Here is a 138,568-nt window from a genome sequence, read left to right as displayed (position 1 = left end):
CCGCGAAGCCCCTCGCCCGCAAGGCCGCCCCTCCCGCCAGGCGACGGACTCCCCGCGCCGCCCTTCCCGGGGCTGCTGACTCACCGTGGCCTCCCGGAGCCCGCAGCGCTCAGGCTGCGCAGGAACGGCGGCGGGGCTCGGAGGGGGCGGGGCCAGTGACGTCAGCGGCTCAGCTCCCCCCGCAGCCCCCTCCCCTCCCGATGGCAGCCGGGGAGGTTGCAGGGAGGGGGGGAGGGTCGCGCAAGGAGAGCGCTGCACCAGGGGAGGGGGCAGCCGAGGGGGGCTCCCCTCGCCAGGGCCTCAGCGGGAGCGCCCGGCCGCCTCCTCGCAAAAAGCCCCTTTGGACCCGACCCGCCACCTTTCTCGCCGGAGACCCCCAAGCCGGGCCCTGCGGGCTGGGCGAGCGGATCCTAACGGGCGGCACCTGTTCCGGTTGTGGCTGAACCGGGGCCAATCTTCGGACACGGCGCAGGCCGAACCCCCCACAGCGCCCCCTGCAAGCTGCGCGCCCGAAGGAACGGCTGCCTGGCAACCCCCTCCCCTCCCCCCCCCCGCGCGATCCAGGGGCTCTTTTAGCTGTGTGTATTACGGGGAGGGGGCACTGACCGCCCTTTGTGCACCTGAGACGTTCCCCAAAGCCAACTCTCCCTCCAAAGACCCCATCAGGGGCTTGCCCTTGTCAGCATCCCCTCTGGCGCCCTCCAACCACTCTGGGCCCAGAAGCTACAGTGGGGTTGCACGTCCATGTGCTGTAATCCTCTTTCTGCCCCATCCCTGTAAATCCACCCCCCCCCCTCATTCCATCAAGCAAAGGCCGACCAAAGGAAAAGAACCCCACGGAGCCCTCTTCTATCACCAGGACTGGATAAAACACAGACTCACACTCACAACATTTAGGGTACCTTCATACACTCCAGCCCTGAAGAGACGGCCGATCCCCACCTACTAGATCCCCAGCCAAGACCCACCCCACAACTGGGCCCTGATCACACACCCAATTCAGTGGGCCCCCACACCCCCAGGGCCCAAATCAGCCTCCCTGGCCTTTAGGCAACCCAACCCCAGCAGAGCCTTGCGTGGTAGTCCCACTTTGCTTTCACACCCTCCCCGGGTCATCTGCTGCTCCTTACTACCAGGAGTAAAGTATATTTCTTCTTCACAGCAGGTTGCTTCCAGTTTCCTGTGCAGGACCCACAACCCTTCTCACTCCAGGAACCCTCCACACCAACTGCCCCACCACCAGGGCCAGCTATGTTGCTGCAGGGCTTTCATTGCTGCTCTTCGCTAAGCAGCTCAGCTGGTGGGGGAGAGGTCTTAAAGGGGCAGGGGCCACCAGCCCGGGGGCTGGCTAATCCCAGGCCGCCTGTCCTCTCCCAGCCCTCCTGGGAAAGCGGCATGAGGCGCCTGGCCAGATCAAGGGGGCTCGGAGCAGTCCATGCCCAGGTGATGATGGCGCCCACTAACCCGAGGCCTTTCCAGCTTGCCCTGGGTAGGCCTGGAATCTGTCCTGTCCCCCAGTCTTAGATACCAGCATAAATGGCCATTGAATTTGGCCCAGGTCGGTTCATTACCACTTGTTATGCAGAAGACACTACCAACTTTGCCAGTGACGAAGAAGAATCCCTGATTAGGGGGGCAGAGAGGTCATGTGGACGGGTCATCCGGTTGGAAAAACTGATTAGCCTGACCACTGACGTTCAGCAGTTGCCATATGCCAAAATGGAGTGGAACTGCACAAAATCAAAAGAGAATAAAGCAAAAGCAGAGCACTGCACCTTGGAAGATGCCAGCTGATGAGATCACAGCCCATTAGGCCGGAAGCTCATCTCCATGGGAAGAATTCAAGTCTCTCAGCTCCTCCTCTCAGCAAAGGACGGTTGGCACAACAGCCGAAGCGAAACACCAAATTGGTATTTGGTTCACTCCTCCGGTCCTTTGGGGAAAAGCCAAACATTCCCACGGAGGCCCAAATGCAAAGATTCCAGTCACTGAAGCTACCGAGGGGCTGAATCACGAACGCTGCTACAGCAGAGATCCCAATGTGCGGTCCCCACTGGATCCTCAGCACCGCGTTGCTAGATCCCGTGAGAACAAAGCCAGCCAGCGGCAAAGCTGCAAGCAGTCAGCCACGGCCAAGGCCAGCTCAAAATGGCAGAGATGCTCGGGTATATTTACGGGATAGATTCTGGCAGAGACCACACAAGCTATCCTACAAGAGCCCTTGGATGCAAAACGCAGCGCAGGATAACAGCAGATTCAGTCCAGATTCTGGGCCAGACGTGAGTGAAGCCAAAATCCCAGCAAGGGACAAAGCACTTGGCCCCCTGGCCCTCCCCTCCCCCCAATTACCAGCCACAGGGGAGCCTTGCCAAACTTGCCAGGGCAGCAGCTGCAATCCCAATTCCAGGAGTGCCGCAGCAGATTCTCCCACCGCTCCTCTCTCTCCAAACCCCGACGGACCCACCGAGGGATGGAGAGAGCGGCTATTGCAGCTAGACGCTCCCCTGTAAGTAGGTCATTATAGTGACCGCCCAAAACAAAGCAGCTTAAAGGGAGAGGGAGCTGAGCAAACAAGCGACTGACAAGGGAGGGCAGGAGCAAAGCTTAGAAGCCTTTGCGGCTTACAGCAGTTCTAAAATAAACCTCCAGGCCTTCTGAGATAAGCCTAGCCTGTTTTTGTAAACCCCCCCCCCCAAGAAGTAGCCCTTATCTCTTCTGCATTCTCTTCTCCTCTGACATAACCCTTTACCAACCCATCCCTCCCTGATTTATATATGCTGCTGACTCAGAATAATCATCTGATCTGGAAAGGGAACAGCCAGAGCCCCAATCAATCTCAGACTGACAGCTTCTTCCCCCACCCCCCTTTAAAAAAGCCCCCATTTGTCTTGGACACTGACTGGCAACCTGCTTAACCAGACCGGTTGGAGCGGAAGCAGCATTGATGCCAGCGGCATCGATGCCACTGGGACCCCTCTGGGGTCCCATCCCCACCTTTGCTGAGGCTCACTGCATCTGTAAACCCAGATCGTGTTTTTTATTTGTGGCTCTTATTTGCTCTGACTTCTTTTGGTTGTAATTCTGTTAGGTGCTCAAAGTTTCAACTGTGATTTGGGTGGCCGTGTTAATTGATTGATTAAATAAACAAACAAACAAATAAACAAATGAAAATGGGTGGATTCTGTTGCATACAGGCAGATCTCATTTCTTATCTGGAGAATCAAAAAGTACACTTTGAGATTTAAACAAATGTAGAATGACAGAATAACAGAGTTGGAAGGGACCTTGGAAGTTTTCTAGTCCAACCCCTTGAAATCCTATAGCATTTCAGATAAATGGCTGTCCAGCCTGTTCTTAAACATCTCCAGTGTTGGAGCACCAGAGTTGCTCAGGGGGCCTGCAAACTCTGCCCGGGAGGTGACCGAATACCAGGGCCCTTCTCTTCTTTCTCTCCTAACAGGCTTTGCTCCCTGGCTAACTTGAAGCCCCTCCTCACAATTCAATTCAATGGACCCCTGGACTGAAACTGCCACAACATCCCATGAACAAATTAAGCCGGTTCCCCTTCCCCCCCTTTATTCCCTAGGATTACTCAACCGGACACCTCAGCCTGGGGATGTCCTAAATCAACCAAGACACTGCCCACTTCATCCTGCCTGAAGAAGAGCTTTGTGCCACCTGAAGCTCGTCCTCTGATGGAAAGCACCACAGCAACTACACAGATCACACAGGAGGGCCTTAAGCCAATCCCAAAGGCCAGGAAGCGCCAGGCAGAAGGGTTTGAGGCCTCACAGCTGGGTGCTCTGGCAAAGCTCTGGGCAGCCCACAGGGCAGACTCCGTGGTGGAAGTCCAGAAGGCGGAGGTCCTTGGCTTTTAAGGGAAAGTAAAACGGCCCGATTTATACTGGGCTTGAATCAGTTCAGGGTCCTGCAAAGAAGGCTCCCAGGGCAAGGAAAGGCACTCGGGTGGGGAGGAAGTTCCTAGGAAAGGAAATGCCAAAAGCCCACTGGAAGCCATGGCAGTCAGGAGAAGGAAGAAGGGGAGCCAGAGCGGCTGGGGAAAGTCTGGCCACAATGGAAGCGGCCTGCAGGAGCCCGGAACTGCAAAGCGCTTGTCGGCAGGTTAACCAGGGATGCTCCGAATAGCAAAATTCAAAATAAAGGAAAAGAGCCCAGCTGCTCAGTGACTCTTCAGTCCCTCTCCAAGCTCAGCTGCCATCTGCACATTCTGCCTGGACTCTCCTTCTGCAGGAGCCAAGACCAGAGGGGCCGCCTTCGGGGAATCAGCTGATGCCCCCCCCCCCCCCGAGTTTCTCTGGAAAGAAGTGAATTATTGGCAGGCCAGGCAAATGGAGGAAGAAAACTGGATGCTTAATTATTATTTATTTTGTATCCCTTTATTTTTTTACAAATAACTCAAGGTGGCAAGCATATCCAAGACACCTCCCTCCTATTTTACCTTTGAAAAGGCGAAAAGGGTCATCCACCCCTTAAGAGGCTGACCCTTCAGCCACTATGAATTGGTCAAGGATAAAGCACACCAGAGCTCCTTACCAGTCAGTGGGAACACTGTAGTCGGAGTCTGTCTCCATTTAAGCAAAGCATTTGGCAAAGAACCCCCGTGGCACGCTGGCTAGCAAGCCAGTTAACTGTGGGCCGGATGGCATAGCCACAATGTGGGTTCATCTCTGGTGAGGAACTTCTACTCGAAGCATACATAGCAATAGCACTTAGGCTTATATACCGCCCCATACACGTCAGCCTATGGCCCCCCCCCACAATCTGGGGCCTCATTTTACCAACCTCGGAAGGATGAATCAACCTGGAACCCATCAGGATCAAACGCCTGGTTGTGGACAGAGTCAGCCTGCAATCCTGCGCTCTAACTACTGCGCCACCAGGGCTCCTACATCATCCTCATCATCCTCATCTTCATTGGTTCTTCATCAAGCTGGAGAGATGTACTGAGTGGGGCTCGGCAGGCTTGGTCCCGGCTCCTCTCCTCTCCAACAATTCCATTACCGATTTGGGTTGTTGTAGCCAAAACCTTCTTTGCCTAAAGCAGGGCTTTCGAAACCTGGCAACTTTAAGACTTGTGGACTTTAATTCCCAAAAGAAGTTGCAGTCCAGAAGTCTTAAAGTTGCTAGGCTTGGAGCTCGCTGGCTTAAAGCAACCAAACTGTTTTGAAGATACAACATAAATCTATGAAGCGTATCAATAGAGGGTAATATTCAAGGTTGAACTGTGGGGTCCTCCTGCTCTCTGTGCACCGATAATGTTGCCTAGTTTGGAAATGAAAAGATCTGCTAGAAAATACCCCAGCCCAGAGAGCACCAAGGACCCCACAGTTGTTAAGCATGCAAACAACAAACGGCGTGAACCAAATACCAACAAAGTGGTGGCACTTTGTTGGGCAGCCCTGAGCAAAACCAAAACCAGAATGTACCTTTAGCCGACTACATTGCCAGGCAAGACAAAGAGGCAGGGCCTGCAATTACCGGATGGCCTTGGGATGTTTCTGATAAGCCCACCTGGTGACCTTCGATCCCCTCCTCCGAGGTCAGCATGCAAGCCGGTGGTTTGCTCAGCCATCAGTTCCCAGCTGGCTCTTCCTCCTGTCGTCCCTCAGGACCAATTCAGCTCCCACTGGACGTTTCCTCACTAGGGCGCTTCAAGCCGTTTGCATTTAAAGGTGGGAGGGGGGAATCTCACAAGTTTAATATGAATGCTACTCATCTCTGTGTGAGTGAGTGTGTGTGTGTGGGGGGTGTAACTTTTACCACCACAGGAGGAAGAAGTCAAGGGAACGTAGGTCAAATAGGATGGGACAGCTAATTTCCTAGAAGGCAGAAATGCAACAAGAACAGCCCAGATAGGCTGGAGAAGGTAAGAAAATGGCATTTTAAATTCTTTACTTAGGAAACAAAGATGAAAAGGGTGAGCATAGAAGGGGGTCCCAGGGTTAGCCACAATATTTGTGAAGAAGGTTGTGGCATCCTTTCAGAGCCCCCCAAGTGAGCCAGAAGGTGCCGTATTAGGCAGACCCTGTTCCTCGTCTCCTGTACTGGACAGGTCCCCCTCGTGGTTTGGGTTGAGCCCTGGGGATCCTGGTGGGGAGGCATTTGAGGAAACTGCAAGAGGTTTAGAGGGAAAAAAAAGAGAAGCCCTCCAAAACATCCCAAGTAAACCAAAAGACTCAGCAGCCCCAAAAGAAAAACAAAAACAAAAAACCAGGAGTCATCTACAACAAACAGGCAGAAGACCAGCAGAGTTCATTCATGAACAGTCAGAAGACATGATGAAAACTCTTTCATTTCACAACATATGGACAGACTTAGCCATAATTTCAACTGGGAAATTGTGAGACCATCCTAAACCAAGCCAAGTCCAAAAAGAGAATTCCTGGAAGCCTGGCAAAGTAGCCATCAATAGACATAATATCTACATCAGTGGTGAAATCCAATTTTTTTTACTACCGGTTCTGTGGGCGTGGCTTGGTGGGCATGGCAGGGGAGGGATACTGCAAAATCTCCATTCCCACTCCACTCCAGGGGAAGGATACTGCAAAATCCCCATTCCCTCCCCACTCTGGGACCAACCAAGGAAGTGGTTGTAAGGCCCCTCCTCAAGAAGCCTTCCCTGGATCCAGCAGAATTAAAGAACTTTCGTCCAGTCTCCAACCTAGCCTTTGTGGGAAAGGTTGTAGAGAAAGTGGTGGCACTTCAGCTCCTGCGGTCATTGGAGGAAACGGATTATCTAGACCCTTTTCAGTCTGGCTTCAGGCCTGGCTACAGCATGGAAACTGCTTTGGTCACACTGATGGATGATCTCTGGCGAGCCCAAGATGGGGGTCATTCCTCCATCTTGGTGCTACTTGACCTCTCAGCGGCTTTCGATACCAAAAAATCCTTACCATGAAATCCTTCTGGGATGGCTAAGGGAGCTGGGAGTGGGAGGCACCGTGTTACGGTGGTTCTCCTCCTATCTCTCTGGTCGGTCACAGTCGGTGGGAGGACAGAGGCCAACCCCTAGGCCCCTCATTTGCGGGGTGCCTCAGGGCTCGGTCCTCTCTCCCCTATTTAATATCTACATGAAACCGCTGGGTGAGATCATCCGATGACACAGGGTGAGATATCAGCAATACGCTGATGATACCCAGCTGTATATCTCTACCCCGCGTCACTTCAGTGATGCAGTGGATGTGATGTGCCAGTGCCTGGAGGCTGTGAGGGTCTGGATGGGACTCAACAGGCTCAGACTTAACCTAGACAAGACCGAGTGGCTGTGGGTATTGCCTCCTAAAGACTATGTTGATTGTCCATCCTTAGTTCTAGGGGGGGGAGAAATTGTCCCCCTTAGAATGGGCTCGTAATTTGGGTGTCGTCCTAGACTCACAGCTTAGATTAGAGCAACATCTGACAGCTGTGGCTAGGGGGACCTTTGCACAGGTTCGCCTGGTGTACCAATTGCGACTCTACTTGGATCAGGAGGCGCTCCTCACAGTCACTCATGCCCTTGTCACCTCACGGTTAGATTATTGCAACACGCTCTAAATGGGGCTACCCTTGAAAAGTGTTCGGAGACTGCAGCTGGTCCAGAACGCAGCCGCACGAGCTGTCGTGGATGCATCTAGATACACCCACATTACACCAATTCTCCGCGAGCTGCACTGGCTCCCTATCGGTCTCCGGTCCCAATTCAAGGTGTTGGTTATTACCTTTAAAGCTCTACATGGCTCAGGGCCAGGTTATCTTCGAGACCGCCTTCTACTGCATAGCTCCCAGCGACCGGTAAGATCCCACAGAGTTGGTCTCCTCCAGGTCCCATCATCTTAACAATGCCGGCTGGCGGGCCCATGTGGGAGGACCTTCTCTGTGGCTGCCCCAGCTCTCTGGAACCAGTTACCTCCTGAGGTCCGGACCATCCCCACCCTACTGGCCTTCCGAAAAGCTGTGAAGACCTAGCTTTTCTGGCAGGCCTGGGACTGTTGATCTCGCTTTGTGATCTGGCGAGATCCGGCCATGAATGGTGTGAATGTGTTCTAAGGTTTTTAATGTTTTTTAATCTTTTAAATGTTTTTAGAATGGTTTTTTTTAAAATGTATTGTGAGCCGCCCTGAGTCTCCGGAGAGGGGCGGCATATAAATTTAATAAATAAATAAATAAATCAGAGATGTTATTTGCCAGTTCTCCAAACTATTCGAAATTTCTGCTACCGGTTCTCCAGAACCTGTCAGAACCTGCTGGATTTCACCCCTGATCTACATGCTGCATACAAAAGGGACAATCAACAAACCAAAAAGGAAACAAAATGACCAAACACCTCCCCACCACTATTGATATCCAGATGAGCATAGTTTAACACTAAAATTAACATCAGACCAACAATCAAGAAGTAAACATCCCAATCTGCCAAACAAGCAAACAGTAAACAGCCCAACCAAAGAGCCTCCGAGATCAGCCCCATCAGCATTCAGAGCAAGTCACTACAATATAAAATGAGAGCAAATCCCTCTCTTTAGTAGCACTGATGAAGTTGCCTAGTTTGTGTAATGAAACGTCTGCAAGAAAACAACCAAGCTCAGAGAACATCAAGGACCCCACAGTGCTCCTCCTCCTCCTCCTCCAAGCCCCCTCCCTGCAAGCACTGATTGTTAGATACTGACAGCCTGGAAGGTTTTCTATCAGGTCCGGTGTTTGAGCAGGAAAATACTCAAACGTGATTGGTTGAAGCCCCTGACAGCTGCCTATATAAGAGGCAAGCTGCCAGATTGTAGATAGTTGTCAAATAAAGAACTGTTGTCTGAAGCCTGTTCCAGTGTCTTCACTCGCCCAACTTAACACTGATGATGTTACCTACTTTGGGTAATGAGACATCTGCAAGAAAACAACCAAGCTCAGACAGCACCAAGGACCCCTTGTTTAGAGAAGTCACAAGAAGGGTCAAGGGTCAAGGAACTGGGAAGGTTCAGTCTTCAAATTCCAGGAAGCCTGGCACAATCGCTCCTCCCTGGCCAGAGACCTTTGGAGGCTTACCCATTAAAAAAAGACCATGCTAGATTGGAGGAGTTCAGAGGAGGGGGGGGGAATGGAGAGGGCTCCAGAAAGGAAGCAGTTGGAAGAGTGGTAAAAACACCCAGGTATATTTGGCCTATAAACAAAGCAATTAAGGGGGGAAGGCCAGAGAGGGAACAGCTGTCTCCAAGCACCCAGAGAGCTGCCTGGCAGCAAAGGGGATGGGCTCGGCTCCTTGGGCTGGGAGGGCAGGAGAGAAGAGGGTCAGGCCAGAGGACTAGAGCAGAGACGGTCATTCTGCAAAAAGCCTGCCCTGGTGGGTGGGCTGAACACTCAATAAGAGTTCTTCACATAGGAAGATGTGCCAGGTACAAGCAACCTGATCCACAGGTGTACAGTCCAAATGAAGTACTTCATTGTATTCTGCCTATAATACAGGAATCTTCCCCAGGGTGATTGCCTTCCCTTGGGAACAGACAGATAAGGCTCTGTGAAGCTTGGGGGAGGGGGTCAGTCCTGGATCTCTTGTGGCTGTGCAAGGACTGGTGGAGGCTAACTGCCTGCTTAATCTCTCCTCCTCATCTGGCTGGAAGTTTCCCAACGGGATGGTCCTCTGTTAGGGTTGCTAAGGCCTTTCCAACTCCGGGATGCCGCAAGAGCCAGGCCTGATCCTGCTCAGGGCCAGCATCTCCCGAGAGAGGAGAGAGGTGGATTCTGCGTGTGCTTAAATGAATACAATCAGGGAACATGACCCCATGTAGAAGGTGCAGCCCAGAGATCCAAGTGGCCCATATTGACCTTCTTGGCTCAGTGGGTTTCCCAGAGCCAGACTCCATTTTCCAGAACTGAGCCAGGGAAGAGACTCCCTGCCGGCAGAGGTCAGCCAGGGCATCAGCCAGTTGAAAGAATCCGGCATCCTGTAAACAAACCAGCCGCCTTAGGAGGAAGGCCAGCAAAATGGATGACCCTGGTCAATTCCCAGTATTCATCTCTCACCAGACGCGACCTGGAAGAGTGCAATCTAACAACCGTTAGCCGGCGATCACCATCTCAGAGGCTTGAATGGGTCACAGTCCGCCGTCCAAGCCGAAGGAGGGGCTCCCCTTCCCAGCCATCTGTCTCCCGCCCCCCCCAGCACCCCAGAAAGGACGCTCCAGGAGCCACCCTCCCCCACGCCCCATCCAAAGTGGGCCGGTTGCACGCCTATTGCCGAAAGCGCTTCCCCCGACCCCTTAGTCCCAAAGCGGCGTCGGAGGAGACTCAAGGGGGAGAGGCAGAGGCTGGTCCGCGCAAGCGCAGCTGCCCGAGAGAGGAGCCCGAGCCCGGGGCTTTTCCCGGCCGGGGCGGAGGGCCAGCGGGCAGGGGCTGCGGAGGGGCCGTTTGCCGAGCAGGGCGCTGCGCGCTCTTCCCCGGAGCGGGTCGAAGGAGCCGAGCTCGGCCTTGGCGCACGGGGCTCCGCCGCTGCCAGGGCGAGGTTGGCGGTGTAGCGCGGAGGCAAGCCGGGCGGCGGCCTCATCTCCTGCGCCCCCCGGCCTCGCCCGCCAAGCTGGCCTCCCGACGGAGGACGGCTCTGCTCCGCTCCGCTCTGCGGCAAAGGCTCAGTCCCGCTGCGCTCAGCTGCCCGGGCTCGCCCTCACCTGCCTTGGCCGCTGGCGGGCTCCGCGTCGACTGCTGGGAGCGGACTCGGCGACCCCCACCGCACCGGCCGCGCCTCTCGCCCGCTAGCCGGTGCCGGGAACGCGGGCGGGCTCCCCAACTGCCGCGGCCCGGGAACCACCGCAGGCGCGCGCCTCCGTCCAGATCGCCGGCAGGGAAGCAGCGCCGCGAGTGACGGGCAGGGTCGATTCCCGGCCTGACTGAGCCCGCCTCCCCCTGACTGAATCCACGCGCAGCCGCAACAGACCCTGGATTGCCCCCCCCCCCCCGCTTCTGTCTGTTCCCAAGGGACGGCAATCCCCCTGGGCAGATCCCTGTATTATAGGCAGAATGCAGTAGCTAGCTTGTACTGTAGCCCCCTGGACCAGGTCGCTGGTGCCCGCCACACCCTCCTGTGTGAAGAGCTCTTGTTGAGCAAGGCGGCCGTGCCCAGGAAATGAATGATGGCCTGTGCTCAAATCATCTGGCCTGCCCTCTGGGCCCAAGGAGAGGAGCAGCCCATCCCCTCTGCTGCCAGGCAGCTCTCTGGGTGTTGGAAGAGAGCTCTTCTCTTTTCCTCTCTCTGCTAAACACAGGTTTATCAATTGTCCCACTAGAGGCAAGAATACTTTACACCATTGCTACACAACACTAAAAGATGCTTATCGGTCTTTACCACCAGCAGCTGTAGGACAGTCCTACTTCAGAGGATCATTAGAACGGCAGAAAAAACCATGGCTACCAACCTGCCTTCCATGGAGGACCTGTATACTGCACGAGTCAAAAAGAGGGATGGGAAAATATTTTCAGACCCCTCGCATCCTGGACATAAATTGTTTCAACTCCTACTCTCAAAACAATACTATAGAGCACTGCACACCAAAACTAGACACAAGAAGAGTTTTTTCCCAAACGCCATCACTCTGCTAAACAAATAATTCCCTCAACACTGTCAAACTATTCACTAAGTCTGCACTACTGTCAGGTTTTCAGGCCGTCTTCGAATAAATTGCGTCTCAAACAAAGTCTTTTTTGAAACAAACTTCCATTTTATTTAGCACGGCAACTTTTACACTGACTCCATGCAGCCAGCACTGAGGTGCTGACCCCAAACCCCTCCTCTTCCTTCCCCCACTCCTCTGCATTCATTGGCCATCTTCCCAATCATTCACCCCTAATCTACTGCTCCAACTCAAAAGAATTTCCCCCCTTCCATCCATCTCCTAGGGGACATTATCTCCAGCTAAAATAAGTATGTGAAAGGCAACCGTCCTGTTGCAGACACTTGCATTCTCCTTCTCATGTCAGCACTAGGATAAATGCATCTTGACGTGCTGACAACTACTATTAATATTCTCATCTTCTCATCATTCCCATCACCCAAGTCCTCTCACTTATGACTGTATGACTGTAACCTTGTTGCTGGTATCCTTACGATTTATATTGATATTGTTTCCTGATTGCTTATTTGTAACCTATGACTATTATTAAGTTTTGTACCTTATGATTCTTGATGAACTTATCTTTTATTTTATGTACACTGAGAGCATATGCACCAAGACAAATTCCTTGTGTGTCCAATCACACTTGGCCAATAAAAATTCTATTCTGTTCTATGTGCATTATGATTGCATGTTCAAAAATGTTTTAAATCTGAATAAAGGTACCCCAATTGAAATTGTCTGGGATGCAAGTAAAGCTTATATGAGAAGGGTACTTATCTACATGAACTCTAAACATAGACTGTTCCGACAAAAGAAAAGATCTGAGTTGGAAATGGAAATAAAGAATAAGGAACAATTACTTATTAAAAACCCAACAGATGAAAGAATACGAAGTGCTATAAAACTTTTGAAAGACCAATTTCAAATGCTTATGGCGGAACAAGTTGCAACAAGTTTACAATACGCGAAGCACAATACATTTTGCAATGCCAATAAACCGGGCAGATGGCTGGCTTACACACTGAGGAAAAAACAAAGTATACGGACTATTGATAGTATTGACATTGGAGGGAAAGAAATTTTTCAACAAAAATTAATTAAAGAAGCTTTTGTGGATTATTATACTAAATTATATGCCAAAGAAGAGGTGCAGAATGGACTTATAGAAAAATACTTAAAGGATAAGAGAGTTACAAAAATTACTGATCAACAAAAGGAAAGAATGAATTATCCTATAACAGAGGAGGAGATAATAGCAGCAATTAAGCAGCTAAAAACAGCCAAAGCTCCTGGCACGGATGGTTTGACTGCAGTGTATTACAAAACTTTACAAGCTGAAATGGTGGAACAACTTAGAGATTTATTTTGCAATATTCAACAAGGGGGTAAAATACCCCCATCTTGGACAACTGCTTATATATCTCTGATACCAAAGGAACAAGTTGGTCCTAAAAAACCAGAGAACTACAGACCAATATCTCTTTTGAACACAGACTATAAAATTTATGCGAAGGTATTAGCCAACAGGTTGATGCCAGTAATCCAAAAAGTAATTCATGAGGACCAAGCGGGATTTATTGAGGGCAGATATATGAAGGACAATGTAAGGCAAGTAATAGACTTGTTGGAATATCTTGATAAGAATAAACAGATTTCTGCAGTGCTGGTTTTTTTGGATGCGGAGAAAGCCTTTGATAGAGTGGATTGGAACTTTCTACTAAAGACTTTAAAAAAGATGGGCTTTGGGGACCAATTTATACAGGCGATTTCAGCAATTTATCAAGAGCAAAAAGCACAGATTATTATTAATGGAAGTTTGACGACAGAGTTTAAAATTGAAAAAGGAACAAGACAGGGATGTCCGTTGTCCCCACTTTTATTTATATTAACATTGGAAGTCTTGCTAAATACAATACGGGACTCAAAAATTTTGAAAGGTATAGTGATAAGGCAAGAGGATTATAGAATAAAGGCATTTGCAGATGATCTGGTTGTTACCCTATCACAACCAATGGAATCAATAATCCTGATGAACGACATTATACAAGACTATGGTAGAGTTTCAGGTTTTAAACTGAACTCAAAAAAGACTAAAATGATAGTTAAGAATACGACACAAGATCGTAAACACGAGCTTGAAAGGAGGGCAGGTTTTGAAATTGTACCTAAGGTAAAATATCTTGGAATTCAGGTTGCAGAATCAAATATGAAATTGTTTCAAAATAATTATGAGGTGTTGTGGCGAGAGGTTCAGAAAGACATGGAGACTTGGAAAAAGCTGCAACTGTCTTTACTTGGAAGAATAGCAGCAGTTAAGATGAATATTTTGCCAAGATTTCTGTTTTTGTTCCAAATGATTCCGGTGCTTAAAAGTGATAAACAACTGAAAGTCTGGCAGTCTGGTGTGAATAAGTTTGTCTGGAACGAGAAAAAGCCGAGAGTGAAATTGAAAATTATGCAAGATGTTCCAGAAAGAGGAGGCCTTAAACTCCCAAACCTACAGTTATATTATGATGCAGCAGCTTTAACTTTAACAAGTGACTGGTTTGGAAATAAAAAGGCTGGAATATTGAATGCAGAAAGTTTTGATCTTGAATTTGGATGGCATGCTTACTTATTTTATGATGATAAAGTTGATAAAGTATTTAAAAGTCATATACTCAGAGATTCTTTGATGAGAGTTTGGAAGAAGCACCGACTCAAATGGGATTATAAAATACCGCTATGGCTGGATCTTGGTCATACCTTGTGGAATACAAATATAATGTCACTCGGGGGGTTTTTATACAAAGAGGTTCTTTTTACAGATGCGGGCAGATGGCAGCTGAAGACATTGCAGACACTGTTGGACGAAGGGATTAATTTAACCTGGTTACAATATAATCAATTACAAATGAGATGGAAAGAGGACCAAAAAACTGGTATTATGTTGCATGAGGAAGAATTGGTTAGACATATAAGAGAGAAAGGTCCAATGCATATTAAAAGGCTTTATAATGTTTTGTTAGAAAGAGATTCAGAAACGGAATTAGTTAAAGATTGTATGATTAAGTGGGCACAGAATTTTGAAGAACCAGTGATGCTGGAAACTTGGGAAAAAATTTGGGTTCAGAATGTTAAATTTACACAGTCGCAAAACCTGAGAGAAAATTATTATAAAATGTTTTATAGATGGCATTTAGATCCTAAAAAGTTGTCATGTATGTACCCTAATGTTCAGCCAAAATGTTGGAGATGCGAATGTTTGGATGCTACGTATTACCATGTATGGTGGACCTGTAGGAAAGTTAAGGCTTTTTGGATAAAAATTTGGTGGGTCATGCAGAATGTTTTGAAGAAAAAAATTCAATTTTCTCCACAATTGTTTTTATTGGGTATAGTTAAGGGTTTTACATGGGGTGAAATAAAACTAATATTGTATATGATAACAGCAGCAAGATTGTTGATAGGTAAATACTGGAAGAATGAAGCTTTGCCTACTATCGAGGAATGGACTTTGAAGATGGCCAGTTTTGCAGAGATGGCGAAGATTTCAGCGTATTTAAAAGATTGTTCACAAGAGACTTACGAATGGGAATGGAAAAGGTGGATAGAATATGTTCAGAACAAATACCAAACTAGAAAGTATCAAATAGCTTTTATTTGAAAATAATGTATTAGAAATATTTTAATGTAAAGAGACAAAGAGGAAAAATTATATAGGGGGAGGGATGGGTTCAGGTTTATATATTAGTGTTATTAGTTATGAGTATGTAATAGGGAAGTCTGGGGGGGGAGGGTTAGGGAGGGTTAGGGAGGATGGGAAGTTTGGGGAGGGTGGTGGGGGGGTGAAAAGAGGGGTGAAAATGTAATTGTAAAACTTTTGCAATAAAAAAAAAAAATGTTTTATTGACCAGAGTATGCAATCAAACAACTTTGGCGACTACTCCTCCAGGGTATCCACTACTCCAACATGAATCTGGAATGCAACAGGTACAATGAAAGGAGCACCGTTGGGGTGATGGGCCCCGCTTTCCTTCCCCTTCGTGAAGAGCCTGGCATTCTCTTGTGGGCTCCATTTTGTTTGACTCCTTTCCAGAATTCATCCATATTTCTGCCTGTTATTAAGCCATGCCCAATTCTGAATGAATTTACAGATTGTTTTATTAGATTAGATTAACAGAGTTGGAAGGACCTTAAGGTCATCTAGTCCAACCCCCCTCCCTGCTCAAGCAGGAGACCCTGCACCATTTCTGACAAATGGTACTCCAATCTCTTCTTGAAAATATCAAGGGATGAAGCTCCCACAACTTCCAAAGGCAACTTCTGTTCCATTGGTTGATTGTTCTCACTTCAGAAATTTCCTCCAAACCAGACAGTTATAGAGATGCAGTTGACAGACTCAATAATTCCTCTGTAGAACTGGATCAGCAGCTCCTTGGGCAGTTTGAGCTTTCTGAGTTGGCGCAGAAAGGATATTCTTTGTTGTGCTTTTTTGATGACGTTTTTGATGTTAGCTGTCCATTTTAGATCTTGCAATATGGTAGAACCTAGAAATTTGAAGTCTCTATTGTTGATATTGTGTTGTCTAGTATTGTGAGAGATGGTAGTATGGGAGGGTTTCTCCTGAAGTCTACCACCATTTGTACGGTTTTGAGTGTGTTCGGTTCCAGATTGTTCCAGTCGCACCACAAGGCTAGTTGTTCAACCTCCCATCTGTATGCGGATTCATCATTGTCTCGAATGAGATCGATCACTGTTGTGTCATCTGCGAACTTCAGCAGTTTAACAGATGGATCGTTAGAGATGCAGTCATTGGTATACAGAGAGAAGAGAAGTGGGGAGAGCACACAGCCTTGGGGGGCCCTGTGCTAATTGTACAGGTATCTGATGTGATTCTGCTTAGCTTCACCTGCTGCTTCCTGTTTGTTAGGAAGGTTATGATCCACTTACAAGTGTGTTCGGGTACCTGTAGCTGCTTTAGCTTAGTTAGAAGTGTGTCTGGAATGATGGTATTGAATGCTGAACTAAGGTCTACAAAGAGGACCCTTGCGTAGGTCTTTGGAGATTCAAGATGTTGTAGGATGTAGTGCAGAGCCATATTAACAGCATCATCTGTTGATCTATTTGCTCGGTATGCAAATTGCAAGGGGTCTAACAGCGGATCTGTTATGGTTTTCAAGTGGGACAGCACTAGCCTTTCAAAGGTTTTCATGACTACAGATGTTAAAGCAACTGGTCTGTAGTCATTCAGTTCCTTGAAGGTGGGCTTCTTCGGCACTGGGATGATAGTAGAGCGTTTGAAGCAAGAAGGAACATAGCACATCTCTAGTGATTTATTGAAGATACGGGTGAAGATGGGGGCCAATTGGTCAGCACAGACTTTTAAGCAAGAAGGAGTTGTCTGGGCCTGGAGCTTTTCCTGGCTTTTGTCTGTGAAATAGGTCTTGCACTTCCTTTTCTGTGATCACTAGGGGTTGTGAACTCAATGGGATGGGGTCAGTTGTAGGAGGCTTGGCTGTTGTTGGTGTGTCTGAGATGGGGGTTACGGAGATAGGTGGCTGTAGTTTCCTTTCAAACCTGCAGTAAAACACGTTCAGGTCATCTGCCAGTTGCTGATTTCCTTCAACCTGGGAAGGAGGTTTGCCGTAGCCGGTGATATTTTTAAGAGTTTTTCACATGTTTGCTGGTTCATTTGTTGAGAACTGATTCTTTAGCTTTTCAGAGTAGCTCTTTTTTGCTGCTCTGATCTCCCTTGTTAATACATTTCTGGCCTGATTGTACAGCATTTTAACACCTTTTCTGTAGGCTTCCTCTTTGGAACGACGTAGCTGCTTAAGTTTAGCTGTGAACTAAGATATGTTGTTACTGTATATTCGCAAGTTCCTGGTCGGTACACATAGGTCTTCACAGAAGCTGACATATGATATTACAGCAGGGGTGAAATCTAAAAATTTTCGCTACCGGTTCTGTGGGCGTGGTTTAATTGGTGGATGTGGCTTGGTGGCCAGATGGGCATGGCCAAGTCGACATCACTTCTTTGCCCTTTTTTAACCTACAAAACACAACACAACACAACTGGCTCACCCACAATGTAAAAGCATCTGTGCTAGACCCCATATGGCCCCTGCAACAAGCAGGAACCTCAGACAACTACAAAAAGCCCCAAAAACCAACTTTCACACTTTACACACACAAAATTCCACATACAGCTTTGTTAGATTTTGTGTGTTTGTGTAGTTAGAGTGAAACACTACAGAAACACACAAAATCTCAGAAAGCTGCACAAATATTATTTTATTTTATTTTTATTTTTATTTTTATATAAAAGCAGCTAAATTTAAAACTTCCTAAACTTTAAATGGCTAGGTCTAAAAAAACAACAACTAAAAAAAAACCCAATTAACTATTTTTTTTAAAGCTCCCAAAGGGGAAAAAAACTTACAGGCAGGCAGGCAGGCAGGCAGACAGAGCTGCTCACTGACGAGCTTGATTTCAGGCAGGGAGATTCAGTTGCTTGCTGATGCAATGGATTGCAGGGATTACAGCAAGTGAAGCAAGGCAGGCGTTGCAAGCAGTGGCTCAGTCCGAAGAGCGAAGGTAAGCAAGCTGGAGGCTGCTCCTTAAAGAAATGTTGCTTAATTCTTAGCAGATGGTCTCCTGAGTAAGAAATCCATAGTGAGTCGCAGAGAATAATTAAAAATAAAGAAACCATTAGAGAGCATTTCACTGAGGCAGCCTTCGGTGGCGCCATCTTGGATCCATCTCAGTGGTGGGTTCCAACCGGTATTACCACCGGTTCTCTTCGCGCACACACTTTTTGCATGATCACCTTTTTTCCAGTCCTCTGGTAGTTCCCCGGTGTTCCAGGATTTTTGAAAGATGTGGTGCAATGGTTCTGAGATGACATCTGCCAGCTCCTTTAGATTTCTTCAGTTTGATTTTTTTATGATCAAAGATCAGATAATCATCAAAATTGCAGCACAGAAAAACAAAGAAAACATGCCACGGTCCACCTGGGAAAGTGCACAATAACACATATTGTCACAAGTAAATGCCTTATTCTCCATTATGTAAATAGTACATGAGCAGGGTATCAGGGGTTAACTTATTCTTCACTTCTTAATGTATTCATACTTCACCACTCCCATATCTAGCTCCACCCATTGTATATATAAGGAGCTGCACACATCCCTTCCTCGCTTCTATCTGTGAATATTCAGTGAATATAGAATGCCTTATGTAAATAAAGAGAGATATATTTGAACTCTTAATTCTCAAATTATTTATTGAGTCTGATCCTGAAAATATCGTAACAAGCTGGTAGCAGAGGATGGTTGAATTGACTCAATAAAAACTTAAATATGTCTAAGAGAGATAGGCCCAACACCAGGGCATACAGCAAAGAAATGGAAACGGATCAAGAAATAATCGATGAGTCCACAAATGCAATTTCGAGAGAATCTGAAGAATACACCACAGAAGACGAAGAAATAATAAATGAAAATGATGACCAAGAGGAAAACAAAATAGAAAACAACGAACTCAGGTCAGAGATACTAAAACTTTTAAAAAGCCAAAAGAGCGATGAAAGCCTCATCGCGAACCTCCAAGATATGCTAAAAAACAACGGAGCAGCGAGAGAGAAGCACATCGCTACTGAAAAGCCCAAAGATTCAAAAATAGTGAGTGATACGCTTACAGACAAAAACGCAGTGAAGAAGAAAAACAACGATCCCGCGCAAAATTTCGAATGGCAGCCATCTTGGTTTCAACAGACCTCCAAGGTGAGCGAAGCAGAGCCAATCAGAAAACTTGATTCAAAATTTCTGGCGCGAAAGGCATTACTAGATAAAGAAAATGAAAAAGAAAAAACATATACCTCAGAAGAATCAGAATCAGAAAGCGAAGATGATTCAACAGACATGCAAATAAAGTCAGCAATGAAAACGCTTTTTGCTGCATTTGGACCGAAACTGAAGATTACTAAAAAATCAACCAGAAAGCAAGCAAGCAAGCCAACGCCTCAAAATCTACCCGCTCCCATCCAGACGACGAGAGCACCGACACCTGAACCCAGAGAGGCCTGGAGATACCACCCCACACCGCAGACTGATCCAAGGACCAGCGCTCTCAACAGAAGAAAACGAGCACCCGCTACCATCAGGACTCCCAAGATCGAGCCGGAGACCGATTCACCGGAAGAAGAACAAAGCGAACGAGCCGCAGCGACGAGAACCTCTCACGACGACTCCAGGAATGAAATGAGCAACGCGCATGCGCAAGACTACGCGGACGGCCCAGGAAGACATGAGACGCGGAGAGGATCGTGCAGACTCGTTGCGAGCATTCCCACGCCGTTTTGTAATTTCCAGCATTTACGAGACCACGGACTACCCCCGGTTGTAAGTAATGGACCCAACAATGTTGGAAATTTACCCAGTGACTTCCCAAAGCTGAGAATAGATGGCATTAATTTGCAAGAATGGTATCAGCAGCTCCAGGTTGTCTTTATGAAGGAAAACTTACTGTTTTTTATCACTAATCCCCCAAAAAGACCTTGGACTCTAAAGTTAGATTGCTTACACCATAGAGCATTTTTCTTATTAATTTCCAGTGTATCTCCTGCAATGTATCACAGCATTAAGCAAAATCTGACTGTCTCAGAAATTATTCAATGCATGTTCAATTTGTTTCACAGTGATAGTGTAGCTACTACCACAAGAATGTCTAAAGATTTCTTCTCTTCTAGGATAAAACCAGGGGTTACCATAAGTGAACATTTAATATCCTTAAACAAAATTAGAGCAGAACTGCATTTAAGGGGGGAGGTGATTTCAGATCAAACGATGAAAAGTGTTATCATCAACTCACTTGACCCATCATGGGATAATTATATGTCACATTTAGACACAATCAATCTAGGATACTTATCCATAGAAAGTCTATCCAATAAGTTAATAGCTGAAGACAATTCAAGGAGGAGTCGCTCTAACAACCACATAGAACACAAACTATATAGAAAGGTAGCATTTCAAGAAAGATATCATGAAACATTTAGATGCCACAATTGTGGGTCCAAAGAACATAATAGGAGGGATTGCCCTAAAATTTCAAAAGAAAGACATAGGTCAGAATATAGAAATAAGTACAACAACAGACAGTCTTCCATTGATAGACATAGGTATAGAAGTCCACCCAATTATAAAGAACATAGAGGGGGCAGAGATAATTCAAAGGATAGAAAATCTGGTTCACTGAATGGACTAAACAAACAAGACAACACTAACATACAACAACCAGAGAACAATAATTGGCTTATTGATTCTGGAGCAACTAATCACACTACAAATAATAGAAATATATTGTCTTCATTTGTAGAGGATAAATTTGTAATAAAAGTAGCTAACCAAGAAAAAGTCCAAGTAATAGGTAGAGGGAATGTAACCTTACCTGGCCTAGGAAAAATAGAGGGGGTATTACTAATACCTGAAATACCTCATAACATACTTAGTGCCATAAAACTAAGCAGAGATTCTGATATTAACATTGTGTTTTCAAAGGGAAAAGCAACATTAGAGAAAAATAAAATAGATATAGGTACAGTAATAATCAAAGGAGGCCTACCTTATTTAATAACAAAGGAGAAATGGTTACACAACATTGATTCAAATATGGAAGATAGTATTGAAATAGATAATGGAAACATTAGTAACAGTGACAATGATGAATGTAAAGTAACTCATAATCACAAAGATACACATAATAAAAAAAAACCAAAAATAGGTAAGCCAATTCACGATGAGTGTGCTCATGTTTTACATAGGAAGTTAGGACATGCCAGTTTTCCTGTAGTACAAAAGATGACTGAACACGCAGAAGGTGTTAAAATAAAAAATTGTGAAAATTATTTGGAATGCTCAGTATGTAAGTCTACAAAGCTTAAAACTAGTCCCAGACCTAGAAAATCAACAAGGTCAACCAACAAAATTTTTGATTTGGTACACATGGACCTAGTTGGTCCACTAACACCATCAATTACTTATAAAAAACGTTACTTTCTAACCATTGTGGATGATTATAGTCGTTATGGATTTGTTTACACATTAAAACATAAAGATGAAACATTTCAGAAATTTAAAGAGTTTTACAAACGTATAGAAACACAGCACAATATTAAAATAAAGCAAATCATGACAGATAGGGGATGTGAATTCATGTCTAAGGAATTCTCCCAATGGCTGAAGGACAAAGGAATGTTACATTACACATCTAGCCCATTTTCCGCATTCCAGAACGGAGTGGTAGAGAGAAAGAACTCAACATTACAAACCATGATTAGATGCACATTAGAAGATGCTGGCTTAGGCAAACAATTCTGGTCAGAAGCCCTACAATATTCCAATTACACACAAAATAGAACTTGGTCCAGCATTGTAAATAAGACACCCTATGAAGTAATGTATAATAGGAAACCAAAATTAGCACACATGCACATATTTGGAGTCACTGCAGACGTACACATACCTAAACAATTGAGGCGAAAAGGAGAAAACGTATCCAGAAGACTTAGATTTATGGGATACGAGACAGGTACAAAAGGATACAGATTCATCGATAATAATAACAAATTTATAGTTTCCAGAACGGCTGTGTTCCATGAACAGACCAACTGGTCTAAAATACATCTTAATGAAATATTCCCAAACACCAACACAGATACCAAACTCCAAGGGAAAAGGACTATAGAAGAGCACAGTGACAACATGCATAGAAACAAAACCAAAACATGGACAAACAGTCAACACAAAATAAAGACAGGTTCATTAACAAAAAAGGAAGCAAGGTATTTACATGACAATGATAGTAAGCCTGAAAAAACAATCAGAAGTACCAGAAATCAAATGCCAAACAAATACAAGGATTATGTAATGCATATGGATGGAGAATCAACAACACCTAATACATATGAGGAAGTGTTAAAACTTCCTCCTAAAGAAAAAGAAAAATGGGAATCAGCAATGACTAAAGAGATGGATAGTTTACGAGGGTTAAATGTATTTACACCTGCAATTGCACCAAAAGACAAAACTATTATTGGCACTAGGTGGATATATAAAATTAAAAATTTAGAGGGAGGCAATACTCTATACAAAGCTAGATTAGTTGCACAAGGTTATGCACAGAAATATCCCGAGGATTACACTGACACATACTCCCCCACAGTAAGAACTGAGAGTGTCAAAACAGCTCTAGTTATAGCATCAGCACTCAATCTCGATGTGTTCCAATATGACATACAGACTGCGTATTTACATGCAAAATTAGATAAAGAAATATATGTAAGAGCACCTCACAGCCAATACACAAACAAAAATGAGACTTGGTTATTAAACAAAAGTTTATATGGGTTGAAACAATCTGGTAAACGATGGTATGATTGTTTAGTAAAAGTGCTTAAAACTATGGATTTCAGTGCCACTACTGCTGATAACTGTTTCTTTGTAAAAAAGGATGACGATTCCATAGAATTTGTATTGATCTATGTGGATGACATTTTGTACATAGGTAAACATAAAGAGAGGAGAGAAACATTTGTAACAAAACTAAATGAACATTTCTCACTGAAATCTTTGGGCAAAGTAAATAAGTATCTTGGTGTTCAAATCAGTAAAACTAGAAGGGGATTCAAACTTTCCCAGAGAGATAAGATCATAGAGCTCTTGAATAAATGTAATTTAAGCGATGCTAAACCCTGTGACACTCCCATGCAAACTGATTTTCTAAAGAATGCAGACGAATCATCCCCTGAATTCAAAGATAATACATTTTATAGATCAATCATAGGTTCCCTTCTTTACATTTCCAATTGGACTAGACCTGATATCGCTTTGCCTCTCAATTTATTGTCCAGACATGTCAGCAAACCAACAATATACCATTGGGAAGCTGTCAAAAGGATATTAAGATATTTAAAGAATAGCTTAGACTTTTGTTTGTTATTGGAACCTAATAATGTCAAGGAGCCCATTCTCACATGTTACGCCGATGCGGATTGGGCTGGCGATACTTCATGTAGAAAAAGTACATCTGGTTATATATTCCTCCTTAACGGTTGTCCAGTTTACTGGTACACTGGCAAACAAGATCTAGTAGCCACTTCAACAACAGAGGCAGAATATGTTTGTCTATCTAAAGCAGCAAATAACCTTGTATGGTTTAATGATTTACTTTCTGACATTTGGAAAAAACCCACTTTGCCTTTTATCATGCATGAAGATAACAAAGCTGCTATCGAAATATCTAGGTCTGATGCCATTGGACAAAGGTCCAGACATATAGATATAAAATTTAAACATGTGAGACAGTTATCTCAGGATGGATTTATCAAAGCAGTACATTGCGAAACATCAGAGCAAATAGCTGACATATTAACAAAGCCTTTGCCTAAGCAACATAAATACTTGACTTCTAAGTTATATGTTTTATATTGTTCTGAATCTGAATGTAATTGGTGTAGTATATCGAATCGGCATTTAGAGGGGGATTTGTCACAAGTAAATGCCTTATTCTCCATTATGTAAATAGTACATGAACAGGGTATCAGGGGTTAACTTATTTTTCACTTCTTAATGTATTCATACTTCACCACTCCCATATCTAGCTCCACCCATTGTATATATAAGGAGCTGCACACATCCTTTCCTCGCTTCTATCTGTGAATATTCAGTGAATATAGAATGCCTTATGTAAATAAAGAGAGATATATTTGAACTCTTAATTCTCAAATTATTTATTGAGTCTGATCCTGAAAATATCGTAACACATATAAAGTAAAAAGTAAGGATATTAGATCAACAAAGCCAATAGTTGCAGCATTTTCACTGCAACTGCCTTGTAATTGCAGTTGTGTAGTGTGGACTGCACTCCTCATCATGACAGGCATATGATAAAAGAAATTTTATACTAAAAATCCGTCTCTTCTCCCTGGGAATTACTGAACTCAGGTGCTGAGTCAAATTCTCAAATCTCTCTGTAAAAATTGCCGTAGAGGAATCCACACTGGGCAATTAATTTCAGCCCTACCAGCATCTCAGGAGCTTTTATGTACACCAGGAATAGAGGAAGATGGAGCCCCCACCTGAAAGGGCCGAGGGGGAGATGTGCTAAGGCGGGCCCGAAACCATCTTCCCTCACACCGGAGGACCTGAGTGTGTTCGGCTGGTCTGCAGCTTTCCCTCTTCCTAGAAAAGGCGATTCTGAAGCTCTTCCTCCTCCAGCCTTCCATCAGTAATCCTTCGGGCCCCACCGACGGCAGCAGAAAGAAGGAAAGCTTTGGTTAATCCCGGGGGATGCATTCTGCTTTTCCCAGTGAGGACCAGTCACCTGCCGGCCCATTTCAGCATTCGCGCCTGGGGAGGCTCTGAGCGGCAGAGGACAGAGCTCTGAGGGGTGCTCGGAAGCGCTCAGCCGCCCCTCACCTCAGGAGCGGGCTGGGAGAGCTCCGGGGGGGGTGGGGGATCCCACCACCCACGCCACGCCTGCCCCTGCTGATCCCATTTTGGGGGGCGCAGGTGCCTCGGTCGCCAGCCCAGCCTCCGCCTGAGGGACCCCCTCCCGCCTCCAGGCAACGGGTACAGCAGCGGCCCGACAGTCCAGTCGGGGATATTGCTAAGACTCGGCTTCTCCACATCGGGGCGGGGTTTCGTGGCCGAGGGGCGGGGCAGCGGGGGTCTATTTGCCTCTTCTGGGACTCCCAGCCGCAGCGGTGCTGGGAATTGTAGTTCGCTCCGTAGCCTGGTGAAGAAGCTGCCGGACAGTAGCCCCCCCCCTTGGGAAAGCTCAGTTGTCGCAAAGGGCTGTGGGGGTTGGAGTCCGAAGGCTGCCTGCTGGGCGGAGACGGGCAGGGGGCGGGGCGGGGCGAGAGGAAGGCAGCTGCGGCGCCCTTTCGCTTTCGTTTCCCGCGGCGCTCCACCTGCGGGCATCGCTGTCTCCGCCCTCCGGGGCTTCCTCACTCCTCCCGGGCGGGCTTGCGGGTTTTTCCGATGGCGGCGGTCGTGGCGGTGCTCGGGGTCCCCTCGGACGTGGCCGATGAGCTGCTGGTGTTTTACTTCGAGAACCGTCGGCGCTCGGGCGGCGGGCCGGTGCAGAGCTGGCGGCGGAGGGGCGGCCGCGCCACTCTAACTTTTGAGCGCCCCGAAGGTGAGGGCCCCGGCTGGAGGGAGGCTGGGGACAGGCCGGCGGGGAGAAAGGCCTTCCGGCCCTGGGGCGGAGGCCGGCAGCCCAAGGTTGCTTTCACGAAACGGCTGCCTTCCCACGACATGGTTACCCTTACTGGGCCGTCCAGTTTTGGGGAGTCACACAATATGTGCGCTTGTGCTGTACACTAAGGCACAGAGGCTACACGTTGACACCAATTTTGCTTAGCAGGAGTTACAAAAGCAGCAGATACGTTGGCCTACAGATTCCATGTGTTCTATGACTGAGGAGGCTGGGGATGATGGAAAGCATAGTCCGTTGTGCAAGGGACCCAGATGGCTATGAGGCTGAGGTCTTTAGTGCTCCAGCTTTGCCCTCACAGGCTCCCCCAAACAGCTGGCTGGGCACTTCTGGGACTTGGCTTCCGAGGGGTTTGAGGCCCTGATGGGGAGGATGGGGGTCTGGCTGGGCCTGTCTCTGGTAGTAGCTTGGCTGGCCTTTGGGGTGAGGACTTTCCTTCTGGAGATCACCTGCTGGTCTCCTCCCTCGCAGATGCCCAGAGGGTCCTCTCCAAAACTGACCATGCCCTGCAAGGGGTGCACCTGACGGTCCAGCCCGCTGCTCCTCGGGATTATGGGAAGGTGGTCCTCCAGGGCCTGAACCCCCAAAGCAGCCTGGAGCTTGTGGAGCTGTACGTGGAGCACATGCTGGATTGCGAGAGGGATGCTTACTCCATCCACCGCAGCCCTGCCGGGGACCAGGCGCTGGTGCAGCTGCAGGCGGCGCTCAGCCACCCAGGTACTTGCGGAGGGTCTCCTCTTCCCTTCAAACCGCAGCCAGCTGAGCCTCCTTAGGCTCCCTCCCAGAGGGGCACCTGAGGAGCTTTCCTGCCCTCCAAGCGTGGTTGCCAGTGGGTGCCTCGAGCCTCTTCTCTGCACCCGCCCCCTTACTCTGCCCCCTCCCAACACCAGGAGGGGCAGATACCCAAAGGGCAGAGAAAGCACCGCCTTGAAAATGTTACAGTCCTGCAGTGAGGTACATCACCTAGGCTGCTGCCTTTGGCTAGCTGGGACCGTGTCCCCACCTGGAAGGATCCTGCATTATGGGCAGGGTTAGCCATCATCTGCCAGGGATTCCTGGCTTCGCTGGGTCTGGAAATCAGTCTCTGGCCTCCAGTTGTGTCATCAGTTTCCAAAAGAGGAAGGTTAGTTGGCTGCCCTCTTCTTGGAAACTCCAGAGAAGCTGAACGGGAGGTCTTTTCCCAGCATTCTGCCTGGGATGGGAGAGGGTATAACGGAAGGCAGTTCTTACGGCAAAGTCTTCATTGGCTGCCTTGACTTAGTTCCTCGGCTTCCCTGGCAGAGTTCTTGGTGCTGGCGGGTCGTGTGCAAAGCCGGATGCTGGACGGGGCCAGCCTGGTGCTGGACTGGGTGGAGCAGACAGACAGCATCCTGGTTCGGAGTCACCACGGCAGCCAGCTGCAGCCTGAGGTGCTGACCCTCTACTTTGAGAGCAGGCGGAGTGGCGGGGGCCGTGTGCAGGCAGTGCGGCTTCTCCTGGGAGGCATGTTGGCCGTGGTCTCCTTTCAGGACCGCACAGGTGAGGGCTGTTCGAGACGCGTCTCCTGGCTCCACTTCCAAGAGGTGCTGAAAAGGCTCCTCTGATCCTGCTGCCTTCGTTTCCCACAGTGGTAGATCGGGTGCTGAAGCAGCCCCATCAGCTCCCGGATGGCAGTCTGAAGGTCTCCCCTCACTACGACTTCCTGGAACCCCCAGAGGCAGCGGCAGAGCTGCAGGTGGGAGGAGCTGGCAAGGCCCTGTCCACCATCCTTCCTGTTGCAGAAGCAGCTACGAGGCGACTGCTGCAGTCCAAGGCTGTCCTGCAGGAGCTGGGGGCCTCTGCTCCCGAATGCGTGCTTCGCTGCGAAGAGGCTGGGCTATGCATCTTGGGTGGGGATCTGACTCTTCAGCAGCAGCTGCAGGAGCGTATCCAGGCAGCCTTGCATACGGTGACACAGGAGCGGCTGCCCTATTCAACCTGGGTTCTTGAGTTCCTGCAGCGGGCAGATGTGCAGGAGCACTTGGTGGAACAGCTTGCCGAGCGCAGTGTGGGCGCCTGCTACATTCCCACTGCAGAGGAGGTGCTAGTCGTCGCCCTGAAGCCTTCTGTGGCTCAGCTAGCTGCTTCTCTCCTGGGCTCCTTTCTCAGCTCCATCTCCCTGCCCTTGTCTGAGCGGCAGTTGCTGGCCTTGGCGTCCCCACACTGGGCCCAAGTGCAGGCAGGACTGCGCTGCTGCTGCGTGTGCCTGGCTGAGGATGGGGAGCACCTGGAGGGCCTCACCCTGCCTGGCCTGGAGGAGGAGAATGTGGCTGAGCTGACGCGTGGCCTGCAGGACTGCCTGCCGGATGAAGTGTTGGTGACCACGGAGCCTGGCCGTCTTCACTACCTTCAGCTCCATCGCCATGAACTGCTGGCTGGCTTGGCTGATGTCACATTGCTGCCCCTGGAGGGAGCCGAGGTTACCGGCTTGCGGGTAAAAGGGGTGCAGCAGCAGGGTCCTCCCATGTCTTGCCCGCAACCCACAGGGTGCCAGGCACTTGTCAGCTCTGCCCTGTTTTAGTGTCCCCTCTCATGGCAGCTGCCAGGTGTCCTTGGGAACTGGGCTAAAGGCCCACTTCGGTGGGGGGGATGTCAGATCCTGCTTTTGCCAATCTTTTGTCTCAAGCAAAACACGTTAGCCTGAGAAAACTGGCATCATATCTTTTTGTGCAGCTGAACGGTGATTCTTGGGCATGCCAAGCCGCAGCTGACCTCCTCCAGAGTCTGCTCTGTGCCATCCGTGTTCGGACTGTGGTGCTGCATCTGCCTGGTGTGAGCCGCTTCTTGCTGGAGGAGCGTGGCCAGGCCATCCTTCAGGGCCTGGAGAGGAGCTTCTGCTGTGCCTTTGGGCTGGAGCACCTCCAATGGCGCTCCCCGGAGACACAGGTACGTACCCTGGAGGAGGGGATGGGGCTCGGATGTGCAGTGGGGTCAGAGGCTGGTGTGCCAAACTGGAGGGGAGAGAAGAGTTTGAAAAGGGGGGGTTGCCTCTGAAGGGCCTCTCCCCCCCCCCAGCACGAGTTAGAGACCTCACAGGAGCCAATTGCCCTCATGTGCCGACGGGATTCCCTGTGTGGCCTCAAACAGCAGCCGAAGAGCCCAGTCGGAGTGGCCGAACAGCAAAGCGAAGCTAACCTGGGTAATGTCTGTCCAGCTACCTGTCCCTGGAGGTGAAGGACATCAAGGGGCACCCACCATCCTCTTCCTGGTCTGAGGTTGGAGCTTGGGGTGGGGTTGGGGTAGCTTCAGGGTTCCCCCTTTCTGTGCAGGCCCATCTTACATTGCTGCTTCTCTGCTCACCTGGTCCTCCTCCCATTGCAGAAGAGATCAAGGGCCTGCTGGCTGCCCTCCAACCTCCCCGGGTGGCCCTTCCTGCAGCAGAGGAGGAGGAGCAGGCAGAGACGGCCGCGGAGCCATTGGCGGAGGTTCCCTCCACCTTTGAGCAGCAGACCAGCTTGGCTGACCTCGACACAATAGAAGAGGGGCCCTTGCCTGTCCCAGGCCCCATTCCAAGCCTGGCATTGGAGGAAGAAGAGGAGGAGGCACAGCTGCTTCTGGCCATCCAGCAGTCCATGGACAGTGCTCGGCAGGAAGTGGAGGAGCTGGCGCGTGCCACTGAGCTCTCTCTGCGCTCCTTCGAGCAGGAGCAGCCGTCCAGCCCAGATGCTGACATCCTGTCTGTCATGAGGGCCTCTCTGGAGGCAGCAGCTGCAACCCGTCTGCAGGTCTATACCACCTTGGAGGAGGATGCAGAGGCCGTGGTGCAGGAGCTGGAGCGTGCCCTGGGCATGCAGCTGCGGGAGGAAATGGTGCAGAACAAGGCCCTCTTGTCTCTGCCCACTCTCTGCCTTGACTACCTGACCTACCTGGAGAGGAAGCATGCAGTGAGCATCACGCTCACTGGCCCCATAGCCACTGTGTCGGGATTCTTGGACTACCCTGTGGCCGCCGCCCGAGACCTCGCCCTGCTGCTGGCCCGGCTGCTGCACGTGGAAGTGGCCGTGGGCTGTGGGGATGCCCGCTGGGTCCGCTGGGAGCCCTCTGAGCAGGGCTTCCCCACCCCCTATTCAGCCCAGGCCAGTGCCCTGCTGGAGCAAGCATGGTGCCGCGGCCACAAGCGCATGGAGGTGTTCTTCGATGGTCGGCCTTTTACTGTGGACTTTGAGCGGATGGAGGAGTACGACGTTGGCAATGGCCGCACTCTGCCCATTGGCCGCACCGAGCTCCAGCTGCCACTCGCTTCTCCAGGTAGATTGCCTGCGCAGTGTGCCCCACCCAGCGGGTTTCTGGTGTTCCTGTTGTGGCAGCAGAGGCCTCCCTGGCCATGCAGAGTGCCCCCGCCTGGCCTTGTGGGGGGGATGACAGCAGCTGTTTCTTCACAGACTGTGCTTCTCTGCAGCCCTGCTAGACCCCCCAGCTGAGGGCGAAGTGAAGCTGCTTCCACTGGCTGAGGACTCCAAGGAGTTTCAGAGGACCATCCAAGGCTTCTATGACACGCTGGCCGGGCTTCACGGCAAGATCTGGATCGTCAAGGTGGCTGGTTGTCTCCATCCCTTTCAGTGGAGGGGCATCCCTTGCAGGCAGCAGGGCCCATCCTGAAGCCCTGGTGGCAGAGCGAGCCCTCTCTGGCCTTGAGACTGGATGGTGGGGTCTCAGCAAGGTCCAGAGGGGGGGATTTGTGGGGCTCTGAGGAGCAGAAAACCGTTAACCAGGTCAATTGGAGTTCTACCTGCTATGTTGGAATTCTTGCTTTCATGTTGGCTTGTTCCCTTGTTCCAAACCAGAAGAGGGGCTCAGTTCTGCAGTCAAGATTCCCTCCTTCGCATCTCCCCCCTGCCATGTGTTCAGTCGGCACCCTGGCTTTGCCCCACAAATCTTCTCTGGAAGAACCGAGCTGGGAAGGGCTGCCAAGCAGAAGCCGAGACCACTGGCCCTTTGGAGATGTGCCGCCTCTTTCTCTGCTGGCAGCCGGCCAGCCCTGCTGGGCTCCGCTGGGGGAGGGATGTGAGCCAGCCCCCTCCCAGCACTCATCTGGTAGAGCCCCCTTGGCCTTGTGGAGAGGCCCCTGCCTAATCTCACAACTTGGGTACAGGGGCTCTCCCCCTTTCTATGCAACGGGCAGTGGTCTGGGATTGGCCAGAGGACTCTAGGGCAGGCTCCCTGAAAGCTGGGCCAGCCTGATTCTGCCACTGGCACCACTTGGTCTGAGAGCCAAATTGGATGAGGGAGGGATTTCCTCCACTGCCCTCCCCCCCCCCCGGCTCCTCATAGCTGCCCCTCTTTGGGACTGGTTCAGAGCAGAGATGGCACCTGGGGTCCCTTGGGTACGGGTGCTGAATGAGAAAGGGGGGGGTGCTTGGAAGTAGCCCAGCTTTGGGATCAAGTGTGGCCAGTGGGGCAGGGAGGGAATTGAGCTGGATGTGGGGCTAACTCGTCTGCCTCCCTGCTTGGTAGCTGGAGAAGGTGATGCACCCGCTGCTCTACCAGCAGTACCAGCTAAAGAAGTCTGCCATGGAGAAGGCCTGCGGGCACCAGGCAGTGGAGCGGATCCTGTACCATGGCACAACGGAGCAGTCCAGCCACGAGATCTGCCAGCACGGCTTCAACCGCAGCTTCTGTGGCAAGAACGGTCAGTCAGTGACTATGCACAAAAGGACTCTCCTTGGTGGCTCTTAAGGGGGCGTTCCCATGGGGGGCGAGGGGGGACCCTCTATGCTAGCTGTCTGACCTGTCCTGGGGATGTGCCCCCATATCCAAGAAGTGCTCACACACACTCACCCCGCAGAGAAGCCGTGCCAGATGCAAGAGGGGCTTCAGCAGCCGCATTCGTGCCCTTGGGGGGGGGGGCAGGAGGGGGACCAGCAGCAGCTGGAGAAGCTGAATTGGTGGGTGGGGGGAGGGGCTGGTGGAGAGGGGTTCTGGGCACTGCGCTGCCAGGAGGAGGCTTATAGGTGGCTCTGCCAGCCTTGTGACCCGAGGGTGCCAATGCCAGCCTTAGGCAGGAGGCTCACTGAGGTGCCCAGCACCAGTCAGTGTCCAGCCCGTCATTGAGACAGTGGGCAAGATGACACTGAGGTTGCTTTTTTGCATTTGGCCTCTCAGAGGGGCTCTTGGAGGCCGCATCAGCTGCTGGCCGGGCACAGGCCTGGCTTCCTCTTCGCTCCCTGAAGGGACCAGGGGGAGGGGGGGCAGAGCCCTACAGCTTCATATGTGTGAGATACTCCGCATTATTCAGTACTAGACCTTGCATGCTCTGTTTTCTTGACTTCAGTATCCACATTAGCTGTAACTTGGCAGGATAGCTGATCCTTTGTCTTTTGTTTGAATGTTCATACCTTAATAGGCATTAGAGATTAGTCTTGCAATGTCTGTAAAATGTCTGTATATTTGTTGTGGGTTATTCACCATATTCCTGTCTGTCTGGATGCTTTTGCATAGTTTACATACGTTTATCTTGCTGTGTGCCAGCCGTTGACTGAATAACTCCTGTCCCCCATTTCCAGCCACGCACTACGGCCACGGTGTCTACTTCGCGGTCAAGGCGTGTCTTTCGGCGCGAGATCAGTACTCGCCTCGCAGCCCTGATGGCAACAAATACATCTTTGTGACCCGGACGCTGGTTGGGGACTACACAGCGGGCAATGCCAGCATGCGAGCGCCACCCCTGAGGGAAGGAGATGCCACCCTAAGGCGGTACGACAGCACAGTGGACAACCCAAGGAAGCCCTCCATCTTCGTCATCTTCAACGACACGCAGGCCTACCCTGAATACCTCATCACCTGTCGGTGGGTGGACCCTAAGGGGAGGCCTCCCCCCGTCTCCCCCTTGCCGCCCTGGTGAAGGACAGATGGTTTTCCGCAGGAGGGCTGCTCGGCAGGGGGCAGAGCTAGGGAAGTCAATGGGGCACTGCGGTAGGAGCAGTTCACAGGGGGCAAAGCATGGCAGTGCCTACAACACACCTGCCTCCCCCCTCTCCCTCTAAGGTGGGCCTCAGGCCCTGGGGCAGCACCTGGAGGGCTCCCTCAGGCAGCCCCAGGGGTGATTGTGTTCCGCAAGACACACACCGGGACCTCCTGCTCTTCAAGTGCTCCCCACTTTTTTAAAATAACTGGTTGTTTCCTTTAAAGCTACAGATGTGAATAAAAATAAATAAAGAACTTGTGTATCCGACTAAACAAGATTAGCTATAAAATACTAAACCCAAAAAGAGCAGGAGAAAAAAGAGCAGGATTTTATAATCCATTAATATGCAAATGACTATATTCAGTTTTTAAACAAGAAATTGAGCCTTGACCACCCAGAATCAAAAGGTTTTTTTTGTCAAAAAAGGAACTGATTTAAGGACAGAGTTGTCAAATTCCACCTAGCCGACCCTTAAAACCCCCTTCCGTGATTGCAGCCTGTAAACTCTGGGAATTCCAGCTGCTGAGATAAAATTGAACAACATTCAATTCTCCCCCAAACCTTTAAAATCCAGTTTTCAATTCTAAATGTTTGAATAGCGTTAACAGCATTTTTTTCTTCCTACCGTTTTTCTGCAAGCACAGATTCCCCCTTTTTTTCAGATCAACTGAGTTGATCCATGGGGTTGTGACAGGAATTGATGAACCAGCTTGTTGCCCAGTCCTGGCATTGATAGCGGAGAGAGCCCAAGGTCACCCAGCCAGTTTTCATGCTAAGGACTAGAACTCACCGTCTCCTGGTTTCTACTGGACAAAACGGGCTCTTAGATAGATAGTATTATTCAATTTTATTCTAGCACTTTTTCTTAAAACATTAATATTACTGGGCTCTTGGTATGCTTTCAGAAAATCCTGCCATGTATTCAAAGTTTTTGAGCTTTCAGTAGCTGCTGAGGCTTCCAGGGAAAGCAGAAGTGTTGCTACTCGGCTGATTTTAGTAAATAGTCTCATTTATTTATTAAATTTGAATACTGCCCATCGTCCTTCTCTGGGCAGCTTACAAAGTCATAAATAAGAGAATAAAACAATTACAGGGTTAAAATATTAAAACACCAGAAAGTGAAAACATTAAAATTCATATTAAAATGGGTAAAAAGAGCCAATGGATGGAAAGGGTGAGATCCTGCACTAGTCTACTATCCATAATATTAATCATCATAGCCAATAATGTCTTTTCTGTACTCTTGGAAACATTGTTTGCTCCTCAGTTAACAAGGAAGAGTAGCTGCCATTTTCCACCCATGTTCCAAGTTTTTTCCTTCCACCTTTAAAGAAGGGCTATTTCTCAGGGAAACCCTGAGGCCAGGATTGGTTTCTACCCCCATAGAGCCCGTGGGGGTCTGCCGCAGCTGCTGGAAAGACACACAGTTCCTCTGGCAACTGAGCCGGTCCTTGCCAGGGTCCCCACCGGGCCCTCTGCAACTGGGCAGGCTGGCAGGCCCCTGGTGGTGGTGCCATTGAGGGATGGGCCCGAGAGTGCAGTCTCGGACGTAGAACTAAGAAACCGAATGACCCCGAGGACAATTAGCCAGTGGAATGGCTTGCCTTCAGAAGCTCTGCGTGCTCCATCACGGGAGGTCTTGAAGAAGCCATTCGTCCAGAATGGTGTAGGGCAGGGATGTCAAACTCGATTTCATTGAGGGCCGCATCAGGGCTGTGCTTGACCTTGGGTGGCTGCGGTGGGCCTGGCCAGCTCAACATCACCTGTGTTGGAGGCGCCTGTGGTGGCCTGAGTACTCTGCCAGCGAAAAGGGGCTCCCGAGCTCCACCTTTGGCTGCAACAGCCTCCTGCGCCCCTCTGCCAGTGAAAACAGAGCAGCCCTCCTGAGCTCTGTTTTCACTGGCAGAGTCACTGTGGGCCAGTCCTTCGCTGTTTCCAGGGGCCAGATCTAAGCACCCTGTGGGCTGGATCCGGCCCCTGGGCCTTGAGTTTGACACCCCTGGTGAAGGGTCTCCTACTTGGGTGGAGGGTTGGAATGGAGGGCCTCCAAAGTCCCTTCCAGCTCTATTTTTCTATTCTGTTATTCTTTCTATGAACACATGTGTCCCTCCCATCAAGCGCAAAGAAAATCTGGAATGGTATAGGATCTCCTGTCATGAACCGGGGGGGGTGGACTAGAAGACCTCCCAGGCCCCTTCCAACCCTGTTCTATGTTCAATTCCAAGAGGAAGCAGACAAGCAGGAGCCTCTTTAAGTGATAACCTGGACAGGTAAGAAGACAAGGTGAGAGGAACAAGGTATCCTTTGAGAAGAATGTATGGGAGTCCTACAAGATGGATTCATGACTTGGGAGAACTACATCAGAGAAGAAGCTGAGCATGAGCCAGCCAGAGCAGCAATTCTGGGTTGCCTTAGAAAAGGGGTGTCCAACCTTGGTAACTTTAACTCCCAGAAATCTCTGATGGCTGGCTGGGGGACTCGGGGAGTTGGCCCACAAGTCTTAACATTTGGCAAGGTTGGACATCCCTGCATTAGAAAAAACCTTGAGAGGACACCTAATATCGATGTTCATATACATTAAAAAGTCACATTTTCCATGGTCACAAAAAATAGGTAGAGGAAAAAATAGGCATACATTGCAGTTACCCAAACCCATCTCCTTATGGAAGTTGTGGGTTCTCCGTCTTGGAGGTTTAAGAAGAGGCCAGTCTTGAGGATGGATTGATAATTGGTTCTCCTGTCAGACGTGCTCCAATTTAAATCTCTGAATAGAAACCATCCTTGGCTCTCCATTTGTTGAGAAAGGCATAGTTTTATTAGAAGTCAAGTGCCTTGCAGTACTGCATAGCCAGGACTGAGACTTGCACCCCAATAGCCCCAAGTTCAGCGTTTCCTTCCCTTAGGTGCCCCCCATCACTGCCTCTCCCCCACCAATCAGGTTCAAGCAAGATGTTTTGAGAATGGTCGCTTCAAGCTTAGGTTGGTATGCAGCTGCCGCCTTCTCCCAGCAGGGTGACTTTGAAGCAGTGTGTGTGTGTGTGTGTGTGTGTGTGTGTGTGATACAACTGCTCTCGTTTTCCCCAGGCAGCAGTCACTTTCGCTTTCCCCCCCAAGCACTCCCCCTCCCCATAGCTCATGGCAGATGAGAAGGAAGTGGCAGCTCACAGGCCACTTAAACTCCACCACTTCTCACATTCTGTGGAGAAAGTTCAAGGATCCATTAATGTTGAAGTGATTAATCTGATGAATTAGATTAGCTGAAGTGGAAGTAGCAGGGATATTGGAGAAAAAATTATATCATATCTACTTCTGCAGAGGTGGGTTTCAGCAGGTTCTGACCAGTTCTGGAAAACCGGTAGCGGAATTTTTGAGTAGTTCAGAGAATTGGTAAATACCACCTCTGACTGCCCCGCCCCCATCTATTCTCTGCCTCCCGAGTCCCAGCTGATCGGGAGAAAATGGGGATTTTGCAGTAACCTTCCCCTGGAGTGGGGAGAGAATGGAGCTTTTACTGTATCCTTCCCCTGCCATGCCCAGCAAGCCATGCCACGCCCATAGAACCGGTAGTAAAAAACTTTGAATCCCACCAGTGGACTTCTGGATTGCAATAAAAACGGAGTAAGCAAACCCAGCCTTGGAGTCCCAAAGCAGCGAAAAGGAGGATCCCATCTTCGGGGAGGGGAAACCACAAGACGGATAGCCTTGAGGCCCCACTCCTTGCTCAGGGCAGGAACCCACATTCAGGCCTCCGCGCTCTCCAGGGCGAAGCTGCCGATGCCCGGGCCAGGCTTCGCCAAGCGCCGCTGCTCCTGAGCGACCGACGAAGGGAGGCAACGGGGTCTTTCTCCCGCCCGCCGCTCGCAGCCCGCCTGCTTGCTTTGCTCCCCCTCGGCCAGGAGGGGCCGCTCCGGACGCGGTTCCGCTCTTTGCCTGGGACAGAGCCAAGCGCTGGGCGGGGGCGAGGCTGGCAGCTCCGCTGCTTTGTGTGCCAGGCGAGGAAATGCCCTGTTCCCCGGGGGCCAGTCTTCCCGGATTGCTCATTGCTGGCGGAACAATTGGCGGCGGGGGGGGGGGAAGAGTTCCAAGCAACAGAAAAACAACTGTGGGAAACGGGAAACGAGGCGGGGCGCTGCTGTGACCTCGTGCAGAGCCCCCCCCCCTGGCACCTGGCCGGGCTTTGGGGCTGGCTCCCTTGTGAAGGGATACTTTTTGCCCTCCCCGAGACTGATGCCCGGGCTTTCCCAAATGGGGCGGGGGGCGGGGGGGGCAAGGGACTCTGGCCAGGAAGTCTGTGCTGCTCCAAAGAGACGGCCGGCGCTCCTGCGGCCTCTTCCCCTCGCCCCACAACAGCGAACTGAAAGCTTAGGAAACACCCCCCCCATTGTCCCTACAAAAGGCGGGGGAATAATGTGCCCCCCCCGTCCAAAGAGCCAGATCAGAGGGGCCCTGGCTCCCCATGGGCGGATCCGGCCTGCGGCGGCTGCTTTCCATGGAAGGAGCCGCTTTCCCGGAGGGCGGTGCGTGTGCGTCCTGGAGCCCAGAGCCTCCACCCTCCCCTCCGCGAGCCCCGCTCTGGCTTTGGGGTCCCAGGCGTCCTTCTCTGCTGGAAGGCGAGCCGCCAGCAGGGGGCAGGAGCACCGCGTGCACCTCTCCGCCTGGAGCAAAGGCAGAGAGCATGCGCAGAGCTCAGGCCGGGAGGGAGCGCGGCGAGGGGCTCCGGTTGCGGAGCTTGGAGGAGTTCCGAGGACGGCGCTCTTGCGGTGCTTCCCGGCCCTTTGGTCGGCAGTGGCTCTTGGGCGAGGTCGGCTGCTCCCTCCTGCCACGTGCATGCCCAGCGTCCCTTCACTGGGAGGGGCCGGCAGCGGAGCAGTCGGCAGATTCCGAGCCTTGCCCCTCCCGCGGGGGTGGGGGGATTATTCTCCGGCCCCCCAGCTGCATCCAGCCCATCCCCAAGCTTAGCCTGCCCTTTTCGAGCTTCTGCCAAGCGGGGGGGGGAGAGGGGGGGCTGTTGCGTCCTCCGACTGACAGAGAGGCCCCCTCGCGTCTTTTCTTTCTGCCAGCCCCCTGGGATGGAAGGAATCCGGAGGGAGGGAGGGAGAGGGAGCCCGGCCTGGTCTGGGCCCAGGAGGTCCAGTGGGGCTGCCTCGGAGGGGTCCCAGTGAAGGCCAGAGTGCCCGTGCAGCAGCTGCTCAGTAGAGAAGGCCAACAGTCCTGGACGTCAAGAGCTATTCAGCTTATATTTTAGTTTAATTATTTAAAGCAAATCAGAAACCTGCTTTTCACCAGAAAAATTTGAAAAGCAGGATAAAGGGTCAGCATTGAAGCTTCAGTTTGTTAAAGCTTCAGCTTTAATGTGGATTAGTTTAAATCCCCAGGAGTAACAGTTTACTGCAGGAGGCTAAAAGATCAAGGCTAAATCTTGCCGGTTCTTTCAGAAATTCAGAAATTTTGGTGAAGTAGCCAGGACGTGTGAATATCCTGATCTTCAGGAATGGGAGACAAGGTCCAAGAAAAAAGATGTTGAGACTCTAGAAAAAGTGCAGAGAAGAGCAACCAGGAGGATGAGGGGACTGGAGGCTAAAACATACAAAGAACGCTTGCAGGAACTGGGCCTGGCTAGTCTAGTGAAGAGAAGGACCAGGGGAGACATGATAGCAGTCTTCCAATATTTGAGGGGCTACCACAGAGAGGAGGGGGTCAAGCTATTTTCCAAAGCACCCGAAGGCCAGTCAAGGAATAATGGATGGAAACTACGCACTGTTACTCATGCGCTGGTCACCTCCCGTCTTGACTACTGCAAAGCTCTCTACCTAGGGCTGCCCTTGGAAACCACTCGAAGGCTGGTGCAGAATGCGGCCGCGCGGGTTGTGATGGGAGCGTCCTGACACTCCCATGTTACATCTCTCCTGCGCGACTTGCATTGGTTACCGGTTGCCCTTCGGGTGAGGTTCAAGGTGCTGGTTATTACCTACAAAACCCTTCATGGCCTAGGCCCGGGATACTTGTCGGACCCCCTGCAGCCAGTGACAATTCCCAATCGCCCATAGGTGCGTCCCCACAGGCAGGGCCTCCTCAGGGTGCCGTCGGTCAGACAGTGTCGGCTGGCGACCCCCAGGGGGAGAGCTTTCTCTGTGGGCGCACCCACCCTCTGGAACCAGCTTCCTTTGGAGCTCCGGATGGCCCCTGACCTTCGCTCGTTCCGCTGCGATTTGAAGACCTGGTTGTTCCGCAGCCTGGATTGATGGGTTTTTTTTTTTTAATGAATTTTAAATTGTTTTAAATTGGAATTTTAATTTTATATTGGCAGGAATTGTTCATTTTACCGTTGTGAGCCGCCCTGAGAACTCGGAGATAGGGCAGCATATAAATTGTATAAAATAAAAATAAATAAACTAATCAAGGAGAGATTCAACCTAGAAATAGAAATTTTCTGACAGTGAGAACAGTCAACCAATCGGAACAGAAGTTGCCTTTGAAGTTGTGGGAGCTTCATCACTGGAAGCTTTCAAGGACAGACTGGACTGTCATCTGTAGAAATGGTGCAGGGTCTACTTGGGCAGGGGGTTGGACTAGATGACCTACAAGGTCCCTTCCAACTCTGTTAATCTGTTAAATTATAAACTTGAGAAGAATGAAAAATCTTTTAATAGAATTTTATTGGCCAAGTGTGATTGGACACACAGGAATTTGTCTTGGTACATATGCTCTCAGTGTACATAAAAGAAAAGATACTTTGGTCAAGAATCATAAGGTACAACATTTAATGATAGTCATAGGGTACAAATAATCAAATCATATTAGGAAACCGTAAGGATGCAAACAACAAAGTTACAGTCATAACAGTCATTAGTGGAAGGAGATGGGTGGGGAATGATGAGAAGATTAATAGTAGTGCAGACTTAGTAAATAGTTTGACAGTGTTGAGGGAATTATTTAGTTTAGCAGAGTGATGGCGTTTGGGAAAAAACTATTCTTATGTCTAGTTGTTCTGGTGTGCAGTCCTCTATAGTGTCGTTTTGAGGGTAGGAGTTGAAAGAGTTTATGTGCAGGATGTGAGGGGTCTAAATATTTTCATAACCCTCTTTTTGACTCATGCAGTATACAGGTCCTCAATGGAAGGCAGGTTGGTAGCCATTGTTTTTTCTGCTGTTCTAATTATCCTCTGAAGTCTCTGTCTGTCGTGTTGGGTTGCAGAACCTAACCAGTTATAGAGGTGCAGATGACAGACTCAATAATTCCTCTGTAGAACTGGATCAGCAGCTCCTTGGGCAGTTTGAGCTTTCTGAGTTGGCGCAGAAAGGACATTCTTTGTTGTGCTTTTTTGATGACGTTTTTCATGTTGGGTGTCCATTTTAGGTCGTGAGATATGGTAGAACCTAGAAATTTGAAGGTCTCTACTGTTGATACTGTGTTGTCTAGTATTGTGAGAGGTGGAAGTATGGAAGGGTTTCTCCTAAAGTCTACCACCATTTGTACGGTTTTGAGTGTGTTCAGTTCCAGATTGTTCCGGTCGTATCACGAGGCTAGTTGTTCAACCTCCCATCTGTATGCGGATTCATCATTGTCTCGAATGAGATCGATCACTGTTGTGTCATCTGCGAACTTCAGCAGATTAACAGATGGATCGTTAGAGATGCAGTCATTGGTATACAGAGAGAAGAGAAGTGGGGAGAGCACACAGCCTTGGGGGGCCCTGTGCTAATTGTACAGGAATCTGATGTGATTCTGCTTAGCTTCACCTGCTGCTTCCTGTTTGTTAGGAAGGTTATGATCCACTTACAAGTGTGTTCGGGTACCTGTAGCTGGTTTAGCTTAGTTAGAAGTGTGTCTGGAATGATGGTATTGAATGCTGAACTAAGGTCTACAAAGAGGACCCTTGCGTAGGCCTTTGGAGATTCAAGATCTTGTAGGATGTAGTGCAGAGCCATATTAACAGCATTATCTGTTGATCTATTTAAGCAATAAATCTGTAAACAGACTGAAAACAACGGAGTCCACAAAAAAATCTTATTGATCTTATATTTCAATTGGATAATTTCCTAAGTAGACTATGGGAATGCTATACACATAACTCGGGTTTTGTACCATATTTGACAAAGGAGTGTAACTCATAATATTTTAATTAGTAATCCTTTTAGGTATGGCTTAGAGGGCATCACAATTAATTGGATACATAAATGTTTCTTCAATTCAGGCTTTGCAAAGATCACTTTTGGATTCTATAATTCTTTAATACTTTCCTTCATAATATAGATGATGACGTACAAGGATTGGTTACCAAGTGATACAAAATTGGACATGATAAATAATAATTCTAAAAAGTGCAAATAAAATTTAGAAGCTAAATAAGTGGACTGACCATAACAGTGAAATTTAGCAACGATAAGTGCACAGTGCTTTATTTAGAAAACTGAAATTAAATTCAGAGATATAGAAGATTGGATGATGTCTGGTTGACGATAGTACCCAAGAAAAACATGTAGAACAAACCGAGTGCTAACTGAACATCAATTGGTAGCATGACATGACTGGAAAAAACCCAGTTTCAGCTTTGTAAGTTCATCGAACAATTCGTCCTGCTCATGGGAAATAGCATTTTTGTCACATGGTCTTGAACTTTGTCAGCTGTCCAGAGTCAAGTCCAAGTGTGGCTATAGAAGCTGAGATTATAAAATAAACAAACTCCCATTTTTCATTGGAAATCGTCAAACACAGCAGTGATGCTCCCAGAATTCCCCAGCCAGCCATCCCTGTGGCTGGCTAGGGAATTCTGGGAGGGAAGTCCATGTGCCTGGAAATGCCTGAGGTTGAGAAACTGGCTCTGTTTGGATCCTGGATCTCAGGTGAGGGATTGGACTAGATTATCCCGTCCAACATTTAGCGAGAGAACTTCAGAAGAGCCTGACGGAGACATCAACTCCTCTTTGACTCTGGAAGAGTAAATGACGGTGAAGAACCGGTGACGGGCAGACTTCCTCCCACCACCCCTTTTGAACAGGCTAAACGGGCGCCCATCACTGCTCAGTCTGTATAAGAGCTCAAAGCCCGGTTCCCTCCAGGAGACCAGAAAGGGATCTGAGGGAATGTAGACCAGAGGAGGGTACCCTCTCTTCTCCAGACTATTGGAGCCCTCTCACCGTTCTCCTGCCCCACAGCTCTATTCTCTGCCCCACAGCTCTGGCCAAACTGCTGGAGGGGTTAAAGCCCTGGGCCGCCTGGCTGACTCAGAGGGAGCGGCCTGCTTGGGGGGGAGGGAGGAAAAGGAGGGGCTACAAACATCTGGAACCCATCTGGGCCGGCAGCAGACAAGGAAGCCAGTGAGGGTTAATGAGGCCGGCACACCCACTGCCCTCCCCCTCCCCCCTTGCTGCTGGGTGCAGTGGCGTGGCGTGGCTCGCGTGGCACAGCAGAGCTGAGCATGGCCTCCTTGAACCCGTGGACACCGACTGATCCTGCCTGGCTCCACGTTGCTTGGGTAGCCGGCCTGGTGCTGTGCTCTCTCGGGGTGTGGGCCCTCTTCCTGGTCTGCTCCTGGCAGGGACACCCGCCACCCAGCCTCTGGTCAGGTAGGTAGGTAAATAAGTGGGTGCTAGGCCGGGCGCGGCCCTTTCTGGGCAGACCAGCTGGCGATGCTTAGGATTGGGGAGAAGAGCCAGCAGCAACACTCTCCGCCTCCCTCCTCTCTGGGCTCCGGAGGGGTTTGTGTGTGTGTGTGTGTGTGTGTGTGTGTGTGTAGGAGCGCATTTATCCCCTCCTCCCATCTGTTGCCTTTGCCCAGATTAATGCCTGGCCAGCAGAGGAAAACGGTTAATGCTTTCCTTCCAAGGTTTTCCCCATCTTGCTGGCAGGGGACTTGCAGAGTTTCTACAATTTGGAGGGCTGGAGGGGGGGCTGCCCACTGCAGAGGCAAAACTGGGCCACTTGACAGGGACTTGACTGAGTAAGACTCATTGGTGGACCAGCCAACATCCAGGACATGCTGACGTCTGCAAATCCAAGGCCCAGAGGAGGCATTGAGGAAGGAGGCCTAAAGAGGCCTAAATGCTTCTGTGGAGCACAGATGGCCTGCATCATTTTCTGCCCCCTCCCTCCGCACTGGACATCCAGAGTCCAGAAGAAGAGTCATGCGAGGGGGGAGCCCCTCATGTAATCGGGGAATGCCTGAAGCTGAGTGCTGCCCTTTCTCCCCCGGACCTTCACTCAGGAGCCTCCCAGGACGCCAGATGGCTCACACCAGAGCAGAGGGGCAGAAGGCCAGCTGGGGCCCCTCTGCATCTAACCCTCTGCTCAGGCATCTGGGCTCACTTTGGCCCAGGTAGAGACCTTGTGCCCGCTGAGGGGCCCGTGGGACGCAGACAGACAAGCCGCTGGAGCAGAGGGGTCCATCCCGAGGCAGCCATCCCCTTGGGCCCATTTTGAGGGTGCAACTGCAGCCGGGCAGCCTCCCTGGGTGGACAGCCGTAGGAGCTTGGAAAATGGGCCTGCATGGGCCCTTGTGCCTGCTGGCCTGGGGCCCAGCCGTGGGGAGGATTTGCACTTTCTGTCGAAGGTTGGAGAAGAAAGCCCCACCACAGAAGCCAGGTACAGAGAAAGCTCCCATCCCCCGACCTCCAGCCTTGCACCCCTAACACACCCCTCTTCTGTCTGTCAGGATCGCAGCTGGGAGGAGCCAGGTCCTTGGGCCCCTCAGAGGTAAGCTTTGCTCTCAAGTACCCATGCACTAAAGGCTTCCTTGAAGAACTCTGGAGCACGACGCCGTGCCCGTGGCAAGGGGCTGCAGACACTGGGCTTTTGCCCTTCCCTGCCAGAAGCAGGGCAAACACCCTCAAAGCCTTTATTGTGCAACCCCCTGACAAGGGGGGGGAGTTCTGCCCACAACTGCAGAGAGCACAGAAGGCTCTTGGTGGGGGAAAGGGCCTTCGCCAGTGACTGGCACACAGCCATCCCTGGGCATTTCCCACCTCTCAGGCAGGAAGGCAGGGGGGGCAGCGAGGAGGGATCAGGAGAGCTGGGCACACCCTGAGGGGCTGCAGGACTGACTACCCTTCCCCTCTTTGCATCATTAGAAGCGCCGGAAAAAGGCCGCCAAAGTCAAGCCACGCAGGGACCAGGCTGGGAATTCTGCCACAGGGGTGGCTCTCTCTCCAGCTGCCAAGGAGCAGGTAAGGGGGCTCCAGCTGGGGGCACAACTGTGGGCAGCTTAGCCAGATGAGCTGAAGGCTTCCTTAAGCCACAACTGCACCTGCAGCCTGGTACAGGATGGTGGGGGGGGGGGCACAAGGCTTGAGCTGAGGCCCAGGGAAGATTTCTCTGTGCCTTGAGAGAAGATTCTGCCGGCACCAACTGGGAGCCTCTGAGCACCTGCATTCCTGGATCCCAGGAAGCTTCCTGAGCTTCCTACTTGACTGCCTGGGCCTCCCCCCCTCCATTCTGGGCTAATCCCTGCAGGTCAGCTGGAGAGCCCAAAGTGCTGGTGGGCACAGCCCCCTTGCCCACAGAGGCACCTTCAAAGCTAGAATGTTCTGGAGATCCCCGGTATGCCCCCGATGGTGTACCTGTTCTTGCCCTTGGCCTCACCAGTCATTGCATCCCTGGCCTCCTTGGTTAACCAGGAGATTCTCAGGGAGAAACTCACTAGGGCCGGTATTCCCCATCCATCCCCTGCTGCCCCTATCCCACAAGCCCGGCTACTTCGGCTGGGCCTCTCAGCTCGCTTTAGCCTAGGCTGGCCGGCCTTGGCAGAGCCGGACTACGACCGGAGCCCTTGCCAAGCGACTGCCTCGGGGCCGGGGTGGGGCTGCGGGACGCGGGTCGGACAGAGGAGCCTTGTTCTCGGCCCGCCTGGACCCTCCTCCGCCTCTCCCGCCCGCCCGGCGTCTCAGGCAGCCCGGCTCCCGCGCCTCCCAGTCCTCCGCCTGCATCGACCCGCTTCACCGGCTCTCCTCGGCCCCCGACTTTCCCCGGTTTCCGGATGCAGCCGCCCCCTCGGCGCTTCGCTCTGCAGCTCTGCAGCTCCTGCTGCTTCAGGAGTCCGGTAGGTTTCGCCGGCCGGGGATGTGGTGGGGGAGACGGTAGCTCCGTAGTCCTCGTCTCCCGCTCCCAGCGCCGGAAGGCCGCGGCCGGCGGGGACCTGCAGCGGCCGAAGCAGGTCTGGCAGCCGCACACGCCGGCCAATGGCGAGCCGCGGTCCGAGGGCGGGGCAGGAGGCCGGGCCACCGGGGAGGGGCGGCCCAGCTCAGGCCCCAGGTGAGCGCTTCAGGCAGGTCCTGGGCAGGCCGAGTCGAGCCTCACCATCCCCGCCCCCGCCCCCCGGCACGGAGGACAGCGGTGAATGGAGGCGAGCGGCGTAGCCCCGACGGGCTCCGGCAGGAGTTCCGCTGCGGTGCAAGCAGCCAGTTGAAGGCTGCCTCCCTCGGGAAGGAGCTCGCGCTCGCCCCGTCTCAAAGAGCAGCTGTCGGGGTCTTCGGAGGCAGGGGGCGGCGAGGGGCCCAGCACGGTAAGGGCACTGGATCTGGACCCGCCACGTCCCGCCTGCCCCCGACGACTAACCCGCGCCCGGGAGCGGCGACTCTTGCGCGTCCCAGGGTGACTCCCCCCACCCCCCACGAAGGTCCTGCAAAGGGTCCCGACCTCCGCCTGATCGTCCCGGGCTTTGCTCCGCTGGCAGCGACGTTCGGGGTCTCCGCAGGCGAGGCGGGAGGCGCGGGGCGCAGACGACCTTCCTGCCCCGAGGCGCTCCTGCCTGCCCGACGGGGAGGTGCTTCCCGGCGGGCCCTCGGCCAGAGCCGGCACCGGGGCTCCTCGGCCGACGCCCCCATTGGTAGCCCGGGGCAGCTCCTCCTCCGGCAGCCAGGCCGCCGCCTCCGAGCTCCCTCCCGCCGCCCTCCGGAGCGCGACGCCTAATCCGGCCGGCCGCCTGGAGCGGCGCGCGTGGGGCTCCGAGATAGGGCCGCGCGGCTGCCGCGCACCAGCCCTCGCGCACACGCCCTGCCGGAGCCGCGCGGGGCGGCGCCTCTGCCCAACGCCGCCGCAGGTTGCCCTGCTCGGCCATGATGCCGCCCCGCCGCCCCCGCCCTCGGTGAGTGGGTGGCGTGGCGGGACTGGCAAGGGGCCGCTGCGCCGCCCGGCCATCCCGCTCGGGTCCCTCTCCCGGCCTGCAGAGGAGGCCTCGGGGCGGCGGGGGCCCCGGGCGGAGGAGAAGCGTCCCGAGAGCGACGGGCGCGGCTGGCACGAGCGCCTCCGACTGGGCTGCTCCACAGCGCCCGGTGGCCAGGCGGAGACCGGCGGAGGAGCCGTCCGGAGCGGGGCAGCGGGAGACGTCGCGGCGCTGGGCGGAGGGGGCGGGCGGGGACTCGTCTCGACGGGGGGGCAGCAGCGCGCACGTGCCTCCCTCCCGCTGGCGCCGGGGGAAGCGGCAACCATGGCAACGGAGAAGAGCCTGCCGCTTTTCTGGGGCCCCAGGCCTCACCCGTGGAGGACCGCCTGGGGGCCTTTCCTACACGGAGCTGGGGGGGAGTGTGGGCCCGTGGGATGGGGGAAGGTCTTGCGCTGCTTTGCCTCCGGCCTTGAAGCCTTGGCATCTTGGAGCCCTTTTGGTCTCATCTGCTGCGTAAACAGATCCAATCAGGACGGGAGGATGAACGGAGGTGGAGCAGTCTGGGGGGAGCCAGTCTCCCCCATTTCTGCCCCCCCTTGGAATGGGGGACAACTGCTCGGAGGACTCAGGCTGCCCAGGGCGAAGTGAAGGCCTGGCGGTGACTAATGGGCAACAGCGACTAGACCCTTTGCTGCAGATGGAGGGCAGATTCCTGGGGAGGCCCCCAACTCTGACACTGTCCCCCCCTTTGCAGGAGGTGATGTCTGGCCGATGGAAAGAGAAACCACCGATGGCTGAAGACAACTCCAGCGGCAGCAGCGGCTCCCCCACCCCGGGAGACACCCTGCCGTGGAACCTGCCCAAGCACCAGCGCACCAAGCGAACCAAGGCAGCCGCGGGCGGCAACGGCTCTGTGCTGGACCCCGCAGAGAGGGCAGTCCTCCGCATCGCAGGTAGGCGAGAGCTGGCAAGTGCCCACGGAAAAGTGGGGTCGGGGTGGCAGCTCCAGTTGCCACCTTGCACGTCCAGTTCTGAGCACCCATGTTGGTATTGCTGGTTGGGCTCAGGTTTTGTGTTGCATCGACCCAGCAGGCTTTGTCGAAGTGGGCATGGATTGGACTGGGCGCCGTGTGCTGCAGTACCAATGCCCTGCCCTACTAAGTGAGGATGGTGTGTGCCAGGGAAGCCTTAGTTTCCTAGGGCGTTCTTGGCAGAGATGTTTGCCCTCGTCCTCTGGAGGCCCTGCTGGGATGCGGCTTCTGGAAATTGGTGTTTGGCAGAGTCAGCTCGCCAGTTGCGATTCTAAGCCAGAGGCTGATGGCTGCTTGCTCTGGCCTGCAAAGGAGCTTCCTCCATGGCACAGGCTGGAGGATTTGGCAGTGCCCAGGGTCTCAGCTGTTCTGGTGCAAGTCCTGGATATTACGGCAATGTTCTCGGCTGACTTTCCAAGCTTTGCTGTGTTCTGCACCTGAGTCCTACTCAGAGGCTTCCCACCTGAGCTAAAATTGTGGCTGAAAGCAAACCGTAGGGTGCTGTTGGGAAAGTCCATTGGCCCAAACAGCGGGTTAAGGCCTTGGGGATGGGCAGGGAGCCAGCTGAGTTGCTGCCGCTCCTCTGGGCTTCTTCTGCCTGCAGTAAAAGACCTTCCGAGCCTTGTCCCTGACTCTTCCCCTGTGAGGTCACAAGTGCTGTCTTGAGTTTCTGGGGAGATGCCCTGCTGTGCCCTGGTTGATGAAAGTTGGTGGAACTGGGCAGGGGGTGGGCTTTGCGACCCTCCCCTTGCAAAGGGGGCCATTGCTATTCTCTTACCTGCTGATCTGGGAGGGCCAGAGCAGAGCATAAGGTGGCTTTTCCTGAAGGACAGGTGATGAGTTCCCAACCGGGAGCCTCTTGGCTGAAGTTGGGGTCCCAGAGTTTTGGTGCCAGGACTTGCGTGCTAGTAGTGTTAATTAGGAGACTTTCTTCTCTGAATTTGATTGGCTAATTAGTGGTGACTTTTGTCAGACCCAGCAATGAACCCTTTCCAGTGGGGTCTGTCTCCCGTAGGCCTCCCAGGGATGCGGCCACTGCTGTTGGGGTGGAGTCCATCCACCTTGCTGCTAGTTGTCCTCTCTAGTAGTCCAACTTTAGAGCGTCCCAGGAAAAACCACTGGCCTCCACACTTCTGGCTCCCGTAGGTTCAGGCATCGGAATATCTCCTCCAGGGATCCAAGATTTCAGTAATTTTGCTGGCATTGAACCAAGGACTGGTCTGCAATGTATTTCTTGACTGCTGGTGCCTTTAGTGTAGAACAGAGTTTCTCGACCTCCGCAGCTTTAAGATGTGTGGACTTCAGCTCCCAGAATTCCTCAGCCAGCATGGGAGTTCACACATTTTAAAGTTGCTGAGGTTGAGAAACGCTGCTGCAGACAATTGTGAATGCAGACTCTACCTGCCGCGTTAATGCCGTTCCCTTCATTGTAACTGAGCGATCTTGCCTGCTTGGCCAAATTGTTCTCTGTAGATACCTTGGTGCTCTCCGAGCTTGGTTGTTTTCTGATAGATGTTTTGTTACCCAACTAGGTAACGTCATCAGTCTTGCAGGGAGTGGATGTGCTCTCTGTTTATATGCAGCAATTTGCTCTGTCAATGTTGCTGGGGGTGTAGCTTTCCCTTTGGAAGCTCCTTGATTAGGCTGTTGTGTACCCTTGATTGTTCGTGGAGTGTTAATCCTGGTGTGAATTCCTGCTGGAGAGGTGGTGTTTGGGAGTTTCTGTTTCCCTTTTAGCCTTTTCATTGTTTCTTTTGAAGGTTGTGGAAATGTTTATCTCTATAGCACTGTTGGTTGCTGACTTGTCTGAGTGACAGGCTTCCAGGAATTCCCTGGTGGTTGGGATTCGCGTGTTCTAGGAATTGCTCACAGTTTCCCAGCTGTAGGGATGGTTGAGTTCATCCGTGTGCTGTGAAAGCTTTCCTCGGCTCTTCTGACTGCCGGTTGGCGTGGGTGGATGGGCTCTGCCGGTCGTCTGCCTGCCTGTCCTACATGGTGGCCGTTACCATCCGGGCCCTCTATGCTGTGGATGCCTCCTGTTCTCTCTTCTGGGGCTGCTGGGTCTTTTGGTTTATGTGGGGTGTTTTGGAGGGCTTTGGTTGTTTCCGGTGCTACGGTGAAACCGCGGGGTTGTAATACTGGTTGTTTCTGAGAAATTGTGATAGTGTGATAGTGTTATTGTTTTTGCTGGTTGTGTTAGTTGGTCAGGCTCTTTTGGATGAACTTGCGTGGATATCCCTTTGTAGGAAGATGTGGTTTAGATGATCTGTTTCCATTCTCTGGTGTTTGGGATTGCTGCGTTTCTGCTGGTCTAAACAGTGTTTCCACACAGCTCCTCTTGTGGAACGTTGGGTTGTTACTTTGCCGTGGAGCACACCATCGAGTGTGGGTGGTTTTTGCATAGACTTTGTGTTTCTAATTTGCTTCCATTTCCTCCTCTGATGGGATGGCTGGAGTGGCGTCGTTTCCTTCTTCCCTTGTGAATTTTACTCTTTGCAAGGGGCTGATGATTCCTTCGTGTGTCCTTTCCGGCTGTTCCTTTTTTATTGTGGCCCTCTGCAAATGGGAGGCCACGCTGCTTGTCCACGAACCAGGTCAAGGGCGAACAGGACTGCGATGGGGGGGGGGCTTGGAGGGGCAGTGCTGATTCCTGCCGTTGTAGGTCAGGGGGCAATGACACCTGGAGGGTGACATTTGCTCCCCAAACTGGCCCAGAGGTCAAGGATTAATGTCTTCATTCCTGGGTCAGAGTGGACATGGAGAGGGGTCAACAAGATCAACCTTTAAACCCTTTCATTGCCAGAGGTGATCTACCGGGGGGGGGGGGGCTTCTACATCAACCCAAATGCTGCTTAAATCATATTTACTTTTAAAAGCTGATCTTTTCCTCAGTGGAATGGGGATTTTTTTCCTCCCTGCACTGCAGTCTAAAGGCAAAGTCACTGAGTTTCTCAGCTGCTCTTTTTATGTTATTTATGTTTATAATTCATGACAGTGTTTTTATTGTTTTAATTGTCAGTCACCCAGAGTTGGGTACAGTATATGAGATGGGCGACCATTTAAATTGATAAATAAATAGAGGACTCCTACATGATCCTTCAGTCATCTTTGTTTACCTTCCTGCGCAGGTGCAAAATGTCCTGTGTCAAAATGTCATGAGGCTTCTTCCCACCTACCTATCATCAGAATAAATCTGGAAAGGATTTCCCAAGGCAGCCTCTTACCATGGGCCGATTTTTCCTAATGTCTGAATGAAATCTGTTTCCTTCTTCTTTAAGCACCTGGTTTCTTGTCATATTTCCCCGAATGACGGCTTATTTCCCTTCAAGGGCTTATTTCTTCATTCTAGTGGCCCAGTGCTGAATCAATGCAGGCTTGGAAGGCTGTGGGGTCCTGGGTGCTCTCTGAGCGTGGTGGTTTTCTTGCAAATGTTTCGTTACCCAGCTAGGTGCTAGCAGTGAAACGTCTGCAAGAAAACCACCATGCTCAGAGAGGAACAGGGACCCCACGGTTCAGCCCTGAGCTACAAATATTCTCTTCTATCAGTATGTACCATATCCCCCCCACATCCCTTCTGCCACCTCCCCCCACCCCACCTCACCCCAGCCAGGTCCCTTCTTTCATGGAAGGTAGTAAGGACCACTAGCCGAACAATTCCTCTTTTTATAAGGATCCACTACCGAGATGACCAGAGACCCTGGGAGGGGGCATCTGGATTTGAGGCGCATCCTTCATCCCAGGTTGTATCACTCTCTCCCTTGAGCAGTCAGGAGTTAAGGCAGCAGTCTTGACCCAGAGGCTGGAGGCTTTAAGAGCAGACCGAGGTTGAGCCCAAACACGGCACTGTTCATCTGGACACTGGCTGTCTCCAGAGTGAGTTTCCTGCAGAAAGAAGTAGATTAGCTTGATTGAAGTGGGCTCAACACACTGGAGGGAGACCTAGGCAGGAAGGATAGTGAAGATTGTGGAGTACAATGAATTACAAAGGAATGGCTGGTGTTTGTGTTACAGGGGTGGAAGGATTGTCATCTGTTGAGGATCCTTGTAAAAAGAGGAATTGTTAGTGATCCTTACTACTTTCCATGAAAGAAGCAGAGGAGTTTGGGAGTTTGCATTCTGAAAGCAAGCGATGCAGGTGAAGAAGATAATTAATACTGTGACAGTGTTTCTTGCAAAAATTCAAATCCAGAAGCACACACAGATAAACTGATGCAGCAGGATTCATTAACTTCTTTATATTCACAATAATAGATGGAAGTATTTACAATACCAATATCGGAGTTCTTCTTCAACGTAGTAGCAGTTACAAGGCAGGAGAGAACAGTTAGTTTCATTTTTAGCAGAGCAAAGGCATGCACAGACTGTTTGGTTTCAGTTTCAATTCTCTGCACAGAATCAGAAGCTGCAGATTAAGACACGCCCTAGCTCCAATCTGTCTCAGCTCCCAATTGGCTGACTTAGTTGCTATGCCTATTCATTGGCTGACCTTGTTACTATGTCTTCCCAGTCGTTAATATTCTAACATACATGCTCTTAGGCAGCAGGAAGAGATGGGTCAGATGGGGAAGAAAAGTGAGGGGTCCCTTGGGACCCAGGATGGTGCGGAGAGGGGAGTGTCTGCTGTGAAAAGGCTCAGCTTCAGAACATGGTTTTGGACTGTGGGGTGGGAAGGGATGGGGAATTGAAGGCCTGTCCATGAGAGTGCAGCCAACAACTCTGGCAAAGACCAAGGAACCAGGGAGGAGACGGGCTGCTCCTCGGGAGGAGGCTGCCAGAGAGCCGTTTTCTGTGGGTTTGGGCTCCAGTGGACAATGGGACAATGTCCTGAGGAACACATGTTTATTGCAAGAGGCGAATATGGCTGTGTGTAAGAATGCGCTTCTGCCCACTTGGTCACTTGGAAGTGAGCGGAGGGGAGGCTTGGAGAAAGATCAGAGCCAGCTGGGAGAGAGATTTAAGAAGTGCCAGCAGCAGCTGATCAAAGCCTGGGAAGGAGACAGAGGGAAAGGCTGAAGAACAAAAACAGGATGGGTAAAGAGGCCGAAGGTTTGCTCACTTTCCAAAGCTTTCAGCTCTTCCAGTTGAGCAATGGAAAAAAAAACCCTCTCTTTCCCCCCCTCCGTAACTCAGATTAAAAGACGTAGCAAAGTACAAAGCATACAAAAGAAAACCACAGACCCATAAAAACCACATAGTCGAAATCCTGAGAACAAAACTCCCTGAGCCCAGACGCAGTTAAAAATGAAATTCTGCTGCCAGGAAAAACACATCCTTTCTCTCTACCCCCCCCCCCCACCCCCCAATGCTATGTATGTCCCTGAGGCTTAACAGGCTGGAAAAAAGAGACCTTTGAACCTCCGGAGGGAGAGGCCGGGATGGAAAGCACAGCAGGTGGCAGTCCCTGGGATGGGATGCAGCAGATGGGAATGGGAGAAGGGGGCCCTGCCGGGATTAAAGCTCACCTCCAGCACCCAGAAGGGCACCCGGAAGCCCAGAGTCACCAGCAAAGGGAGCGCCCACCCTCTGGGGCGGCTCTGAAAGGGGAGGAAGCCGGTTTTGCAACGTTTCTGTCTCCCGTTTTAATTTACTGCACTCAGCATTTCTCACGCCTTGTTGATGGGTCCTGCCTCTACGATATGTCAGTGTTGCTCAACCTTGGCCACTTTAAGATGCATCAACTTCAACTCCCAGAATTCCTCAGCCAGGGAATTCTGGGAGTTGAAGTCTACACATCTTAAAGTGGCCAAGGTTGAGCAACGCTGTTTTATGTCTGCAGAAACCTCAGTACTACGGAGGCCTCAGAGGATGCGGTGTGGTTGCCATGAGCTTGACATGAATGCCTCTTCATCCATCTCTTGCCTCCGAGAGCCTGTCCAAAGCCTGGGCCAGGCAGCTGAGCAGGGCCCGACTGGAGCCGGGTCTTCTTCTACTTCTTGTGCCATGTCCGTCATCGGACGTTGGCGATTATGTTGGTGATCCTATTTTTATCAACAGCCGCACAAAAAAGTGCTGCTGAGTTTTGTCCAAATAGTACCTCAGATTTTGAAGCCATGATGTTCTTCTTCTGCCTGGGCCTCGTTTTCCTTCAATCTTTCCCTGGAGGATTGAGTGAAGGATGCCGTATTTCTCCAGGTGTCGCATCAGATGTCCAAAATATTCCAATTTATGCTTTTTGATGGTTTTGATGATTTCCCTTTGCTTTCCCAGGTGACTTATCACCTCCTCATTTCTGATTTTGTCAACCCATTTTATTTTAACAGATTTTAACAGATTAACAGAGTTGGGCTTTGGGACCCAGAGAGGTGGCATTTGAAAACTAGGGGGTTGAGGGCTTTTTAATCAAATTTTTTAGTTAAATTTTTAAGGGGTCTCAGGGAGGGGGAGGGTCAAATTAGAACTCAGGTTGTGGGTTTGGGGGAAAACCCACAAGGGGGAGGGTCGGGGTCGGGTCTGGCCACGAAGCACGGTGGGGGGTGGTGGGCCCGGGATCGAGGGGGGGGGGGTTAGAGCTCATCCGGATAGTGTTGTGAATATCAATACTGTGGGTGGGAGAGGTAGATATGGTGGGAGCAGGGTGCCATATCGTGTTAGGGAAGCGCGCACTCGCTGTTTATGAGCAATGGCGTGCTCCAGCCCCCAAAGCTCCACCCGTCTCCCAGGTTGCATAGACCCTCAGGGCCCGGGCCTTCGGCTGATGCTGTGCAATGCCAGGTCCGTAGTAAATAAAGCCCCCCTCATTTGTGATCTTATTCAGGAGGGGGGTGCGGACCTGGCAGGTGTTACGGAGACCTGGTTGGGCCAGGAGGGGGGGGTTCCCCTCATTGAAATGTGCCCTCCAGGTTTCCTTGCCTTCCATCAGCCGAGGTCACGGGAGGGGCGGGGGGGGTAGCGGTTATCATTAAGGAAGGTCTGAAACCGAGGGAGGCCACTGTCCCTCAGACGACCGGCTGTGAATCCCTCCTTGTGAAATGGGGCCACGGGGTTCAGATGGGTTTGCTGATCATGTACCTGGCTCCCTGCCACGTGGCAGCAGCCCTGCCCGAGCTACTCAACGTCATCGCCGCGGTGGCGGTTGATATCCCCAGGCTTATGGTCATGGGGGATTTCAACCTACCGTCCGTGGGCGAGGCGTCTGAGGTTGCTCGGGAGTTCATGGCTTCCATGACAGCTATGGACCTGACCCAGTTAATTCATGGCCCTACCCACATGGGGGGAAACACACTGGATCTGGTTTTTGTCTCTGGACAGTGGTTGAGTGATCTCGAGATAGGGGATATAGTCACCGAGCCCTTGTCATGGTCTGATCACTCTTTCCTTCGTCTCGACCTTCGAACCGCTACACCCTGCCGCAGGGAGGCGGAGCCGGTAAGATGGTTCCGCCCCAGGCGCCTGATGGAACCTGATAGGTTCCAGATGGAGCTTGGGCCATTCCCTGAGGCTCTGGCACACACCTCGACTGGAGACCTAGTGGCCGCCTGGGATAGGGTGGCCGCTGGAGCTCTGGACCGGGTCGTGCCTTTGCGGCCTCTGACCCGGCACCTATCTCATTTAGCTCCTTGGTTTACTGAGGAGCTGAGGGAGTTGAAGCTCCGGAAAAGACGCCTAGAGAGTAGTTGGAGGGCCAGTCGTTCTGAATCTGACCGGACACTGGTAAGATCTCATATTAGGAATTACCTAGTGGCGATAAAAGCAGCGAAATGTAGTTATTTTGCTGCTCTTATTGCGTCATCAGATAATCACCCGGCCACCCTGTTTAGGGTGACCCGCTCCCTGCTCCACCAGGAAGCACGGGAGGACCCCTTGGAGGGTAGAGCCGAGGATTTTGTTCAATATCTGTATGACAAAATCACTCAGATTTGGGAAGATCTGGACTCTGACTGGGTAGTCTCAGGGGGAGGGACTGGGGCAGGTCTTGAGAATGTTATCTGGGATGAGTTTGATCCTGTGACCCCTGAGGACGTGGACAGGATTCTGGGTAGACTGAACGCGACCACTTGTTTATTGGACCCGTGTCCCTCCTGGTTAGTGCTGACTTCTCGGGAGGTGACACGAGGCTGTTCCAGGGGATTATAAATGCTTCGTTGGGTGAGGGTGTCTTTCCTGCCGCCTTGAAAGAGGCGGTGGTGAGGCCTCTCCTCAAGAAGCCTTCCCTGGACCCGGCAATGTTGGTAAATTATCATCCGGTCTCCAACCTTCGTTTTGTGGCGAAGGTTGTTGAGAGTGTGGTCGCGCAACAGCTCCCCCAGCACCTGGATGAAACGACGTATCTGGACCCGTTCCAGTCGGGCTTCAGGCCCGGGTACAGCACAGAAACGGCATTGGTCGTGTTGGTTGATGATCTCTGGAGGGCTCGGGACAGGGGGTGCTCCTCTGTCCTGGTCCTGTTAGATCTCTCAGCGGCTTTTGATACCATCAACCATGGTATCATGCTGCACCGGTTAGAAGAGTTAGGGATGGAAGGCACTGTGTTGCGGTAGTTCTCCTCCTTTCTCTCTGACCGGTCGCAGTCTGTGTTGACAGGGGGACAGAGGTCGACCCCGAGGCCCCTCATATGTGGGGTGCCACAGGGGTCGGTCCTCTCGCCTCTCCTGTTCAACATTTATGTGAACTGGGCGAGATCATCCGTGGTTTCGGGGTGGAGTATCATCAGTACGCTGATGACACCCAGCTGTACATCTCCACCCCGGATCACCCCAACGATGCCCTTGAAGTGATGTCCCGGTGCCTGGAGGCCGTACGGATCTGGATGGGGAGGAACAGGCTCAGGCTCAACCCATCCAAGACCGAGTGGCTGTGGTTTCTGTCGTCCCGATATAGTCAGTTGACGCCATCACTGACTATTGGGGGCGAATCATTGGCCCCCATGGAGAGGGCTCGCAACTTGGGCGTCCTCCTGGATTCACAGCTGTCTTTAGAAGAGCACCTGACGGCCATGACCGGGAGGATTTTTTATCAGGTTTGCCTGATTTGCCAGTTGCGTCCCTTTCTGGATCGGGACTCGTTACGCACGGTCACTCATGCCCTCGTCACCTCCCGCCTGGACTATTGTAATGCTCTCTACATGGGGCTCCCCTTGAGGAGCACCCGGAGGCTCCAACTGGCGCAGAATGCGGCCGCGCGGGTGGTAATGGGAGCGTCATGGCGCTCCCATGTGACACCTCTCCTGCGCGAGCTGCACTGGCTCCCGGTGGTCTTCCGGGTGCGCTTCAAGGTTTTGGTTACCACCTTTAAAGCTCTCCATGGCTTAGGACCTGGTATCTACAGGACCGCCTACTACCCCCAATAGCCTCCCACCAGCCAGTACGCTCTCATAGAGAGGGACTCCTCCGGGTGCCATCAGCCAAACAGTGTTGGCTGGCGGCCCCTAGGGGGAGAGCCTTCTTTGTGGGGGCACCTACCGTCTGGAATGAGCTCCCCCCAGAGATACGGAGGATCCCGGATCTGCGCACCTTCCGCCGCGCTGTGAAGACCTTCTTATTCCATCAAGCGGGCTTGGCCTAATCTTCTCCCTCTTTTAATATGTAAATTTTAATCTGTTTTTAAATTATTGGGGTGTTTTAATCTGTCTGGGTCAAAATGATTTAATTTGATTTTATCTGGTTTTAAATTTTGTGTATTTATGTATTTTATTGCTTGGCTGTTCATCGCCCTGAGTCCTTCGGGAGTAGGGCGGTATACAAATCAAATAAACTAAACTAACTTGGAAGGGACCTTATAGGTCATCTAGTCCAACCCCCTGCTCAAGCAGGAGACCCTACATCCTTTCTGACAAATGGCAGTCCAATCTTTTCTTTAAAGTCTCAAGTAATGAAGCTCCCACAACTTCTGAAGGCAACTTCTGTTCCATGGGTTGATTGTTCTCACTGTCAGAAAATTCCTCCTTATTTCTAGGTTGAATCTCTCTGTTATTCCTTGTCTAGCCTTCAGGTGCTTTGGAAAACAGGTATTGGAAGACGGCTCTCATGTCTCCCCTGGACCTTCTCTTCACTAAACTAGCCATGCCCAGTTCCAGCAACCGTTCTTTGTATGTTTTAGCCTCCAGTCCCCTAATCATCCTGGTTGCTCTCCTCTGCACTTTTTCTAGAGTCTCAACATCTTTTTTATAGTGTGGTGACCAAAACTGGATGCAGTACTCTAGGTGTGGTCTTACTAAGGCTTTATAGAGTGGTATTAGTACCTCACTTGATCTTGATTGTATCCCTCTGTTCATGCAATTTAGGATTGCGTTGGCTTTTTTAGCTGCCGCTGCACACTGCTGGCTCATATTTAGCTGGTTGTCCACTAAGACTCCAAGATCCCTCTCACAGTTCCTGCTATTAAGCCTGGTTTCCCCCAGGGAATTTACGTAATACGAATTTACAGTTATACGTAACAGCCGCCTGTAAATCCACATTTCAAATGCTTCTAGTCTCTTCAAGTGGTTTTCTGTCAGAGACCAACTCTCCACTCCGTAGAGCAGGATAGAAAAGATGTAACATCTGACAAGCTTGATTTTCAGTCTTGGGCTTATGTCGTGATTGCAACGTTTTTAGGCTTTAGGTAGGGATTTCCTAGCAGAAACCATCCTCAGCCAATACTGTTGCAGATAAAGAAGGACCAGGAAGTTGGCATAGGATGGATGCGGACAGGATCTCTGAAGCCTTCGAGGCAGAGACCCCTGCAGGCTTTTCTCTGCAAGGGTGGCTTGACATTCAGGATGATGAGCCCATGGGGGGGAAGACTGGTTGGGGTCTCGTGGGAGTTTATTTTATTTATTTATTTATTTATTTATTTATTTATTTATTTATTTATTTATTTATTTATTATTGAATTTCTGTACCGCCTTCTCCCTGAGGACTCAGGGCGATGTACAGCCAGAATTAAAAAACATGCAGTACAAATATTAAAACAATTAAAAGATATATAAATTTGGCCCAATTAAAACTCACTACCAATTAAAACATTTAAAACATTTAAAAATTTCACTGCCCACCAGGGAGCCTCTGAGGTAGTGGGGGCTCAGCCCTCAAGGGACCCGTCAGAGGAACTGTGGTGGGGCATCTGTGTGGATGGTGCCCTTACGCCGCCTCTTTTACATACCATAGCTAAAAATAACCCATCCCCCTCTTTGACTGCATTAATCTAGAAGGGAGGCTGAGATTTAGCAAAAGAAATTAGAGCAGGATTAGCTGCAGGAAGAGACGAAAACATGGGGAGGCTTGGCAAATGGAAGAGCTGATCTGGGCCGACCACCGTTAAGTGGCCCCCGGCTAGGAAAGGCAGGCCTAGGGATGGGTGGCACCAGGCACCCTTCAGGGGCTCAGGGACTCAGGGAGCAGCAGGATAGATATTGTCCTCCTTCCCCAAGCTGCTCTGCCCGTCTTTGTGGGTGCCCTTGTATGCCCACAGGTAAGGAACTGTTATTGTGAGCATGTCACCATTTCATCACCGGCAGCCTTCCCAGGCTCCTGGGCTAAGGGGCTGGGAATGATCTCTGGAGGGCAGGCAGGCAGGCAGGCAACTGGCTTGCATTCCTCCTCCTCCTCCTCCTCCTCCTCCTCCTCCTCCTCCTCCTCCTCCTCCTCCTCTCTCCCCCCCTCCCCCCTTGGGCTCTGTCTTGTGCTGTGTCTGCTGAGGCTTCCCTGGGAAACAGCCAGATCAAATACTCCAGCAAGCAAGTTGTGTGGGAAGCTGCTGGCGACCCTAGTGGAGAAGCTGGACCCACCCCTGCCAGGCTGAACGGGCAGGGATCTGACACTGACTGGGGTGGAGGTGTGGGTGGGAGGCGCTGGTTGTCCTCTGTAGTGAGCAAAGCGTCCAGTAGGGGGCCCAGGCTTCCCTTCGGCCCAGCCCTTCCCTGGCAGCAGCAGAATCTGCTGGGATTTCTTTGCTTCCGCCTTCGGGGCGTTGTAACATGGAACACAAATTCCCCAACTTCTGTTTTCCCCCATTTGTGCGCATTTTGGAATCATGTCCTCCTTTCCCTGCTCTACATAACCCCCTTGGCTTTCAATACAGCACAGTGATTTTCCCAGCCGGCAGCTCACCCGTTTTTCTTTCGTTCGTTTCAATTGGTCATTAATAGAGGAGAATCTTAGTAGCTCAGGGTTGAAAGGAGGGGTTCTTGATGCTCTCTGAACTGGGTGGTTTCCTTGCAGGCGTTTCAGTATCCGATTAGGTCACATCCTTGGCGTACTGAAGAGGTAACCTAATTGGATAATGAAACGTCAGCAAGAGAACGACTAAGCTTAGAGAGCAGCACCAAGGAGCCCACACCTGGTCATTCCTGCTCTTTGCCATTCCTCCGTTTGCATTCTGGGTTGCAACCTTGCATGTATTGTGAAGGTCCCACGTGGGCCCCTCTGCAGCCCAGCTGGGCCTTGGCCAGTGAAGACTTCCCCCGTCAGTCAGGGCGTTTGATCCGTACGCAACCAGTGCCCGCTCCAGTCCTCTCATTCTTCAGAGCCTGCTAGGGTTGCTAATCTGGCCTGGTCTCCTTTGGCCGGTGGCCTGTGCAGTGGGCGAGGCAGCAACTCCCCTCCTATTGGGCCTTGGTGGGGGGGGCATTGGGCTGGGAGAGGCTGTGTGCTCTGCCCCAGCATCCCCCCCCCCGGCTAATGAGCCCAGCTTCCCTTATCTAGTTGCCCGAAGCTGGGTAGAGAAGGGCCATCTGGGTCTAGAGGGATTTGGAACCATCGGCCATTGCTCAGACCATTAACTGACCCACCGGATGGGAGGAAGCAGAGGGTTGCTTTGGCCAGCAGCCTGGGTGTCTCCTGCAGATCACCTCTGGTGGTTTTCTACAGTTCTGCATGGGGCAGATCAGGCCAGGCGATCCCTCCGCCTTCTCAGCCCCTCCCTCACCCCTGGGCTGCATTTGGAAGCAGAGTCCACAGGGAATCTGGGGTTCTTCCTTCCAGGCATCTTCCATTTCCCCCCCCCCCCACCTCTTACTTCTGCTCCTAATTCTCCAAGCAGGGACTTTTAGCTCCTGGGCAGCAGCTGGGCAGGGTCTCTGTGGTCAGCAAGGGCTGTGCCCATGGTCGGAGGTTGGTCTTAGCAATGGAAGACTTCAGTTTGGCTGTGTGTCCTGCAGCCAATTGGCTTGCTCGGTTCTCCAGCTCCAGCTGTTTCCAAGGCCCATTTTTGTCTCTTTTTGGAGAGCGTTGCTCTGTCCACTGACCAAATGCTCTGTCCAGCAATACCATGGCATCTCCAAGTGTCCTTGTGGTCCTTCAGAAGAGCATCTTCTGCCTTGGGTAATTTTTGCTGATGTCCAATGGTGGTCGTGGGTTGGTGGTCGGTGGGGGGGGGCAAGTCTTGGGGAGCTGGAGGGAGGGGTCAGGAGCCAAGCTAGATGGCCTTTCCAGGCTGAGAATGAAGAAAACCATCACAACTCTGCTGCTTCTGCTGCTGCCTTTGTCATCCTCCAAGGGAGCCATGGCCAGGGAGGAGCTGCTGGGAACAGGGGCCAAAGCAGGCAGGGGGGCTGGAGAGGATCCTGAATGCAGACTCACAGGGTGGGAAGTGGTCCAGCCCCCAGCCCAGGACAGGAATTCTCAGGCCATCCAGGACAAATGGCTGTCCCTCTGTTTCTCAAAAACTGTCCCACTGCCTATCAGCTTTTGCAGTCAGGAAATATAAAGAATTTATAAATATGATTTATATATGAATATAAAATATAAAGAATTCTGTTCTAAAAATAATTCTATTCTATATCTTCCCACTTAATCCTGGAATGAATGATCAGATAAGTCAGGGTAAACCCCCAGTGACCGCATAAGCCGATCTTCTGCAGTGCCCAACCTGATGCTTCAGACCTTCTGATGATGCCCCCGTTGCTGCTGGAACCGAGTCCCTCTCCCTTCCTCCTCTTCTCTTCCCTTCCACCTTTCCCAGCATTAGGGAAACTTGGGTCTTCCCATAATTAGGTCATTTGTGCTTCATGTGAGAACTGAACTGATTTGTTTCATGACCCATAGTTATGTTTTCCTGATTATTCAAGCACTCCAATTCCAAAATTCAGGAGCCAATGTGGTTTTTCATCCTACTACTTCTTCACAGCCACAGAGTGTCACAGAAAGTCATTATGTCAGCCTGCATCTTTGCTTTCTTTCAAGCTTTGCTGCCAGCTACCACGGAAACAGTGTGCATGTAGGGAAGCAATGGGTATTTGGGAGGGGAAGCGTACAGGAGGTGAAAGTAGAATTTCTGAGACGTGATGGGGAGGCCTGGACTGAGAGAGGCTAGTTTGGGTTGCTTAATATCTTCAAGGCCAACCGTCCTTGGATCGACATGCATGACGATGGAGCACCTGGACCAGAGATGTTCCCAAAACATCTTCCTGGCCGATGATTGAATTCTGGTTGCCTGGCTACTGGGGGGGGGCTGGGGGGGCCCTCTAGGGTTAGTTTCAATTTGTCTCTTCGCGTGTGTTTTGCTTCAGACGATGCATGACTTTTGCTGCAATCAGTTCCTCCGTAGTAAAAGTACCTTTTCTCTGAATCTATGGAGTCAAGGGTTTTCTTTCCTAGGGATTGATCGGAGGCAGTCCTGACACATTGCCTGCACCAGTGCTTCTCAGCTGTGGCAACATTAAGATGGGTGGACTTCAACTCCCAGAATTCCCCAGCCAGCCTTGAATTCTGGGAGTTGAAGTCCACCCATTTTAAAGTTGCCACAGCCGAGAAACATTGGCCCGCACCATTCTAACTTTTATAACTACAAATACACATCATGATATTTAAATATCTTTTCCAGAGCTTTCATGGCTATCCTCTCCAGTGCTGGTCTGTGGCATGTTTCTCGATTGCAAATCTCTTTTTGTCCACACTGGAACCTAAAAAACTGCCTACCATTCCTTCTTCCTGAAGCTCCCCATTCCCCAGACAGCATCCGCTGCTTTGCAAGAGAAAGCCAGGCCTGCCATTCTCCCAGTCACACGTGTTGTCCTCGCAATGCTTTGGAGGCCTCGGGAGCTTTCCAGAAACTTTCCAGAGCATCTGGAGAACGGCCTGTGGGACCCGGGGAATGGTGGGTGCGGCCTCCTCACGAGGCTTTGCCAGGCCTCACGAGAACGGCATGAGCTTTGTGGCTTTGGAGGCCTCGGAAGCCTTCCAGAGTGTCGCAAGAATGGCATGTGCTATTTGGAGAGCGGCACGATGGAGGAAGAATGCCTGGCCTGGCCATCAGCTGACTCTTGTGGGGCAGGCCAGGTGGGCCTTGCTAGCAGCGGGAAAAAGATGGCGAAAGTCAGCGGGGTCGTGGTGGGGGCTGGCCGTGTGGCCACGTGACCTCACGTTTTATGACCGCATTGTTTAGTGGTAGACATTCCAGTCCCAGTTACCGTTTCAACTTGAAGACTTCCTGTACAGGTAATCCTTGACTTAACAACGGTTCATTTAATGACTGTTCGAAGTTACAACAGCATTGAAAAAAGCAACTAATGACCGTTTTTCACACTTATGACCATTGCAGCATTCCCATGGTCACGTGACCCAAATTCTGATGCTTGGTAACTGGTTCATATGTGTGATGGTTGCAGCATCCTGGGGTCATATGACCCCCTTTTGTGACCTTCTGACGAGCAAAGTCGACGGGGAAGCCAGGTTCGCTTAACAACCGTGTTACTAACTTAACAATTGCAGTGATTCTTTTAACAACTACAGCAAGAAATATCATAAAATGGGACATACTGTAACTCACTTAACAACAGAAATGTTGGGCTCAATTGTGGTCGTAAGTGGAAGACTACCTGTAATCCGGTCTTCTTTAATTTTAGTCCCATTTTTCATTGCGCTCCTTCACTTTCATTACAAGAGCCTGAAGATCTGGTGCCTGTTTGTTTGCTTATAAAAATTATTGGCTGCCCGTCTTCCCCCTGAGTGACAGCAGGGTTTAGTTATCGTAGCAGTGCCATAATATGCATAGTGCAGGTCACAATATCGATGTTTGTTCCTGAGTTTTTAAAGCCTTGGTCTCCCTTCTTCCATCCTCCCTCCGTAGGCTTATTGTGCCTATAAGTTGAATCAGTGGGGAGACTGTCCAAATCCTCTTTCTGTTGCTTTCCCAGCCTGGAGTGAGGCTGCTTAGCCCGTTCAGCCTCTGGCTCTCTGGCCTCCGTGGAGGTTTTGCACAAGGACAAGGAGCCATGTGCCGCATCCCCAATTGCCTGGCATGGGCACATTCTGAGGCTTTTCTTTCTTGGCCTTTTTCAAAACCAGCTTGGACATCCAGCATTTCCCTTTCCTTGTAGGGACACGTGCACCATACTTTACCCAATTTGCAGGGTCTCTTGTCTTTCCTATATAGACTGTCTGCCATCGTCCCACTCTGGATTGGATGGCATGGTTCATTTAGAACTTTTAAAGATTCTTCTTCTGTGCTTTTTCATACTTCCATAGTCCCCCAGGTCCTGTAGCCTTCCAGTTTGGTAATGGCTTCCTTTGGCCGTCCATCCTGCATGGGCTACTCTGGGATGGTTGGAAGGCTGTGTCTACAATAAAGGAACCCCTGGATTGAGCAGACCCAGTAAATTGTTCTCCTGCTTGATGTTGGCTTCCTCAGTCTTGCAGTCCAACTACACTTTCCTCCTCAATATTTCCAACTTGTGGATTGCATATATTTATTTATGCATCATATTTTTATAATATGAACTTGACTTTGACCATGAAAACTGCAAAACTACTCTCCTTCCAGCAGTTGGAGCACCAGATTTGGGCAATTGTCATGCTAAAGCAGGGGTGGGGAACCTTGGCCCTTTTATGACTTGTGGACTTCAACTCCCAGAATTCCTGAGCCGGCCATGCCCACAAGTCATAAAAGAGCCAAGGTTCCCCACCACCCCTGTGGTAAAGGACGGTCTGCGAAGTCTAGTTGATATTATTCAGTCGTAGACTGCATTGTCCCAAGTACGGCCTTCTTATATCAATCAATCAATCAATCAATCAGAATAGAGCTGGACAGGGCTTGGAGTTCTTGTAGTCCAACCCCCTGCTTCCCCTACCTGCCTACGAAAGCGATACATTTTGGTGTGCTGACCAGGATGCTCTTCTGCCTGAGAGTGTCCAGTTCTCGTCCATTTCAACTCCTTCGGGCTTTAGATGTCAAGCTGCCCTCTCGCATTTTGCCTTTCTCTGGGTTGGGCCTTTCCGTGTTGACGCGCCTTACCTTCTGCTGCGGTTCTCTCTTTGCCGTGTCAGATTTCTCCTTTCCTGGATGCAGCAGTTGCCACTAGGGGGTTGAAAGGCTTCCATCAGGCAGCCTTAGTGTCTCCAAAGACCCTCGGCTCTCCCCCAGAAGCTCTTGAGTGCCCTCCGCCCTGAGGGCCCACCATCTGGCACTCTGCCATCCATCACTTGCCTCTCGCCTGTCCCTGAGCTTTTCTTTTTCTTCGTCAGATGTCAGGGGTGTTTCCTACTGCCTCTCTCACACAGCAGGCAGGCTGCCTCTGGTGTCTTCCAGCATCTTCTGTGCCATTGCAGCCTGACAGAGCCTGTGCCTGCTTCCTGTAGCTGGGCATCCGGGATGGCCTTCCTGCCTGGGTGGCCCTGCACCCTTGGCATGTTGAAACCATCCCCGCCATGGTGAGAGTTTGGTAGGCAAAACAGAGAGCCTCCATTTGGCTTCCTTCATGCACTGCATGGGGTTGTGGATTGTTCAACCATGATGGACTCATTGGATAAACCGCAGTTGACTGGGGTCATGTGACATGTTAAGCTACCAGCCATGATCCCAAGACACAATACATTGGATTCAGGAACATGCTAAGCCCAAATCAAGCAGTCGGCATGAATATTCTTGCCCTCCATGACTGTGTTTGTGGCTTCCCTTCTCTGAGTGAGGAGAAGCCCTGAGGATGCGGCCCTTCCTTCACTCCCCCCAAAAGGGGGTCAGTGGGAGCTTTGGTGCCTTCCAGAAGGTGGGCTCTTATTTACAAGGACCAGCTGCCCACTGGCCGGACCCCCAGCTCTGCAGAGACACCCTGTCAGCCGCAGAGCCCAAGTTCTCAGAACGGCCAACGAGTTTCTGCCTGGTGAGTCCATCTGCCAGGCAGGCTCATTCTGCCACTTGACCTGCTGCCTAGGCCCGGATCTTGCATCGCAGGTGGTTTGCACTCCAGGAAGAGCATCTGATGGATGGAGACTGTTGTTTTTGGAATAGGACAATGTGTGGGGGAGGGGGGTTCCAAACTCCAGTGCACATGAACCAAAAACAATGGGAGCAGCACGCACATGCACACACACGTCCCAGACTTTCTGGTGTGGCATCTTGGACACACGTGGCCTGTTGCAATGCATGCAGCTGCCCCTCTAGCAATTGGCCCCCACCGGCCAATTCGCTCCCACAGAGAGGGACTCCTCAGGGTGCCATCGGCCAGGTTATGCCGGCTGGCGACACCCAGGGGAAGGGCCTTCTCTGTGGGAGCTCCTGCCCTGTGGAGCGAACTGCCCCCGGAAATACGCAAGATCTCCGACCTCCGTGTGTTTCGCTGTGCCCTTAAGACCCTGCTATTCCGCCAGGCAGGGCTGTCTATGTAAATGATTGTTAAATTGGTGTTTTAATTTTGGGTTTTAAATTCTGGCCGGAATTGTTTAATACTTTTAACTATTTTAAAACTGTTGTTGTATTTTGTGTTTTTAATTGGCTGTACACTGCCCCGAGTCCTTCGGGAGGGGGGCGGTGTTTTAATAACTATTAAATAATAATTAATAATTAATAACTATTTATTAATTATAAATAAATACATAAATAAAGGCTCCGAACTTCCTCCCTCTTTGCCTTCCTTAGCCCATCCCAGTTCCTGGGGAGACACCCTCCCCCCGTCTGGCCAATCCTGGAGTCTTGGGGGGGGGCTCCCCTCACTCTGCTCTCTGGATCAGGCCAGGGATGACAGGGCCACATCTTCACAAGAGGCTGCCCTGGGCTGCCTTTGGGGGCCTTTGGAGAGTGGTCAGGTGGGCTGCTACAGCACAAATGCCATCCGTGCCTTTAGACAGCAGCACCCGGATCCTGCCCGGAGTCCTTCCTTTGGCTCTTCCAGGGAAAAGAGGCAGGGCAGCCTCTGCATATGATTGGCTGAAAGGCAGCAGGCCAAAGGTTGAGCAGGAGCCAAGCCAGATCCCAGTGGAGTTCAGGTGATCAGCTGGAGAGCTCTGGAATCTCTAGGCCAGGCGGAGGAATGAGCCTGATGACCACGGGAGGCCCCACCTTTAGCTCTCTTCCCCCTCCCCCATTCCTGGGCCAAAGGTTGGAGCTGCTGGAATGCGGGGGAGGCAGGGGGTCCGGGTGGGCAGGGGCTCAGTTCCTATTGCCCCCACCTCCAGAGCCCCCCTGCCCTGGTCTCAGCTGCTCCCTCCCCTCCCATCCGGCCCACCTGGGTCCTGGCGTGGGATTTCCACGGAGCTTTGGAGAAGGAAGTTCTCCGTGGCCTGGGTCCTTGCAAAGCTGCTTATCTATAGAAGCGGCTGAGAGACCGGAGCCAAGAGAAAGAGATGGGATTCATCTGTGGGGTCCTCCCTCTTCTCACACACTTTATAGGGCTGCCTGCATGGTCCCAAAATTAGCCCTGGCTTTCCCATCCCTTCGGCCATCGCCTGGCCGTTGAGCCAACTGGGTGTCCGTCCCCTGATTCTCTGGGTTGCCTGTTAGGGGCTGTTCCTCTGACCTGGTCCTATTAGACCTCTCAGTGGCTTTTGATACCATCGACTATGGTATCATGCTGTGTCGATTGAAGGGGTTGGGAGTGGGGGGCACCGTGTTGTGGTGGTTCTCCTCCTTCCTCTCTGACCGTACGCAGTTTGTGTTGGCGGGGTCAGAGGTTGACCTCGAGGCGCCTTGTTTGTAGGGTGCCGCAAGGGTCGGTCCTCTCGCCCCTCCGGTTCAACCTTTATGTGAAGCCACTGGGTGAGATCATCTGTGGTTTTGGGGTGAAGTGCCATCAGTACGCTGATGATACTCAGCTGTACATCTCCACCCCCGACCACCCCAATGATGCCCTTGATGTAATGTCCCGGTGCCTGGAGGCCGTGCGGATCTGGATGGGGAGAAACAAGCTGAGACTCAACCCTTCCAAGACCAGAATGGCTGTGGTTTCCGGCGTCCCGATATAGCCAGCTAGTTCCATCGCTGACTATTGGGGGCGAGATCCTGACCCCCTCAGAGAGGGCTCGCAACTTGGGTGTTCTCCTGGATGTACTGCTGTGTTTAGAAGACCATATAACGGCTGTGGCCAGGGGAGCTTTCTATCAGGTTCGCCTGATTTACCAGTTGCGTCCCTTTCTGGACCAGGACGCCTTGCGCACGGTCACTCACGCCCTTGTTACGTCCCGTCTGGACTACTGTAATGCTCTCTACATGGGGCTCCCCTTGAAGAGCACCCAGAGGCTCCAACTGGTTCAGAATGCAGCCGCACGGATAATTATGGGTGTGACACGGCGCACCCATGTAACACCTCTCCTGCGTGAGCTGCACTGGCTCCCGGTGGTCTTCTGGGTCCGATTCAAGGTGCTGGTTGCCATCTTTAAAGCGCTCCACGGCTTAGGACCTGGGTATGTACGAGATCGCCTTCTGCCACCGATAGCCTCCCACCGGCCAACACGCTCCCACAGAGAGGGACTCCTCAGGGTGCCATCAGCCAAACAATGCCGACTGGCAACACCCAGGGGGAGAGCCTTCTCTGTGGGGGCACCTGCCCTCTGGAATGACCTGCCCCTGGAGGTTCGCATGATCCCCGACCTTCGTACCTTTCGCCGTGCCCATAAGACCCTGTTGTTCCAACAGGCCGGGCTGGCTTAGAATATGAATTTTAAATTGGGTTGTTTGTCAAATTTTAACTTTGTGGGCCAAATTTAATATATTTGTTTTAAATTGTTTTTAAATTTTGTGAGTTTATGTGTGTTTTAACATGGCTGTACACTGCCCTGAGTCCTTGGGGAGAAGGACGGTATAGAAGTTTAATAAACTAACTAACTAACTAACTATGTCGTTGCCGGTGAGCCCTGAGAAGTCCTAGACCCTGGCTGGTGTCCCCCACCCAAAGGGGTTTAGCGGGGGGCTCTGCTGAGGAAGCTGATCGGACCGTCTCCCATTTCCAGTGGGTGCCCAGCCAAGGCAAAGCTGCCTTCCGAGGTTCAGGCAGCAAACAGGTGCAGTGCCCTTCAGGTAGTCCTTGACCTCTGACATTTAGTGACCGTTAAAACTTACAGGAGCAATGAAAAAAGTGACCGTTTTTCACCTTTACAACCGTTGCCGCAGCATCCCTGGGGTCACATGATCAAAATTCTTGGCAACTGACTTATATTTATGACAGCTGCAGTGTCCTGGGGTCACAATGATCACTTTTTGCAAACTTCTGACAAGCAGAGTCAAGGGGGAAGCCAGATTCATTTAAGAACTGTAGCAAGAAAGGTCACAAAATGGGGCAAACCTCACTTAAGAACTGTCTCGCTATGGGCTCAGTTGTCGAGGGCTACTATGATGATGATGGTGATTGGCTGTAAGGCAAGAGAGATGTTTAGGCTGGATTTGGCATCCAGGCCCCTCAGATCTGCAGACCCCTCAGATCCTGGACATAGAAGAGCTTCAACCTCAGGACGCTGGTCCAGGGCATTTCCTACAAAGACAGCCTCCCCCCCCTCCCCCCCCACTCCTCCTCCCACTGCCACCATCACTCTGCTAAAGACAGAATTCCCACAGCTCCCTCTAGGCCTAAGGACATCTTACCCTGGAGTAGGGCTGTATTACGGGTAATCCTCAATTTACAACAGGTCGCTTAGTGACCGTTCAAAGTTACAATGACGTGCAAAAAAATGACTTATGATGGATTTTCATACTTATGACCACTGCAACATCCCCATGGTCACGTGATCAAAATCCAAATGCGTGGCAACTGGTTCATATTTATGACAGATGAAGGGTCCCAGGGTCACGTGATCCCTTTTTTGAGATCTTCTGACGAGCAAACTCAATGGGGAAGCCAGATTCACATAACGATTGTGTTATTAACTTATCAACTGCAATGATTCACTTAACAACTGCAGCGGGAAATGTTGTAAAATTTTATTTTTATTTTATTTTATTTAAAATTTATATACCGCCCTTCTCCCTGAGGACTCAGGGTGGTGTACAGCCAGAATTAAAAAACATGGAATACAAATATTAAAAACAATTAAAATATATATAAATTTGGCCCAAAATTAAAAATACAAACCAATTAAAACATTTAAAAATTTCTTCTTAAGCCAGCCCGGCTTGCTGGAAAAAGTGGGTTTTAAGGGCACGGCGGAAGGCACTGAGGTCTTGGATTCTCCTTATCTCTGGGGGCAGCTGATTCCAGAGGGTGGGTGCCCCCACAGAGAAGGCCCTCCCCCTGGGGGTCACCAGCCTGCATTGATTGGCTGATGGCATCCTGAGGAGGCCCTCTCTGTGGGAGCGCACGGGACGATGGGAGGTCGTTGGTAGCAGCAGGCGGTCTCGAAGATAGCTAGGCCCGATGCCATGGAGCGCTTTAAAGGTGATAACCAGCAAAATGGGGCAAAACTCATTTAAAAACTGTCTCACTTAACAACAGAAATTTTGGGCTCAATTGTGGTCATAGGTCAAGGACTACCTGTATCTCTTACCCTGCTCTTTCCTATTACCTCCTCCTCCCATTGGTATCTATGTCTCTCCCTTTGTGGGTTCTGTCTTATGATTTTTTTATCACTTTGTTGCTGGAATGTACCCCGAGAGCTTCTGCACCAGAGACCAATTCCTCGTGTGAGACAAAATCACGTTTGGCCAATAAAAAATAAAGAACATTGTATTCTGTTCCATTCTTTTTTCCACCTATCCAGGATAGGCAGATGTTTGCTGGTGCTGTTGTAGGATATAAATTATTCCAAGCTGCCTTTTGCAATAGACCGATGGGGATTTGGTCAATGCCAAGGGCTGCTCCAGAGGTTTTGGGATTGCCCCTACGATGCCTAACCCTATTGGTACTCTCTCCCTGCTTTCTTTTGCCACAGTTATTTATTTTGTGATCTTCTCCAGTTCTTTCTCTCCTATTTTGTTGTCTACAGTTATTGCCACGTCTACTATTCAGACTTTTTTGTCTTTCTTATCAACATTTGTTAAGTCTGGGGTGTTATGTGACAGAGCTTGTTTGTTTGAATTCTAAAGTCCCAGAGCACTTTAGCTTCTTCGTTTTCTATTATCTTGTCTATTTTATGGTCTGACCGGTTCTTCCTTGCAGGCAAATGCTATTTCTTGCAGATCTTCCAATGCACCATTGTTGCTACTTCAACACGCCGTTGTTTGTAGTTAGTTTGTGTGATCTTTTGCAGCAGCTAACCGGGGAGTTCACTGTTTCTTCAGCTTCTTGGCATGAGTGACGTTTAATGCTGTCTGTTGCTGCCTTCTCAATTCTGGCTTTGTTTGAATCTGTTCTTAAGGCTTGGTCTTGTGCAGTCAGAATTAGCCCCTCGGTTTCTTTCTTCAATCAATCAATCAATCAACCAATCAATCAATCAATCAATCAATCAGAATAGAGCTGGAAGGAACCTTGAATATCTTCTAGTCCAACCCGCTGCTCAGGCAGGAGACCCTATACCATTTGAGACAAACGGCTGTCCAGTCTCTTCTTAAAAACCTCCACAACTTCTGCTGGCAAGCAGTTCCACTGGTTAATTGTTCTCCCTGTTGGGAAGCTTCTCTCCTTGTTTAGTTTCCATTCATTGTTTGTTGTCCTGCCTTCGAGTGCTTTGAAAAATAAGTTGATCCCCTCTACTTTGGGGCAGTCCCTCAAATGGCTGCTTTATCTGGGAATGTGGGGACTTGTAATCCCAGCTGACGGTCCAGACAGCTGGAAGCTTCCTTGGGGAGCTCCTGTATGCCGCGGGGGGGCATGGAAGGGGCCCTCCAGAGCCCCAAGCATCACCTCCCTGAGTGAGGAGGGAAGGAGGGCCTTTGTGCTGGTTGCCAGTCCTCTCTTCCAGCAGGGGAGGGGCTGCATCTGCCCCAGTGCTTTGCTTTATCTTTTAAAAAAATCAACCCACTGCTGAAAGGAATCTGAGTGGAAGAACAAAACCACACAGCATTTGCCAGATCCCACGCAGAACATCCTTTTATGAGGGGCAGAGCTGAGCTGCCCCCTGATGTCCCCCCCAGATCCCTCCTGCAGCCGGAACTGGGACTCTGAGGGGGCAGCCAAGTCCGAGGCGCCGTCTGGCGGGGAGAGCTTGAGAAGGGCCTTTGTTGGGGCTCCCAGCTCACCCGCAGCTTGTCCCTGGCAGCAACTTGTTTGGGACTCTGAGTCCCATCTAGCGGGACACACAAAGGCCAGCCCTGAGTGAAGGGGGGGTGGGGGGAGCTGGGAGGCACGGCAGGAGGCATATGCCTGCTTGCATAGCCAAGAAAACCTTGGGAAGTTCCATCAATTGCAATCACGGAGGCTCCGGCTGCTGCTGTGTGAGGCTGACCTCTGACTTTGCCCACCCACCCTTTTCTGCCTCTGGAGCAAAATCTCCAATTAGCCCTTGAATACCCCTAGGCCCGTCTGCGGAGGATGGGCTGCAAAAGGCTTCTTAAGAGGAAGGGGTGGGAGCAGCACAGCTCTGGCCAGGACGATGGATGGGAGGAGCCCTTTTTTGCCCCCCCCAACCAGAGAGCAAGTGTCCTGTGTGAATGCCTGCTCTCCTTATTCATTGAGACAGTAAAACCCCCCACAAAATTCCCCTTCAAGCTTCTTGAGAATGGCTGTCATTCTTGTGGGAGGAGAAAATCTGCCACTCCCCTTCCACTCAGGTTAGATTTGTGCTGGGGCTGGGATGCTGGCTGGGATGGGGGAGGGCCAGTGCACTGCTGGATTGGGAGAGAGGAGGTGTGCGGGGGTTGCTTTTGGACCACCCCTCCAAGAAGAGCTGCCCCTCCCAGCCCACAGTGCCCATGGGAGACCAAACAGGGTCGGGAGGGGGCTGGTCCCTTGAGTGTGGCTCAGCATGGCTCCCTGCAGGCAGAAGAGGCCCCTCAAGCTGCCTTCCGCCCCCCTCCCCCCTAGGTTTGGGTCTGAGTCCCGAATGTCCTCAGTGCCAGCTCTGGCCTCAGAAGCACTGTGGGAATGCAGGTGAATGAATCTCTGCCATGTGGCTCCTCCCTCTTGTGCCCTGGGCTAAGGCCTGGACAGCAGCACTGGCTAAGAGGGCAGCTTCTGGGCACCTGCCAATGGGCCTCCGGACCGGTGGGGAAGCGAAGACCCGGGGCTGGGCCCCCCCTTACTTCCTCCTGCCCAGGAGGCCGTCCCCCGCTCTCCTGGGGGCTGCTTTGGGAGCAGAAGCTGCAGCCCGGCTTCCTGCAGTTGGTGTCGGCGCCGATTTCCCCGCGCGAGCGGCAGCCGAGGCTCGCTCGGCGTGGAGCCACGCATCCTCCGGTCCCTGCCTGGCCGGGCTCTGGAGGAGCGCAGCGGCTGCCACCCGCGCATCTCAGTCCGGCGCTCCTCGTGCCCGGCTGGCGGGAGGCGGCGCGGGAGGCTCCGCCGCTGGGAGACCGGGGCAGGCCGGCGGCGGAGGAGCCCCGCAGAGACGGCTGTGGGGCCAGAAGATCCCGGGCGCACCTGCTGGAGCAGACCGGGTTGCGCCGGGCATGGCGAGCGCTCTCCGCCCTCCAAGCGGCCGGCGCGGAGGGGAGGTGCGGCCCGGGGAGGGGAGGGGAGGGGACCCTGGCGGCGGTGCCTTTAAGGGGTAGGGCCAGGCCCGCCGCCGGAATGCCGCCGCAGGGTTTGGCCGGCCGGGCCGCCTGGCCTCGCCCCCCTCCGCCGGCGCGGCCCCCGACCCAGCCCAGTCTGCCCGGGCCGCGCCATGGCCACCTTCAACCTCAGCCTGCTGCCCCCCAACCCCGAGGAGAAGGACTTCGTGCAGGCCTACGAGGAGGTGCGGGAGAAGTACAAAGGTGCGCACCGGCCGGGGGGCCGCGCGGGCTGCTCCGCCGCGCTTGCCCTTAATAGGGCAAAGGGAGGCGGCCGTGGCGGGACAACAGCCTCGCTGGAGTCTGTCTGCGAGGGGGCCGCCTTCCGCCCCTGCGCTCAGCCCTAGCGAAGCGCCCTGGGGCCGCGGAGGCCTTTCTGCCCTCGGGGGTAGAATCTCGAGGGTCCGACTTTTTGGTCCTCTGGAGGGGGCTTGGACAGGCTGGGTGACAAGGCTGGTCTCCTTTGGATTTTGACTTGGCAGGGGGTGGGGAGCTTGGGGGGAGGGATTCCTGGATGGTCGTTTTGTAGTTCCTTAAAGTCTCCTTTGGGGCTTCAGTTCGGGCCTTGCTGTGCTTGCCTTTTTCCCCTTCCCCAGAGCTGGAGGGAACCAGCCCCTACCTCTGCTCAGCCAGGGAAGGCAGAGAGGGGGCAGGGATTGGTGGGCTTCCAAGGGTGGGCTTTGCCCTTGCAGAACGGGAGGGGGAATCTTGCAGGGAGAGGTGCACCTGCTATGCCAGAATATGGGGGGGTGTGTGTGTCAGCCCCTTTGGGAAGGTGCTCTGTGCATGCTGAGTATTTATGGCTCCCAAGGACTCGGTGCCATTGCTGCTTGGCCTAGGGGCACGTTGTCTGTGAATGCCAACAGGCAGTGAATCAGCTGCCTCTTCCCCAGCCTGCCCTCCCCCAGGCCTGGTTCCCCTGCCTGCCCTGCCCTAGCTGGGCATTGGTGCTGGCGCCTGCAGGATTATGCTCCAGCCCCAGCCTCCCGCGATGGATCTCCCTCAGCGCCCTTAGAAGGGCAGGCAGAACACAGATCAACTTCCTAGCGGGGTGGGAGCCGGTAGCAGTTGAGGTCCCTGCTGTGGGAACCGGGGCTCCTTTGACAAACGTGGGTGCAGGCTGGTCCCGCTGGGTTGGCAGGAGGGAGGGAGTGCCATGGCTGATCTGGGTGAGCAGCTTGGAGAGGGGCAGTCTGACAAAGGGAGCCCGTTTCCCCTTCCCCAATTTCAATGGCGGTGCCCTTCTAATTCTGTGATGCCGGGGTGAGCACCGTGCGGGGAAAAGGGTGACTAACCAGAATGGTGACCATCAGAGGCCCTGGGGCAAGTGGTCTACATGAGTCAGATTGGAGAATTTCTGGGCAGCCAATGGGGAGGCAATGTGGCCTGGGGTCTGAAGTCCCTGGCATGGAGTGGCTTCAGGCCCCTGGAGTGCCTGTACACACAGCACACCGGGCACAGGTGGCATGACTCCCGAGGGGAGTCATGCCACCTCAGAAACTGGCCCGGCACGGCCAGAATGTGTGTGTGGGGGGGGGACAGCAAAAGGTGGATGGCTGCCTGGCAGCGGTATTGCCTTGGTGGCATCGTCAGTGAGCTTCCTGGCATAGTTTCCTGTGTTGCTGGGGAGATGATTATCCTCTCTGCTGGAAAACGTGATTAGCTTCAGGACTCTGGCAGGTCTGGAGGGCACCTTGAAGGTAAAATGCTTTACTTAAATGCAGCTGTTGCTGCACATCCCAGTGTGTCAGAACCGTGGCATTGGGAGGCGCAAATAGGGTCATCCAATCCCACCCTTTGCCATTTATCCTTGGGGGTCTTCTTAAAGGCCTCCAGTGGGGAGAACCCACAGCCACTGTGAGGAGATGGTTCTTCTCTGACAGGCAGGAATTCTTCCTTGCCCTGAAGTGAAGAGAGCACTGAGCTGGCTCCCATCTAGCTCAGCTTTGTTGCCTCATTTCCCACTTTGAGGTTTGTGGACTGTATGCCTGTGGCTGTTTGTGTGGCCCAAGAGGTGGGCGTGGTGAGTTGCTGCCTCAATCCAGAGGGCTGGCAGTCAGGATGGCCCCTGCCCAGTGACCCTCCTCCAGCAAGGGGAGGAGTCCCACTGGAGCTGTTAGAGGAGGGCCAGTTGATCTGGAGGCTCTAAAAAGGGTGAGGGTCCCTCTATGTTGGCCGCATGAAGTGGGAGGGGTGCCAGTGTGCAACAGTTCCAAAGATTGGCTGTGGAGAACTGCAGGTCACCCCTCCTGCCAGGAGCCTGAGTGATCCAGTAGGAGGGAGGGGCTTTGGGGAAGAAAAAGAGGTTGGTATTGTGGTGGCCAAACCCCCCACCCTGCTCTCTGTGGCCACATAATGCCTTGCCAGGTTAGATGGCACAGCCACTTGCCCATTCCTGGGCTTGTTTATGGAACCAAATGATGGCATCCCCCGGAGAAGCACATCTTCCCAGCATTATAGCAGGTGATGCCCTCAACACCCACAAGTTCCCTGCCCCCCATTTTCACCCCCCCTATACAGTCTCCCTCTCCCTTCTGGGAGCCCCAGTGCGCAATGATCCTGGCACCTTCTGTTTTCAAGATCTACAGAATGCCAGCCTGGTGAGGAGAATCCCTCCCTTGCAAGGCATCCATGCCACCGGGCATAGCTCTGTTGGGGCCCAGTCTTGCGGGGCAGAGGGGGACCCTTGGTTCTGCTTTGGGACTTTTTCCTTGCTCAGCTCCAGTTCAGGCTTGGCACATTTCAGCCACGTGGGGACCAGAGGCACCCCGAAGGGAGAACTTGAAAGCGGGGCACCTCTTCCCTGAGCTTAGCCGGTTTATGTTCATAGCCGGGCGGGTTGTATTGTATTGCACGACACCCCTGCAGTGTTGGCCGCCTTGTTCGCCTCTCTCTCCGGCATTGAGAGGGACGCGGGGCAGCCGTTCGGGGGAGCCCACACGCCTCCCGCGGTTGTGGAGGACAAGGGAGGATCCTTTAGCTGCAGGCGGCGACCTCAGCGACCAGCCGCTGCCCGGAGGGCTCCGGCATCCGGCTCCGAGACTCCTTTCCTCGCCTTGGGGGGAAGCGGGCAGGGGGCAGCCGAGCGGGCGTCCTTTTAGCGGTGCAGGCCGGGGACCCCCGACGCACCTTTCCCAGGCCGGCCGCTCCTCTTGCTGGCTCGTAAGGGAGGACTCTTCCAGGGGTCTCCGCAGCCGCCGTTGCTTGGCAAGACCTGCAGCTTTGAGCCTCGCCTGGCCCCCTCGGGTCGCGCTGGCGGGTGCGAGGAGTCGGCGCTCGCCTCAGCCGGGGGATCGCGCGGGAGCGTTTGGCCCCGGCCGGACGGTTCTCGTGGGCCCAGGAGCGCCCAGGGCCCGCCGCCAGCTCGGAAAGCCCGCGTAGGGGAGGTTCCGCCCGCGGGGCACGGCAGGCTAAGTAGGGCTAGCAAGGGCGCCGCGGTGCGGCTGAGGCGCGGTCCACGCGTGGGCTCTGCGGGGCAGCCCTGCCCCCCTCCTTCCCGGGCGAAGCGCAGTGCCGCAGTGGCCGAGCCGCCGGGGAAGGAGGCCTGCCGGAGCCCCTGGCGCTGATTGGCGGCGGCTCTGCCCGGGGCGGAGCTCACCCACCCGCCCCGCCCACCGACGGCCGACAGGGCGGGGGACGCGGTCAGCCGGAGGAGGAAGAGGAGCGCGCACCGCCGGCGCCGTTGCTCCGCATCCTCGCGCTATGGACTTGACGCGCTCCATCCAGCACGAGATCAGCTCGCTGAAAGGTAGCCCGGGCTGGGGCCGCAGAGGGACTTTGGGTTTGGTGCAAGGGGGCAGAGATGAGGCTGCGGCGCGTGGGCGGGCGGGCAAAGGCTGGGCGCATCCTGCCTCTGGTGGCGCGGGACCCTCCTTGGTGCGAGGGGAGCAGAGGTGAAGCCGGTACGCAGTTGCTTGGCCAAACCTGCGTTCCTCGGCAGACCCCCCTCCGTGTTTGGTTGCAGATGACGGGCCCCCTCCCGTGCTTGATCCAGGAAACGGGGGCTGGGGCTGGGGCTGGAGGCGGGCAGGGCTGCTGACGGAGGAGGCTTTCTGTGGGGCGGCTGGCCCGCCAATGTCCTGAATCTCCGGGTTGGAAGCAAAGGGGGCTTGCTGGCTGCAGGTGTAGTTGATGGTGGGAGGGGGTCCGTGGGCAAGAAAAGGCAGCGTGGGAGGAGGGGTGCAGAGGCATCCCGGCTGCTCCAGGGAATTGCAGCGTTTGGAAACCCTGCAGTGGGTTGCGGGCAGCAGGTTCTGCTCCAGGAGCACCTGCTCCACCAAAGGACCCTGGCTGGACTAACAGTCCCTCCTCCCACCCTATTGGCTGGTCAAGTGGCTCCTTTTATTTGCAATGCACCAATCAACAGCGCTTTCTGAGCGGCTGTCCCAAAGGTGCTTTTTCAAGAAGAAACTGGACTTTCTGATTTTTCTTTGAAGATGTTTCGCTTTTCATTCAAGAAGCTTCTTCAGCTCTGACTGGATGGTGGGGAATGGAGCTGAAGAAGCTTCTTGGATGAGAAGCAAAATATCTTAAAATAAAAACCAGAAAGTCCAGTTGCCTCTTGAAAAAGCACCTTTGGGACAACCAGGGCCTTGATGATGGAGAAGCTCCATAGATATTTCTGAGCAGCTCTTGGGGCTTGTTGAATGAAAAGAGTGAAGTGCCAGAGACAGCCTTTCCTCTAGCCAGTCCATCACTGCTCGGGATGGGGTTTAATTCCTGCACAGGCCTCTGGCAGAAGGGGGGGGGGGCTCTTCTCCTGCCAGTCCAAGATTTCTAAGGTGAAGCACTTGCCATGTCTCTCCTCCCCCCAATCTGGACAGGCTCCTTGGCTCTCCCTGGACCCTGCTCTTGTCTGGTCCGGATCTGAAGTATGCAGCCCTCCCTCCCTCCCTCTTTATTAGCCACCCAGCTCCAGTGGAGCCTTGTTCTTCTTGGAAGTGCCTTGAGGATGAGTAAAGGGGCTGGTCAGGGAGGCTGGTCCTCTCCACAGACATCCTTTCTCAGCCTGGTGGCGTCAGTGGCCCTGAGGGGGAGAACTGAGAGGCTCCACGGGACAAGAGGGCCTGGGGTGTCCAACTCCTGCTCACTGGCAGGAATCCGAGGTAAAGCACCTGAGAAAGAGGATTGGCTGGATGAGGGGGGGGGGAAGTGTCCCTGGTGTGTTGTCTGAATACCCCACCCCCATGGTCTCTTCTGGCCCCCTTTCCATCTCTGGGGTGGCTTCACTGATGATCTGGGCTACCTCTCTCCCTCTGAAGCACTTTTTCTGCTCCTGCCAATCCATGTGGGGGGGCACCCGTGTGTGTGAATGCAGGACTTTAACCTGGGATAGGAACTAGGCTAATGGGGAAGGGCTGCTCCTGAGAGGGGTAGCCTAAACCTGCACTGGCTGTGTGTATACCACATCTGACTGACTGCCCCCTCCAGGAAAATCTTAACCTTTGGGGGGGGGGCTCCGCCACCTCCTCTCCCATTCACAGCCCCTCAGATGTGCAAGTTTATAAGATCCTTGAGGCAAAAGACCCTGCAAAGGGTCAGGGGTTTTACCTGGGGTTTTGTGCTGTGAAGCAGGGTACGTGCGTGCGTGGGTGTGTATGTGTGTGCTTTGACCTAAGGCGGGCTTTTGTGCCTGGCTGATTTATCAGGAGAGGAGGTTTGGTCTGGCATCTCCATCCTCTGGCTTGGGTGGCAGTGCCCCCTTCAGGCAGCCTGCATTGGCCCCGCCAGCCTTCTCCCTCGGAACCCTTGGCCTTGGCTTCTGCTGAAAGGACCCTTATAGGTTCCCCACTGAGTGGCCAGAGAGCCAAGGAGCAGCCCACCCCCTGGGGCTGGACTGTCCACTGCTTCATGCACTTTCCTCCAGAGCCACCTGGCTCTTGCCCTTCTTGAGATCCAGCTGAATGAAAGCTGGCCCGGTTGGTGCCAAGGCCCCACACAGCTGTGGTGTAAACTGGAGTTCAAGAAACAGCTGCCAAGTCAGGGAGTGGCCAGCCGCTTCCGCATTAGGCCAAAAAAGTGCCTCTGGAGCCAGCCTTCCCCCCCCATTCCTGCCATGCCCTGGGGCACTCCTGGCTGGTTGGCAAGCTGGGCCTGGAAGAGGAGGGGCTGCCTCCCTGACCCCGGCTTCGGGATGTGCGTGTGTGGTTCTACCACACACGAAGAGGGTTCTGGTGGAGAGCAGAGAGTCAGCGTTGCCGAGCTGTCCTCTTTGGGGAACGAGGGCAGGTCTGGCAAGGGGGCTCGGCTGTTAGGGGACTGTGCTCCCCTTGCCCATCTGGGCCCCCTTCTTCAGCTGACCAAGATGCCTAGTGCCTGGCTGGCTGGCAGAGCTGGCGCAGACCTGGAAGCCTGCCTGCCAGTCACAGTCCGCCTCTCTGCTGTGCTGACGCTGCACTTCCCTGCGTCTGCTGCAGTGGCCGATTCTGGTGTGTGATGCGCCTGGTTGGGCAAAGGGCTGGGCGTGTCTTGTGGGGGGAGAAGCTTTTCTGCCCAGACCCTGGAGCTGAGGAAGGCCGGCCGCTCAGTCTCTAGCAGTCACTGCTGGAAGGCGGGGTTGCTGGAGAGCCTGCGGGTCGCTTGGGCTGGGCCCATAAAATGTGGGGAGGCAATCAAGGCCCTGAGGCTCAGCAGCCCCTTCTTCCCTTCAAATCCATGCAGGGCAGTCCCCTCCGGCCTTTCTAGGGGTGAACAATCCGCTGTCCAACTGGACATTTAGAGGTGTCTCGCCCTGTGGGCAAATGGGCGAGAGAGGGAGGGTGAAGACTGCACCCACCCGGTTGTGAATCTGGGGAGAGAGGTTGCATCTTACATGGCGAAAGTCAGTGGAAGGTGCCAGGGAAGATGAGGGCCCCCAGTTCATTTATGGATGAGGGCCCCTTGAGAACGTTACCTCCCCCAATTCTCTGAGGCCTATAAAGGGGGTTGGCTCCCTCTGGGCCTCCTGGCTCATTCCCAGCTGGCATTGGCTGCCTTTGGGGAAGGCAGCCACAGCCTTGAGGCCTCCATCCTAGACCCTTTGCCCCCCACTGCTGGTGGCAACAAGGATGCCTCTCCTTCCCTGGAGAATCCATTTCTCTCCATTGGCTGGGACAGGCTTGATTCCTGCTGGGGGAGAGGAGGGCTTGGGGAGGACTGGGGGAGGGGCTTAGAAGGGCACTTAAGGTGGCAGCAGATGTGCAAAGAGCCAGTTAAGCATCAGACTAGAAGCGGGGCAGTCTTTGGAGTGGGTGAAGGAAGTGGGGTTCTCTCTCTGCCTCACGGTCTGTCCTGACCGAGAGGCTGGGCTCCCCAGGAGGGCTTTGCCCCCTGCCTTGCATCAGGAGGGACAGCAGTCCCCCTGCACCCAAAGCTCCCCCCCCTGCAGAGAGCCCATACTGCGAATGGCCCTCTCTTCCTGTGGAGCAGCCTCCCTCTGCAAGATCCAAGTAGCCCAGGGGGCAGAAGGACGGGTCTGGGGTGGGCAGTTGCAGCTCCCAAGCTGGCTCTTTCTCATCAGGAGGGCCTTGCTGCAGCCCTGGCCAGCCTAGGCTTCTCTGCGAGGAACGGGCAACCTTTGGCAAAGGTTTGGGCGGACAGAGTGCTGCCTCCTGCTTTCCAGATGTGGATGGCCGCTGGAGGGGATTAAGCCTCTCCCCCTCCCCAAAGGTGGGGGGGCTGTGCCCGCCTTTTGCGTGGCTTGTGCTGGGATTGCTGCCAGTTGAGCAGGTTTCCTTGGAGCCCTGGCGTTTCTCAACTGTTCCAGGAAATTCTACCCCCGGCCCTTGATGTGACCCTCCTATGGGGCCCTGGTGCTGTGGGAATCTCCCAAAGAGTTGTCAGAAGGGGGATCACTTCTGCTTGGCATAGAGCAGGTTGTGGGTGTGGCTGCTCCTGTCTGGTGTGTCAGTCCTCCTGCCCAGAAGACTGGCATGGTTTCCTTTGCTCCGTGTCGTCCTTTTGGCCCCCGCTTTAAGGTGTGTAACATTTGTCTCCAGGCCCTGCTTCCCTCTCGCTCGCCCCCTCGTTTGCTCCACCTGAGGTATGTCCCAGACCAGCCCCGAAGATTTGGGGCTAATGATCAGCTGCTCTGAATAATGGCTTTTCCTGCTAGGTGCCAGCCAAAGGGAGGGGCAGGGCAGAGGCCTCCCGGGGCCCAGGATGAGCTGTCAGGGCCCCTGCTGATGGGTGCTGCCATTGCTGTCAGTCACCACACGTCTCATGTGTCGCAGACAGGAGTGGGTAGAAATTGAGGGCTGTCTGATAGCAGCCATGTCTCACTGGCTCGGCTTTACAGAAGGCACAGGGCACCCCTTAAGCCCCCATTGCCGTCCAGTCTCCCCATTATCGGTGTGGCCCCCGTGACACTGAATGTCTGCCCTCTTTGGGGGACGAGAGAGGGGCAAGGAAGCAGCCAGAGGTTCCTCTCTGCAGTGATGGCCTCCAGGGTCCCCTTGGCATGTGCCAACTGCCCTGGGCAAGAGTGCCCGGGGCTTTTTCCTAGGGAAAGCGGCTGCTGTGAGTGCAGCTGTGGGGGGGGGGCATGTGTACTTAAGGTGGGGCTGGACCAGCAGAGCAACCACCAAAGGCAAATCCTGCACAAATCCTGTTGACTCTGGCCGAGCGCTGGGGAAACTGCCCAGCCGGTTTGAAGAGTCTCTTCCTGCCAAGTGGGCACCGTGCCCAGTGGGGACTGAGGAGTGGTTGCTGGCAGGTGCAGAGTCCTGAGTGCGAGAGAGGCTGGCTGGTTGGCAGTGCCTGTGGAGGCGGTCCAGGGCTGCCCAAGGACCCTCAGGCCAGACTCAGCCGGGGGTGCTGCTTGTACCCTGGGCATTAGCTGCCCTTTGTGTCCATGGAAGTGGAGGGTGTCTGCTGGGCGGAGACTTGTCAGGTGGGCAGGGCCTGTGCCAGGGCTTTCGAGCAATGGAAAGAGGGAGGCCTCGATGCTGCCTGGGGCTGGGTGATACCAGCCTCGCCACCTGTCCTTGTCCTTCCAATCCTATTTGTCTCTGTCCCCCCCAGTCCCCTCCCCCCACCCCCATGCCTAGGCAGCCGTTTTGAACTCAGGGAAGGCTTGCAAGGAACCAGGCCTTCCCCCAGCACACAGATCTGGGTGTGCCCCTAAGAGACCAGCTGCCGGCATTGGGGCTGATGCTATAATTGGAGGGGAGTAAGCAGCCCCATCTGGCCCCAAATACCTGGCAAAGCCTCCACCCAGGAATAGCCCGGAGCAGAGGAGTGGTGGGGTGCCTGTGGGTCTGAGGGATTTGGGAGGGGGCAGGCAAGCAAGCAGCTGCTTTCCCTCTCCTTGCTCCCGGCCTGCCTACTTGGAGGCTCCATGCTTGGGGAAGCCCCTGGAACAAGCCATGCAAAAGGCCAGCAGAGCCCCTCCATCTTCGGGAAGGGGAGTGTCTCAGCCTCCTCCAGCAGCCACCCACATCTGGAAATCGATTCCTGCCTTTACAAAGACTGGCAGTAGCTCCCCTTCTGTTCCCCAGTTTTCCAGTAGGGAATAGGGAGTATTCTGACTCTGACCTGGGTGCCCTTAAAACAGGTCTCTGGCAGCCCAGCTTCTGGGCAAGCATGAGTTTCCGCAGATTTCTCCATCCTGCCCTTCCCCTCCCTCCCTACAGCTGCCCAGAAGTTTGTGGAAGGAAACTCTGAGCGGGACGCCCCTCCCCTCCCTGCTGACTCAGGCACAGCAACCGCGGGAGAGAGGGAGGCTGGTGGAGGAACATGTGCTTCCCCTGGCCTCCCCCTCCCACTCCCTGCTGTCGGGCAGGGGGGAGGGGGAAGGGGGGCTCGAGTGGGAGAGGCTCCTTGGGGCTGGGCAGAGGGAGGGTGGGCGGTCCAACCCAGCAGAGCCTTCCTTCCTGTCCCGGCTACCCGTTGGCGAAGGCGGCGGCTGCTCCTCTGCCCCCTTTCAGAAGCCGGCCGGCCCCCCTGCCCTCCGGCAACATGGTAGCCGGCATGCTGATGCCGCTCGGGCAGCTGCGTAGCATCTACGAGCTGCTGTTTCGGGATGGCGTGCTGGTGGGGCAGAAAGACCCCCGCCCACACAGCTTCCACCCAGAGTTGCCCGGGGTCAGCCACCTGCAGGTCTGGCGGGCGATGGGCTCCCTGCGCTCTCGGGGGCTGGTCCGCCAGAACTTTGCCTGGCGCCACTGCTACTGGTACCTGACAGACGAGGGCATCGCCCACCTCCGTCACTACTTGCGTTTGCCGCCAGAGATCGTGCCCACCACTCTGCAGCGTACCCGCCGCCCCCTCCCCATGGCCCGGCCTGCCTCGCGCGCCCCTGGTGTGCAAGCCGTGCGGGGCCCGCTCTCCCAGCCCACCAAGCCCCAGGAGGGCTGGCGACAGGAGTACCGCCGGAAGGATGCCGCCGGACCTGTGGAGTCAGCCAGCAGGAGGGCGGTGCTGCCGCCGGCATCTTCCTCGGATGAAGGTCAGACCACCTCCCTTTGTGGGGAGCGCTGGCCGTGTGGGGGAGGGACCCCTAGGCCTCTTTTTGACTTGGGGACATCTTCGGTCGGGGTGCAGTGACTGGCAAGGTTTTTACCTTCTCTTTCCTTCTGGTGCTGACGGATGGTGGGGGAGAGATGGTGCTCCAGACGGAGGGCAGGAAATCTCATTTGTGCCATAAAGATCCTGGGGGAGGAGCTGGAGGGTGGGTGGGGGGGGGGTTGTGCTCTGCCTTAGGTGCCCTGTAGGAGCCTCTGTGCTGGTGATGGCATGCTGGGGGGGGGTCTGCTGTTGACAGGTGGGCAGCAGCTGCTGGGCTGCTATCCTTAGCAGCTCCTTGCCTGTCACTGGGAGCCCCGCCGCTTCTCCCGCCTGCCAAGGTCAGAGGCAGCTGGTGCCCATGGAGCCTGCTGGAAGGCCCGCTCTCTCTGGGGGAGAGCTGCAGAAGAGGCGGCAGCGACGGCGCAGGGAGCACAGGCGAAGGGGGGGGGCAGCTGGGTGAAGGTATCGGGGGGGTTGCTTGTTGCCTGTCCCCTTGCTTGTGGGGGACTTCGGCTTGGGGGCTTCTGCAGCCACTTCTTTGCTCCTGGGTGAAGAAGGTGGGGCATGAGTGGGCAGCTGGTGGATCATAGTTGGAGGGAGATTGGTGGGCATCTCAGGCACACACCCAGCCATTGGGGCTGGTTGAGAGCTGGTCCATTGAGGAGTGGCTCCTGGATGCTTCAGGTGGGGTTCCTTAATGGGGGGGGGGTTATTGTGGTGCCTGGGAAGGAGCTCTCTCCGTCTGTTGCCACCGATGGGACGCCGCCTTTCCGAGTGCCAGGATGGTTGTGTGTGTGGGAGGGCCAGCCAGGCACAGGGGGGGCCCGGATAGGCTGGTCGGTTGCTCTGGCAGCTGGTCATGTGGGAAAGGAAGTGTGTGTGTGGGTAGACCCAGGCTCTGAGTCAGCTAAGGCCCCTCCCCGTGCTATGAGCTGGCTGACCCCCCTCTTCTGGGAGAGGGAGGGCTGCCTTGCTGGAGTTGGAGAGCCACACCCTGTACTGCGCCAGCAGCTGTTTCCCGGGTGCCTTGCAATTGGGCTGCTGTTGGGCGCCTTGACTGCCATCTGGCAGCCTTGAGGGGGGGATCCTGGAGAACGGGGATGGAGAGGGGCGCAATCCTGGAGAATCACTAGGGAAAAGGGCTGAGGTGGCCACAGGCTGGGTCTCTTTCCATGGTTGCCAGAGACCAAGCCTGGCAATTGGCACTGCTGGGAGAGCCATGTGAATGACTCAAGTAGCACAGCAATGTTGGGAGGGGGTGTCCCTCTGACTTCTGGCTGGGGATGCAGGGCATTCGGGTCAGCTGCAGGGAAGGCTAGGTGGTGAGCCCTGCCCTGCATCCCTGCAAGGGGAGGCTGTACAGGAGAGAACCTACTCCCCCTCCCCCCCAACACTCATTTCTGCAGGAAGCGGGAAGAGCGCCGTAGGCATCCCGTCTGCACCCAGATGGCAGCTGGAGCAAATTTGGGGCTGTTGGAGGAGAGGCTGGGGGGGGAGGCAAGGAAGCCCAGAGGCCGTCTCTGGGTGTGGCAGTGGCAGCAGCTGGAGGGGGGCCTGGCTTCTGTGCTCTGCACGGGCTTGTCTGGCTGGTGGAGTCTCGGGGTGCGATCTGGCGGGAGAGGAAGGAAGGTGGCTGCTCTCGCCCACTCGCGCCTCCTCACTCATCAGGGCTAGAATGGCGGCTGCTGCAGCCTCCGACTGGGAGGACGGCCGCTACTTCATGGAGGACCTTATCCAGCAGGGGCAAGGTACCACGGGGTAGGGGACTCCCCTGAGGATGACAGGCAGGAAGCACAGAGGGAGGCTGCGCTCAGACCCTGCCGGGAGGGAGCCCTCTCAGGACAGGCAGAGCTCAGCGGTTGTGGTGGGAGATGAAGGTGAGGAGGGGGGTTTGGCAGGGCACTTCCCCTTGCTCTACCCCCAACAATCTTGGCTCCTGCAAAGGGCAGCTTGCGTCCCACACCCCATTGCCAGTTCCTGGGAAGCTCTTGGTCTTCCTGCCTGAAGGTTCAGATCTGAAGCCGAGGGGAGGGCCCCTTCTCCCCCCTGCAGGGATGGTGTCCCTAAAGGGAAGGTAGAATCCAGGAGCTCCATGAGGCCATGAGTTCTGTCCCAACTGTGTGACACAGAGCTCAGTCTCTGCTTGGTGAAGGAGAAGCTTGTAGGGCAGCTCGTGTTTAGTGTCACCCTGAGGTAGCTCCTTCCGCTTGGGCCCCCCACCCCCGTCTTTGGAATTAAGAGGTTTAATTCAGTGCAGAGAGGAGTAGTAGATGGGCCTTTCTCCAGGGAAATGCTGAGCAGGTTCACCCAGGAGCCCCATTCCCCCCCCCCATGAGATCTGGGGAGGCATAGGACGCAGCCTGCTGTGAGGTTACACTGAGCCCCAAAGGTGGCTCTGAAAACTGAGGTGCCTGCCTCCTTCTCCCCTTTCATTCCAGCGGTTGCCCTAGAGCAAGCAAAGCAAGAGGGGTGTACCAGCCTTCCCCCCCCCGGGAGTGGGGTTTGGCCAGATCCTCCCCCATACTGAGCAGGAGGCTGGCCTTCTGCTCTAGCTGGTGTGGGGGCTGGAAGTGTGCTCGGTGACTCTCTTGACTCCAGCTTCACAGAGTTTGCTCCCGGTCTGGAGTTTAATGAGAGATGACCCAGATGTGGGGATCTTCTCTGGCCTGAACCCCCCTCTCCTAGATGAGTCAGATGAAGCCTCTGGGACAATCTGGCCAGAGAAGTTTGGGGTTGAAGGGCCCATGTTTTCTGTGGGCTTCTGGAGAACTTCTCTTGCTTGGAACAATAGTTGCCATCTTGCCCTCCTCCCTCAGGCAAACCTCCTTTCCAGCCTGGCTGCTGGTCAGGCTAAGCTGGGTCTCTGCTCACCCATATAGATTTCCCTCCTGCTGGAGCAGCAGCAGGTGGAGCTGAGGCCAAGAGAACAGCTGGCCGTCTCTTGTGGGAAGATGTCCCCTCTCTCCTAAGAGGCAGCCCTTGGCTGTCTAGTTTGTCTCAAATCCAGTCCCTGCCTGAGACGGAGCTAGCTGGATGCGCTAAAAGCCCCCTCTCCCCCCGGAAGCTTGGGATACCCTCCACAAGGCCCTTTGGAGGGTGCCCTGAGCCCACAGAGGGCTTGAGGTGTCATGGGCAGACTGTTCCACTGTGGGGCATTGATTCTGCTGGAACCGAGTAATGAAGGTCACTTCTGCGGGCTGGAGGCAGCACAGAGCCCCATTGTGGCCCGCGGAGAGGCTGTGTCCGATTCAGGAACTTTGAGAGGTGAAAAGGGCTCCTACAGACTCAGCAAGGATTGTGGCTGCTGCCCATCTGTCTGGGGGTGGGGGTGGGGAAGAGACTTTCCTTGGGAGCCCCAAAAGGCTGGCCTGGGCTGGCCCTGGTGCTGGAGGGGCGGGCTGGGCTTTCTGGAACATGCACCATGATGGGGCAGCTTCCCCCAGGGCCCCACTTGTACCTGGGGCAGGTTTCACGCTGGCTGATGATCCAGAGCTGCTTCTCTCTCTGCTTGGACATGGTCCTGCCGGTCAGTGCCTGATCCGCCTTGACTTCTGGGCCTGGAGGGGGTCCCTCTGGAGAAGAGCCCCCTCTCTCCCAGAGACCTCAGAGGTGGGATCAAGTGGCAAGGGGCCTCTCCAGTGCCAGCGAGGCTCTTCTGCCTGCGTTGACTAGGAGCTCGACATTCCTTCAGATTTACGTCCAAGCAGGTGTACGTATCTCCACATTTCTGTCTTCTGCGCAAGTAACCGGGGGATGCATTCACACAGCAAGTGACCCCTGGTTGGGCCAGAGGCTCTTGGCAAACAGCTCAAGGGGGCACCTCAGGATCCTCCAGAGAAGTGAGCGGCCTGGCATCAGAGAGCAGAGGTAGCAGGTGGGGGTGCAAGCAGTGGAGCCCGCTCTGCTCCCCTACTTGGGGTTAAACCCCAAGGGCTTCTTCAGAGGGCTACCTGCGCATTTCCCTTGACTCCCCACTCAAGGGACTCCCAGGTGGACGGAGGCCTCTGTCACCCCTTGCAATGCCCCCTATCTAGTGGGGCAACCTCCTTCCTTTCTCTGGTGGTTTACACTGAAAGCAGAATTGGCTCCAACTCCCCCTTTGGACATAGGCCATGGTAAATGTTGCAAATGCCCCCCAGGCTCATTCGTGGCATGGATGGTGCCTGATTTATGTCCCGCTGCTGAGCCCTGGTTCCCCATCCCGACCCCTCACCCCGCGGGGGACGGAGACGCAGCTGCAGCCCCAACAGGTGTGGCAGGGGCGCCCTGCTTGAAGGGGCACCCTCCCCCGCTCCGCGTAATGTTCTAACTTGGAGCCGTGACGAGCTGGGCCGCGGCCCGGCGGCGACGAAACAGCTATTTATAGCCCATCTCCCCTGCCACGGGGTATCGCGGCGGCGGGGGGGGGGCAGTCGGGGTTCGGCCGAGAGACGCTTCGGACCCTCAGTCGGGGGCTGCTGCTGAGGCCGGGGGCTGCTCTCCGGGACGGGGCCTCACCATGAAGATCGTGCCGGGTAGGCGACGACTCCTGTCCCGGGAAGGTCGGGGCACTGGGCGCCAGTTCCCGACGGGAGGGGGGCGTTTGTGTGGCACCCGCCGCGATGGATGGGCTGGGGGCGACCGTCGGCTCCGCGCCACCGGGCCGCTACCCCGCCACCGTGGAGCGGGCGCAGCTGAGCCCGCGGCGCTCTTGGGCCTGCCAGGCCCCGGACCTCCCGCGGGGAGGCGGGTCCGAAGTGCCAGGCTCGGCCGCGGCAGGAGCGCGCGCGGGGCGGGTAACCTTGAGCGCTGCCCGTCAGTGGGGCTTCAGCCTGCGGGAAGGTGCGCGGCTTCGGGCTCGGCCAGGACGGCTCCGCATTGCGGGCGGCGGGCCGAGGGGGCCGGACTTGCGGACAGCCCTGGAGGAGGCGGAGGAGACCGCCGCGGCGGCCGGGAGGGGCCGCTGCTCACTCGGCTCCGTCATTCGGCCCAGCGGCTGCGTCCTCGGAGCGCCTCCTGCCCTGCCCGGCCGCTATGGATCCCGGAGGGGGCAGCCTCTTCCCGTCGCTGGTGGTGGCCGGCCACGCGCTGACGCTGGCGCTGGTCTGGTACTGGCGGCGCGCAGGGAGCCCCGACCGCGCGGCCGACGACGGTGAGAGCGAGCGGTGCGACGGCGCTGGGGCCCCGCGGGGCAGGCGGGCGGGGTGCTTTCTCCGCCCTCCCTCCCTCCCTGGCACGAGCTGCAGCAAACACAGACACGTGGGGGGGACGGGACACCCGTGCGGGGCGAGCCTGGCTTGGCCGGAGCTTTGGGGGGGCTGTCCTGTCCCCGCCGCCTCCTGCCCGTCTTCGGGGCTTTGCCAGCAGCTCCGTTCTTATCCCAGGCAACCTCAGCCAGTTGCTCGTTGACCTTGGCCGGAGCTTTCGGCCGCGGCCAGCCGTCTCCGGGGTTGCAGGAGGAACGGCGCGGAGACTGGGGGTGGGTTCCCGGGCCCGGCTCGAGTCTCCCGACAGGGATGCGGCTGCAAATTCACGGCTAGGTTCCCCAAAGACGGGGGCGGGCCAGCGGGTTAGCCCGCGGTGCCGGTCAGATGCTTTAGTGACGCGACCCGGCGGCCGGCCGGCGAGACACTACAAAGCTCGCCTGGTTCTTTGTAGATTTTGGAGTTGGACGCCCCTCTTGCCAGTCCCCCATGGGACGCCCCCCGTTGTGGGACTGACTGAGCAAGAGGCCAGCCCGGGCGTGGATGTGGCAGCCTCTACTTTTATTCCAGGGGACGGGGGGGGGGGACTTTCTGTTTGGAGAGGCTGCTCCGGGTCCCTGGTCAAGGAACTGCTTCTGGCCTTCAACAATTTCTCCCTCTGTCCTGTTCACTCTCCCCCCTCCCCCTGTATAGGGGAGGGGGTGAGAGAGAGAGCTCAAGAGCAACCTCCTTCCTGGTCAAGTGCTGAGCTTTGCAGGCATTAAAATCCATGGATTTCAGGGCGGGGATCCTTCCTTCGCCCAGTGACCTTTTCTGCATAAGGCAGCAGCATTGAGAACTCCAGCCGAGTGTCATTTGCCCTTCTAGGTGGAGGAGCTGCATTTTTATGTCTGCACTACCTGGAAGTCAGAATGATCCCCCAGAGAAGTTGCTGTTGGGCATCAGGCCACCATCTATTTAGCCCACTCCCAAATTCTGCTTCCTGGAGGGCTTTACATTACCAGAGGGGGCCTCCAGTTTCGAGATGACGTCTGCCTGGGCTGGAGCCTCTTCTTTGCGGGATTTTCTTCCCTGTCTGTGGAGGAGAGGCCTGGGACGCGACTCTCCCCTCCCACAAAAGGGACGGGAATTGTGCCCACTGTGCCTTGGGAGTTCCAGGGCCCATCCCGAGGCTGGCTGCTGGTTGTGAGGGAAGTAGCAAGCTCAGATGCTTCCTGCAGTTGTTAAGGTGCCCTGCAGCCAGAGGAAGGCAGGCTTGTGGCCTAAGGCTTGTGGGATGTTGGAGTGGTGCCTCTCTGCCATCCTTATGGTTTGGGGCAGAGGCCTCAGCTGAAGGCAGCAGAAGAGCACTGCGTGGGCTGCCCCTCTCCCAGCTAGGTGGCAGCCGCCTGGTACACAGGAACCCACACTGGGAGCCCCACCCCTTCCCCTACCAGCTGCTTCTGATGTGTAGCTTTGAGGCCTGTTCCTTTTGTTCTGTGCTGCCTCTGCTTCCTGACTGGGCCTCAGGATATCTCAGAATGGCTTCAGCTGAGGCCTGCTGGTGGCTGAGGGCTGGGCTGAGTTGCTGAGAATGTGCAGAGGGTAGCCTCCAACATGCCTGTCAGTTTCCTCAATTCGCATTCAGTCACGTAGGGCCCCTTCCTCCTCCTCCTCAGCGAGTGAGGCTCCATCCTCAGTGGCTGAACTGATTGCAGCCTGGAGGGGCAGCTGAAGCCGAGCTCTCTGGTGGCTCTGGGCAGGTGACGTCCAGAGAGCTTCCATCCTGCTGCTGCTCCCGGGCAGTTGGGCCTGCGGTTTCTCGCTTTCTCTGAATCACTGCTGGTTTCTCTGAATCACTGCCGCCCACCCAGCCTCAGGCTGTTGGGGCTTCCCCTCAGGAGAGAGGCTGCTGGGCCACCACCCAGCCTGTGGCCAGCCGGTGGCAATGACGCTGGGGAAGCCTCCTCGGTCTGATTCTGATGCCGCTGACGAAAGCTGCAGGAAAGGAGGGGGGGGGGAGGAGTCTTCTGGTTTCCCTCTGCTGAAGTGTGCAAGCCACAAAAATGCTTTTTCCGGTTAGTTGCCCAGCACAAGGCCCATCAGGAGTGGAGTGGGCTTTTCCCTACCTACTTGACTGCTTTTGCCCCTTAGGTCCTGCTCAGAGGGTCCTTTCCTCAGTCTCCCTTCCAGCCAAGGTAGCTCACTCCTGTCCCTGTCCATCCCCCACCCCCAATGGAGGACCTGGCCGCCTTTGGCCCTGGTCTGTTGGTTTTGTGCTAACCTCTTTCTGTTGGGGGTGGTAGCCCTCTGCTTGCTGCTTCCCAGCAGCTCTGTTGGAGGAAGAGACCCGGGAGTCAATGGGGGTGGGAAAAGAGAAAAGGGGGCCTTGGTTAATTTCAGTTTACGGTGCAACTGAACCCCCCTGTCCTCCTCCTGCTAATCCACTTGGACCTTTGCCTGTTCCCAGGGAAGGCAGCTCCGCCAGCTCCTGACCCTGGTGCTCTGCTAGTCTGGCTCTGGCTGGGCTGCTGCATTCCAAGGTCACACCTGCTCTTAGGCATCAGGGCGCATCCGGATGGTTGATGGGCATGGAGGTCACCTCTGTCCTCAGATTAGGGCCCAGGCCTCCCCCGTCCCCAGGTCCACTCTTGATCCTTTTATTTTATTTTATTTATTATTATTTGTTATTAAATTTACACGCCACACATCTCACTATGCAGAGCCCACCCCACCGTGTTGCCTGTCCAGGGAGGAGCCGGGCACCGTTTAGCCTAATTCTGGCTTAGAGGAGATGCCGTCTGTCTGGATCCAAATGGCAGGGCCTCGGGGTGGGAGAGGGGAGGACTGAGCTGTGTACAGAAGATGCCTGTCTCCCCCAAGCTCTGCCCAGGGCTGTCAGGGAGCACATCTTTGATGCCCGTGAAGGTGGACATGAATCTGAGTCTCTCCAGTCCAGCATCACTCATGCGCTGGGAGAATCACAGAAAACCCTAATCTGGAGCAACAAATACTCCCTGGAGAATGCTTGTTTGTGAAACTGCTATGGGATCCAGGTCTGCAGCAAGTGGGGGGAAGTTGGAAAATACCCCAATAAAAGGCCTGGCCCCCTCCCCCACCCACCCCGTCCTGGAGGGAGCTGTGGGGGGGATGCTGGTGCCCCCAGTGGCAGCATTGAGGATTGACAGCCCCAGAACTCTCAGCCTTGCCAGAGTAGGGGAGTGGGGGGCATTCAGCCTTCCTTGCTTATGGAAAATGCAAATTCCACTGGCCACTTTCAGGAGTTGGTCCTCTGCGCTGTCCCTCAGTCCTTCCCTGGAGGCAAGTGTTAACTAATCCAGAGCTTGTTGTGAATCTCCAAGAAAAGGGCATCCTGAACATACTGTGAAAATGTTGGCCCTCTATCCATGGGTCAACCACCCGAGTTTGGGGGCTCCGAGTCCTTAATTCCACTGCTTCCCACTTGGGTAATCATCGATGGCTAGGGGTGGAGAGCAGGAAGGCACTCCCAAACTCATTCTTCCCTTGCTGGCCCGAGGAGGGGAGCCCTGGTCTTCCTGGAAGCAGTGCCAAGCGGCTCCCTTGTTCCTCAGCTCGCCCTGGGCGAACTCCAGGGAGCTCCCTTTCGGTTCACTGGTTGCCAGGGGTCAGGAAGATGCTCAGGGAAGCTGGGGTCAAAAAACCTTTTGGGCATCCGGCTGCGGGTTCGCCCTCCAAGACCCCCCTTGTAGCAAAGGCTTTGGCTGATGTGATAGCTGCCTTCGCTTCCCTTCCCCACCTTATCTCTGCTGTGCAGGCTGGCACGTGGGAGGGAGCCGTGCGTGGAGGGAGCAGTTGCACTAGCAATAGCACTTGGACTTATATACTGCCCCATAGCACTTTACAACACTTTGGGGGGGGTTACTATGTCAAAGCATTATTTGCATATTGCCCCCAACAATCTGGGTCCTCATTTTACTGACCTCAGAAGGATGGAAGGCTGAGTCAACCTTGAGCCTCATCAAGATCAAACTCCAGGCTGTGGGCAGTTAGCCTGCAACACTGCACTCTAACCACTGCACCACTAGAGCTCTAGGGACACGGGCCCCCTCTGCAGTCCCAGGGTAACAGGCCTGGAGTTTGGTGTCCAGGCAGGGCTGTCAACTGCTCTGGACCTGGGTGAAGGACTCTTTTCCTCCCACCCGCAGTGACTAAGAGCTCTTGCAGGCTTGCTCAGTGTCCCCCCCCCCCTTTTCCATGTCAGGGAGGAGAATCCCAGCCAGCCAGCTGCCACATTGCAGGATGTGACCCTGGGCCCATGTGGGTCCCCTCAGTTGTGCCTTCCCTCAAGACCCAGGCCAGAAAGGAAGAGAAGCCCAGCAGCTGCAGGGGCAGCTATTGGACGGGGCTTCCCTCCCGGCTGCTGCTGGACTTGGGGGCAGGCAGGCAGTAGGATAGAGCTGTCCCCGGAACAAAGGCTCCTGCTTCGTGCCTGCCTTACGACTGACAGGGCCTGCAGCCAGAGCGCCTCTATCGGCCCAGCCGGTAATTGCAGGCGGAGGCTGCGTTGGATTCCCGGGACTGGTTGAGTGCCCCAACTACTGTGGCTGCCTTGTTCGCGATTTCCCGTTTTCGGAGGTTTGAGACAAGCGCGGTTCCCACAAGCACCGCGACTGAAATGTGGGTCAATGTGTGGCTCAGCTGGTCGTGAGAATGCCTCATCGCTCTTGGAGCCGGCCTGCGTTGACGGCTCTGTGGGCGCAAAGGCCGAAAGAAAGGCGGCTTCCCTCGATCCTGCAAGCGGAAGGAACCGGCGACGGGGCGGAAGCTAAGGGGGCTCGGACCCCGCGCTCTCCCCACCAGGGCGGCTGCCGAGTCTGGCGCGCCTTCGCCCGGCGCTCCGCGCGGTTGCAGGACGAAACCTCGGGAGTAGCTGCTCGCCGGCGGGTCTCGGCCTCGCGGAGGCTCCGAGGCGGCCCTTCGGAGAGACAGCGGCGCAGGGCGCTGGCTGTCGAAGGGCGCCCGCACGGGCTCCGAGGGCTGCTGTGCGGTGTCGGACGCGGCCACCGCAAAAAGGCCGGAGCGGGGCGCGTGGTTCCAGCGGTGGCTTCCCCGGGGCGGGCGCGGCGAGGGGCGGGTGCAGCGCGGCAGGGCGGAGCTTCCCTCGGCCGCTTCTCGGGCGGCGGGAGGGTTGCCATGGCTGGCGGCGGCAGCGGGATGGCCCAGCCCTCGGTATCCGCGTATTTCGCCTACAAGCGGGCGATGCTGCTGGGCGGCTCGGAGTGGCTGAGCGCGCCCGAACGACACCGGCAGCGCCTCCTGCGCAGCCGGCTCTGCTGCCTGGGTGAGTGGCCGAGAGTCGCGAAGCGGGGCTCGCGGGAGCGCCGGGCTGGCCGTGGGCCGCGGGGCGGAGCCTGGCCGGCCCTCCCCCGTCTCCTGAACAACGGCCTGGCCCTCCCTCCTTCGTCCCCGCGGCCGTCCCGGGACCTGCAGCAGAGCGGCCGAGGGAGCCGGGCGCCTCCAGCACTGCCGTTCCCAGCGCTCGCCGGTCTGGGTTCCCTGGCGCCGCCGCTTCTCCCTGCAAGCCCTTCGTTCTGGGCGAGCGCCAGCCGGAAAAGGCGGGGAGGGGCCCGGCCAGCTGGCGCGTCTGCCGCGGAGCTCCGCCTCCCAAGCGAAGGGCTGGCGGAGAGGGGCGAGCTCGACGGCGCCTGAGAATGGAACGGCCCCGAGCGACCCCCCCCCCGCCTCTCCCCCCTCCCGGGCCAGGGGCGAAGGCAGGGAATGCGCGGCCTGCAGGAAGGCAAGAAGCCCTCCTCCTCCTCCTCCTCCTCCTCCTCCAGAAATGGCAGAGTTGGGATGGCGCAGTCGCCGCACCAAAAGTGGGCCAAGTTGGCAAGGGGGTGGGCGTGTGGGTGGGAATCCCCTTGGATGGGGCTGGAAGCTTGATGTGGGGAGGGGGAAGAGCCCCTTGTGCCTGAGGGATGGGAAATGCTCCGAGTCCTTACTCTGCGCCGCCGTCTCCTTCCCCTGGAGAGAGTCTGGCTGCAGTTCTCGGGAAGTTGCCTTTCCCTTTTTTCTGTCCTAGCCAGCTGTCTGGGGGAGCCGGGGGAGCTGTCCCCTCTTAGGCTGCAGGCAGAACTGCCACGGGTGCAGAGTGTGCAAAGGGGAGGAGGAAGAAGGGGGCTAAGCCATTTGCCCCCCTCTCCGAGGCTCTTCTCAGCCTGTGTCCTACCCAGGGAGGAGGCCCTGGAAACTGGCAATTAGGGAGCCTCTGGAAAGTTCTGCTTGCCAGATTTCTGGAGGGATGCAATGGGGAAAACGCTCCAAAAAGATCTGAAGGAAAGGCTGGAACATTTGGGACTCTTTAGCTTGGAAAAAGGCAGCAGGGACCCAAACTTGGACAAGGGAACTTTTCTCTCCTCCTTTTGGGGGTCCTTCCTTTCTCTGGCTAGGCTGGCAGCCAGAATGTAAACAAAGCTGTGCATCTGTCCCAGCCAGAGGGACAGATAACTGGAGTTGTTGCAGTTAGTGAGAACTCTTCTGAGGAAGTCCTACCTTGAGGCTGGTCAGGCATGGACTGAGATGGGTAAACAAACAATCTGGAGGAGAAGCAAATTGTGTCCAATACACAACAAAGCCACTTCCAGGTGACTTTTGTTTTGAAAAGACCAATTCAACCACACAGCGCCTCCCCCTCGTGCTCAGGATCTGCAGAATCTGCTCTCCTGCCCTTTAGGCCAAATCTCTGAGTGAAAAACTATCAGCATGTATGAATGGGGAGCCGTGGGAAGTTGCTGGGCCTACAGAGGCCAGAGTTGGTGCGTCACTGGCTCCAGTGCCAATCCAGCAAGCTGGGCTGCTGGAGTGGGCTGCCTCACTTCTTCCCTGTCCTCCTCACATCCTCCAGCAAGCAATCCTCCAGATGAGAAGGCACCTCTGTGGACCTGACATAAGTGGGGTGATGACGATTATTTTATTTATTTATTTATTTATTAAATTTTTATACCGCCCCCTCTCCCGAAGGACTCGGGGCGGTGAACAGCCAAAATTAAAAACACACAATACAAATATTAAAATACATTAAAACAAAATTAAATTATCTTAGGCTTCTCCAATTTAAAACCCCGTTACCCATAAAATTCACCAATTAAAAATTTTTTTTTTAACCCAGCCCGGCTTGCTGAAATAAAAAAGTCTTCAGGGCCCGGCGGAAGGTCCGGAGGTCCGGGATTAGTCGTATCCCTGGGGGCAGCTCATTCCAGAGGGCGGGTGCCCCCACAGAGAAGGCTCTTCCCCGGGGGGTCGCCAGCCGACATTGCCTGACAGACGGCACCCTGAGGAGACCCTCTCTGTGGGAGCGTGTTGGCCGGTGGGAGGTTATCGGAGGCAGAAGGTGGTCTCGTAAATAACTGGGTCCTAAGCCATTAGGGTCCTAAGATTAACTTGGATGGCTTTGAAAGGGATTGGGTGCAGTCAAGCAGGGCTAGTCTCTCAAAGGCTATTGGTCTGGAAGACCCCACCTGACCTACAAGTAGAGGAGAGCACCCCTCCAAATCTAGACTGCAGGGGACTAATGGTGGCAGATGTTCCTCTGGATGGCCAGTCGGAGAACGTGCGGCTGGATCCAGCTAGGCTGTCCTCCTGGGCAGGGTGCTCAGGGCTTAAACACAACCAGTCTCACCTGTTGAAGTGTTCAGTCTGTTAACTGAGTGGATCCTTGACTCCAGAAATAAATAGCCTCCCCTCGCCCCCATCCGAGTTTCACATTGCCATAGGACCATGCGTAGCTCAGGAGTAAGGCTTGTTCCTCAGAATTAAATGGCTCTTTAGCCCAGAAAGGGCAGGAGATAGAACTTCCTACCTTGACAAACCAGCAACTCTTGAAGAGCAGCCAAACTCCGCTGCCTGTGGCCCAGCTCTGTAGGATTGCAGCCAGGTGTTCTAGGCAGGGCCACCTTTGAAGGTGGTCTCAAAGGTACAGCTGGTACCGAATCAGCTGCCCTTTCAAAAATAACATCTGTTTTGTCTATTTTGGTGCCAGTTGTGATCTTTAAAGTCATTTCTGGTTCATATGGGCGTAATTTAGCAAATGTCTTGTCGTCCTTCCCCGCCCCTGCCTTCCGAGGTCATCCTGAAAGGACTTGTGTAAGATCTGGCCTTACACAAGGGGGGGGGGCGGTTCATGGGTTTGAAGGCCCCTACTGTGCCCACTCCTCGGGATATCTTGTCTCTGGCCCTCAGGAACCCTTTTGGGAAGCCATGAGTTGGATGCTGGGGGGGGAGGGAGAGGAGAGGGTATTGTAAGCTTTGCTTGGGAAGCAACTGAACTGCGAGGCAGAGGAGGGGAGGGAGGGGTTGGTCCCGGACAGCCACTGCGGACTCCCCATCTCTTGGTGATGTCACTCTGTGTCGTCATTGCAATTTTGAGGGAGGCTTGAGGGGCACAGGAATAAAGGAGGACCTTTGAGCCAAAGAGCAGAGCAAAGACAGCGTAGCAGCCCTTCTTCCATCATGGGTGGAGTCGGGCGGAAAGTTATTTCCTATGATTCAGAAAACACGTCTGTTGTAAAAATTGCATTCATTTTTTTTATCAGATGGTTCGCGCTGCTGATTCACGTACAGCATGAGGTCCTTTGACATTCATGACTTCCAGTTTCTGGAAAACCCTTCCTTTCCTTTGCTCCTGTGCAGAAGTTTGGATCTGGAGGATCTCATCCATCCAGGGCTGTGGGCTGCCTTACGTTCTAGAGCTGGGTCCTAGTGGGGAGGGGCACACCCCCTGGCTTGTTACAGCTATTTTGTGATCAAGCAGGCCCCCTTTGACTGCTGTTTTGTGAGCTGAAGGCCAGGATAAGATTGTCTCCAGATGGAAGGCAAGGCACATGCATCTCTTCTGCCTGGCTCCTGCAGTGGGGAGAATGAGGGAGCCCTCCCCTCCCTCCCTCCCTCTCCCTTCCCATCCCCTCCTGCTTCCAGAGTGGTGCCCTGCGGCCACTGGCTTCCTCCATGGGATGTGACTCAGGCGGGTGGGGAGTTTGGCTCCAGGCGGCTTCCCTGGCAGGATGAGCGCCCAGCCCCACCTTTCTGACGTGCTTTGGCACCCCAGACGCATGGGCGGTGGCAGTGGGGGCTGCTGGGAGGCTTTGAAGCCCTTGTGTTGCCGTGCATTCCTGTGTCTGGGCCCAGCCCAGGTCTGCCTCAGCGGAGCTGGGTGGGGCTGGGCCTGGCCAGCCTGGAATGTGCTGCCTGGGGATGTGCAGCCCTGACAGTTAGCAACCTTTGCTCCCAGAACATGGATGTTCTCTTGGGCGGAGGCAGATCCACCGTCAGCTCTACCTATGTGCTCTGTCTCTGCCCGTGTCCAGACTGAAGGGGGCCGGATGCACCCTCCCTTTTAGAATGGGGGGGGGAGCCCCCAGAACAGCAGAAACCCAGAGCAGCTGATCTCATGTGCCTCTGGCTGCCACTCAGAATCAAGGCAGCCTGGATGGGGGGGGGCGGAGGGGGGGGCTGCCCGGGGGGGGCTGCCCTTGACCTGGGGGCAACAGCCACCCAGAGCAGCCCTGGTGGCGGCCCAAGAGACCCACTCTGAGAGGTGGGCAAGCCTGAAGGGAGCGACACTGGAAGCCCCTTTTGTGCTCTCTGTGGGCAAGGCTGTTTGCTGTGCCAGGGAAGAGGCGCCCCCCTCCTCTTCCCTGGGATTGCTCAGGGGCCCCCCTCCCCATCGGAGGGCAGGCGAAGAGCACTGGGCTCAGGGCTTGTTATCCCCCTCCCCCAGCCCCAGTATAGGGCTCGAGCCCCTCTGGGTCTTTCCCTCTTGTCTTTCATCTGGGCGTTGCGGGGATGGCCGGCCGGGAAGCAGTTAAATGGCCCGGGAGCGGTTTCCTGCCTGTGCAAGAGGCGGGCGAGGCAGGCAGAGGTGGGGGGGGGGGCAAGGGAAGCCCAGGGCCCGCCCAGCCCAGCGGCTCCGAGGGCGGGCGGGGGGCCGAGCGTCCTGGCCTGCTTGCGCCAACCTTGTTCCGCTCAGTAGCAGCCTCGGCCGGGAGCGTCCGCGTGGAGTGGGGAAGTGTCTGTGAGGAGCCGAGCGGCGTCAGGGGCGCCCATGTCGCGGCCGAGGGGGCGCAGCCGGGCGGGGGGCGAGGGTCCCTCCCCAGGGGGGCTGATGCAACCCGGCAGCTCCGAGGAGAACCTGTACAAGGCCGTCCTGCGCGCCTCCGAGGGCAAGAAAGGTACGGGGTGGGGGCCGCGGCTGCGGGTCCTCCGGAGCCCGCTTATCCTGCCGCCTTTGCCGCGCTCGAAGGTCGCCTTCCCCGGCGCCGCTCTGCCTCCGGGCCATTTCCTGGTGCGCGGCGTGGGGAGCGGCCCGGGTGCTGCTGAGCGTTCCCGCGGGGGGAGCTTTTCCCCGACCCGCGTGGACCCTGCTGGAGGGGGCGGGCCGGCGGCGGCTGATCCCAGGCAAGTCCTGCCGGAAGAAGGGAAGCGCCTGAAGGTCCCGTCGGGGATTGCTGAGCCGGGGCGGAGGGGGGGAGCACACCTGGGGGAGGGCGCTGGGACGCCAGGCTGCTGCCTCAGCGGAGCCGCGGCCCCACCTGGCCCGAAGGGGGTTGGCTGGCAGGAGGCTCGAGGGGAAGGGCAGCAGCGCTGCCGGGGAGGCTGGTGGGCGCTTGTGCCGGGCCTGATCCGACCTTGGCTGGTCCCCCCACACCCCCGGCGCTTGCTCTTCTTCCGTTGGCCACACTCCTCCCGGGCCTTCCGCTCGCTCACGATATGGAGTAATGATCTTTTACATCCAGACCTCGAGTGGATTGTGATCGATAATATTGCCTTAGCCCTTGAGGGACGTTTCTCATTCAATGATCCAGAGCATCCCATAATAAATAAAGCCAACCAAAGCATCAGGCGCACAGCTGCCAGCAGCTTTGTGAAGAAAGGCTGTTTTGCCAGGATTCTGGGCAAGAGCCAGGCTGCTTGTGCTCCTGCCAACTGTTGGGATGCAGGCGAGAGTTTGGTCCTTCCCAAAAGCGGCTTGGCTTGAAAAATGAGGGGGTGCTTGATTTACTCTTGAGTAAAACCTGGTCTCTTTTGTGCTGGTGGCATCCTGGCCAGATAGACACCCCGTCCACAGGGAATGTAGCCTGGGGCAGGGTGGGACTTTGGCCTGTTCTATCTGATGTGTCTGTGTCTGTCTGTCTGTCACGTGAGAGCCTCCGTTGACCAAACCATGATCCGCAGCAGAGATGGGCCCATCTGGTGAGAGGACGGGGTATTAAAGATTGCAGTTTATAGTGTAAGGGGGAGGGAGTTTGTGTAAGTGGAAAAGAGCCCAAGTGAATCAACGGGGAAAGAAAAACGCATAAGGCCCATGACGCCAGTACAAGCAGCAAGGGTGAGCAGATCTTCTGCAGCAGAGGAGTACCTGGGGTGGGTTGGCTTTGTTATGAATGATGGAACCAAAATATATGCTGGAAAGTAGGGCCTGGTGTCATTGCAAGTAGGCCTAACGTACGTGAGTTGGAGGTCAGGAGTGGATCATGGGAAAAAGGAATGAGAAGAATTGCAAGGAAAAGTAGAAGAAAAATGAATGTGCTGCTGGAAAAACTGATTATTCTCCCCAAGAGAATGAATGAAAAGTTGATATGAGAAAAGAAGATGCAGAATCTGCTTTGAAAATACTTAGCAGAATTCTCACAGGGGCCCACAGAAGTGCGGGAGTTACAGTAACAGGAAATATAAAAAGGATGCTGGACAAATGATGAAATAGGAGACCTCGTGAGTGAGGTGCAAGAGAATGATTAAAAGAGGCAGAGAAAATGCAGAATAGTTCTAATGGAAATTAATTGTTTGGGGATTAAATGAAGAGGACTAAACAAGAAGGCTTCCGCAGAGTGAGTGGAATTATAAATAAGAACATTATTTGGAGTGAAAACCGGAGAGAAGGAGTGGGGAAAGAATTTTACGGTTTGCACTGAAATGATAGGAATATATTAAAGTGTGGAGTTGGAACCAACATCCAAGCAAAAATGATGAAAAAAGAAGTTATAATTGCTCTGAGAATTTTGAAAACTGGTCAGGTTCCGGGTGGAGATGTGGTTGGGGAGAAAGGTTGAGACACGGACGTGGCTTGGGTTTGGTGCGGCTGTGCAGGCTGTGTGTGGAGACACGAGGGGCCCCAAGATGGCAGGTTCCCATGGGAAAGGCCTGGGAGCTGGCAGTGGAGAGGTGGCTTTCTCTACAAGTGGTGTGCAGGCTACTTTTTCTCTGCTAAGCAGCTCCGTGAGAACGATATGAATGTTGGTTTAGTGAACAGGGCTGAGGTGGGGAATGCTCTGGGGTTAGAGGATGGTGGTTGATTGTGGTCAGAAGAAGGTTTGATGGAAGCCCAGCATCTTGAGAATAAGTGGAATGTTGGGATCCGGGCGGGTTGGCCGTTCGAAGTCCTCAAGGGTGAAGGTGGAGGCCCGAATGTCTCATGCAGAGGTTACTGTGGCTGGCTGGCTTTCTGTGCCCTTCAGAGCCAAAACTGGCTGGGTGGCGTCTGTGATACCAATCTAAAAAAACCTGTCAAAAGGATTTTGGGTGAAAATTTGTTAAGTTGTTCAAATGCGGCAGAAAGAAAACAGATATAATGTCCTGTATTGCAAGGATTGTAGGGGTAAGAGGAAGCAATAGTGGGAAGGGAGAAAAGTCTGTTTCTGGCCAGGGTGTGATCTGGAATTGGTGCATCAGGCAAGCCTAGGTTGAAAGCCCAGAGCCGTAACAAGGGGGGACTCAAAAGAACATGGGTTGCAGTGGGGGGATGAGTTGTGAATTAACAGGAGGTATGTGTTGTGCCAGAGTGAGTGACCAGGACAAAAGAGTCTCGCTGCATCGGTTGGGGGTACGAGAGAACAGCTGAGACCTGAATGCAGGGGGGCTGATGGCCCAGTTAGCCCAAGGCACCCTTTGGAGATCTGTGCAAGGGAGAGCGACCCCATCCCACAAGGCCTCTCCTTGCTGCTGGTGGAGGAGGTGAGGCTGTGCTGGGATATGGCAGAGCCCCTCCTTTGCCCAGGCCTCCAGAGGAGCCCGGGGGTTGGCAAGAGAGTGTGAGCCCACTGAGGGGTCTTCCCCTGTCCCTGGCCAGCCTCTGGAGAGGTGGAGGTTCCTAGCGCGGGTTTCCTTCCCATCCTCTGCTCGGTTTACTCCCTTCTTCCATAGGCCCCACTTAACACATACACACACACGTCCTCTCTTGCAGATGAGCGGGACCGGGTCCAGAAGAAAACCTTCACCAAATGGGTCAACAAGCACCTCTTCAAGGTAAGCCCCCCTTTCCCTGGGGTGGGGGGGAGCTGGGTGGTCTCAGGGGCAGCTTCTGGAGAACGAGTGTCAACCTCCCTGCCTGGATCTGAGCCAGGCAGAAAGGATGCCAGTTCTGGGGGCCTTGAGCTTTCCCAGGGATGTGGCTGTGAGCAGTGGATTGTGTGCAGGAGGGCCACAACAGTGCAGCCGCCATCCGTCCCACCCACCCACCATTTTCTAGGCACCTTTGGGGACATAACTGGCTTCAACGTCTTTTCCTTCTTCCTTTCCTTTCCTTTCCCTGAAGGAGACCCTCTTCCTGGTCCCTGACCCAGTTTCTGGGGGCACAGAGTCTTTGTGTTCCCCACATCATGGATCTGGGCTCGGGCTGAGAGCCCCGGAGCTGTGCCTGCAGATGGGGTGGGATTTCTGGGGAAGGGCTCTGGGTGATGGAGAGGGGTTGCCCTGGGGAACAGCAGCAGGAGCCCAGGAGGGCAGCCGTCTCTCGGGGGCTACTTTCAGGGGTGGGTTCTACTTACCTTTACTACCGGTTCGCAACGGGGCCGTGCGTGTGATCTTCTGTGCATGCGCAGAAGCGTTCTGATGACGTCGGGGTCATTGAGTGGAGCCTCCCTCCAGTTTTACTACCAGTTCTATAGAACCGGTCCGAACCGGGGGCAACCCACCACTGGCTGCTTTCCAGCTCTACCTCATGCTGCCCAGGCACAGCAGTTGGAAATGCCACCAGTTGGGGTGATGGGGGAAGCCTGGGGGCTGGCTGCAGGACCCCCATTTGTGAGGTGCTTTCTGTGGGCATTTCTCCATCCCGATTTCTCTCTCCATCTCTCCCTGATGCTTCTCTCTCTCCTTCTTTCTTTCTTCTCACCTGCCTTGGCAACAGCACTGGCGAGCAGAGGTATGTGCCAAGGCAGGCTGGGCTTTGACCCCTTGCCTGCCTGCCTGCCTGCCTCCCTCCTCCCTCCCTCCCTCCCTCCCTTTATTCTCCAGGAATTCCTCTTCCTCTGGTGATGGCTGCCTGAAACAGGCTATCTGGGGTGTGGGTGAAGAGCAAGCCTCTTAGAGGCAACCCCAAAGCCAGATGGAGGGCAGGGGCTGGGTGCAACCACCTCCCTGAACTGGCATGGGCGTGGCTGCCAGACTGGCATGCCTAGCAAGCCCACTCCCACCGTACCCCAGTTGCCTCCCAGCTGGGTCCACTTCTCAATCCCTCTTTGCCTCCACAGGCTCAGCGCCATGTGAATGACCTCTACGAGGACCTGCGAGATGGACACAACCTGATCTCATTGCTGGAAGTGCTCTCAGGGGACACTCTGGTACGTGGCCTCCTGCACCTGCTGCTCGGGGCTCGGTGGGCAGTGCCACTCTTCCCACCCGAGCTCCAGAGGAAGCAGCTCAAGCTTCTGCACCAGGGTCCCCAGCGCTGTGCCGCCGCCCCACCAGCGTCTGCCGCCCTTGCCTCCTGTTTGCAGGTTGCTCTGCACCTCCTCCCCAGCTGCACACTGCCTGCACCCTTTTGTCGCCTGGCCTGAGCCGGGAGTCCGAGCAGCAGATTCCCTCTTGCTCAACCCTTGCATGGCCGGTCAGAGGCTTTGGGGAGGGAGCTGCTCCTGCCCTCTTCTGCCAGGACCCCTTCCTCGGAGCTGGGTTCCCCAGGGGCTGGACGTCTAGGCCCAACACCACGGGAGTCCACCCCAGCCCCGGCTGTGCTGTGGCCAAAGAAGTAGCTGGAGGGGGACGTCTCCTCTACCACCTCCATGTCAGATGCCTGCGCCGATAGAGATACAGGCGGTATCACTGGTGCTGTTCGGGAAGAGGAATGGCAGCCGGCCTTCGGGACGCTCAAAGGAGATCTGTGGAGGTTGAGTGCCATCTTGGTGGCCTCTTGAGTTAAGAGAGAGGCTTTTCGGAAGGAGGATGAAGGCGTGAGATGCACGGACACCAAATTGCTCCCACCCAAGGGTGGTGCTTAGAATGACACCTGGGATGCTGCCGCCCTCCAACGCCCCCCTGCTGCCACCTCCTCCTCCTCCTCACCCCCTCTATGGCAGGTTGAGCCTGCCTACGCACTCTAATGCAAGAGCTACTCCGGACTCTGTTTCTCTCTCACTTCCTCTGGGTTGTCTGTCTGCCGCTCCCTGTGCTGTTTGTCTGTCTCTTCTCTTTGCTGGATTCTGACCTCTGCTTCCCTCTCGCTCGGCTGTCACCTGCTGCTCAGCCCAGAGAGCGCGACGTGATCCGGAATTTGCGCCTGGTGAGTGGTCCCGCCTGGTTCTGCATGGCACCCCTGCTGCTGCTCTCGGCACCCGCTGGAGAGGAGGCCGGTTGATGCGCACCGCCTCCTCGCTTACGCAGAAGCCACGTCCTGTCCATGCCCTCCGAAAGTTTTGCTTGACCCATAACTGCTGACGGGAGGCTGGTGCATCGCACGACCAGATCCTCTGCAGTGGGCCCTTTGGCAGTGTGGCTGTCCCCTTGCCCCTGAGCCCCGGGCGCTGCGGAGGGGATCCAGGGTGGCGGGCAGGCAAGGAGGGGGCTGTGTGGCCGCCTCCTGGCAATTCCTCCTTTTCCGGAGGGGAAGCCAGTGTGGTGCTGAGGGTGGCCTTGTGTGCTTCTCTTGCAGCGGCCAAGCTTAAGATAGCCCCAGGATGCTTCAGCTGGGTGGGGATGGCTGGTGGGGGGGAGCAGAAGTGGGGGCGGGGCAGTCTTTTCTCCCATGCATCGTTTCCTAGCTCTGTCTGCCAGGCTTCTTTGCCCTTCTCCGGCTCCTTTCAGCAAGGGTGGGAGGGAAGGGGGACACACACACCCGGCTTCTCCAGGGCCCTGACCTGAGCCTCCTTTGCCTATAGCCCCGGGAGAAGGGACGGATGCGCTTCCACAAGCTGCAAAATGTGCAGATTGCCTTGGACTACCTGAAGCACCGGCAGGTGAGCATCCTGGGCGAGGAGCCTGGAGGGGAAGGAGTGAAAAGGCAGCGGGGTCCTTTAGTAACCGTGCATGTGCGCACGTACCTCCACAGGTGAAACTGGTCAACATCCGGAATGATGATATCGCCGATGGCAACCCCAAGCTGACACTAGGCCTCATCTGGACCATCATCCTTCACTTCCAGGTGAAGCCAACTCCCCCCCACCCCAGCCTTCTTCCCTGCTCTGCTCTAGAGGGCAAGGCCTCTCTTCAGCCACTCCCTCCCTCCCTCGGCTGTGGGCCAGATTCTTGTAAGCCCCCCCCTTCCTCTCCACAAGCGCTAGGCGTTCAGACGGACAAAGGAGGCTGGGGTTGCCCTTCCCTTCAGAGGCTGGGCAGGGAGGGGGCTGCTCAGAAGGGGTTCCAGGTGGGGGGGGTGTTGGCAGGGGGAATAAGCGAGGAGGAGGATCCCAGGAGTGGTTCCTAGGGGAGGGGAGGAATGTGGGCTGCGGCTGGGAGAGAACAGGATGCTGCGGCTTGTGGGGCTGACTCACCCATCAGTCGCTTCAGGACACAAGATTTTCCGCTGAGTGCTAGGCCTGGGCGAGTTGGGGGGGGGGGGAACCAGCAGGCCTTGGAGTTCCCCAGATGCAGGGATGGGTCTTGCTTAGGAGAGCATCTAGAGCCCTGCAGCTGGGCAGAGGCAACTACTGAGGGCAGGCTGCCAAGGTGCCCTCCAAAGCTCCCGGTGGAGGGCCAGTGCCTGGCCTGGGGCTGCACAGAGAATCAATCCTCCTCTTGAGGGGCACATGGCAGCCCTGAGGAGACAGGTGGGAGGTCCAGGTCTGGGCGCAGAAAGTGGCCGAGTCTTGGCCAGAAGACTCTGCAGCCCGTCGGGTGGGTGGTGGTGGAGGTGCCATCCCCAGATGGCCAGCACCTTCAGTCAGGCTCCCGGATTCAGGCGGTCCCTCTTTCCTCCAAGATCTCCGACATCCAGGTGACCGGCCAGTCGGAGGACATGACAGCCAAAGAGAAGCTGCTTCTGTGGTCGCAGCGCATGGTGGAGGGGTACCAGGGCATGCGCTGTGACAACTTCACCTCCAGCTGGCGTGATGGCCGTCTCTTCAACGCCGTCATCCACAGGCATAAGTAAGGGGCAGGGCTGGGGGTGAGTGGGCAGGGGCCCATTGAAGGGGCCCTGATGGAAAGAGCTGCAGTGTTGCACCCAAGAGGAAGCCATGGATGCCGGGCGAGTGGCCTCAACTGCAGACTGCCCTGCTTGTGAAGGGAGGAAGGGGATTGCCCCCACCTTCCTTGACTAATGGGGTAGGGATGGGCTGGAGCCCCTCTGGCCTGGCCTCTCGCTTCCCCTCCCAGCTGACGGAGGGCAGAGGTCTGGCACATCAGCTGGCACCCAGCACCCACTCCCAAGTCAAGGCTAAGGAGATTGACCAGGGGGCATCAGACTCTCAGCAGAAGGGGAGCAGCAGCTTGTGATGCCCCATGAGGGAGGGAGTGCCTTAGGCTCAGACCCCTTGCCGACCAGCAGGCTGCTTCTGAAAAACCAGAATCTCATTCACTAGTGGGTCTACTCCAAGCTGCAGACTGCCCCGGGACCCCTCCCAAACAAGGAGCATTGGGTTCAGGTCCCTGCAGGCCCCTGTGCCCTAAGAAGGGGGCCCAGGCACAGACGGGGGGGAGTGGGCTTCAAAGCAATCATTCAGAGTGCCCAGGACCTGAGGGGGACAAGGAAGCAGGGTGTTGCTGGGCTCATGATGTCCTGTCTTGGGACACATGTTCACGCACACGCACGATACTGCAGTGGGCCTTGAGGACTGGAACCTTGAGTTTTTCCAATTGTTGGGGAGCTGATTACTCCAGCTATTTCTATGCTCCCTATTTTAAGGAGCAGAAACTTAAGGTCCAGGGTGGCCTTGTTCCAGACCACACTGATACGACCTCTGGAAGACCCACAGGGGGCACAAAGGCTGGTGTCAGGGGAGGCTGAGCACCCCATTGATCAGGCGATGAGCCCCACATTGATAGGCACAGACGTAGCCACGTCGCTTCCAGGGGAAGGCCTGGTGCAGAATTGGGACCCAGCAGAAGCTCGGCCCTCTTCTTGGGGTGAGCTGGGGGGTCTCTGACCACAGCCTCTCCCCTCTGCAGGCCAATGCTGATTGACATGAACAAGGTCTACCACCAGAGCAACGTGGAGAACCTGGAGCAGGCCTTCTCGGTGGCTGAACACGACCTGGGTGTGACGCGGCTCTTGGACCCGGAAGGTACTGCAATGGGCTGCCCCATGGGCAGGGCAGGGGGCTCCTTTGGGTGGGGCAACACAGCACTCCCTTCTCCCTTTCTCTTTCCCAGATGTGGATGTGCCCCAGCCAGATGAGAAGTCCATCATCACCTATGTGTCCTCTCTCTACGACGCCATGCCACGGGTGCCGGACGTGCAGGATGGAATTAAAGCCAACGTGAGCATTGGGGGCAATGAAGTGGGGAGGCCTGGCCAGTCTGTGGGCTCCAGGTGTGACCTCAGCACCCATCACCTTTTCCCTCATGCCCCCTCCCCCCACTTAGGAGCTGCAGCTGCGCTGGCAGGAATACTACGGCGTGGTCAGCCTGCTTCTGCAGTGGATCCAGCACCACGCAGTGATCTTTGAGGAGAGGAAGTTCCCTGCCAGCTATGAGGAGATTGAGGTGAGAGCCCTCTGGCTGGGAGGCAGTCTTTTTCTCTCGAGGGCAGGCCTGGTCCTCCCATCTGGGTTGGGGAGGCACCCCATGGTTGTTGGGTGTGTGTGTGAAAGGGCTCCCTGAACAGGCATGGGAGTCCCCTTCCGTGGCCAGCTCTGCCCTGACGAGAGTTGCTGGCTGCTTTGGCCCAGAGCAAAGAGCTCCCTGGACCCACCCTGGCCCACCCCACCATCCCTCCACCTTGTTCTCCCGCAGATCTTGTGGCACCAGTTCTTGAAGTTCAAAGAGATGGAGCTGCCTGCCAAAGAGGCTGACAAGAGCCGCTCCAAGGTGATCTTCCAGTCTCTGGAGGTGAGCCCGAATCGCCCCCTTGGTGCCCTGGTGGGACCTGAGGCCCAGGGTCGCCCAGCATGCCAGCCTACTGGAGGGCAGGGTGGCCTTCTGGGGGTCGTCGTCAGCAGCTCCCATCTGTTTCCGGCTCCACTAGGCTGCTGTGCAAAGCGGGCAACTGAAGATCCCTCAGGGCTACCACCCACTGGACGTGGAGAAGGAGTGGGGCAGGCTGCACGTGGCCATCCTGGAGAGGGAGAAGCTTCTGCGCTCAGAGTTTGAGAGGCAAGCAGGAGTGCCTAACAGCGCCTAGAGGGAAGCTGGGGGGCGCAGGGGCTGGAGTCAGGCACTTCCTCTTCCTGGGAAAGGAGCCGGGCAGGCAGGGGGGCAGCAGCTCCCTCCCAACCGCAGTGGGCCCAGCCCAGCCATAATGGGAAACACACGGCTGGTGACTCACCACCCACCTCCCTTCCCCCCCCCCCCCCCCCGCTGTATTCTTCAGGAAGCATCTGGGCGAACAGGCAGTGTGAGCCAAGACAGCCTGGGACAGCTAGGCTGCCCTCCCCTGGCCCAGGAGGGACGAGAGCTGAGCCCCAGTGGAGTGGAGGGAGCTGGCCGGGGCCCTCGTTCATTTCTCTCTCGCTCCCCTCCTGCCTTCCTAGGTTGGAACGGCTGCAGCGCATCGTCAGCAAACTCCAGATGGAGTCCGGCCTCTGTGAGGAGCAGCTCAACCAGGCGGACACCCTGCTGCAGTCGGTGAGGGGCGCTCTGTTCTGCTTCTGCTGGACCCTGGGACCAGGAGTGGGTGGGAGGGTCTGACCTGGTGCTCTGCCAGGCTCAGGGTCCTTGGTTCCCCTCCTGCAGGACATCCGCCTGCTGAATGCAGGCAAAGCATCACAGCACTTGGTGGAGATTGAGCGGGACTTGGACAAGGCCGAGGCCATGATCCGCTTGCTCTTCAATGATGTGCAAGCCCTCAAGGATGGGCGCCACCCCCAGGGCGAGCAGATGTATCGCAGGTCAGTAATGCTCCTTCCATCCCTTCTCCTCACACAGGGTGGGGGGGGAGGGGGTTGTCTTTACATGGGAGAGCTGATGCCATGAAGTTAGAGGCTTAGAGCCCTCCTCTGCCCCTCAGAAAAACCCCCGTTGCCAGCAAGTTTTCTGTGTACTGCCCTCTGGTGGTGGGAGTTTCCCTCTGCAGGAGCAGCTGCAGCCACTCTCACTGGGCCTGGAAGTGGGGAGCTCTGGCTGCTGTCTTCCCTGCAGGGACCCACATCTGTAGCACAGCATTCCCTCCCCCCCTGCAGGGTTTACCGCCTGCACGAGCGCCTTGTGGCCATCCGTACTGAGTACAACTTGCGCCTGAAATCTGGGACAGTCCAAGTGTCCGTACCGGTCACACAGCGCCCGCGGCCAGAGTTGGATGATGTCACCCTACGCTACCTGCAAGATCTGCTGACCTGGGTGGAAGAGAACCAGGCCCGCCTCAACGCAGCCGAATGGGGTGTGGACCTGCCTACGGTGGAGTCGCAGCTCGGCAGCCACCGCGGACTGCACCGCTCCATTGAGGAGTTCCGCCCCAAGATTGAGCGAGCCCGGGCGGATGAGGTATACAGGATGTGTGTGTGTGTGTGTGTGTGTGTGCCAGGCATGGAGGTCCGAGAATGCCAGCCTCCCAGCAAGGCTTGTTGAAGGAGGGGGCTGCCATGTCTGCCTAGTAGTGGTTTCATGGCTCTCCTTTGCTCCCTGTAGGCCCAACTCTCTCCTGGTCCACAGACCTCATACCGGGACTACCTCAGCAAGCTGGACGTGCAGTACGAGAAGCTGCTGGTGAGCAGATGGCCGGGGGACGGTCAGGGCAGCAGAGGGGGTGCAGGCAGAGACCTCGCTTCTCCTCCCCCTTGGGGATGCAGCGGTATTGGGTGCCCTGGCGCTCTTTGCCCCGGACACTATCCCTTGACCGGCGGACAGGCTCCTCTCAGTGCTGGGCTGAGCCACCGTGATCTGTGTCTTGCAGAGTTCATCCAAGGCCCGGTTGCGGCACCTGGAGAGCCTCCAGGCGTTTGTGGCTGCGGCCACCAAAGAGCTGATGTGGCTGAATGAGAAGGAGGAAGAGGAGGTGAATTACGACTGGAGTGAGCGTAACAGCAACATGGCTGCAAAAAAGGAGAGCTACTCGGTAAAAGTCACCCTCCCTCTGGCCCCAAGTGAAGAGCCCAGCTGCCAGGCCCCAGCTGACCCCCAGATCTGTGCTCTGCCACCCTCTAGGGCCTGATGAGAGACCTGGAGCTGCGGGAGCGGCGGGTCAAGGAGATCCAAAACACAGGCGACCGGCTGCTGCGGGAGGATCACCCAGCCAGGCAGACGGTGGAGGTGGGTGGGGTGGGGGGAATGCCAGCAGTCATGGCTGCATCACGAGGAGCCCTCATCAGATGACTATTCCAGGCCCTTGCCCACTGCCCCCCCAAGTGGGCACCCAGGAGTGTGGGAAGGGTCTGCTGTCTTCCCCGCCCACTCTGCTTTGCTTCCCCCTGCAGGCCTTCCAGGCAGCCCTGCAGACTCAGTGGAGCTGGCTGCTGCAACTGTGCTGCTGCATTGAGGCTCACCTGAAGGAGAACAGCAGCTACTTCCAGGTAGTCCTCAGGAAGGGAGGGGGAGGGTGCACAGTCTCTAGCAGCCGAGCAGAAAAGCAGGACTCTGGCAGGAACCGGCCGGCCTTCATCCTTCTGGCTCCCTCTGGCGATGGGCGTGGGTGGGCACAGAACCCCAGAGGACTCTGTGTCAATCAGCACCCTCTCCATCCTCTTCCTCCCCCTCCCCCCAGTTCTTTTCTGACATAAAGGAAGCAGAGGAGTTTCTGCACAAGACTCAGGAAACGATGAAGAAGAAGTTCACCTGCGACCGGTCCATCACCGTGACTCGCTTAGAGGACCTGCTGCAGGACTCCCTGGTGAGGGTGGGACTGGCCCCCTCCCCTTGACCCAACAGCCTTCCTTCCCCCTCACTTAACGGGGCTGCTTCCTGCCTCCCACCCACCCCACTTCAGGAGGAGAAAGACCATCTCACACAGTACCAGAGTCACCTGGCTGGGCTGGCCAACCGGGCCAAGACCATTGTCCAGCTGAAGCCCCGCAGCGCAAGCCCCCCGGTTAGGGGACGGCTGCCCCTCCAGGCGGTCTGTGACTACAAGCAAGTAGAGGTGAGTGAGGAGGGGGGCCAAGGCACAGCGGCGGGGGAGGGAAGGGGGGCTGCCTCTGGTGGCATCAGCTGAGCTGCCCTCCCTTTCCACCCCCAGATCACTGTGCACAAGGGGGATCACTGCACCCTCCTCAGCAACGCCCAGCCCTACAAGTGGAAGGTCTTGAATGCAGCCGGGAAGGAGTCCCTGGCCCCCTCCATCTGTTTCCTGATCCCCCCACCCAACAAGGAGGCCCTGGAAGCCGTTGGGAGGTACGTGCTTCTTACCTGGACTCTGGGGTGGCAGTAAAGGCTTCCTCCCTTCTTCAGCAGGCCATTGCGCCCCACTGCCCCCACTTCCGCCCCCAGCTCTGGGGACAGGCAGGAGCTCCAAGCCTGGCTTTGTTCCCCTTCCCCCAGCCAGCCTGGAGAGAGGCAGCCTCCGCCCTGACCTCCCCCTCCCATGTCCCTTTAGGCTGGAGACGGTGCACCAGAAGCTGCTCAGCACTTGGCACCAGCTGCACATCAACATGAAGAGCCTGCTCTCCTGGCAGTACCTGCAGCGGGAGACCCAGCAGATCCAGACCTGGTCCCTCCTCATTGTAAGACCCAGATTCTCTCCCTCTCCCTGGCCCAGGCCAGCAGCAGACACCTCCCCACCCCCAGGAACGGTCTGCAGGGCTTGCCCTGCCCGGCTCGGCATCCCTTGGGCTGGCTGGAGGGGATGGGCAGGAGTTGCCCAAAGGGGGAACCAGCAGCTGTGTGATGATGTCCCCTCTTGGGAAGAGGGTACAAGTCTGGGGGTGCCTGGAGGGTTCTTTATCGTTGTTCGTGGCCCTTCTGAGGGACCCTTCCTGACTATTGAACTCCCAAGCGGTGTCCAAGAAAGAGGGAAGGAGCAGAAGCCCCTCCAAAAGGCTGGGACACCAGGGCCACAACCCATGGAGCCCCCACCAGCAAGGCCATCTGCAGATTGAGGGGTTTGGGTGGGGTGCGCTTCTCAGGGAAGGGGAAGAGTGGCCGCTCGGTCTGAAGGGTGGGCGGGTCGTAGGCAAAGGGGGCCTTAGAGGGTTTAGCTTTACGGAGAGGACCAGCTCCTTTGAATCGTGCTGGGGGCAGTGCAGTTGGTGGAGAGGGTTCAGCTGAGTCAGCCCCATCGGCCTTTGGGGCTTTGCACTGTCCCATCTGGGCATCTCCTGCCTCTTCAAAGCAGCCCAGGTAGAGCTCAGGATGTAAGGCAGGGTAGGTCAGACGGGACAGCAGCTGCATCCTTGCCAGCCCTTTTTATTTATTTATTTATTTTATTTATATCCAATTTATATACGGTGTACAGCCGAATAAAAATATAAATTACAAACATTAAAATAGTATTAAAAGAATATATCTAAATTTGGCCCCGTAATTTAAGAACAATAACAAACCCATTTAAAACATTTAAAAAATTAAGAAAAAAAGTTAAACCAGCCCGGCTTGCTGAAAAAAGAGGGTTTTAAGGGCACGGCAGAAGGCACTGAGGTCTTGGATTCTCCTTATCTCTGGGGGCAGTTGGTTCCAGAGGGTAGGTGCCCCCACAGAGAAGGCCCTCCCCCTGGGGGTCACCAGCCTACATTGTTTGGCTGATGGCACCCTGAGGAGGCCCTCTCTGTGGGAGCGCACGGGTCGCTGGGAGGTCATCGGTAGCAGCAGGCGGTCTCGAAGATAACTAGGTCCTATGCCATGGAGCACTTTAAAGGTGATAACCAACACCTTGAAGCCCTTGCAGCCCCCTGAGCTTCACTGCTTGGTGTGGGCCGAGGGACCCCCAGGTCTCCCCCATCTGTCAGGCAGGGTATAGCTCTGCCCAGGGTGCCTCTTGCAGAGAGAGCTGTGTTGGTGATCAGCCCAGGCTCGAAGGTTGCCCTGCGGAGATCTTGAGGGACGAACCTCAGCTGGTTCGGCTGATGTTCTCTTGGACTCCCCACAACAAGACATGTATTTTGCAGTTTCGGACGATGCCCCCCGAGGATTACCGGCAGACGCTGCGCAGCCTGGAGACCCACTACCAGGAGTTCCTGCGCGACAGCCAGGACTCCCAGAACTTCCATCCAGACGACCGGCTGCAAGCAGAGCGCGATTACACCGTCTGCACCCAGAAGTACGAGATGCTGCTGCGCGGGTTGGAGAAAGGTAAAGTCTGGGGCCCTTGGCAAGCCTTGAGTCTGCGCTTTGATTTCAGGCCGGGCCTCTCCCCCCCCCCCCACGGGCTCCCTGGGTGGTCTTGGGAACCCATCCTTGCTCCCCTCTTGACTGACCTGTAGCCACAAGCGGTGCTGAGGTCCGTTAACCCCAGGCTTGGTTTGTGGGGTGGCAGGGGAACAGGAGGAGTCGCTGTGCAGGAACTTCATCTCCCAGCTGAAGGACATCCGCCTGCAGCTCGAAGGCTGCGAGTCCCGCACCATACACAAAATCCGTTCTCCGCTTGACCAAGACCCCGTTAAGGAATGTGCGCAGCGCATTAGCGACCAGCAGGTATGGCTTCCCTTTGGCATTGAGATCGGCACAGCTGCAGAAGCTGATGGAATCTCCTCTGGGACACAGGAGACTCTTGTCCTGCCCCAGACACAGTCCAGGGAGGGGGAAGCAGAGGCTCCACTGCTCTGGCCACAGAGCTGCTTCCTGCCTTCCCATCTTGAAACGGGACAGGGACGCTCTCCTTTCCCCAGGAGAAGGGGTTTAGGTCTGTACTTGGGGCTTCCTGGCCTGGGTCCCTGACACTGCTCCCCTCCCCTTCCCTCCCCTCAGGAGATCCACCTGGAGCTGGAAACCCTCCAGAAGAGTTTGGGCAAAGTGAGCGCCCAGACGGAGCAGGTCCTGGCTCAGCCAGAGCAGGCCGGTTCGGCCCCCCTGCTGCACTCCGAGCTGGATATCACGCTGCAGAAGATGGGCCAGGTGTACAGCCTCTCCAGCATTTTCTTGGAGAAGTAGGTGATCCTTAGCACCAGGCCTGAACTTGCTCGGCCATGAGGACAAAGAGAGGGAGGGAGGGAGGGAGGAGGGTGGGCACTGGATTTGGCCACCCTTGTTCTTATTACAAACTCAGCAGCAGCGACTCTGAGATCCTGCTGGCCTGGGGAATCAGGTCATCCTGGAGGCCCCCCGATCCAGCTCCCCACCTTCCAGAGGTGCCCTCTGCTCTCATATCCTGCTGAGGTAACTCCTATCGGCCCCCCAGCCCTCTGCTGAGGGACAGGGGTGAAGTTAGTGCTGGCAGCTTGCTCCCTTCGTGTGCCTCGCAGCCCAGGGGCTTTGCGGTTAAAGCCCTCCAGGTTAGGGATTGCTCTTTCTGAGTCTCAACATCCTTTGGACATCCAGCTAACTCCGTTTTCAGTTTTTGAAGATTTTGAAGTGGCCATTTCTATGTTTCTGCTCCCCGCTTTGGTATTTTAAAGATGATGTAGGCTAATTCTTATATGCTTTGGAGACCAAAGAATAAGAGAATAGCAGAGTTGGAAGGAACCTTGGAGGTCTCCTAGTCCAACCCCCTCTACTATTCTGGAGAAGTGGCTGTTCAGTCTCTTCTTCAAAGCCTGCAGTGTTGGAGCATCCACAACTTCTGGAGGCAATTTGTTCCACTGGTTAAATTGTTCTGACCGGCAGGAAATTTCTCCTTAGTTCCAGATTGCTTCTCTCCTCTAGTTTCCATCCATTGTTTCTTGTCCTGCCTTCCGGTGCTTTGGAGAACAGCTTGACCCCCTCTTCTTTGGAGCAGCCCCTCAAATACTGGAGGACTGCTATCATGTCACTAGTCCTTCTTTTTTTTTTTTTTTATTGCAAAAGTTTTACAATTACATTTTCACCCCTTTTTTCACCCCCCCACCTCCCTCCCCAAACTTCCCATCCTCCCTAACCCTCCCTAACCCTCCCCCCCCCAGACTTCCCTATTACATACTCATAACTAATAACACTAATATATAAACCTGAACCCATCCCTCCCCCTATATAATTTTTCCTCTTTGTCTCTTTACATTAAAATATTTCTAATACATTATTTTCAAATAAAAGCTATTTGATACTTTCTAGTTTGGTATTTGTTCTGAACATATTCTATCCACCTTTTCCATTCCCATTCATAAGTCTCTTGTGAACAATCTTTTAAATACGCTGAAATCTTCGCCATCTCTGCAAAAACTAGCCATCTTCAAAGTCCATTCCTCGATAGTAGGCAAAGCTTCATTCTTCCAATATTTACCTATCAACAATCTTGCTGCTGTTATCATATACAATATTAGTTTTATTTCACCCCGTGTAAAACCCTTAACTATACCCAATAAAAACAATTGTGGAGAAAATTGAATTTTTTTCTTCAAAACATTCTGCATGACCCACCAAATTTTTATCCAAAAAGCCTTAACTTTCCTACAGGTCCACCATACATGATAATACGTAGCATCCAAACATTCGCATCTCCAACATTTTGGCTGAACATTAGGGTACATACATGACAACTTTTTAGGATCCAAATGCCATCTATAAAACATTTTATAAAAATTTTCCCTCAAATTCTGCGACTGTGTGAACTTAACATTCTGAACCCAAATTTTTTCCCATGTTTCCAACATCACTGGTTCTTCAAAATTTTGTGCCCACTTAATCATACAATCTTTAACTAATTCAGTTTCTGAATCCCTTTCTAACAAAACATTATAAAGCCTTTTAATATGCATTGGACCTTTCTCTCTTATATGTCTAACTAATTCTTCCTCATGCAATATAATACCAGTTTTTTGGTCCTCTTTCCATCTCAATTGTAATTGATTATATTGTAACCAGGTTAAATTAATCCCTTCGTCCAACAGTGTCTGCAATGTCTTCAGCTGCCATCTGCCCGCATCTGTAAAAAGAACCTCTTTGTATAAAACCCCCCCGAGTGACATTATATTTGTATTCCACAAGGTATGACCAAGATCCAGCCATAGCGGTATTTTATAATCCCATTTGAGTCGGTGCTTCTTCCAAACTCTCATCAAAGAATCTCTGAGTATATGACTTTTAAATACTTTATCAACTTTATCATCATAAAATAAGTAAGCATGCCATCCAAATTCAAGATCAAAACTTTCTGCATTCAATATTCCAGCCTTCTTATTTCCAAACCAATCGCTTGTTAAAGTTAAAGCTGCTGCATCATAATATAACTGTAGGTTTGGGAGTTTAAGACCTCCTCTTTCTGGAACATCTTGCATAATTTTCAATTTCACTCTCGGCTTTTTCTCGTTCCAGACAAACTTATTCACGCCAGACTGCCAGACTTTCAATTGTTTATCACTTTTAAGCACCGGAATCATTTGAAACAAAAACAGAAATCTTGGCAAAATATTCATCTTAACTGCTGCTATTCTTCCAAGTAAAGACAGTTGCAGCTTTTTCCAAGTCTCCATGTCTTTCTGAACCTCTCGCCACAACACCTCATAATTATTTTGAAACAATTTCATATTTGATTCTGCAACCTGAACTCCAAGATATTTTACCTTAGGTACAATTTCAAAACCTGCCCTCCTTTCAAGCTCATGTTTACGATCTTGTGTCATATTCTTAACTATCATTTTAGTCTTTTTTGAATTCAGTCTAAAACCTGAAACTCTACCATAGTCTTGTATAATGTCGTTCATCAGGATTGTTGATTCCATTGGTTGTGATAGGGTAACAACCAGATCATCTGCAAATGCCTTTATTCTATAATCCTCTTGCCTTATCACTATGCCTTTCAGAATTTTTGAGTCCCGTATTGTATTTAGCAAGACTTCCAATGTTAAAATAAATAAAAGTGGGGACAACGGACATCCCTGTCTTGTTCCTTTTTCAATTTTAAACTCTGTCGTCAAACTTCCATTAATAATAGTCCTTCTTTTCACTAGACTGGACATACCCAATTCCTGCAACCGTTCTTCATATATTTTAGCCTCTAGGCCTTCAATCACCTTAGTTGCTCTTCTCTGCACTCTTTCTAGAGTCTCAGCATCTTTTTTATAGTATGGTGACCAAAACTGGATGATGTAGTATTCTAAGTGCAGTTTTACTAAGGCTTTATAAAGTGGTATTAGTACTTAACATGCTCTTGATTCTATCCCTCTGCTAATGCAACCTAGGATTGCATTGGCTTTCTTGGCTGCTGCCATACATGGCTTCCTCATATTTTAGGTGATTGTCCACTAAGACTCCAAGATCCTTCTTGCAGTTAGTGCTATTCAGCCAGGTTTCATCTAACCTGTACCTGGACATTTGGTTTTTCTTGCCTAAGTATCAAATCTTACTTTTCCCTCCATTGAATGTTGTTGTGTTGAATGGGCAACCTTGTCCAGCTGCCATGTCTTGAGTCGATCCACCTCTCCTGCAGGTTGAAGACCATCAACCTGGTCATCCGTAGCACCCAGGGGGCTGAGGGGCTGGTCCAGAGCTACGAAGAGCAGCTCAAAGATGTCCAGGCTGTGCCATCTGACCTCAAGGCTGTTGAGGCTACCAAGGCAGAACTCAAGGTGACCAGCCAGACCCAGAGCTGCCGGTGGGGGGGGGGAACCTTTGGGCCGCCTGTGGCTCGGAAGGGCTCGCACAACCCTGACTCCCCACCCTTCCTCTGTCTTTGTCCTGCAGAGGCTGCGTGGGCAGGTTGAAGGGCACCAGCCAGTCTTCAGTGCCCTAGAAGCAGACCTGGCCAAGGCCAGTGAGGTGAATGAGAGGATGGTAAGAAGCCACAGTGAGAGGGATCTGGACTTGGACCGCTACCGGGATCGCGTGCAGCAGCTCCTCGACCGCTGGCAGGCTATCCTGGCCCAGATCGACCTGCGACAGCGGGAACTGGACCAGCTGGGACGCCAGTTGCGCTACTACCGCAACAGCTACAGCTGGCTGATGGAGTGGATCCAGGATGCCCGCCAACGCCAGGAGAGCCTCCAGGCTGTGCCCGTCACCAGCAGCCAGCAGGTGAAGGAGCAGCTGCTGCAAGAGAAGGTGAGGTCGGCCGAGAGGAGAGTGGACCTGGCTGTGGCAAACGGCAGAAGCCCCCTTGAAGCCCCCTCAGCTAGCAGGGCTGAGAGGAGGCCTCCAGGGCCGGGGGTGGAGGAGTAGCAGCGGTAAAATCCCCCCCCCCCGGTTCTATCCAGCTCACCAAACCGGTAGCTCCGCCCACCCACCGGGACATCATTACGTCCCGTTTTTTTACCATCTGCGTATGTGCAGAAGATGCACGGTCCCATGCGCTCCCGTTCCCGAATCCGTAGCAGAGGTAAGTGGATTTCACCGTTGGGTGGGGGTGGGGGGGTAGACCTGGCGTCCCATCAGATCAGGCCTGGGTCTGACTTGCATTTCTAAACGGAGGGGTAGCTTGAGTGCAGCCCACAAAGAGGTTTTAGTAATTGTGTATAGCTGAAGAATTTATGCCGTTTAACAAATAAATGGCCTGAATTTTTCAGCTATACACAGCTATCTGAGAAGGGGGAGCGATGGGTCTTCCCAATGACCGGGGTTCCTTGGATGCTGGCAGAGTTCCGGTTCAAAGACCCACTCTTCCCTTTGGCAGAAGCCCCTCTGCCTTGTCTCCGGCCCCTGAGCTTCCCTGCGACCCTACCTCAGCGCCCTGGGGCTGCATTCGGGGGAGGGGGGAAGGGGTGCTGGGTAGATTCCTCTGAGACTCCTCTGCACAGAACCTCCCTCCAAGGCGGCCTCTTCTTGAGCCGTGGGCCCTCCCTGTGCTGTGGGCCTTGAGGGGGGGGGGCGCTTATTCCTTCTGACTCTCCTTCCCCAGAAACTCCTGGAAGAATGTGAACAGAACTGGGAGAAGGTGGAAGAGAGCCACCGCTTGGCCAAGCAGTACATTGATGCCATCAAGGTGCGTGGCGGTGAGCTGGGCCTGCTCAAGGGGCGGGCTCTGCAGGCCGCCCCCCCCTCCTCCCCGGGCTCAGGGGGCTCCCACAGCAGCCAACCCCTCTTTCCCTTGAAGGATTATGAGCTTCAACTGGTCACCTACAAAGCCCAGGTGGAGCCCGTCTCTTCTCCAGCCAAGAAGCCTAAAGTGCAGTCTGCCTCGGACAACATCATCCAGGAGGTGAGGGGGCATCCCTGGGCGGGACTGGTGGTGGTGGTGGGCGCTGGGAGTAGGGACAGAGGTTCTAGAAGGAAAGCCTTTTCCTATCATCCTAGCCCGGTGGGGAGAAAGGGCGCTGCTGGGCGCTCTTGTTCTGGGATGGCAGCAGCAGCTTCTCTTGAGATGAGGGTGCTGCAGAATGTGGGAGCGCTTGAGCTGCTGCACTTGTGTCAACTGTCCCCAACTTTGCCCGAGGGCTTCTGAAGGCATTCCTCTGCTTGGAAGGAAGAGGCCATCAGGGCTGATTTGAGCCTCCCCCCTCTTTTGGCCTTGCAGTATGTTGATCTGAGAACTCAATACAGTGAGCTGACCACGCTGACCAGCCAGTACATCAGGTTCATTACAGAGACTCTTCGGCGGCTGGAGGAAGAGGAGGTAAGGGATCCAGGGTGGGCCCAGCATGGCTTGGCTGCCTCTGGATGGATGGGGGGGGGCGGGCGGGGGGGCTGCTCCCTCCCGGCTGGCTGTTCCTCTTCCCTGACCCTCCCCTGGGCAGTTTGTGGCCCCACGCGGGAGCCTGGCTGCGTGGGCATCATTGCCCTGCAGGAAGATTGACTGCAGTGCTTGCTCTTCTGCTCTGTCTGGGGCTGCTTCTGGGGCTCCCCTCCCTGCCCCCTTTTCCTCCATTTTGCTGTGGTCTCCTCCCCTTTCTAACTCTTGGTTTCTGCCCTTCGGAAGCCAAGCTCCTTTGCCTGGGCTTGCTCGGGGCAGGTTGGTGTTGGTTGGGCTCTAAGGAAGGGTTAACCTCAGCAGCAACTTTTCTACCAGGTACTCCTTGCATCTGCATGTTCCCCCACCTTTGCACTCCCCCTCCCCAGTGGCCCTGCACTGATCACACAACTGGGGGTGGGGAGTGGAGGGCCCACTGGGTGAGAGGGAAGGATATGGAGGAGCGGGGGGTAGGTCTGCTGGGTCACCTCGATCTGCCAGCTTGTAAGGTCTCCAGCCCGCTTGGTGTGCTGCCTGGCCTGGATGTGTTTGAATGGTCACCTGCCTCCGTCCTGACTCTCTACAGTCTCCTAGGTGGGGCTTGTAGGGCGGGTGCTGGCCTTGCGTGCTAAGAACAGGGGAGGGGGGCCTTTGTGAAACAGCACCATCCCCACGGTCGCTCTTGTAGTGTGGTCGTTGCCCTCACGTGACCCTAGGCTGGATCACCCCCAACCCCTAAGCTTTCGGACTCCCGGTCTCCTGGACGTTCCACTGTGTGGTGGCAGCGCATTGCGCATGGTGGAGGTGTGCTCTTGTGGCTCGTTGGTCTTGGGTTTGCTTGTCTCTGGCGTCCACCCATCCGTTGGTGCTTCCATCCTCTTTCTCAGTATGTGGGTCTGCCTGCTTCCTTGCCTGCTGCCCCTTGCCCCCACCCCAAGACTGGCCCTCCCATCTGCTCTTGTGATCTTTCTCTCTCTCCCCTCCCCTCCTCTCTGCCCCCTCCCCATAGAAAGCAGCGGAGCAGCTGAAGGAGGCAGAGCGGAAGCGTTTGGCGGAGGTGGAGGCCCAGCTGCAGAAGCAGAGGCAGCTGGCCGAGGCCCACGCCAAGGCCAAGGCTCAGGCTGAGGAGGAAGCCAGGGAGCTGCAGCAGCGCATGCAGGAGGAGGTCAGCCGACGGCAAGAGGCAGCCGTGGACGCTGAGCAGCAGAAGCAGAACATCCAGGAGGAGCTGCTGCAGATGAAGCTCAGCTCAGACAGGCAGATCCTGACCAAGCAGAAGTTGATCGAGGAAGTGGAGATCAGCCGCAGGAAAGTGGAAGAGGAAATCCATATCATCCGCTTGCAGCTGGAAGCCACGCAGAAGCAGAAGGCCGGGGCGGAAGGGGAGCTGCAGGCCCTGAGGGCCCGGGCGGAGGAAGCTGAGCGCCAGAAGAAAGTCGCCCAGGAGGAGGCTGAGCGCCTGCGCAGGCAGGTCAAGGATGAGGCCCAAAAGAAGCGGGAGGCAGAAGAGCAGCTGCAGGAGAAGGTGCAGGCAGAGCAGCGAGCAGCGCAGGAGAAGCAGAAGGCCCTGGAGGACCTGCAGCAGCTCCGCGCACAGGCCGAGGAGGCTGAGCGCCAGATGAAGCAGGCGGAGCTGGAGAAGGAACGGCAGATCCAGGTCGCGCGTGAGGCAGCCCAGAAGAGCGCTGAGGCAGACCTGCAGAGCCGGCGCCTCTCCTTTGCCGAGAAGACGGCCCAGCTGGAGCTGACCCTGAAGCAGGAGCACGTCACACTCACCTACCTCCAGGAGGAGGCTGAGCACCTGAGGACACAGCAGCTGGAAGCTGAACGGGCCAAGGAGGAGGCTGAGAAGGAGCTGGAAAAGTGGCAGCAGAAAGCCAATGAGGCACTCCGACTCCGACTGCAGGCAGAGGAGGTAGCACACAAGAAGTCCCTGGCCCAGGAGGAGGCAGAGAAGCAGAAGGAGGACGCCGAGCGCGAAGCCCGGAAGCGGACCAAGGCAGAGGAGTCAGCCCTGCGTCAGAAGGAGCTGGCCGAGGAGGAGCTGGAGAAGCAGCGGAAGCTGGCCGAGGGCACAGCCCAGCAGAAGTTCATGGCTGAGCAGGAACTGATCCGCCTGAAGTCAGAGATGGAGAACAGGGAGCAGCAGCGGCTGCTGCTGGAGGAAGAGTTCTTCCGCCTCAAGAGTGAGGTCAATGAGGCCGTCCATAAGCGTAGGGAGCTGGAGGAGGAGCTGGCCAAACTACGGGCTGAAATGGAGCTCCTGCTGGAAAGCAAGGCCAGGACCGAGGAGGAGTCACGCTCTGCCAGCGAGAAGTCCAAGCAGATCTTGGAGGATGAAGCTGCCAAGTTGCGGGAGGTGGCGGAGGAAGCAGGTCGCCTGCGCGCCCTCTCTGAGGAAGCCAAGAGGCAACGGCAGCTGGCCGAGGAGGAGGCTGCTCGGCAGCGAGCAGAGGCTGAGCGGATCCTCAAAGAGAAACTGGCAGCCATCAACGAGGCATCACGCCTCAAGGCGGAAGCGGAAATTTCCCTGAAGGAGAAGGAGGCCGAAAACGAGCGGCTGAGGCGGCTAGCAGAGGACGAGGCTTACCAGCGGAGGGTCCTGGAGGAGCAGGCGGCCCAGCACAAGCACGACATCGAGGAGAAGATTGCACAGCTGAAGAAGTCCTCTGAGAGTGAGCTAGAGAGGCAGAAGACCGTCGTCAACGAAACCCTAAAGCAGCGGCGCATCATTGAGGAGGAAATTCGCATCCTCAAGATCAACTTTGAGAAAGCCTCTGTGGGCAAGACAGACCTGGAGCTGGAGCTCAGCAAGATCAGGCAGAGTGCAGAGGAGATTCAGCGGAGTAAAGAGCTAGCGGAGCAAGAAGGTGAGAAGCTGCGGCAGGTGGCCCTGGAAGAGGAGAACCGCCGCAAAGAGGCCGAAGCGAAGCTCCAGAAGACCCTGGCTGCTGAGCAGGAAGCTGCCAGGCAGCGCAAAGCTGCTCTGGAGGAGGTGCAGCGCCTGAAGGCCAAGGTGGAGGAAGCCAAGAAGCAGAAGGAGTTGGCGGAAAGCCAGTCGGAGAAGCAGATCCTGCTGGCCCAGGAGGCGGCCCAGAAGAAGATTGCAGCTGAAGAGGCCGCTCACCTGGCCCTGGTGCGTCAGAAGGAGCAGGAGTTGCTGCAGACCAGACAGCAGGAGCAGTCCATCCTGGACAGACTGAAGGAGGAGGCCGAGAAAGCTAAGAGAGCAGCTGAGGAAGCAGAGTTTGCCCGCCTCAAGGCAGAGCAAGAGGCCACCTTGTCCCGGCAACTGGTGGACGAGGCCGAGCGCATGAAGCAGCGAGCTGAGGAGGAGGCCCAAGTCAAAGCCAGGGCCCAGGAGGATGCGGAGAAGCTCCGCAAGGAGGCAGAGCTGGAGGCAGCCAGGCGAGCCCAGGCTGAACAGGCAGCCCTTAAGCAGAAGCAGGTGGCTGACACGGAGATGGAGAAGCACAAAAAGTTTGCAGAGCAGACACTGCGGCAAAAGGCCCAGGTGGAGCAGGAGCTGACCAAGGTCAAGCTGCGGCTAGAGGAGACGGACCATCAGAAGAGCCTCTTGGAGGAGGAGCAGCAGCGGCTGAAGGAGGAGGTGACAGAAGCCATGAAGCAGAAGGTCCAAGCAGAGGAAGAGCTGTTCAAGGTAAAGGTCCAAATGGAGGAGCTGATCAAATTGAAAATCCGCATTGAGGAGGAGAACAAGTTGCTCATCATGAAGGACAAGGACAACATGCAGAAGATCCTCACCGAGGAAGCTGAGAAGATGAAGCAGGTGGCGGAGGAAGCTGCCCGGCTGAGCGTGGAAGCCCAGGAGGCCGCCCGCATGCGCAAGCTGGCAGAAGAGGATCTGGTCCAACAGCGGGCGCTGGCGGAAAAGATCCTGAGAGAGAAGATGCAGGCAATCCAGGAAGCCACCCAGCTGAAGGCCGAGGCTGAGGTGCTGCAGAAGCAGAAGGACCTGGCTCAGGAGCATGCCCGGAAACTGCAGGAGGACAAGGAGCAGATCCGGCTGCGGCTGGAGGAGGAGACGGAGGGCTTCCAGAAGACACTGGAGGCCGAGCGTAAGCGGCAGCTGCAGATCACAGCTGAGGCCGAGCGGCTAAAGCTGCAAGTCACGGAGCTGAGCCTGGCCCAGGCGAAGGCAGAGGAAGAGGCCAGGCGGTTCAGGAAGCAGGCTGAAGAGATCAGCGGGAAGCTGCACCAGATGGAGCTGTCCACTCAAGAGAAGGTGACCCTGGTGCAGACCTTAGAGATCCAGAGGCAGCAAAGCGATCAAGACGCCAACAGGCTAAGGAAGGCTATTGCTGAGATGGAGATGGAGAAAGAGAAGCTGAAGCGGGAAGCCCAGCTGCTGCAGCAGAAGGCGGAAGAGGTACCTGCTCTGTTGTGGTTCCCCACATCCCCTCCCTCCCAGGTTGAGCAATGCCCATCAGCCCCAGCCAGTCGATTAGTCCACAGCCCCCTGGCTGAGGAGGCTTCAGGCAAGAGAGAGGGGTGCCACTCCACGGGGTGGATATGGTAGCAGTGCAGATGCAGTGGACCATGCTCCCCCGCCACTCCCGCCCCAAGAGCCTGCCCTACTCAAGAATCCAGGCTGTGTGTTTGTGTGAGCATCGACCGGTCTCACTCAATGGCTTGGGAGGGGAGGAAGGAGAGAAGGAAGGAGGAGAGGTTCTTGCTTCCCTGATAGGGTTCAGAAGACGTTCCCTGCTGCTTGCAAGTCAGTACTGATGACCAAGTGTCCTCTGTTAGATGACTGTCATGGTAAGTTGTATTTTAGGAAGTGGCTGGTTGTATACTCCCAAGCCAAGATGGCACATCAAGAAAGCAAAGGAGAACATTAGGTGAACTGATTTTGTGTGCTGTTGAAATAGAGCGTGCAAACCACAGAGGCTCTTCTGGAGTCTCCCTGTTCCAACAACTGCTTCTTACTCTTTCTGTCAAAGTCTGTTTGAAAGTCTGGGAATGGCAACTGAGAAGAGGGAGGGCGGGAGGGAAGGCAGCTGAGGGGATGGAGTGTTGCCCCATCAACAGGCAATGCCTTCCTGGGATTGGTCTGGGGAGGATCCCACGGGACCTTTTGGGAGGGTTCCTAGGGGAGGACTTCCAAAGATCTCTGCCACAAGTGGGCAAAAATGACAGAGCTCTCTTTCAGGTGTGGAGGGTGACCCCACGCAGGTGGCAGCAACTGGCCCAGTAAGGGTGGTTGTGCAAAGATATAAGAGGGATTTCTTGTTCTGAGACTTCAAACGGAAGTGGTTCTATGAATTGGCCATGGATGGACTTGGAGACAAGTCGCCCAACCAACTCCTCATTTCACCAGTTTTCTCCTCTGGGAAAGCTCCTTTCAGACTCAGTCCATAGAGAGTCCCTCTGATGCCGAAGGAACAGGGCAGTGTTTTATAAAATGAGACGAAAACAGCCCTATCTTCTGTTTCTGTGACCGCTGCCTTTTAGATTTGACCCCCCCCTTTCTCCTCCTTTACCCTCTGGCTGATGCACTTTGTTTTCTTCCCAATCCAGATGCAGACTGCTCAGAAAGAGCAGCTCCGCCAGGAGACGCAGTTGCTTCAGCAGACCTTCCTGTCCGAGAAGGACGTCCTTCTGCAGAAGGAGAGATTTGTGGAGGAAGAAAAGGCCAAGCTGGAGAGCCTCTTCCAGGAGGAGGTCAAGAAAGCTCAAAGCCTGAAGGCTGAGCAGGAACATCAGCAGAAGCAGATGGAGCAGGAGAAGGAGGAGCTGGAAGCCACCCTCAGGGATGCCCAGGAGAAGCAGGCTGAAGCAGAGAAGAGTGTCCGTCGCAAGCAGGAGGAGCTCCAGCAGTTGGAGAAGCAGCGTCAGCAGCAGGAGAAACTTCTAGCTGAGGAAAACCAAAAACTCCGGGAGAAACTGAGGCAGCTGCAGGAGGAGCAACAGGCTGCCCTTGCTCAAACCCGAGAAATCATGATCCAGACCGATGACCTTCCTCAGGAGGCAGCCGTGTCTGCAGTAACGGCTCTGCCTAACGGCCAAGACATGCTTGACGGTGTCTCTCAAAATGGTGAACCTGAGTTGGCGTTTGATGGCATCCGACAGAAGGTTCCTGCCAAGAAGCTGGCAGAGGCTGGCATCCTGAGCCCAGAAACCTGGGAGAATCTGGTGCACGGGAGAGTGTCCGTGCAGGAGCTATCCCAGATGCAGGAGATCAGGAAGTACCTGCAAGGCAGCAGCAGTAGCATCGCGGGGCTCCTGATCAAGCCCACCAATGAGAAGATGAGCATCTACCAGGCCATGAAGCAGCAGCTCCTCAGCCCAGGCACGGCCCTCATCCTGCTGGAAGCGCAGGCAGCTTCCGGCTTCATGATAGACCCCCTGAGGAACAAGAGGATGTCTGTCAGTGAGGCAGTAAAGGAAGGCGTGGTTGGGCCTGAGCTGCACAATAAATTGCTGTCTGCAGAGCGGGCGGTAACTGGATACAAGGATCCCTACACAGGTGAAAAGATCTCCCTCTTCCAGGCAATGACCAAAGACCTCATTGTTAAAGACCATGGGATTCGGCTCCTGGAGGCCCAGATTGCCACTGGCGGCATCATCGACCCTGTCAACAGCCACCGCCTACCTGTGGACATCGCATTCAAGCGAGGCTATTTTGATCAGGAGATGCAACGGGTCCTCTTGGACCCCACAGATGACACCAAGGGCTTCTTTGATCCCAATACCCAGGAAAACTTGACTTACCTGCAGCTGATGGAAAGGTGCGTGACTGACCCCGAGACCGGGCTAATATTCCTGTCACTGACAGACAAAGCAGCCAGAGGACAGGAACTGGTCTGTACCGATCAAGAGGCCAAGGACGTGTTCAGGAAAGCCACCGTCTCTCCTCCCTTTGGCAGATTCCAGGGAAAGACCGTGACCATCTGGGAGATCATCAACTCCGAGTATTTCACTGAGGAGCAGAAGCGGGAGCTCCTGCGTCAGTACAAGACTGGAAAGATTACTGTGGAGAAGATAATTAAGATCATAATTACTGTTGTTGAAGAGAGTGAGAAGAAAAGCCAACTCTGCTTTGAAGGCCTCCGGGCTGCAGTGCCGGCGGCCAAGTTGCTGGAGAGCAAAATCCTCAACAAAGAACTCTACAATCAGTTGCACCAAGGCAAGAAGACAGTAAAGGAGGTCGCCAATATGGATGCCATTAAAAGATACCTGGAAGGTACTGGCACCATTGCGGGCATCTTGGTAGAGTCAACAGGCCAAAAGTTACTTCTTGCAGATGCAATGAAAAGAAACCTGTTGAAACCCAAGGCGGCCCTGATCCTTCTGGAGGCCCAGGCTGGAACTGGGCATGTCATTGACCCCGTGAGGAATGAAAAGCTTCCTGTGGATGAAGCGGTCCGAGCAGGAATGGTGGGGCCTGAGCTTCACGAGAAGCTGCTCTCTGCAGAGAGAGCTGTAATCGGCTATAAGGATCCGTACATGGGGCAGGTGGTCTCCGTTTTCCAAGCGCTGAAGAAAGATCTCATCCCTAAGGACACCGGGCTCCGGCTCTTAGATGCTCAGCTTGCCACTGGAGGCATCATTGATCCTGTGCACAGCCATCGCCTTCCACTCGAAGTTGCCTGCAAACAGGGCTATTTCAGCAAAGAAATGAACAAGGCCTTGTCTGATCCGGCCAACGAGGTCAAGCTGTACTATGACCCCAATGCCCAAGAAAACCTCACTTATGCTCAGCTGCTGCAGAGGTGCCAAGTGGATAAGCAGACAGGCCTCTACCTGCTGTGCCTTTCAGACGAGGCCATACGGCGTCATCAGGAGGAGCTCTACTCGGATAGTGCTATCAAAGAATCCTTTGATAAGGCCACAGTTGAAGTTCCTGCCGGCAGCCAAAAGGGCAAGACAATGACAGTCTGGGAGCTGATCCACTCAGAATATTTCACTGAAGAGCAGCAGAGAGAGCTGATACGGCAGTTCAAGACTGGCAAAGTCACCATTGAGAAGGTCATTAAGATAATTATCACAATTATTGAAGAGAGCGAGACCAAGAAACAAGAAAAGTTGACCTTCAGTGGCCTGCGAGCACCAGTGCCTGCTAGCGAACTGCTTGAGTCCAAGGTCATCAGCAAGCAGCAGTTCGAACAGCTCGAGTCAGGAAAGAAGGCAGTGAAGGACATTGCCGAAGTGGATGTGGTGAAGAGATACCTGAAAGGGAGCGACTGCATTGCCGGAATCTATGTCGAAAAAAGCAAGGAGAAGCTGAACATCTACCAGGCGCTGAGGAAGAATCTGCTCCTGCCCAGCACAGCAACTGTCCTGCTGGAGGCCCAGGCAGCCACTGGGTTTATGGTGGACGCAATAAGGAATCAGAGGTTGCACGTCAACGAAGCGGTGAAAGCTGGCCTTGTGGGACCAGAGCTACACGAAAAGCTGCTCTCTGCTGAGAAGGCCGTCACTGGCTACAGAGACCCTTATTCTGGAAATACCATCTCCCTTTTTGAGGCTATGAAAAAGGGGCTGATTGTCAGGGAGCATGCTGTCCGCCTGCTGGAGGCCCAGATTGCCACAGGAGGCATTATTGACCCCGTGCACAGCCACCGTGTTCCTGTGGAAGTGGCCTACAAGCGAGGCTACTTGGATGAAGAGATCAACCAAACTCTCTCAGATCCCTCAGATGATACCCGGGGCTTCATTGACCCCAACACCCAGGAGAATATTACCTACTTGCAGCTGAAAGAGAGATGCATTGAGGACCCCGAGACTGGCCTTTGTCTCCTGCCTTTGAAGCAGCCCGAACGGCCAGCGGTGGTGGAGAGAACTCAAGTGTACACGGAGGCAGAAACCAAGAAGATGTTTGAAGAAACCCAAATTGACATTCCAACAGGAGAGCTTGCTGGCTCCTCCATGTCCCTCTGGGAAATTATGAACTCAAATCTCCTCCCTGAAGAGCAACGTAAAAAATTGATGGAAGAGTTCCGTTTAGGCAACCTGACGAAGGAACGCATGATCATCATCATCATTGAGATTATAGAGAAAACAGAGATTGTCCGCCAGCAAGACGTCACCTCCTATGATTACATTAGGCGTCGCATCACTGCTGAAGACCTCTACGAGGCCAGGATCATCTCTCTGGAGATATTTAATGCACTGAAGCAGGGCTCCAAGACCATCCAAGAGATTCTGGAGATCGAGACCACCTGGAAATACCTCTATGGCACTGGCTGTATTGCTGGCATCTACATTCCCTCCAGCAAGCAGAAGCTCAGCATCTACCAGGCCCTCAAAAAGGGACTGATTAGCCACGAAGTTGCTCGGTCCTTGCTGGAAGCCCAGGCTGCCACTGGCTTCATTATTGACTCTATGAAGAACGACAGACTTACAGTAGATGAGGCAGTGAGGAAAGGGCTGGTGGGCCCAGAAATGCATGATCGACTTCTATCTGCCGAAAGAGCTGTGACAGGCTACCGAGATCCTTACAGCGAGCAGAAAATCTCTCTCTTCCAAGCCATGAAGAAGGACCTCATCCCATCTGAAGAAGCCCTCAGATTGCTAGATGCCCAGTTGGCCACAGGAGGAATTATAGACCCATACCTGGGCTTTCACTTGCCCATAGAAATTGCCTACCAACGTGGTTACTTCAATCGAGAGACCTTTGACAGACTTTCTGAGCCCAGTGAGATCCGCAGCTACACAGACCCCTCCACAGATGAAAAGCTCAGCTACGCTCAGATCCTCAAGCGATGTAAGAAGGATGAGAATACAGGCTGCCTTCTGCTATCCCTCTGTGACACTCGGAAGCTGACTTTCAGGGGGCTGAGGAAGCAAATCACAGTGGAGGAGTTGGTACGATCAAAAGTCATGGATGAAGCCACTGCCCAGCGACTCCAGGAAGGCCTAACCTCAGTGGAAGAGGTCTCTAAAAAGTTGCAGCAGTTCTTAGAGGGCACCAGCTGTATTGCTGGAGTCTACATGGACTCAACCAAGGAAAGGTTGTCTGTATATCAAGCCATGAAGAAAGGCATTCTCCGGCCAGGGACAGCTTTTGAGTTGCTGGAGGCCCAGGCGGCCACCGGCTATGTCATTGACCCCATCAAGGGTCTCAAGCTAACTGTGGAGGAGGCAGTGCGCATGGGCATTGTAGGCCCAGAGTTCAAAGATAAGTTGATTTCAGCTGAGCGGGCAGTGATAGGTTACAAGGACCCTTACTCTGGCAAGATAATATCCCTTTTCCAAGCCATGAAGAAAGGGTTGATCCTGAAAGATCATGGAATCCGATTGCTAGAAGCTCAAATTGCTACAGGAGGCATTATTGATCCCGAGGAGAGCCATCGCTTGCCGGTAGAAGTGGCATACAAGAGGGGCCTTTTTGACGAGGAAATGAATGAAATCCTCCTGGACCCAAGTGATGACACCAAGGGGTTCTTTGACCCAAACACCGAGGAAAACCTGACTTATCTGCAACTGATGGAAAGGTGTATCACTGACCCCGAGACTGGGCTGTGCCTCCTGCCTCTGAAAGAGAAGAAGCGGGAAAGGAAGACCTCCTCCAAATCCTCTGTCCGCAAGCGCAGGGTGGTGATTGTGGACCCAGAGACCGGAAAGGAAATGTCCGTGTATGAAGCCTATCGCAAAGGCCTCATTGACCACCAGACCTACCTGGAGCTCTCGGAACAAGAGTGTGAGTGGGAGGAAATCACCATCTCCTCCTCTGATGGGGTGGTCAAGTCCATGATCATTGACCGGAGGTCAGGGCGGCAGTACGACATAGATGACGCCCTGGCCAAAGGCCTGATAGACCAGTCTGCCCTGGACCAGTATCGCTCAGGGACCTTGTCCATTACGGAGTTTGCAGACATGTTGTCTGGCAATGTAAGTGGATTCCGATCCAGGTCTTCCTCCGTGGGCTCCTCCTCTTCCTATTCCGTAAGTCCTGCTCATGCCAGACCCCAGCTGACCTCTTGGAGCGATCCCACCGAAGAGACTGGCCCGATTGCTGGCATCTTGGACACAGATACCCTGGAAAAAGTATCCATTACGGAAGCCATGCGCCGTAACCTTGTGGATAACATTACAGGCCAGAGGCTGCTGGAGGCCCAGGCCTGCACAGGTGGGATCATCGACCCGGGTTCAGGGGAGAAATTCCCTGTTGCAGATGCTGTTAATAAGAGCCTGGTGGACAAGATCATGGTAGACAGAATCAACCTTGCTCAAAAGGCTTTCTACGGCTTTGAGGATCCAAGGACCAAGACCAAGATGTCTGCTGCCCAAGCCTTAAAGAAGGGCTGGCTGTACTATGAGGCCGGCCAGCGGTTCCTGGAAGTCCAGTATCTGACCGGTGGGCTGATTGAGCCGGAGGTGCCTGGACGGGTCTCGCTCGATGAGGCCTTACAGAAGAACACCGTTGATGCACGCACTGCCCAGAAACTTCGGGACGTCAACACTTATTCCAAGTACTTGACCTGTCCCAAAACCAAGCTGAAGATCTCCTACAAGGACGCGATGGACAGGAGCATGATTGAAGAAGGGACGGGCCTCCGTCTCCTGGAAGCCTCCTCGCAATCTAGCAAAGGCTATTACAGTCCTTACAATGTCAGCGGCTCTGGTTCCACCTCTGGCTCCCGGTCAGGTTCACGAACAGGTTCCAGATCAGGCTCCAGGCGAGGAAGTTTTGATGCCACTGGCTCTGGCTTCTCCGTCTCCTTCTCTTCCTCCTCCTACAGTTCGTCAAGTTATGGCCGCAGATATGCACCAGGCCCCACCAGCAGCAGCACAGATGCAGCTGACCTCCGTGGCACCCTGGCCCATCCAGAGGGGAACTATGAGTGGAAAGGAAATTGTCCCCCTCTTGAACTGCCTGGAAAACAGCTGCCTGTAGCCTAAAGGGCCCTCCCTGCCCCATCTCCCTCCCTTCCCCTCACCCTTCCCAAGCTGAGATAACATGGCCTTCCTTTCGCTCTGCATGTGATCAAGCTACCGGCTAATTCTACCAATATTTTTATTACTACTACTGTTGCTCTTTTTTAAAACACAGAGTTCCCTTCCAAAGCAGTGCCTAAACTTTAACCAAAAAGACTACACTAATATATTAATATATATGATGGTTCTGACAGTATTTGTATATTGAGAGAGAGAGAGAGAATGCAGGCGCATCAGTGCTTCCCACGCTGCTTCATGCCCCCTGGAACCTGCTCCTTTCCTCCCCACCCTGCCCTCACCCATGCCAGGCTACTGTCACAGTTTGGCACCAACCCTTTCAGCCATCCTCTTCTTCACTCATCCTTACTGTGGTGCCTCCAGATCACCTGCCTATGCAAAGGCTGTCTGTGCCTCCATGAAGATTGGCTGGCGGGAGCATCTCCCACATATCTGCCCTCCTGGCTCCCTCCACCGTGCCCTCGGCTGCTCTCTTCGCTGGCCTTCCACCAAGGGACGGGCACAGGACTCTCCTGGGCGTTGCTCCACCGACCTCGCTGGCTGCCCTCCACACCTGGGCGACTCTGCATTTGGACCGTAAGTGCAGGGACCCTGCTGTGCTGCTGCTGCCCCTCGGAGGAGCCCACCGCTGCCGCTCCTCTGCTGCCTCTCCTCCACGGCTGCCTCTCACGCTCCCTGGCTCTGCAGACCCTGACCCTCCTCTGCGCTCCGCTCTATTGCTCTGTCTCCTGGGAAGCTTAGCAGGGTGTGGGGTACTGCATGCGGCAGGCAGTCTTGGCTGGGAAGCACCAGGGGCCTGACTGGCCTTGTGGGTGGTTGGGAGCACAGTTTAAGGGGGCAGCCTTCAGACCCATCTCTCTGGGGTACTGCCCCTGCAGGGGGATGGCTGTAAGATCCAGGAGGTGTGGCTCTCTGCTTTCAGGAGGGGGAGTATGCTCCTGTGTGGCATTCTACCATGATGGCATGCATCTGGGGAGGGTCTTTTGATAAGGAAGCAGCTTGATGAAAGCTATTGATCCTTCCCCCCAGATTTTGCTCCCCCTCACCCGGCTGCTCATTCATAGCGTCTGCTCTTTCTCTCAGACTGTTTCTTCTAGGCCTGCCAAAGAAGACCCCTTGATCCTGCGGGAACTCCTCGGCTGGTTCTCCGGAGCTAGCAAATCCAACATCAGCCACCCGGGAGATCCGCATCAGTCGGCTCCTCAAGAGGTAACTGGGGACCCAGGGCCCCTCCTGGACTCCCCCCCCCCCCCCCGTGTTCTATTTCTGGTGAGCTGGAGGTGAAACACTGAAGGTTGTGAGGCTAGGAAGGAGGCCTTGCTGCAGGTGGTCACACCTGCCCAGTGTCCCACCACTTACCAGGTTCCGGCCTGCTGCTTGTCTGTGCTTCTTCCTTTCCGGCCTCCCGGGAGGAGGAGATGGAGAAGGGCAGCAGCTGGAGGGGGGGTGTCTGTGGAGTGAGGGCAGCTGTCATCCCCACCCCCACTTGGTTTGATAGCATCATCTCATTTGTGGTTTCTTCTGTCTCATCCCATCCTGTTTCTTTCTTGACTTTGTTTTAGTGTTGCTGGATGTCATCCCAAGTCCTTCCTGGCTGCCGTGGATCTCGTGCCCCGGGTTGAGCCTCCCGCCACTTCCCTTTGCAGCCCACCAGCGTGGACTAGTTAGCAGTGGCCAAGAGAGGGCAGCTCCCTAAGGCTGACCCTTCCACCCATCACCAGCGAGCCAGCCGCTCCTCTGCTCCTTGGGTGGGGCGATTCTCCACCCTGGAGTCCCAGGACTGTCTTGGCAAGGCTTGCCTGCCTGCCGGGCCTGGCTAGCAACCATCCTTGTGCTGTCAGCAGGAGGCTGGCCTGGAAAGGCTGCAGTGGCCATGCTGAGAGCAGCCCCTGCCTGTCTTTGCCACACACACACACACACAGCAGCCTCCAGCCATCTCAGGGAGCCTGCACTGCCTGGTCTCTGCAGGCAGAGGTCCCTCTCGAGGCAGAGCTGTGCCAACCGAGAGGGAGCGTTTTCACCCAGAGCCAGGGCCCTCCGTGCACAGATGTCTCCCGCCCCTTGCCCCCCGCCCCCCCCCCCCCGTTCCCCCATTCAGGTGGAAAAGGCAGCCCCTCCCCCCAGCCTCCTCCAACAGCTTCTCATTTGCGTCTGGATCCAGCCATCCCATCCCTGGCATTTGTCTCTCATCCTCATTGCCAGCTGCCGTTTTGTTTTTGCATGCTGTGTTTACTTGGGGAAGCCCCTGTCCATTTCTTCTCCCCTGTGCCCAGGGCTCACCTTGTTCCAGATTAGACTTTCCAGATTCCTCTCGAGTGGGTGGGGGCAGGAAAACACTACACCCTGACTGTAAATAGCTTGAAGTGTTTGTAAAAGCCTGCAGTAGAGCCCCTCGGCTGGGAGAGCAGTAAAGGCGATTCAATGAAATGGCTTTGTGTGCTTTGTTCCCCTCCCACTTCCTGGTCCTCTCTTGGCCCTGAGCCAGCAGCACAGGGTGGAACATTCAAAGTTGTGCAATGGAGCAGTTCCTGCAATGTGACCTGGGACGGCGAGCGTGTTTGCACCCTTTTCAGGCAGAACATTTTAAACTGGCATGAGATCCTAGGCCTCTGGCCTCACACACACACCCCAACTCTTTGAAAAGTGCCCCTTGGCTGCCAACAGAGGCTTTCTGGGCACAGCTTTCTAAGGGAAGGGTCGCTTGGGGGTCTCGCTGCTGGGAAAAGCAGGGTCCGGCCTCTTGTGCTCTGCAATTCCCAGCCCTCTGCATCCCCTCCCCTGCCCCCTTTTTATGGCTCTCAGGCTTTTCAGAAGCCTCTCTTAGTGGCAGCAAAGGGGGGAGGGGGAGCTCCAAGGAAGAGAAAAGACTCGGGTGGACAAGGATGAATGGGCTGTTTCTGAGTGAGCACAAGGGAGGGGGCACCAATCTCTTTGCAGGAGGCCGGAGGGGGAGGGGGCAACTCTTGCCACAACTTTGACGGGGCTTAAATAGCTACAAGGTGCGCTGAGTCTTGCAGGTTGCTTGAAGGTACTCTAAGAAATGCTGTTGTTACCTGTCACCTGGACAAAGCGCTTCCTTCTCAAAGGCCCGGACTGCGAGTGGCAGCAGCTTTGGGTTGGGTGGGACGTGTTTAGCCAAGTTAGTGCACGACCGTCATGGCTGCGTTAGTTTCTTTCTGTTTGCGTGTGGGTGGGGTGGGGGTGGCGGCTTAGCCAACAGCTAGGCAAACTCAGATTGTTGATTCATGGCCAACATCCAGTGACTCCGTTCCACGACCTGTGTTGCATCTAACCAGTCTTAGGAAAGGAAGGGCGTCCCTCTTTCCCGGGAGCCCTGCTGCCAGTGCAGCACTCCTCTCGTGAAGTCGCCCTTTCCCAGCCAGGTGGATGCTGTTGGTTGGGCTCTGCCCTAAGAAGGCTGAAGTTCTGGAAATGAAGCAAAAAAAGAAGAGTGTTTTTAAAACCTGGAGGAGGGCGCGCTTAGACGCCTGACTCTGTTGCTGGGAGAGGGAGATACCTGCACAGAACAGCTTCAACTCAGGGATATTGCTGGCCTTCCCTGTGTGACCTTCCTGCGTCAGACTCTTCCCCCACAGCATTTCTATGGGGTTAATGTGAGGAGTTTAGCCATTCCTTGGTTGTGTGAATTGGATGCTGTGGGTCATTGGGTGCATGGCCCAGTTTCTCTTGAGCTTCAGTTGGTGGACAGAGGCCCCAACCTTTGCTGGTGCAGCTCAGAAGTCATAGTTCCTTCAAGGATGGCAAGCCCTTTTGACCCAGAGACCGCAAAGCAGGTCCTTACGCTGAATGCGGTGTTCGCCCTCCGCCAAACGTCACACTTTCCTTTCAGGCCAGAAGGTCCTACGTTGAGCTCCTCTATCCACAGAACATTCTCCCTTCTAGCTTATCCAGATGGCCTTTTACAAACTCTCTATGGGCAGCCATGTTCTTCTTGGAGACTAGTGGCTTTCTGCTTGTGCTCTTGTTCAAGAGTCTCTTGAGGGGATCTCGGGAATGCTGACTTTTGCCAATGCAAGAGAGACCTTGACTTGCTTGGAGGTTACTCGAGTCCTTGAGATCTGGAGGACTGCTCTGGGAGTGACTTTGGTTGGTTGGTTGGTGGAGCACTCCCGGGAATTGGCTCATTTGCACATGATCTGCCTAACAGCCAGCTGGTGAATTCCAAACTTTTTGGAAACCGTTTGGTAACATTTTCCATCCTGATGAGTGTCATCAAATGCTTTTGGAAGTCCTCAGAAATCTCCTGTTAGAGATACTCCCGCATACCTCCATCCTGAGGATCAGACTTTTGGAATACCCGGAATTTAAAGAATTTTGCTCTTTAAATAAAGCAGGACCTCCCACACTCACTGATTAGCTTCTCACTGATGGAAAACTTGGCTCTAATTCCCCCTTCAAATGAACTGATCATCCTGGGGGTTCACATACTTTTGCCACACACAAATATGTAGCTTTGGATTATTTTTCTCACTAAATGAACCAGTATAATGCTTTTGATTTATTTTGTTTAATTTGCTTCTCTATCTATTTTTACCTTGTACCTATGTAGAAATGCTGAAAATCCAAAAGTGTTCACAAACTTAGAATCAAAATCCCACGGTCTTGCCAGGACCGAGTTGGAGCCGGCCCCTCCCCAGCCAAACCTTCACAAACTCCAGGCTCTCAGCCAGCACCGCCAGGGCCTCCCCTGTCCAGCTGGGGAGGAGATACTCAAGTGGGATTCATGGCACACGATGAATACCAGGCCTCACCGGACAGTTCTCTTCCAAGGGTCTCTCATTGGAAAGGAGAGGCCAGAGGCTCAGGCCCCAAGACACCCTATCTTGCATGGCCCCGGGGCCTGACCCTGCCCTCCTACCAACTCTGGTCATGGAGGAAGGAGAACATAGGGCCTCCCCTTCCTACCCCGAAGCTGGCCCAGAAGGACCTCGTGCTGGATGGTAGCAAAAGCCACTGAGAGGGCAACCATTCCCAACCCTCCAGACGGTCAGCCCCACTTCAGTGCTGTGACTGGCCTGAACCCAGACTGAGAAGGGTCCGGATAACTGGCTTCATCCAGGACCCTCTGGAGCCATGCACCAACCACCTTCCCTAAAAGGGGATCAAGGGTAGAGACTGGACAAACTTTCTCCACTACTGCAGGGTCCAAGGACGGACTCTTAATCTCTGCTTGGACCTGATCAAGGCCATCTCCCAGGAGGGACCGAGCTGGCAGCCACAAGGACCCTGCCCGCTTCCTCTATTTATTTATTTATTGGTTCGATTTATATGCCGCCCTCAAGAGCAACAAGGTCCCCCATCACCTCCAAGAGTCCAACTCCAAGTGAGGTCGAGCAATTTTATCCAGCAGATGCCGAGAACATTTCTCTCAGCAGCCCTGCAAGGGCTCTCCGGCTCCTCCTTACCCAGGAAGGTCTTGAAGGACCTCTCATCTGGCGAGGAGGCAGAGGCAGGAAGTGTGTGTGGGGGAGTGGTGGAATCAAACCACTTGGCCAATCTTCACCCCACTTTAGTGACAGACACCTTTGGGGGACAAGGGTGTGGACTCTCACCTATTCAGATGGGAATTCTGGCCAAAGGACACCTCTTGACTCAGCAAGGGAGGTGGCTGGAGCACCTGGGCCATGTGATACTTTGTGCTGCAAATGAAGCCGCATAAAGGAGTTTTCCTAGGCTACCAGGGATGGTGGCCAGAGCAGTGCTGGGTTAGCAGCCTCACCCTGCAGGTTTTTCCCTTGCTGGCTTGCTCATTCTCACGTGCAGTGATAGGAGAGCCAGCCAGGGTGTGAATGCAAACTAGGGGCAGCCCTGTTTTCCATTGGATTCCACTAAACGAGTGCAGCTCCTGATCTGCAGAAAACCTCTGATAAATACAGCAATACCAACAGCAGTCAAAGCGCTGAAAAGTCTTCCTTCAGGATTTGGCTTCAGTCACGTTGGCTCTGAAGAGAAACATTTAGGAGAAGAGCAAAGTCCAACAGGTGTCTGTTATTTCCATGAGCTGAAATTCATCAGGCTTCTGCAAATGTATCAGAGCTCTCTTTTCAATGAGAGTCATTTCAAATACAAGAGATTGAGCATGCAATGTTTTATTTAATATTTTTATAAGGGGAGTGATATGGTTGTCAGTTGTGCTGTGGGGAGGCTGGAGTATTTCTGATTGGTCAATTTAATTTAATTTAATTTAATTTATCGCATTTCTATGCCGCCCAACTCCCAAGGGACTCTGGGCGGCTTACAGCAAAAATAATGCGAACAATGGGTCAGGCAGCATCAAACCAGGATGGCTGAGTCAATGTTCTCCCTTCTGACCCTGGCATTCTGCATTTGTATGGGGGGGGGGTTTCCTGCTTGGTCAGAGAGCTGGACTAGAGCAGTGCTTCTCAACTGTGGCAATGTGGACTTCAACTCCCAGAATTCCCCAGCCAACCTGACATTCTAGGACTCACATTATGAGATGCCACCTCCTCAAGGAGGGTCCTGCTCCCTGGCCCATGCTCTGGTGGGCTTGACTTCTGCTGCTTGCCAGGCCTTCCCTCTGTCCATACATGTTTTTCCCCTGCAGACACTTTTCCTTGTGTATCCTACTGACCTTGGGGGTTTGACCCTGGCCACATCAGCTTCAGAGACAGACCAGAGGTATGAAAGGAGCTTGCTGAGATCACCCGGATGCTGCCAGACCCTTCTTTTGGTATTCTGATTCAGGTGACTCTGAGGATACAGATAAATCTCCAAGTGGCCTCAACCTTCATTAGCGGCCAGAAGATTGCAAAGAATATAAATCCTTCCATTCCCCACCCGCCAGAATTTAAGAAGCTTCCTGGATGGGAAATGAAATGTTTTCAAATTAAAAAAACAAGGAAGTCCAGTTGCCTTTTGGAAAACACACCTCTGGGGTGTAGCCACCCATCTTTCAAGATTCAAGAGGCGTAGCCCACCTGGGTCTCCCCAAAGTCTGAGGAAGAAGAGCCCCTCTTCTCAGGCAGGGCTGTCTTGAAGGCCACCACCAAGCATCCTTCCCCTAGGCGTTCTGCCTCCGGCAATTAGGTTGCACCCCTTTTATCCATCTGACTCTGGCCGCTGTCCTGGCTGCAATGTTGGGGCATGTGGTCCACCCTGCATCTGAGGTCTTCGCTGGGCAATGGGAGCAGAGACCCACCCCTGCATCCCTGAAGTCACCGCTTGACATGCATGGCCAGGCTTTGTGTGGAGCCTTTGGAGGACAAGCCTCCAAAGGACAAGTTAGGACAGGAGGAGTAACAATGCCTGGCTTTCCTTGCTCAGGTCGGGAGGCAGAGCCAGGCTCCTGATCCAACAGCAATCTTTTTTTTCCCCCTGGGAGCGCCAGGAAGAGCTGTGGAAAGCGGCAGGTAGTTGTCAGAACATGGGGACTATGATGCTGGGCCAACCCCAGCCAGCCACACCTGTTGGCAAAGCA

At 54.3% G+C, this 138,568-nt stretch overlaps 3 protein-coding genes across 9 annotated transcripts in view; 2 read left to right on the top strand and 1 right to left on the bottom strand.

Annotated features, from left to right (window-relative positions):
- GRINA (glutamate ionotropic receptor NMDA type subunit associated protein 1) overlaps nucleotides 1–10,813 on the bottom strand; it is a 17,938-nt gene extending 7,125 nt beyond the window's left edge. The window contains exon 1 of one of the 4 annotated variants that reach the window (XM_070940209.1): nucleotides 10,657–10,813. The gene's annotated coding sequence lies outside the window, so the exon portion shown is untranslated. Of the gene's footprint in view, nucleotides 1–84; nucleotides 178–2,378; nucleotides 2,425–10,652 lie in introns of those variants that run through there. The other 3 variants (XM_070940211.1, XM_070940210.1, XM_070940208.1) reach the window with 3 other exon arrangements.
- Nucleotides 10,814–25,541: 14,728 nt separating this feature from the next.
- PARP10 (poly(ADP-ribose) polymerase family member 10) lies at nucleotides 25,542–33,036 on the top strand. 2 transcript variants are annotated; one of them, XM_070940180.1, is made up of 10 exons: nucleotides 25,545–25,775; nucleotides 26,325–26,570; nucleotides 27,135–27,371; nucleotides 27,461–28,305; nucleotides 28,545–28,757; nucleotides 28,887–29,010; nucleotides 29,193–30,119; nucleotides 30,271–30,404; nucleotides 31,326–31,500; nucleotides 32,375–33,036. In XM_070940180.1, the coding sequence occupies exons 1-10, from the start codon at nucleotides 25,619–25,621 to the stop codon at nucleotides 32,710–32,712; spliced, it is 3,396 nt and encodes a 1,131-aa protein (XP_070796281.1). In that variant the 5' UTR covers nucleotides 25,545–25,618; the 3' UTR covers nucleotides 32,713–33,036. The 2 variants fall into 2 exon arrangements, with proteins under 2 accessions (XP_070796282.1, XP_070796281.1); XM_070940181.1 differs by lacking the exon at nucleotides 32,375–33,036 and having other exon boundaries at nucleotides 25,542–25,775; nucleotides 30,659–31,342.
- Nucleotides 33,037–45,832: 12,796 nt separating this feature from the next.
- On the top strand, nucleotides 45,833–133,536 carry PLEC (plectin). Of its 3 annotated transcripts, XM_070940168.1 has the most exons (37): nucleotides 45,833–45,853; nucleotides 46,626–46,824; nucleotides 101,464–101,525; nucleotides 102,409–102,423; nucleotides 102,752–102,841; nucleotides 103,744–103,779; nucleotides 104,375–104,452; nucleotides 104,545–104,637; nucleotides 105,415–105,581; nucleotides 106,602–106,717; nucleotides 106,806–106,912; nucleotides 107,019–107,138; nucleotides 107,388–107,483; nucleotides 107,620–107,747; nucleotides 108,125–108,218; nucleotides 108,327–108,481; nucleotides 108,773–109,073; nucleotides 109,218–109,295; nucleotides 109,483–109,644; nucleotides 109,734–109,838; nucleotides 110,003–110,098; nucleotides 110,290–110,415; nucleotides 110,512–110,664; nucleotides 110,761–110,915; nucleotides 111,118–111,244; nucleotides 112,625–112,808; nucleotides 112,993–113,150; nucleotides 113,424–113,602; nucleotides 117,016–117,154; nucleotides 117,270–117,626; nucleotides 118,420–118,503; nucleotides 118,615–118,719; nucleotides 119,035–119,133; nucleotides 120,197–123,577; nucleotides 124,729–131,685; nucleotides 132,193–132,318; nucleotides 132,672–133,536. In XM_070940168.1, the coding sequence occupies exons 2-35, from the start codon at nucleotides 46,632–46,634 to the stop codon at nucleotides 131,053–131,055; spliced, it is 13,866 nt and encodes a 4,621-aa protein (XP_070796269.1). In that variant the 5' UTR covers nucleotides 45,833–45,853; nucleotides 46,626–46,631; the 3' UTR covers nucleotides 131,056–131,685; nucleotides 132,193–132,318; nucleotides 132,672–133,536. The 3 variants fall into 3 exon arrangements, with proteins under 3 accessions (XP_070796269.1, XP_070796270.1, XP_070796271.1); XM_070940170.1 differs by lacking the exons at nucleotides 45,833–45,853; nucleotides 46,626–46,824 and adding an exon at nucleotides 87,519–87,599; XM_070940169.1 differs by lacking the exons at nucleotides 45,833–45,853; nucleotides 103,744–103,779 and having other exon boundaries at nucleotides 46,581–46,824.
- The last annotated feature ends 5,032 nt before the right edge of the window (nucleotides 133,537–138,568 follow it).

Source organism: Pituophis catenifer, unplaced genomic scaffold (genome assembly GCF_029215685.1).
Source record: "Pituophis catenifer annectens isolate HBS135680 unplaced genomic scaffold, rPitCat1.0.hap2 SCAF_3, whole genome shotgun sequence".
Lineage (NCBI taxonomy): Eukaryota > Metazoa > Chordata > Lepidosauria > Squamata > Colubridae > Pituophis > Pituophis catenifer.
Note: the sequence above shows the minus strand (reverse complement) of the source record. Positions and strands in the feature narration are given on the sequence as shown.

What these genes read in the sequence shown, in the direction of transcription:
- PARP10 (XM_070940180.1), top strand. Translation starts at nt 25,619, where the DNA reads ATGGCGGCGGTCGTGGCGGTGCTCGGGGTCCCCTCGGACGTGGCCGAT. An exon ending in CTCCTTTCAGGACCGCACAG is followed by an intron (nt 27,372 to 27,460) that starts GTGAGGGCTGTT and finishes CGTTTCCCACAG; the next exon opens with TGGTAGATCGGGTGCTGAAG. An exon ending in CCGAGGTTACCGGCTTGCGG is followed by an intron (nt 28,306 to 28,544) that starts GTAAAAGGGGTG and finishes CTTTTTGTGCAG; the next exon opens with CTGAACGGTGATTCTTGGGC.
- PLEC (XM_070940168.1), top strand. Translation starts at nt 46,632, where the DNA reads ATGTCTGGCCGATGGAAAGAGAAACCACCGATGGCTGAAGACAACTCC. An exon ending in GCCGTCATCCACAGGCATAA is followed by an intron (nt 105,582 to 106,601) that starts GTAAGGGGCAGG and finishes TCCCCTCTGCAG; the next exon opens with GCCAATGCTGATTGACATGA. An exon ending in AGAACAGCAGCTACTTCCAG is followed by an intron (nt 110,099 to 110,289) that starts GTAGTCCTCAGG and finishes CCCTCCCCCCAG; the next exon opens with TTCTTTTCTGACATAAAGGA.